We start from the raw sequence: 144,179 nt of genomic DNA, 5'->3' as shown, positions 1-144,179 counted from the left end.
TAAGAGAGAAACTAAGTACTACCTAATAAATGCCATGCAACCTACCTTACCTACTGATTGTCAACCTATGTCTTCCTATTAATAAACAATAATGAATAATGACTGAACTTGTAATACTGCTATATGCCAAGTAAAAAAAAATACTGTTTATATAGTTAAAATTACCATCGGCTGTTCTGTGGCAGTTTTGCTGTTCCGTTCAACATGTAATTATTGTCATTCTTTTTATTTTTTTCTACTTTTGTTCAACTTTTGCTTTTCATCTCAATTATTTTTAACAATTAGTTTTAAGTGTTTATCCACAGCATGCCTGAAACACTGTGCATATTAGTGGCTTTAGGCATAGTATATTCTTGCTTTATCTAGAAATCCAACATTGTGCTTGTAACCCATTTTCTATGTATGTTTCTCAAAAAACATTATCATCTTTAGCATTATCATTATGTTAAACAGGAATAGCTTAGGGAATAGTATAGTGAAAGGACAGAAGAGTGGGGAATATAATATGTGATTTTTGAGAATATACCAACAGTTTGAGACTTTGCCTGTGTACTGTATGTGAATGTTCAAATTTAGTCTCTTGTTTATGTATAGGCCAAGAAACTTTTTCATCATTTTTAATGGTAATGTTGACATTATCTATTTGAAGGTGAATTTCATTTGGTAATTTACTTCCAAATACAATGTAATAGGTATTCTCTATATTTAGTTTGTTGGTTGACATCCAACCACATCCAGTTTGTTTCAATTTGTTGTTTACAATATTACTTATAATAATAATAATAATAATAATAATTTTTATTTAGGCAAAGGTACATACATAAAGAGATTTTACAAAGTTTGTTGGCTTTATAGATAGAGCTAGTACATACAATGCCTAAAGCCACTATTACGCAAAGCGTTTCGGGCAGGAAAAAACACTACTGACTAAAGCTTAATACTAATGGGTAAAAAGAAAAAAATGCATTGAGTACAAATAAAAATAGAGGTAAAAGAGGGGGGAACATTGTTGAAAAAACAGCACAAATACAATTACAAATTATTACAGAAAATTACATTAAAACAGCGTTGATTTGAAAAACAAAACAAAAAAAAAAAACATACATGGGTTGACAATAGAGGGGTAAGGTAGGTTACAGGGAATTTATTAGGTATAGCTTCGTTTTTAACTTAAACTGGTTGAGAGAGGTACTGTCTTTAACATGGTTGGGAAGGTCATTCCACATTCTGGGCCCCTTGATTTGTAGAGCATTTCTGGTTTGATTAAGTCATACTCTAGGAATATCAAAACTGTATTTATTTCTGGTGTGGTGCTCATGGGTTCTGTTACAACCTTCTATGAAGCTTTTGAGATCAGGATTGGCATTACAGTTTAGCGTTTTATATATGTATAATACACACGAGAGAATGTGCAGTGACTTAATGTTTAACATATTCAGGGATTTGAGTAGGGGTACCGAGTGATGTCTGGGGCCAGAATTGGATATTGTCCTAATAGCAGCTTTGTGTTGAGTAATTAGAGGACGTAAGTGATTTTGGGTAGTAGAGCCCCAAGCACAAATACCATAGTTGAGATATGGATAGATAAGGGAGTAATAGAGAGTCACCAGGGCAGGGCGTGGTACATAATATCTGATCTTAGAAAGAATGCCCACAGTTTTTGAAACTTTTTTTGATATGTTTAGAATGTGTCCCTGGAAATTCAGCTTGTGGTCAATGAGAATGCCAAGGAATATGCCATCTAATTTGTTACAAATTTGGGTATTGTTTGATGTTTGATGATTGTTTGATTGTTTGGTTATTGTGTGATGCATTGGAGTTTGAATAGATGAAGGCAGTATCGCCAGCAAATAGTATTGGTTTAAGGATGTTAGAGACATTTGGTAAATCATTGATGTGTATAAGCAATAGGAGAGGTTCTAAGATGCTGCCCTGTGGCACTCCTACGGTTACAGTAGAGATGTGGAGGGGGGGGTTATGTCTTTAATGGCTACATATTGGCGTCTATCATTAAGATATGATAGAATATAGTTATCAGGAAGGCCTCAGATTCCGTAATGATTAAGTTTAAGTAAAAGGTAGGTATGGCTTACAGTATCAAAGCCTGACTGTCAATTATATTAACCTGAATCTGGCAGTTACATTATCTTAAGACTGGCAATTATAAAACTCATATATATATATATATATATATATATATATATATATATATATATATATATATATATATATATATATATATATATATATATATATATATATATGTCGTACCTAGTAGCCAGAACGCACTTCTCTGCCTACTATGCAAGGCCTGATTTGCCTAATAAGCCAAGTTTTCATGAGTTAATTGTGTTTCGACTACCTAACCTAACCTAACTTTTTAGGCCACCAAACCTAACCTAACCTATAAAGATAGGTTAGGTTAGGTTAGGTAGGGTTGGTTAGGTTTGGTCATATATCTACGTAATTTTAACTCCAATAAAAAATAATTGACCTCATACATAATGAAATGGGTAGCTTTATCATTTCATAAGAAAAAAATTAGAGAAAATATATTAATTCAGGAAAACTTGGCTTATTAGGCAAATCGGGCCTTGCATAGTAGGCTGAGAAGTGCGTTCTGGCTACTAGGTACGACATATATATATATATATATATATATATATATATATATATATATATATATATATATATATATATAGCATAAATATGTTAATTACATTATCTTGAATCGGGCAGATTTATATTTATATGGATCTAGCAATTCGATATATGTATATATGAATCTGGCAATTATATATATATAAGTAGCAAGCAATTCTATATATATATATATATATATATATATATATACAGTACTGTATATGAATCTGGCAATAATATTAGCCTGATTCTGATATTTGTATTATCTTATATCTGGTATTTTATAAACCAAAACTTTGCATATATATGAGTGACCCCAGAATTTGTATTATAATGCGGAGTATTTCATCAAAGGCTTAATTACTAATATTTATTTCATTTGTTTACAGATGCCTTAATCTGACAATTTATTAATATAAAAGAATGTCTGCTTTTAAATTAGTGATTTAAAAAATTTGATGTAATGTCCTTAGTTTGAATATTGTTTAATTGATAAGTATATTTATGATCATTATTGGCCTGTATTATGAGGTGTAGGAGTAACCTATATGGTTTTGATTGGTCGTTTAATTTCTTGTCTTGATGGATGTGAATGATGTTTAATTATTATTTATTTAGGCTCTATTATTAGTTCAGATTATTTATAGATAGAATAATGTGCAATAGATGGCTCTTAAAACCTGTTAATTATTATATTATTATTACTTGACAATTGTCTCAACATTCCAATTTACTGTCCTCTTACTATAAGTGTTGTTTTAATTAGCACATAAATGATCTTCGCGTAATATGGTTTATTTACCCCCATGACAATGCTTCAGTATTTGTAAAGTTATAATTCCCGGTTATTAAGGTAATTAGAGAAATAACAAACCCTGAATATATGAACGTTAAAAGCATTTTGGTATGTGCAAAATATTCTTGTTTTGCAAGAACACTGGCTTACATCTTATGAATTTCAAAACCACTTCAAATTTATTGATAGTTCTTTTTCCACTGCCAGTATTGACATGTCTATTGACTGGTCAGGTCCTGGAAGACCCTATGGTGCTGCTGCTATCCTGGGCATAACAATATGCAATGTAAAGTTGAGGTTGTCAATATTGTATCAGGGCTCACTCCTGCTATAATTGTGTCCTATAGTTATCTGGAGATGATTTCGGGGCTTATCGTCCCCCACGGCCCGGTCCTCGACCAGGCCTCTTTTTTTTTGTTACACAATCCCAAGGAAGAAGCCTGTAGCAGCTGTCTATCTCTCAGGTACATATTTACTGCTAGGTGAACAGACTCATCAGGATGAAAGAAACTCTGCCCATTTGTTTTCGTCTCCACCAAGGATCGAACCCGGAACCTCAAGACTACGAATCCGATGTGCTGTCCACTCAGATATCAGGCCCCTTTGCTCAGGGGCCTGAAAGGTGCTCAGCAGTATTTGATTGTGTGTGTGTGTATATGCATGGTTTCCACAAGCAATATCAACTGTGCAGATGAGTATGGAAATATATGATCAGAAATATATCAATTGACTAATTTGTATCATAATGCTGAACTCATGGGGTGGTAGGTGATTTTTAACACTGATTTTACCCGCTAAGATGTATACTTAAATTTGTTAAATGAATTTATGGATGCTGAAAATTTACATAATCCTGCTATTAATGATTTATTTACTATTACTATAGCTTTATGTCATGAGATAGGAATGGAAGGTCTCATATTGATCATTTTCTTATTGATATAACTGGTCACACCTTTAAGTATAAGGCTGTCAGTGATGACAACCTGTCCTGGTATCATCCTGCCATGGCCACCTCCAATATACCTCACTCACAAGTTGCTGCTGCCAAAGATAACATAAACCTCCCTAGAACACACCTAAACGTAGGAAGGCCACTCTTGCTGACCTGGATAAGTTTAAATGCCTGCTTAACGAATACTCAAATCATAAGTGATGCAATTGCTTGCAATATTATTCAGTGCAATTTGCATCAGAACAATCTCAAGGACTTTTTCACATCAGTCGTTTCAGTGCTAGATAGGGCAGGGGAAGAGAGTATTTATCATATAACCAATTAAAGAAGTAGTATGCCTGGTTGGAATAATCATGTTAGGGGAATTTCAAAATAGATCTACCTTTTGGCATAACCTACGGAAAGATGCAGGGTGCTCCAGATCTTTTGGAAAACTCTATGGAAAGTTGCAGGGTGCTCCAGACCATTTGGCATAACGTATGGAAAGATGCAGGGTGTCCCAGACCATTTGGCCTAACCCACAAAAATATGCATGGTATTGCAGACGTTTTGGCATGAAAAACAGAAAGAGGCAGCAGGCCCTAAACCTTTTGGCATAATCTGCGGAAAGAAGCAGGGGGAGTCCCATTCCTTTTGGCATAATCTATGGAAGGATGCAGGGGGGCCCAGACCTTCTGGCATTACCCACGTAAAGATGCAGGGGGCCCCAGAGACGGTTGGTGGCCCCAGCTCAGGTGTGGCACCAGGGCTCAATATCATCAAGAAAGAGGATTAAGAAAGTGAAAGATAATATTGTGAAATCAAAAGTTGCCGATAATCTTTCAAGGAAAAAGTTTTATGATTTTTTGAGTGAAATTAGAAACAAAAGGTTCATGCAGAGGAGTAACAAAAGTTACAGATGATGTCTCCGGGGCCCAATAATATATGAAATGTTTTAAAAGAAAAAAATATTTAACATTGTAGAACACTGCGAGGTGCAGGGCAGATGAGACTGGAACTGACCTAATTACAGCTGTATGTGAAGCCTGTATGCCCCCTGCCCCCCCCCTAGTGTTAAATACCCGCACACTGTAACCCATGTAATAGTTTAGAAAACCTAGAAAGCTAAACAATAGGAATTATGATATTTTACTTAATTATGATATAATACAGTAATATATTATTATACTGTATATTACTTTATTTTTTTTATTTTTGTATACAAGGGTTCTTACATTCTTGTACAGCCAGTAGCACGCGTAGCATTTCGGGGTGTATGTCTATGCGTCTTACAGGCTTTCTCTCCCATGGTACACCAACACCATGCATCGCACAGGCACACTCTCCCATGATACATCACCACTATGTGTCTTACAGGCACACTCTCCCATGATACATCACCACCATGTGTCTTACAGGCACACTCTCCCATGGTACATCACCACCATGTGTCTTACAGGCACACTCTCCCATGATACATCACCACCATGTGTCTTACAGGCACACTCTCCCATGGTACATCACCACCATGTGTCTTACAGGCACACTCTCCCATGGTACATCACCACCATGTGTCTTACAGGCACACTCTCCCATGGTACATCACCACCATGTGTCTTACAGGCACACTCTCCCATGGTACATCACCACCATGTGTTGTACAGACACACTCTCCCATGGTACATCACCACCATGTGTTGTACAGGCACACTCTCCCATGGTACATCACCACCATGTGTTGTACAGGCACACTAGCACTCATAAAGTCACTTATTGACACATTGTGTAAGTGGGACGAGGACAACAATGGGACCACCAGTCCCAGGGAGGAACAACACCAAGACGATGGCTGCTGGTGACACAAGAACCATTAGGTTTCTCAGTTGGAACATTCGTAGCATCAACAAAAGACTGAATGACCTAATTGCATATGTTACCAGTAACAACATAGATATAATTGCTATACAGGAGCCCTACACGTCCAACATGATAAACAAAACCCCACCAAAGATCAGAGGGTATGCATCCTATAATAACAGTAACGCCACAGGCCTATTAACATACGTCAGAAGTGATTTACCGCACATTCTTGTGAGCACGTCACACACAGTACCATCACTTTAATGTACAAACTACAGCAGGCCACTTTTCATTCCTCAACGTATATGCCAGAAGCCAGAAACTCAATGTAACATTGTTCCCAGATCTAGACAATCATGGGACAATATACATGGGAGATTTTAATGCTAGACATATTACGCTGGGAGACATTACTAACAACGATAATGGATGCAAATTTATCAAATATGTTTATGACAACAGATTAACCGTGTATACTACGGATACCCAAACTCATTTATTGGGAGGCAGACTTGATTATGTAATGGGTAGAAACCTTGTGCAAGATAGGATGGAATGTTCGTTGGTAAATCACTTAGTGATCACTATGCAGTTTCTGCTTCCTATGAGGTACAGTGTGATGTACCTAATAGACATCAGAGACGGAAAATGAATATTCCATATGGCTTGCATGACCACTTTATTAATTGTATATCAAAATGGTATCAAGATTACACAATAACGAATGTACAAGCCTTCTCCAGAGATCTCGTTGATACGATTACTACCTACTATGACACATGGGTGTGTTGGGGAACAGGTCGTAATTAAGCCTAGCAGAAGTGGGCAACACCTACCACCACCCAAGTGGGTCCTTGAACCCGTATTTGTTAAAGAACATGAACGAGTAAAGCAACTTGGAGATACGTACAAACGAACCAAAGCACAAGGTGACTTGGATACATTTCTAGTTGCAAATAGAGAGGTGAGAGACATGAGCAACGTTATACGTAATAAACATTGGGAAGAGTTCCTACAAAGTATAAATGAGCAAACAACACTTGTTGAAGTTTGGGAAAAGATACGAAAAATCTCTAGAAGCAGCCCAACCAAACCGCTGCACCACAGCCCACTAGAACAAGCAAACATCCTCCTTGATTAATGGGCACTAACATCGAGCTACGACTCACTCCCAATTAACATACAGCACAAACCTGATGACACGCGCCCCAACAGACAACGAACCATCAATCTTGCCTGTACAGCTATCGACGTGTCGGACCATAATGATGTAACTGAATGGGAATTAAATCATGCACTAAAGATGGGAAAATCAACTGCTCCTGGAGAGGATAGTATTACTTACAGTCTACTGAGATTAGTCTCACACGTACCAGGTAATCCATTATTAGTATTGTACAGAATGAGTTTACGTGAAGGAGTATTACCTGATGCTTGGACAAAGAGTGTCATTGTTCCCATCCCCAAACCACACTCAGATAATTATAGACCCATATCTCTAACATCGTGTGTTTGTAAAGTGTTTGAACGGATTGTTCTTAACCGACTCATGTATCGTATACAGGGGCACCTGTCACCCCAACTGTTTGGATTTATGCCTGGGCTCAGTACACAACACTGTTTTGCTGAGTACTTCGCACATAAATAAATAATAATATAATAAATGTTTATTTAGGTAAGGTACATACATACAAGAGATTTTACAAAGTTTGTTGGATTAATAGATAGAGCTAGTACATACAATGCCTAAAGCCACTATTACGCAAAGCGTTTCGGGCATGAAAAACATGAATGACTAAAGCTTAATACTAATGGGTATAAAGAATAAAATGTGTTGAGAACAAATAAAAATAGAGGTAAAAGAGGGGGGAACATGGCTGAAAAAGCAGCACAAATACAATTACAAATTATTACAGACAATTACATTCAAACAGCGTTGTTTTGAAAAAAAAAACAGACATGGGTTGACAACAGAGGGGTAAGGTACGTAGGTTACAGGAAATTTATTAGGTAGTGCTTCGTTTTTATTGAAGTGCTTCGTTTATTTTTATTTTTTTAGTGCTTCGTTTATTTTTATTTACATATTGAAGCTTCCCCTCAAGCAGTCTTCATCGACCTAGCAGCAGCTTTTGATACAGCAAACAGAGAAATCATACTGGAACAGCTTGCCGAGCTGGGAATACAAGGAAAATTACTGAAATGGATAAAGGGCTATTTGTCTAATCGAACAGCATATGTTTTGTTTAATGGTGTTAAAAGCACAGAGAGCAAACACTTTGAACTGGGAACTCTACAAGGAGGGGTCCTCAGTCCCTTGTTGTTCAACGTTCTGATGCATAAACTTATTAAAGATCTTCCAACTAATAATGAAGACACTGTCATTTGTTATGCTGATGATATATGTTTACAGGCTGCCACCGAGCCTAGAGTGCAAGTTCTGCTCGATGCTTTTGCTACTAGAGCTGAGGAATGTGGCCTCCTTATCTCTGTACAGAAAACCCGTGCCCTCATTCCATGTGGTATTCCACCAGCCAATTATCATAAAGATGGGCGAGCACTTGAGAACTGCGAGTCTTACAGATACCTTGGTGTCCCCATTAACGACCCTGGGTACCATTCTTCTCTCAAGAGGAGACTTTGGGAGAGATTAAAGCCCTTGCGGGTCCTTGTTGGTGTCAATCATGGACTTAACGTGAGACTTACTAGAATGTTTTATGTATCATTTATACGCTCTGTGATTGACTACAATGCTCTACATCTCACACTGTATACTGACAAAGAGCTGAAATCTCTTGAAATCTTGCAAAATGAAGCTATGTGTCTCATCCTTGGGGCTCCAATGTCCAAGAGAATAGTTAATATGAGAGCAGAGTTAAAATTACCTACTATAAGTGAGAGAATTTTGTCTATTAGCACAGTTTTCGGCGTGAAAGCATTGAGTAGATCTGGACAACACATGAAGTTTCAAGCTAAACTTTCTAATATGCTGCACTCACCTGAGGTCTATAGAAGAACGAAATCTGATTATATATATTGGTTCTACAAGGTAGCCAACTCCATCAAAATATTAGAGAGAGAGAGAGAGAAGATTAAGCCACCCAAAAGGTGGCATGGGCATGAATAGCCCATATGTGGTGGCCCTTTTGAGCCATTTCCAGTATCAATAGATGATACTGGAGATCTGTGAAGGTGCGACTGCACCCTGCGTGACGGGAGATGTCTCCCGTCAAACAAAATATTAAATATGTACCCAACTCAACTAATGATTAATCAGCCAATTACTCCATGGGATAACTGGGATCAATCAGTTGATTTTGTAAATGCGCCCAAGAAAGATAATGTGCACACTACATTATTAAAACAGTTAACACTGAAAAGCATCACTGAAAGTACTCAGAGTATGGGTAACGATGTTTATCAGTGCTATACCGACGGCTCTGTAGAAGAAGGTGGACGATGTACCGGATGTGCATGTAACATATTTGAACAATCTTCTCTCGTACATACAGCAATGAAGCGCGTCAATGACTGGGCAAGTACAACCGAACTTGCAGGCATATACCTTGCCACTGAATTTGTAAAAGACAAAGGCAGTGGACTTATATACTGTGACTCGCAGAGTGCACTCCTGACATTGAACGCACATAGTAGTGACACCCAGAAAATAATCAGTGATATTCGAATGAATGTTTTAGCTGCCAAAGAAAACAGATTTGAGATTAAATTCCTATGGATACCATCACATGTTGGCATCTCAAGGCATGACACTGTTGATATGCTTGCTAAGTCAGCCTGCAGAAAACCAGTGGTAGAAATTGATATGGGTGTTTCATTAGCAGTGACAAAGAGAATACTTAAACAAATATCTAATGAAAATCTAACCGACCTAACAAATTCTCAAAAACCTGAAAGTTGTAGCATTAAATATTGTGATAAATATCGTGAGGAGACATTCACATATGGGACTAATAGAACAAGAACCCGGCAATGTGATGTTATAGTGGCCAGAATACGCCTGGGATATAGACGTATCTGGCAGCTTTCTAAAAACCCAAATGTCGAGTACACAATGTGTCAACTTTGTGAAAGAGAAGAGATGCACTCTCTTGAACATTATATTGTAGAATGTCCCATACTGACTGACTTTCGCCCTCCTGGGCTAAGGTATGCTGAACTTTGTAATTACTATATGAGTACTGGAACATTTGATGATATATTGGACTTGTATCCAAGGTTGACCATGTAATATATCAATCATACAATGTATATATATGATGTAACTATATAACCTGAGCTTGTAAAAGCACCTTCATCACCTTCAGTGATTAAGTGCTTAATTGCACACTAGTTTCTTTATCAGCTATCTCACCCTGTCAGAGTAAATGAGACAAATGTATGTGAATGCATGTGTGTGCATATATGTATGTATATGTGTGTGTGCATATGTATATGTATGGGTATAAAGTATATATGGAAGCTGATCAGAATTACATTTCACCTTTGTGAATGTACATTAATGACACTATGTAAAAGACACATCTAACACTTTATGTAGGGCATTGTTACGGCCCTCTCGGGACGCAACGGGGTTCTTACTCTGATGTTGTTAGAGGAAGTTATATCCGACCCCAGGCCAGCAGTGGCTTTCAAAGGATGTGATCCGTGACGCAAGTAACTTAAAGGGGAAGGGAAATAAAGGCAAGAACTTAAGATTGTAATTACCATCACCAATAAATAAATAAGATATAAAAGAAGTACACAGGGGGAGGGGTATTAACACTATACAAGGGGATTATTCACAATCGTTGTCTTCTGCTGAAGACTCTGGTGCAAAACTCTCGGTGCTGAGTCTTCGGTGCTTCTTCGTGGCCTCACAACGAATCCTTCTGAGAAGCTGAGCCTACCCTGGCCACAGGTCAGCCAAAACACAGGTCCACTGGGGGCACCGCCGTGGAGGCTGTCAACCACAAATCCAGCCAGTCTGCTGGCAGGTTCTGGACCCGCAACGCTGGTCAGGCCACTCCACGAACGATATTAGGGGAACGCCCTAGACAGGAGCCTCGTGTGACACCACAAATCACTCTCCTGTCCTCAATACCCCAGTGGATGATCGTCTCCAACAGTCGGTCCCGGGTAATCCTTTTACTGCCACTCCACTGGCAGGCTAACACACCACAGTGTTCTTCCGGGGGGACGACTTCACAACTGCTGCAGCAAAGTACAAGGTATGGAGACGGCTGCCTCGGGTAGACTGACTCAACTCCCATCACAACAGTCCCAGGTCGACTCTGTAAGCAGACACGTCATCAATAACTGGGACACACTAAGGCACCTCACTTACAGGCTCAGACACAAACGCCCACCTATCCACTCCATAGATGGCGCTGGTGTCCGAGCACCACCTCACCAGAGGTCAGCAGCGGCTGTGTGGAGTGCTGAACAGGACTGGAAACTGGCCCTTGTGGCCGGTATTCGCCGTCCTCACCAGGTGTCGTCGTCCGTTTGGCGGGGGTTTCGGGAGCTGACCCACAGATGGCGCGGTCGTTACTGCTCCGTGCTCGGACGCTGGATCCGGGTTCGTAACAGGCATACGTAAATCTGTGTATCTATGTATTTACGTATGTAGGTTAGCTAAGCATTTTAAAAGCACCGAATCACCTTCTGCGGTTGAGTGTTCAATAAACCCTTGAACTATATGTTTAACACTTCTCTAACCCTGTTCATGGAGGACAGAAGAAAATGTATATATGCTGGTTAGCATTGTAAATGTGTGGCCACGTCTGTGGTAGAAAATAATAATAATAATAATAATAATAATAATAATAATAATAATAATAATAATAATAATAAAATTATTGTTGTGAGAGCCCAGGACCAACTCTTTAGATTCCCTTCGGCGAATGGCGAAGGTCGTTGGCCCAAGTGGAAAGGATTTCAATTTTCATTGGGGTCTCGGTATTTGCTCGCGCCTAGTCTATTGTTCATACCTGGTCCCAAAGTGAGGAATGAGCTGCTTACTACACTGGTGTGTTAGCTAAGTACGTCCTTCCTCGGGCGACCTAATTGAATATCACGACAGGAATAAAGGTTAAAGAATAAAGAAAATTCTTAGAAATTTTCCGAGCTCAATTCTTATGCCAATTTCATTTATTCCCACTTAATCTAAGTCAAACTCTCACATGTGGTGTGGTGCCCATGGGTCGGCGTCCAATCCCCGACCGTCCAAGTGTTCAGTAAGAGCCTCACTCCACCTTACTGACCAGTAAGGTGCAGTAGGATAAACAGCCCAACACGGTATTTATTCCCATAAAAACCCTGACTCCCGAACATTAGAAAAGAACATAAAAAGTCATAAAATAAAAGTCATACAACAGAAATATACATAAACATCTGCTCAGATTATACACAAAAGTATATAATAAAATCGTAAAGAGCATAGCACTTTACTGCCACTAAGTATTTTAGTGGAAATTTTCAGTAAAATGTAAATATATAATGATTTATTTCGGGTATTCAGTACATTGATGGTCCGTCATCACTGGTCCATCACTGGTCCGTTATCACTGGTCCGTTATCACTGGTCCATCATACTTGGTCAATCACTGGTCCATCACTAGTCCATCATCACTCGTCCATCAGTGGTCCATCATCACTGGTCCATCATACCTGGTCCATCATTAGTCCATCACTAGTCCATCATCACTGGTCCAACAGTGGTCCATCATCACTGGTCCAACAGTGGTCCATCACTGGTCCATCACTGGTCCATCACTGGTCCAACAGTGGTCCATCATCACTGGTCCGTCATCATTGGTACATCACTGGTCCAACAGTGGTCCATCATCATTGGTCCATTATCACTGGTCCATCATTGGTCCATTATCACAGGTCCGTCATCATTGGTCCATCACTGGTCCATCATTGGTCCATCATCACTGGTCCGTCATCATTGGTCCATCACTGGTCTATCATTGGTCCATTATCACAGGTCCATCACTGGCCCATCATCATCACTGGTCCAACAGTGGTCCATCATCACTGGTCCGTCATCATTGGTCCATCACTGGTCCATCATTGGTCCATTATCACAGGTCCATCACTGGCCCATCATCATCACTGGTCCAACAGTGCTCCATCATCACTGGTCCGTCATCACTGGTCCATCACTGGTTCCTCATCACTGGTCAGTCATCACTGGTCCAACACTGGTCCATCATCACTGGCCCTTCATTACTGGTCCATCACTGGTCCGTCATTACTGGTCCATCACGAGCGTAGCTCTCATCCTGTAACTACACTTAGGTAATTAGGTAATTACTGGTCCGTCATTACTGGTCCATCATTGGTCCATCACTGGTTTATCATTCATTACTGGTCCATCACTGGTCCATCATTACTGGTCCATCATCACTGGTCCGTCATCACTGGTCCATCACTAGTCCATCATCACTGGTCCATCACTGGTCCATCATCACTGGTCCATCATCACTGGTCCGTCATCACTGGTCCGTCATCACTGGTCCATCATCACTGGTCCGTCATCACTGGTCCATCACTGGTCCGTCATCATTGGTCCGTCATCACTGGTCCATCATCACTGGTCCGTCATCACTGGCCCATCACTGGTCCATCAATACTGGTCCATCACTGGTCTATCACTGGTCCATCATCACTGGTGCGTCATCACTGGTCCGTCATCACTGGTTCATCATCACTGGTCCGTCATTACTGGTCCATCACTGGTCCGTCATTACTGGTCCTTCACTGGTCCATCATCACTGGTCCGTCATCACTGGTCCATCACTGGTCCGTCATCACTGGTCCATCACTGGTCCGTCATTACTGGTCTATCACTGGTCCGTCATTACTGGTCCATCACTGGTCCATCACTGGTCCGTCATCACTGGTCCGTCATTACTGGTCTATCACTGGTCCGTCATAACTGGTCCATCACTGGTCCGTCATTACTGGTCCATCACTGGTCCGCCATTACTGGTCCATCACTGGTCCGTCATTACTGGTCCATCACTGGTCCGTCATTACTGGTCCATCACTGGTCCGTCATTACTGGTCCATCACTGGTCCATCATCACTGGTCCGTCATCACTGGTCCGTCATCACTGGTCCATCATCACTGGTCCATCATCACTGGTCCGTCATCACTGGTCCATCATCACTGGTCCGTCATCACTGGTCCGTCATCACTGGTCCATCATTCATTACTGGTCTATCACTGGTCCGTCATTACTGGTCCATCACTGGTCCATCATTACTGGTCCATCACTGGTCCGCCATTACTGGTCCATCACTGGTCCGTCATTACTGGTCCGTCATTACTGGTCCATCACTGGTCCGTCATTACTGGTCCGTCATTACTAGTCCGTCATTACTGGTCCATCACTGGTCCGTCATCACTGGTCCATCACTGGTCCGTCATCACTGGTCCGTCATCACTGGTCCATCACTGGTCCGTCATCACTGGTCCGTCATCACTGGTCCATCATTGGTCCGTCATCACTGGTCCGTCATCACTGGTCCGTCATCACTGGTCCGTCATTACTGGTCCATCACTGGTCCGTCATCACTGGTCCGTCATCACTGGTCCGTCATCACTGGTCCGTCATCACTGGTCCGTCATCACTGGTCCGTCATCACTGGTCCATCACTGGTCCGTCATCACTGGTCCGTCATCACTGGTCCGTCATCACTGGTCCATCACTGGTCCGTCATCACTGATCCGTCATCACTGGTCCGTCATCACTGGTCCGTCATCACTGGTCCATCATCACTGGTCCACCACTGGGAGAATGGGGACCCACATGGAGGTGAAGACACATGGAGATCTAAACTTTTGGAAGTGAGTACAAGGAACTTTCTGAGCCAACATGTCAAGGGGCCCACAAGAATGAGAGGAAATGACGAACCAGCAAGACTCGACCTGGATTTTCACCTTAAATGGCTCGGAAATAAGGGAAGTCAAATATGAAGCCCCCATAGGAATGAGTGACCACAGTGTATTGATATTTGAGTATCTGGTATAGGTAGGGATAACCTATCCAAGGATGGGATTGGAAGGAAAAAGACTAAATTACTGAAGAGGAAAATATGACGAGATGAGGAACTTAAAAATGGGAATACCATGGGAAACAGAACTCAGAGAAAAGACTGTACAGGATATGATGGATTATGTCACTCAGAAGTGTCAGGAGGCTGCAGACAGGTTTATCCCAGTCCAAAAAGTGAAAAATGAAAAGCATCAGAAGAATCCGTGGTTCAACCAGGAATGTGCAGCAGCAAAGCTATTGAGTAAAAGAACATGGTGAAACTACAGGAACAACAGAACACCAGAGAGCAGGGAGAAATACCAGAGGGCCAGAAATGAGTACATCAAAGTGAAGAGAGAAGCAGAGAGGCAGTACGAAAATAACATCGCGAGTAAAGCTAAGACCCAACCAAAACTGCTCCACAGCCACATCATGAGGAAAACAGCAGTGAAGGAACAAGTGATGAAAATGAGAAAAGGGGAGAACAGATACACAGAAAACGACAAAGAGGTGTGTGAAGAACTCAACAAAAGGTTCCAGGTCTTCACAACAGAAAAAAGAGAGGTCCCTGCACTAAATGAGGAGGCAAACCGAACAACCTTGGAGGAAATTTACCTCACCAGTGATGCGGTCAAAAAGAATCTGGTGGAGCTGAATGTGCCAAATGCTGTTGGGCCTGACAGAATCTCACCGTGGATTCTAAAAGAAGGTGCAGAAGCACTAAGTGTGCCACTCTCTATGGTGTATAAAACAGGCCACTGGAAACGGGAGACCTTCCGGAAAGCTTGAAGACAGCTAATGTAGTCCCAATTTACCAAAATGGTGACAGGCAAGAGGCACTGAACTACAGGCCAGTTTCCTTAACTTGTATACCATGCAAGGTGATGGAGAAGATTGTGAGGAAAAGGCTCGTAGAGCATCTGGAGGGAAACAGCTTTGAAACACACCACCAGCATGGGTTCAGAGATGGTAAATCGTGCCTCACAGGCCTAATAGAATTCTATGACCAAGCAACACAAATTAGGTAGGAAAGAGTGTATTTTCTTGGACTGTCAGAAAGCCGGGAGCACAGCAAAACAGTCTGCCCCAAAGAGTGCCAGTGAACCGGACGAATGCGTGGGTAAAGGAGTCACCTTTACTTAGGCAGGCTCCAGCAACAAGCAGCCACACCACCACTCAGGACTCCGGCAGTGACAGTGTAACGGTGAGTGAAGTGGCTACTGTGGCTCAGAAAGAGGGCCATAATAATATGGTCAAGGAAGTGTGGGCTGAGCTTAGAAAAGTTGGTGAGTTCCTCCAAAATCTTGGGCAGAGAATCGAGTCCATCGAGGCTAAATTAAACGTTCAGGAGGTCAAGGAAAATCACAAAATGGTGAAGGATAGTCAGGATATAGTGGTTGAGGACAAAAATGAAATATTGAGTGATGAAATGAAGGAAAGTGAAGTGTGTGTGAATGATGATAGTCGTAGTGAAAGGAAGAACCCTATAATTACACATAAAATGAAGGAATCATTTGGGCCAATAATGGACGTCACAGGACTGAAAAAATCTCTTGAGAATCGCAATGTCGCTTTTACTGGTGAACTTGGGAGGAGGTGGGAGATGTTATACAACGTATGGCTATCATTTAGTGAACTTATTAGGGATGACAGACAGTGAATTGATTAATAATGGATCACCCTAGACTGAAAGTGTTGTCATGGAATGTTAATGGTTTAAGAAACAGGGTTACAGATGTTCATTGTTATGTGATGGGAAATGATATTGATGTTGTAGCTCTCCAGGAGACAGGGGATAGGAATGAAGGCATATTGAAATTAAATGGTTATAAAGGGTTTAACCTCTTCGCCGCAAATAACATCAGAGGCACGTCAATTTATGTTAAGAACTCCATACCAGCAGAGTTAGTAGAACCACCATCAAAAACGCAAGGTATAGAGAGTGTCTGTGTTAAATTATCATTAAGGGAAGGGGAATTGATTGTAGTTAATTTGTATGTATCCAGGAACTGCTTCGACGCTAACTATTTACCTGACTGCATTTATACTAATCCTTCACTGGTCATTGGGGACCGTAATGCTCGGCACACAAGCCTTGGGTCAGTGGGTAGTATTAATGCTAATGGGGTCAAGTGGTTACAGTTTCTACAAGATCATCCAGATACCTGTCTCTTAGGAAACAATGAACCAACTCACATCAGGGGAGGACGGCTTGACTATGCCTGCGTTTTAAACTCTCAGGGGATTATGGGGGAGGCTCGGGTTGTTCGGGAACTACTTAGTGACCACTTTGCCTTGAACGTTGAATTACCACTGGGGAAAAAACAAGTCCACTTTCAAAGGAAAAGGCTAAATATTAATAAAGATATGAAAAATTACTTTATTCAAAATATGGGAGATTGGTATCAACATTACACGCCGCTCTGCGTTGATAGTTTTTACGAGGACATGGTCGAGAACATAGAGAAATTAGTACAGAGGGAAAATAACGGAGGCACGGGAAGCAAGACGCACGGACCTAAGAAATTTAAATATTCCAATGATCAGCAAGTCAAGGGATGGGAGAGAATGCTACGGAGTGCGCATAAAGCATGGTTAAAAAATGGAATGAGGGATGAAGAGAAAAATACAATGTTGGAAGTGGCTAGGGAATGCAGTCAGGTGAGGAAGGAGGCGCGGGACAGATACTGGCAAGACTTTGCTCAGTCCATTGGTAATACTAAGAACCTTAAAGACATATGGAGAGCAGTAAATAAAGTCAGGGGTTGTAAGACCAAATTCATTGCTCACTCAGATCCAGGGAAAGTTGCTAATGAGTTAGTAGATAAATGGGCAAGTGCTGCTGGTATGGAGTCCTTACCTGCAGACACGAGAGTCACCATTGAGTCATGGGAAAATATTAGAAATGGAGTAACTTTATGTGCCTTAAATACAAGATCTATAACATGCACTGAGATAACCCACGATGAGCTACTGGATGCTATAAAAAGTGGCAGTTCCACTGCTCCGGGAAAAGATGGAGTAACGTATGACATACTTAATTATTTAGCCGGTATGAAACCTAATCCCTTACTTGATTTGTTTAATATGAGTTATAGAGAGGGAAAGTTACCAAGAAAATGGAAAGAGGCTGTCATCATTCCTATCCCTAAGTCAAACGGTGGCTACGGACCTGTCTCCTTAATATCCTGCTTTTGTAAAATGATGGAAAGGATTTTGTTAAATAGGCTACTCTACCTTGTAGGTGATAACATGTCCAGTAATCTCTTTGGTTTTATCAAAGGCAAAAGTACTGCGGATTGTCTCTTAAAGTGCTTGTCTAATGTGGATGACAATTGTAGAGTTTTTGTTGATCTACAAGGAGCGTTTGATAAAGCCAATGGGGAAGTAATCTTATACGAATTAGCCAATCTGGGAATAACAGGGAGATTGCTACACTGGATAAGGGATTATCTACAAGGCAGAAAAGGTCAGGTGTATTACCAGGGATACATGTCTGAGGAACGGAGGTTTCAGTTAGGTACCCCACAAGGGGGAGTATTAAGTCCCACCTTATTCAATGTATTAATGAACAGATTAGCATCAGAGATGTATCCTCCAGGGGTCACGACGATCATATATGCTGATGACATTCTTATACAAGGCACTTCTGGGAACAAAATTCAAGATGCTCTTAACATACTTGGTACAACCTGTCACAAGTTAGGCTTAGTTATAAATGCAGATAAAACCAAATACGAGTATAGGAAACGAAGAAATATAACACTTACTCTAAATGGTGTGGAACTGAGCCGTGTACAGAAGTACAAGTATCTGGGCATGTATGTTGGATACACATGTGAGAGTAAAAATGCTGAAATAAATCATATCAGCACCTTATGTAAAGCCCGTCTGCATCCTCTAAAAGCACTGGCTTTTTCTGGTAAAGGTGTTGGGGTACCTATCTTGCGGATGTTATACATAAGCACTGTTCGATCCCTGATAGACTACGCAGCACCCGTATTGTCTTACACAGGCCAAGGCAGAATTAAAAAAATAGAGCTGATACAGAACGAGGCTATGAGGATTATTCTTGGATGTCAAAGAAATGCAATGATTGAAATAATGAGAATGGAATTAAATTTACAGAGTGTGTGTGATAGAGTCCGTGACATTAACACTAGAGTATCTATTCGTTTCATGCGGAGAAAAGGAGGGGATAAGCTGTTTGAGAGCGTTCAGACCTGCTTGAGTGACGTACACACTTCCAGGAAACTGAGGGAGACACGCTATACGAGAGGATTAGCTCATGACCTCAGGGAATACGACGTACTTGACTGCTGTAAACCCTCTCGACAATGTAATATGTCTGCTCCCTGGAAAGTACAGAATATAGACGTCGAAATTGTACCCCTCAAGGTGAAAAAGATTCATCATGAACCGGGACAATTACGGTGTTTGTATGGAAGCATGATATCTCGGTTACCAAGAGGCAACAGTTTACATGTATATTGCGACGGGTCGGTGGCGGAAGATGGCAGGGCAGGGTGTGGTGTCCTAATAAGGGATTATACGGAGTTTGGGACTGTGGACAGGATAATTGAACTCCGGCTTAGTAATTATATATCATCCACACAAGCTGAACTGCAGGCCATTCTGGCGTGTTTGGAGGAAGTACGTCATGACGACAAAAATGTTTTTGTATTTGTCGATAGCCGAGGAGCACTGGAGTCCTTAAACAGTCGAAACCCAGTCTTCATGTCTATAGTGGAGGACTGTAAGAGAAGAATAACTGAGATACAGCTGAAAGGTTATAGTGTGAAATTCATGTGGATTCCGTCTCATGTTGGAATAGTGCTCAACGAGGTGGCGGATGACTTGGCCAAACGTGCCACATCAAAACCACAAGTTGACATTGAATGTGAATTCACAATGAGACAAATAAGAAGCAAAATCAGAAATATTCAGGCACAGGCGGGAGTGGAGAGGAGAGAGATAATGTATGAGAGTAGTCAAACCATGCAACACTACATGTATGTGAGTCAAAACACCCATTTCACTTATGGTAAAAGGAGAAATGCTTGGAGTGACTCTGTGTACATGCGGCTCAGGCTTGGGTACAAATATTACTGGGAATATGGGATAGATGTTCATGGTAATGACACGAAGTGTAAACTATGTGGTATGTTAAGGTCTCACACCCTTGCCCATTATATTCTTGATTGTCCGTTGATTAATGTATATAGAAACACTGAGATAAGGACTGTTCCTGAACAAATAGCCTGGATGTGTCACAACGGAAAGGTTGATGATATTCTTGAGAGATATAAGAATTTTGCACCAAGATTGTAATATTTTGTTGAATTATCTGCAGGTGTCTTGCAAATTGTCTATACAGTATACCTAGGTCATAAAAGTATTTATGTGTACGTCTGATACCATACTACTTGTGAGGGAGGAAATGTATATTTTTACCTCTCAGAATGTTTGGTAATATGTTTATTTGTGATGTGTGTCTATGTATATATTAACACGTTGTACTGAATGGGGTGAGAATAGCTTGAGCTACCTCATCCCTTTGTGTGTATTTTACCTCAATAAACTTATTTCAATTTCAATTTCAATTTCAATGAGAGGGATAATAAGGTGAGACAAACCACATTGGGAGAGGAAAGTGTTGAGGTTATCCTCATTAGCAATTGTAAACATTTTACCTCCTGAGGTCTTTCTCACTTTAATCATGCCATCTCTAACGAAGCACTGATGAATCGCATCTGGGTTTTGATGACGGATTTGACGCAGGCGGTGGAGGAGTTGCTGTCTTTTTCTAGTCAAGCACTCGTTGATGTAGATTCCCTTTCGTTGGGATGCAGCTGTCCGGACAAGATGCGATTTTATGGACTGGGAAGCTAGCTTGAGGCGAATTTTTCGCTGGTTCAGACCTGATGGAATCTTTTTGCCTACTCTGTAGGCAGCAATAATGTCGGTTTTATTTAGAGTGACACGCAATTCGTCTTTTATGAGAGCATGAACTATTTCAATACACTTTTCACCTTCACGTTCCACAGGAATATTTTGGGACGACACAATAACATAGTCAAGCAGCTTTTGCTGGTCCTGTTCATCCTGGGAGATGGAATGTTGGCCAGATGACACATTTGCAGATGACACTAAGATCTATGATAAAGAAGGAAGTGAAAGTGATATTGAGACCTTACAAAGAGATCTACATGAACTCCACCAATGGTCAGATGACTGGCAAATTCTCTTTAATGTCGATAAATGCAAGACCTTGCCTGTAGGGCATAACATTCCACGTCACAACTACCAAATTGCCAGCACTACCTTACAACAGATAGATGAAGAATGCGACATTGGAATCAGAATCCATCATTCACTAAAAGTTGCACAACAAGTGGGAGCGGCAATAAAAAAGCGAACCAAACTTTGGGAATAATCAAGCGTGCCTTTACCTTCAAGTAAACTAAAGTAGTCCTTCAATTGCAGTCTCCGTGGTGTAGTGGTAAGACACTCGCCTGGCGTTCCGCGAGCGCTATGTCATGGGTTCGTATCCTGGCCGGGGAGGATTTACTGGGCGCAATTCCTTAACTGTAGCCTCTGTTTAACGCAACAGTAAAATGTGTACTTGGATGAAAAAACGATTCTTCGCGGCAGGGGATCGTATTCCAGGGACCATAGGATTAAGGACTTGCCCGAAACGCTACGCGTACTAGTGGCTGTACAAGAATGTAACAACTCTTGTATATATCTCAAACAAAAAATAAGTCTCTGGTGCGCCCCCACCTGGATTATTACATACAGATTCAGATTCAGATTCAGATGTTTATTCAGGTAAGGTATATACATACAAGTGATGTTACATTAATGGATTGGTATATAGATAGAGCTAGTACATACAATGCCTAAAGCCACTATTACGCAATGCGTTTCGGGCAAGAAAACATTAATATCTAGAACTTAATACTAATTGAGCATAAAGAATAAAAGATGTTGAGAACAAATACAAATAAAGATAAAAAAAAGGGGGAAACATGACTGAAAAAGCAGCACAAATACAATAGGTAGACAAACAGTGTTGATAAAAAAAAAAAAAAAAGAAAATAACAGACATGGGTTGACAATAGAGGAGTGAGGTAGATTACAGGGAATTTATTAGGTAGTGTTTAGTTTTTATCTTAAACTGGTTGAGAGAGGTACAGTCTTTAACATGGTTGGGAAGGTCATTCCACATTCTGGGCCCCTTGATTTGCAGAGCATTTCTAGTTTGATTAAGACGTACTCTAGGAATATCAAAACTGTATTTATTTCTGGTGTGGTGCTCATGGGTTCTGTTACAACCTACTATGAAGCTTTTAAGATCAGGATTGGCATTATAGTTTAGCGTTTTATATATGTATAATACACATGAGAGAATGTGCAGTGACTTAATATCTAACATATTAAGAGATTTGAGTAGGGGTACCGAGTGATGTCTGGGGCCAGAGTTGGATATTGTTCTAATAGCGGCTTTGTGTTGGGTAATTAGAGGACGTAAGTGATTTTGGGTAGTAGAACCCCAAGCACAAATACCATAGTTGAGATAAGGATAGATAAGGGAGTAATAGAGAGTCACCAGGGCAGGGCGTGGTACATAATATCTGATCTTAGAAAGAATGCCCACAGTTTTTGAAACTTTTTTAGATATATTTAGAATGTGTCCCTGGAAATTCAGCTTGTGGTCAATGAGAATGCCAAGGAATTTGCCATCTAATTTGTTACAAATTTGGGTATTGTTTATTTTGAGATTTATAAGACTAGAGGATTTATTTCCAAACAGAATATAGAAGGTTTTGTCAATGTTAAGGGTGAGTTTGTTGGCAGTTAGCCAAAGATGGACTTTATTGAGCTCAGTATTTACTGTGGCATTTAGAGCAAGAGGGTCAGGACTGGAGTAAATGAAGGTTGTGTCGTCAGCAAATAGAATTGGTTTGAGGTGTTGGGAGGCATTTGGAAGGTCATTAATGTAGATGAGAAAGAGGAGAGGGCCAAGTATGCTGCCCTGAGGAACACCAATGTTGATGGGTAGGGTGGGAGAAATTGTATTATTCACAGAAACATATTGGAGCCTGTCAGTAAGGTAGGACTCGAGGTATTGTAGGGAGTAGGGAGTCACATCACTCGGTACCCCTACTCAAATCTCTTAATATGTTAGATATTAAGTCACTGCACATTCTCTCATGTGTATTATACATATATAAAACGCTAAACTATAATGCCAATCCTGATCTTAAAAGCTTCATAGAAGGTTGTAACAGAACCCATGAGCACCACACCAGAAATAAATACAGTTTTGATATTCCTAGAGTACGTCTTAATCAAACTAGAAATGCTCTGCAAATCAAGGGGCCCAGAATGTGGAATGACCTTCCCAACCATGTTAAAGACTGTACCTCTCTCAACCAGTTTAAGATAAAAACTAAACACTACCTAATAAATTCCCTGTAATCTACCTCACTCCTCTATTGTCAACCCATATCTGTTATTTTCTTTTTTTAATCAACACTGTTTGTCAACCTATTGTATTTGTGCTGCTTTTTCAGTCATGTTCCCCTTTTTTTTTTTTTTTTTTTTTATCTTTATTTGTATTTGTTCTCAACACCTTTTATTCTTTATGCTCAATTAGTATTAAGTTCTAGATATTAATGTTTTTCTTGCCCGAAACGCATTGCGTAATAGTGGCTTTAGGCATTGTATGTACTAGCTCTATCTATATATCAATCCATTAATGTAACATCACTTGTATGTATATACCTTACCTGAATAAACATCTGAATCTGAATCTGAATCTGTTAAAGACTGTACCTCTCTCAACCAGTTTAAGATAAAAACTAAACACTACCAAATAAATTCCCTGTAATCTACCTCACTCCTCTATTGTCAACCCATGTCTGTTATTTTCTTTTTTTTTTTTTTTTTAATCAACACTGTTTGTCAACCTATTGTATTTGTGCTGCTTTTTCAGTCATGTTCCCCCTTTTTTTTTATCTTTATTTGTATTTGTTCTCAACATCTTTCATTCTTTATGCTCAATTAGTATTAAGTTCTAGATATTATGTTTTCTTGCCCGAAACGCATTGCGTAATAGTGGCTTTAGGCATTGTATGTACTAGCTCTATCTATATATCAATCCATTAATGTAACATAACTTGTATGTATATACCTTACCTGAATAAACATCTGAATCTGAATCTGAATCTGAGTGTCCTCTGACTCCATAATGATGTAATTTAAGAAGAAGGTTTATGGTGGTTGACAGTATCAAAAGCTTTACGCAGGTCCACAAATAACCCAACAGGGAACTCCTTTTTATCAAGAGCTGTATGAATCGAGTTAAGCATACTAATAAGTGCATCGTTAGTGCTTTTTTTGGGTCTGAAGCCATATTGGCAAGGGCTAAGTATATTGAGTTTGGCTAGATATGAGTAAAGCTGCTTGTATATAAGTTTTTCAAAAATTTTTGACAAGTTTGGCAGGATTGATATAGGTCTGTAGTTGTTAACATCTGTGGGGTCACCACATTTGTGGACAGGCGTTACTCTCGCTTTTTTTAGAATATCTGGAAAGGTTTGGAGTTCAAGTGACTTGTTGAAGAGCAAAGCAATAGCAGGGGCTAAAGATCTGGAGGCTTTTTTGTAAATTAAAGTTGGTATCTCCTCAAGGGCACCAGACTTGGTTTTAAGGGAAAGGATTATCTCATTGACATCAGTGGAGTTAATAGGCTTTAGGTACAGAGACTGTGGATAGTTACCTGTAAGATAGTCCTTAATGTCAGTACTGGAAGATGGAATATCATTTGCAAGGGATGAACCAATGGAAGAGAAGAACCTATTAAACTCAATAGCAGAATCAGAGGCTGAAAGCTGACCATCGTTATTAGACAGGAGAGTCGGTTTGTTATTTAAAGATTTCTTTGATCCCAATATTTGTGAAATTGTGCTCCAAGTTTGTTTAATGTTGCTCTTTATTTGAGTAAATTTATCTTCGTAGTAATTAGTTTTGGCTCGTCTAATTATCTTAGATAGCAATAATGAGTAATTCTTTGAGAATTCTTTGGAGACAATTCCTAACCTATACTTCTTCTCAAGGTCGTGTTTTTTGTTAAGGGATTTCAGTATTCCCTTTGTAAGCCAAGGATTGTTAAGCCTTTTGCTTGTGACTTGTTTTGTAAGCCTAGGACAGTGGGTGTTATAAAGGCTAAGAGTTGTTTGTAGAAAAGATTGCACTGCTAGGTTGATGTCCCCTATGTTACCTAACTCGGACTCCCAGTTGACATTATCAGCAGCAGTTATAAAATTGTTTATAGCAGTTTCATTGTGCAGCCTAAAGCTTAACTCCCTTGTTTCTAGAGGTGGTTTGCTAATGTTAGTTAAAAGAAATGTGGGGTAGTGGTCTGTAGTGCTATCGGTGATTATACCTGAAGTAAGCGGAGAGGTTATGTTGGTCCAGATGTGATCTAGAGTCGTGGCAGTGCTATCAGTGATTCTAGTAGGTCTAGTGATTAAGGGTATGAGGAGGCAGGAATTCATACAGTTGAGGAAGCTAACAGCAGTAGGGTGTTCTGGCTCGCAGAGGTCAATATTAAAGTCCCCTGCGATAATTAGGTGGTTTTTGTTCAGTCTGTTATCAAGTATTAGATTTCTAAGGTTTGAGTTGAATCCAGACACATCAGTGTTGGGAATTCTATAGACTGCACCCACAGACAGGACAGACTCGGCACCCTTGACTCTGAAGCTGGCGAAGATATACTCCCCATAGCAGTCTCTAGTTCTAATTTCTTTTAAGCATGTTAGTTCTTGGTGGTAGTAAAGAGCAGTGCCACCACCTCTCTGAAGTTGACGACAGTTGTGAATTGCTGAGTAGTTAGGCATGTTAAAGAGTTGAGTAGTATCCTCTTTCAACCATGTTTCAGTAAGTATAATAAAAGAGAATTTGTTGCCAATAGTTTCAATCAAGGCACTAACATCATCGAAGTGTTTACCTAGGGATCTAACGTTCAAATTGATTACAGAGATATTGTGATTATGAGTTAATACATTGTTTACATCATGTGCTGCAAAATATCTGCAATTTAGATCATTAAAGTGATTATTGTCATAGATAGTGGATAAGAGGTTAAGTTCAGGGTCTATACTTGACTGCATAAAAAAAGCTGATTGTAGAATCAGAAATAAGTAGAAAAAAGCTATAAAATAGGGAAAAATATATACACAATACTGTACAAAACAAACACAAAAGGGGCTTACAGGGGTACAAAGGAGTAAGGGAGTATGGCTAGGCTAGGCAACCTAGGCAATTAATGAGATTAAAGAAAAAACATGTAAACATGGACTATACAAAACACAAGATATGGAAATACAAAACAAAAAATATAAGCAAGACTAAGCAATACAAAAAAAAACAAACAAATTGAGCAAAAATGAGGTAGATTGCTTACGAGTACTCACAGGTACACTGTAAGTAACAATTTGCAATTTGAGATGCAGGCAAAGCCAGGGGTACAATGGAGTAAGGGAGCATGGCGAGGCTAGGCAACCTAGGTAATAAATGAAATCAAAGAAAAGTTGAATAATAAACATAGGCAAATTTAAGCTAATGATTATTAACTATAGATAGTTCAGTAATGACTGTATAATTAAAAAGACCTGAAGAACTACTTAAAACTCAATTAAATAATTTCGGTAAATGACTAGGTAAGAGTAAGTTAAAAATTAAGTCAGAAAATGAACCAAGGAGACTTAGGATACCTAGCCCCACTAGTTGACAGGGGGTTAATTAAGTTAATTCATTGGGAGTGATAAGGTGAGACAAACCACATTGGGAGAGGAAAGTGTTGAGGTTTTCTTCTCTAGTAATAGTAAACATTTTGCCCTCTGCGGTTTTTCTCACCTTTATCAGACCATCTCTAACGAAGCACTGATGAATAGCATCTGGGTTTTGTTGCCGGATTTGACGCAGGCGGTAGAGGATTTGCTGTCTGTTCCTAGTCAAGCACTCGTTGATGTATAATCCCTTCCGTAGGGATGCAGCTGTCCGGACTAGATTGGATTTCGTGAACTGGGAAGACAGCTTCAGGCGAATTTTCCGTTGATTTAGACCTGATGGATTCTTTTTGCCTACTCTGTAGGCAGCAATAACGTCAGTTTTGTTTAGATTGAGCTGCAGTTTGTTTTTTAAGAGATCCTGAGCTATTTCGAAACAATTTTCACCTTCATGTTCCACAGGTATATCTTGGGACGACACTACAGGCATTGAGACCTTATCTTCAGAAAGACATAGCTGCTCTGGAGAAGATGCAACACCGGACAACAAAAATCATACCAGAGCTTAGTCATCTCTCGTAGCAGGAAGGGTTGAGGGCCACTGGCCAAACAACACAGTAAACCAGGCATGACAGGGCGGAGCTCATCGAAACACTTAAAATACTAAACAATTTGGACGATGTTGATCCGGACACTTTCTTCACAAGGTCAGATGTAACACGAACGAGGAGCAACGGGTTCAAGCTCAACAAGCCACAATGTAGGACAGAAAACAGGAGAGGCTTTTTCTCCCGTATGGTGGTAAACCCGTGGAACAGCCTACCCGCCAAAGAGTAGGTAAGGTAAACGCCAAAACTCTACTGGGTTTTAAAATACAGATAGAAAAGATCGTCCAGGCAAATGGGTAGGACCTTTGACAAGCCGCCAACTTCCTGTCCTCATTGAGGCCACCAATATTAGTGGTTCTCAGGTTAATTAAAGGTCGGCAAAGATCAGTAACCAAAGAAAATGGGAAGAGCACGGTGGCGAGTAAGCGAGCGAGCGAGTGACGTCATCACAACAAAGGTTGCTATAGACGTCTCCACGACTCGTGAAGTTCGCCTGTCTTAAAGACCTGTGTCCACAATACCCGCCAAATTGTCCCTCCCACAGTACTCTCAGGACACTTATGGCAGTGTAAGTGTGTGGTGAGGCCACACCACTGAAGACATTAAGGATATACCACGAGGGAGAGACAAAACTGTTGAAGGAAGGAGTCACTGGCTCCACCTGACCACCTTGTTTCTCGCACTCTCATCATCCTCCGTAAGTACTTGAGTGCATTACCTGCTTGATAGGGTTCTGGGAGTTCTTCTACTTCCCAAGCCCGGCCCGAGGCTAGGCTCGACTTGTGAGAGTTTGGTCCACCAGGCTGTTGCTTGGAGCGGCCCGCAGGGCCACATACCCACCACAGCCTGGCTGATCCGGAACTTCTCTTAGAAAACAGTCCAGTTTTCTCTTGAAGATGTCCACGGTTGTTCCGGCAATATTTCTTATAGTCACTGGGAGAACGTTGAACAACCGTGGACCTCTGATGTTCATACAGCGAAGAGTTAGGGGTGACATGATAGAGGTTTACAAGTGGATGAATGGACACAACAAAGGGGATATTAATAGGGTATTAAAAGTATCAGCACAAGACAGAACACGAAACAATGGGTATAAATTGGATAAATTTAGATTTAGGAAAGACTTGGGTAAATACTGGTTCGGTAACAGGGTTGTTGATTGTTGATTTGTGGAACCAATTACCGCGTAACGTGGTGGAGGTGGGGTCCCTTGATTGTTTCAAGCGCGGGTTGGACATGTAAATGAGTGGGATTGGGTGGTTATAGATAGGAGCTGCCTCGTATGGGCCAATAGGCCGTCTGCAGTTGCCTTTGCTCTTATGTTCTCTGATTGTGCCTATGGCACCTTTGCTCCTCACAGGTTCAATCCTGCATTTTCTTCCATACCATTCACTCCAGTATGTTGTTATTTTACTGTGTAGATTTGGGACCTGGCCCTCCAGTATTTTCCATGTGTATATTATTTGGTATCTCTCTCGTCTCCTTTCTAGAGAGTACATTCGGAGAGCTTTGAGACGATCCCAATAATTTAGGTGTTTTATCTCAACGATGCGTGCCGTATATGTTCTCTGTATTCCCTCTATTTCAGCAATCTCTCCTGCTCTGAAGGGGGGAAGTGAGTACTGAGCTTTCTGCTTCACCATTGTCTGCTCCAATATTGTCTTACACCCCTAACATACAATTGTTAATAATAAAAATTTATTTAGGAAAAGTACATACATAGTTGCAGAGTTACAGTACAAACATTCTGTTTGATTTAAAGATAGAGGTAGTACATACAATACCTAAAGCCACTAGTACGCATAGCGTTTTGGGCAAGGTGAGGTGGGGAAAAAAACCCACTTAGACTAAAACTTAATAGTAATTAAGCTTAAAGTATAATTGCATTGAAAGAAAAAAAAATAATAAAAGATGAAAAAAGGGGGGGAACATGGTAGAAAATAGCCAATATACAAGTTGGTCAACAAACAGCATGTTTTTTTTTCTTCAACAAAAATGTTGGGGTATAGAAATAGGACTATGGAATTGTTGGAGGTGTGGACGTTGGCCAGTGGAATTGTTGGGGTAAATTATATGCCTGGCATTGTTGGGGTGTGGACATTGGCCTATCAAATAATGATAACTTTTATAATAATAATAATAATAATAATAAGAAATTTCACTGGGACTGTGTAGTGTTGCAAACCCATGACCAAGGTATTGCCAGCTGCATACTCTACTACTGTACCACCACTGACTTTCTTACAATTGGATTTCTACTGATATCACAGGAACGGCCAAGCGGACAGCACGCGGGACTTGTGATCCTGTGGTCCTGGGATCGATCCCAGGCGCCGGTGAGAAACAATGGGCAGTTTCTTTCACCCTACGCCCCTGTTACCTAGCAGTAAAAATAGGTACCTGGGTGTTAGTCAGCTGTCACGGGCTGCTTCCTGGGGGTGGAGGCCTGGTCGAGGACCTGGCCGTGGGGACACTAAAAAAAGCCCCGAAATCATCTCAAGATAACCTCAAGTCTGTGATATCCTGATATCACAGTCCTGAAGCCAGTCCAAGTTTTATGTAAGACCCCCAAGCACTCAGGTGAAGGATAAAGTACTGTAGTTCAACATTGTATGCTCAACTTCAGATACACAGAAAATCACACTGTGATATACATCAATGAACAATCCACTGAGGCTATGAGGTGATGCAAACATTGCAGGTTTGCATCATCTCACAGCCCGAGGGAATTTTCTCATTTATGTACTGTATATCACTTTAGTGTGATTTTCTGTGTAAATAATAATAATAATATTAATAATAATATTATTTATTCAAAAGATTGTGTGTACAAAGAACATAAGAATATTGTTCAATTGAAGGGACAGAAGTTACACATACTAATGAAGCCACTATTACGCAAAGCGTTTTGGGTAAAATTAATAATAATATAGAAATTTTTTAATTAAAGTTGTGACGGGATAAAACACTTAATACTGTTAGAGAAGTAAGCTAACAAAATGAGAATGTTCAAGGAAAATAAAAAATTAATACAAAGAAGGTGATACTTAAGGATGACAAGCATAGACTATTACATTATGGAGTCAGTAGTTCTAGCAACAGTACAGTAGTTTATTTACATTAATTATAGAATGGAAATACAAGGTGTAATTTAGAAAAGCAAGTGAACTATTCCTCATAACATTTTCTTTGAACATATCAGAACATAGAGTAACATACTATAATTTAAGTTTAATTTGGCCAACAATTTCAAATAACCAAGATCATAAAGGACACGAGTAAACACTTTATCAAAGAAATGCATGAAATTAAATGACATTAAATGTAGATAGTAAATGTAGAAATTAAATGTGTGTACTCGCTTGAATGAACTATATGGGGCATAGCCGATTCATTCCAGTGTGGAATTCATTCCATCCGTTCGGCCCCAGCAACTCCCTCCCCCCCCCCAAAAAAAAATACAATCACATTAATGCATATGCCAGTCCACATTTGCCTTATGAAAAATTTAAATAATAAAGAATTTGTATTGCAATGAAATAAATTGATATTGCACGTTACAGTACTGTACTTACTCTACCAGTTGAGTTTTGTAGTGCAAACTTTGTTAGCCTTAATATCCTGAGAGTGCCACACATATGAATATAAATTGTTTAAAGAACAGTAACTTTTCTAACAAATGTACATTATACTCTACAGTCTGTACATGAAGTACAGACCACTGTACATGAAGTACAGACCACTAGAATCACACTACTGCAGTACACTTATATCATATAAACTACACTTTGTATATTTAATGTCATTAGAACTGTGCTGTACAGCTCAATTGGTACTCCCAGGTAAGTTATGGCTAGTGCTGGGTGCTGGTCCAGTTGCCTGGGCATCCTTGGAAGGTGAGTCCTTGCTAGTGCTGGGTGCTGGTCCAGTTGCCTGAGCATCCTCGGAAGGTGAGTCCTTGCTAGTGCTGGGTGCTGGTCCAGTTGCCTGAGCATCCTCGGAAGGTGAGTCCTTGCTAGTGCTGGGTGCTGGTCCAGTTGCCTGGGCATCCTCGGAAGGTGAGTCCTTGCTAGTGCTGGGTGCTGGTCCAGTTGCCTGGACATCCTTGGAAGGTGAGTCCTTGTTAGTGCTGGGTGCTGGTCCAGTTGCCTGGACATCCTCGGAAGGTGAGTCCTTGCTAGTGCTGGGTGCTGGTCCAGTTGCCTGGACATCCTCGGAAGGTGAGTCCTTGCTAGTGCTGGGTGCTGGTCTAGTGGCCTGGGCATCCTCGGAAGGTGTGTCCTTGCTAGTGCTGGGTGCTGGTCCAGTTGCCTGGACATCCTCAGAAGGTGAGTCCTTGCTAGTGCTGGGTGCTGGTCCTGTAGGCCTACTGTGAAACCGTACCAAAAGCTTTTGAATCTTAGTTTGTTTCTTTGTTGTGAGCTTCATTATAATATCTTTCATGTCCTTTAGGTGCTGGTAATAATTTGTCAGCTCTTCATTATCAGTTACAGCAACCAAATCAAGCAGATCATTAACCTTTTGCAATGATGCAGCATATGGAATAGATAACACAGTATCATCTTCCTCTTCCACATCCTCATCATTATTACCAGTAACACACTGGATAATCTCATTATCAGTTAATTCACTATAACCTGGATCATCAGCATCATTATTTAACCACTCATTCACATCAGAAAGTTGCAAATCTTCCTCACCTGCATCTCTGAATGTCTCAAAAATCGCATTATCAAAGCCCTGAAAATCATAGTCATCTTCGTCTTTATTCTAACCAGGTACGGACTCGGAATTTTATTCCATGCATTCTTTAATGTGGTGACCTTCAACTCGCTCCATTCCTTGGCCTAGTTGTAAATTGCATCTTTAATTGAATATTTCGTGAAATTTTCTAGTGTTCTACTAGCCTTCGTATCCTTATTAGGCATCTCGTCTTCCTCAGACAGCAGAACTTCCATAATATCTGAATTCATAGCTCTTTTATAAAGCCTTTGAGAGCATAGATAACCCCTAATCCATTGGCTGTATTACAGATGTAGTATTTTGTGGTAAAGCCATACATGTTATTTTGCCATCAGGTGATGTTAATTTAGCAATGGGGTGAGCTGGGGCATTATCAGTCAACAACATTGCCCTTACCTCAGCTGGATGAATTCTACACATAAAACAACTTGTAACAGTCATTTGACAACTTGTAACTTGTACAGTACATTAAATTTTGAGCATGCCTATAAAATAAGCACAGGTCATGTCAACGCATTGGGCCTGGATGAGATGACTGGCACCATGTGCTTCTCCTCTTCCTGGGGTAAAAATGTCGGGCTCGCGCGCGAAGGATTTTCGTGATAAATTTGAAAAATTTTTACTGTTTGAACTCATTTAATCATCTGCTGCTTTTTTACTTCTTTACAAAAGTGATTCTGGAACCAATCCTCAAAAATAATCTGTGTGAACCAGGCATTTTTTGTGTTGTAGTAGATGACAGGTAGTCTGTTCATGCAGTTTTTCAATGCTCTGAGGTTGGCAGATTTCCCAACAATTGCGTACTTTGTTCGGTGACTGCCATCTGCGTTACAGCACAATAATGCTGAAAATCTTTCCTTCTTTACCTTGCAACCAGGAATACCCTTCTCAAGCCTGAAGGCCAAAGTGTTTCTTTGAAGGTATTTCCAGTTAAAGCCTGTTACATCTGCATTGTACACTTAAAACCAGCTTAGATTATTTGATATAATGTACTGAAAAAGTTTATGCTTATATGCATTAGCACTTCCAACATCTGCACTTAATGCATCGCCACAATTTTTCTTGTTAATGATGCCATACCTCTCTTTAAATTGACATACCCATTCAATACAAGCCTTGAAATTGTCTATGTTTAACTTTACAGCAAGTCTTTCAGCTGCATTTCTAATAGAATCAACTGAAACAGCAATTCCTTTCGTACCATGCTGTGTAAACCATTTAAATACAGACGAGTCCAAATCCGTATACTTAGCAGACCTCAATTTTTTCTGTTGCTTATTGCATCAGTTTGAGCAAAGAATTTCTTAATATTATCCTTCTGCTTTTTTATATCACAAACTGTAGCTTTACCGTTGTTGAATTCTTGGGCGAGTCGAGTGACAAAGTATCCATGCTCTACTTTCTCTGTCAAGTCAACTGTCTGATAAATTGACAAATATTTTCTCTTTTGTTTTATACCTTCAATACCATGAATGCTGCTCTGAGACATCTTGGCAGATTAAATGAGTTCAAACAGTAAAAATTGTTCAAATTTATCACGAAAATCCTTCGCGCGCGAGCCCGACATTTTTACCCCAGGAAGAGGAGAAGCACATGGTGCCAGTCATCTCATCCAGGCCCAATGCGTTGACATGACCTGTGCTTATTTTATAGGCATGCTCAAAATTTAATGTACTGTACAAGTTACAAGTTGTCAAATGACTGTTACAAGTTGTTTTATTTAAAATATTATTACAATGGGGCCTCGACTTACGATGCTAATCCGTTCCCAGAGATGGATCGTAAGTTAAAGTGATTTTTCCCATGAGAAATAAAGGAAATTGAATTAATCCGTTCCCCACTCTCCAAAATATTAACATACAAATACATTTTATACTGAATACAATGTTTTTTTTTTTTCTAACTACAATACAGTACCTAAGTTGATCTTACCTTTATGGAGGGGTCTTGATGACGTATGGAAGATGGTGATCAGGGGGGAGGAGGAGAGTTGTTACTGTTTGGAAGGGGAGTCCCCTTCCATTATCACATCAGGCAGTGATGTTTTCTCTGGGGTACTCTCTCTCCTACGTTTTTCCTGAATACCACTAGGACCTGGTTGTGGTTCAGTGCTTGTTTGTCTCACTACAAATTTGTCAAGAGACATTTGTTTTTCCCTTCGTTTTAACATTTGTCTGTAATGATTGTAATGATGCATCAGTGTCATTGAATAGGTTAAGGCAACGACCTACTGCAGCTTGATTTGGGCGAGTCGTTTCAGCAAAGGTTTGCAATTCTTCCCATGCTGCACACATTTTCTTAATTGTTGAGGATGAGACATTTTGTACTCTTGTTTCTGCTCAATGGTCATCTTTACATGGGTTTTCATATGTTGAGCCTTACCACTGAATTTCCTGGGACTCATGGCAGGATATATAATAATTACTTTAATGTTCAAAATGCAAAAAATCACCACAAAAGCGGAATTTCTTATAGGCGCGATCGTCACTAAGTGGGTAGCTGTAGTAAACTGAGGCAGGTCGGCCGCGTGACAGGGAACCATGCGCTCGGTCGACCCGAACGTGTACCAACAAATATCGGAAGTTGACGACACCATCTGATGTCGAGTCGCATTTTTCGATGAAATTTACATCATAACTCGAAATTATCGTAAGTAGGGGCAATCGTATGTCAAGGTGCCACTGTATTGTTATAATTAGAGAAATATTGTTAGTTTTGAAGTTTTATGCATTTTATACAGTACAGTTCTGTATTAACCCTTAAGCTGTGCATGGCATACATATATGACAGGACCTGATGGCAAAGTTCAATTTCTCAAATTTTTCACTAATGCTTTCTATTTTTTTGTGCATACTGGTAAATCCTGCAACTTTGTCTAAATGATCACAAACGTAACTTGAAAAATAAGAAAATAAAAAATAATTATAAAATTGAATATTGAAAACTTCAGATTTTAAGATCAGCTGCAAAAATATAAACTATCACCAATTGTTCATTTGGTGTTATTATGCTCTCAGAATAGTATAGGATCTTCATTTTCATAGATTTAGAATATATGTTTTCAGTTTAATTTACTGTAAAAAAATAGTCAATGTGGCATTTGAATTATGCGCCAAATTTAGAAAAAAATTGATAACTACAAACATTTAGGGTTTGTGAAAAATCCATTCTAATAGGATTGTAGAACAGACAACTGTGCACATTATTTGTAACAATGGTGAGAATCGGTCAGAAACTGAATTTTTTTAAGCTGACTCAAAGTTTTAGAGATAATTGAAGTTGAAGTTATCGACAATGAATAGGGTAGTTCTAATTCATTAATTTACTTATATGTTTTAATAAACGTTGTTTGGCATTTGTACTCGAATATGGGAAAGTTGTAGGTCAATATGTGTTGTAATGATGTCAAGAAAAAATCCCCCAAAAACTAAATATAGGGAAAATTATAATGATTTAGGGAATAAAAATGTATATTTTATAAAAGTGATAAAGCCCTAATCTGGTCCCTAATCATCAAAACAGCCTAAAGAGACAAAGAAAATACAATCTGAAATCTGTGAAAAACTCAGTAAAAAAAAATCAAAAAATCAAATCAACTGGCAGAATCAGTTCTGCCAGTTGTGACTGATTCATTTGGTGACCAATTTCATTCTATCTTGACATAGTTAGGGGATGGGTATGCACTCTCCAGGATGTAGAGGTTACAACAAAATGTGATAATAAACAAAGGAGACAAAAAAAAAAAATGGACATTGGTGAAAGTAACAGATATTAACATTAGGCAATGCATTTTTATGATATTTAACAAAATAGAGCATGATAACATACTCATTATTATTGGTATTATTATGTATTACTCAGCAATGCTATACAGACAAAAGCTGCATATTTACTTTGTGGGCACTTCTTGCTACTATTCTTCTTCTTTGTGCATTGGACAAGTGCTTGCATCTCTTTATTACTGCATTATCCCTTATTTCCAGTTAACAGGAGCTGTTCTCCTTATCAACAAAATGTTCTCCTTTTAAAAAAAAATTGTCTAAAATACATTTCTGAACATATTGGAATGAAACTTTCATGATGCTTATGCCAATAAGTTGGAGATTTGTTTAACATTTAATATTAATTTTCACATAATTCAAATATTTTTTGCCCAGCCCCAGCTTTTACAGCCCAGGCTGTAGCAGCTTTAGGGTTAATGCACGTGGTTTGTATTACGTAGGCTGTTAGAGAGGGTGGGGAGGCAGCCGAGAACCCACCCATACCCCCTTCCCCTTTTCTGCCCACCCTCCTTACTCCTGCCCACCCTCCTTATTGCTGCCCACCCTTCTTACTCCTGCCCACCCTCCTTATTCCAGCCCACCTTCCTTACTCCAGCCCACCGTCCTTACTCCAGCCCACCTTCCTTACTCCTGCCCACTCTCCATACTCCTGCCCACCCTCCTTACTCCTGCCCACCCTCCTTACTCCTGCCCACCCAACTTATTGCTGCCCACCCTTCTTACTCCAGCCCACCTTCCTTACTCCAGCCCACCTTCCTTACTCCTTGTTACGGCTCTCTCAGGACGCAACGGGGTTCTTACTCTGATGTTGTTAGAGGAAGTTGTATCCGACCCCAAGCCAGTAGTGGCTTTCAAGGGATGTGATCCGTGACGCAAGTAACTTAAAGGGGGTAGGGAAAGAAAGTTAAGAACTTAAGACTATAATTGTTCCCGTCACCAAATAAATAATATATAAAAGAGTGCACAGGGGGAGGGGTATTAACACTGTACAGGGGAAATACACAATTGTCTTCTGTTGAAGACTCTGGACACAGGCTCTCGGTGCTAAATCCTCGGTGCTTCTTCGTGGCCTCACAACAAATCCTCTGGGAAGCTGAGCCTACCCTGGCCACAGGTCAGCCAAAACACAGGTCCACTGGGGGCACCGCCGTGGAGGCCGTCAACCACAAATCCAGCAGGTCTGCTGGCAGGTTCCGGACCCGCAACGCTGGTCAGGCCACTCCACGAACGATATTAGGGTAACGCCCTAGACAGGAGCCTCGTGTGATACCACCAATCACTCTCCTGTCCTCAGTACCCCAGTGGATAATCGTCTCCAGCAGTCGCTCCCGGGTAATCCTTCTACTGCCACTCCACTGGCAGGGTAACACCACAGTGTTCTTCCGGGGGACGACTTCACAGCTGCTGCAGCAAAGCACAAGTTATGGAGACGGCTGCCTTGGGTAGACTGACTCAACTTCCATCACAGCAGTCCCAGGTCGACTCTGTAAGCAGACACGTCATCAATAACAGGGACACTAAAACACCTCACTTACAGGCTCAGACACAAACGCCCGACATATCCACTCCATAGATGGCGTTATAGTCTGAGCACCACCTCACCAGAGGTCAGCGGCGGCGGTGTTGAGTGCTGAACGGGACTGGAAACTGGCCCTCGTAGCTAGTACACGTCGTCCTCACCAGGTGTCGTCGTCCGTTTGGAGGGGGTTTCGGGAGCTGACCCACAGATGGCGCGGTCGTCACTGCTCCGTGCTCGGACGCTGGATCCGGGTTCGTAACACCTCCCCACCAAAAAGAATTTGGTTTGGGGTTCTAGAAAAAGAAACACAAACCAAATTAGTACGGCGACACAACTCCAAATGGACTCACATGCTTTGTATACTGGAACGGCGAGGCTGTCTCGTCCACAGAACTGTACTGAGGAAAAACCCTGGCACAAAGGGACCTTGAAAATGGCAGGCGATGACCTGCCTGACGTAATTTTCCACGTCTCCACTGCGATGTCAAGCAGGGGCATCATCTCACATCTCTCAAGTAAGGATCGGTGTGGACACGATCTGGGGCGACTCGACACTTCCCTATGTCGTGGCACCGATGATGGCTGGACACAGACGGCATTTCTGGTACCGATCCGGCGGTCCTTCAGGGAGTCGGGCACCTGGAATACAGGGGTCTGATAATTCAGAGTGATAGCGACAGTGGGCAAGTCAGTACTTACTACACACTCCTCTACTAGGCCCACACCTAGTTCCAACAGGGCTGCTTGCTCACCGAAGATGGCATTCGCTCTGCCCACATCAAGTCGACCAACGTTCCGTATAACGCTGTATTGAGGCTCAGCAATCACGCGGGGGGTGTCAACCTGTCGGAAACAGTCACTCATATTATCATTTCTCGTACCTCCTGTATCTACTATTACCTTCCAGGTCCCTTCTTCAACTGCAACACTCACTGTGCAGGTCTCCAATCCCTGGGATCTCTTCACGATGTTCAAGGGAGCCATCATCCTTCGGGTCGTCCACCGGTCCTCACTGAGAGCACATACGAGAATCAAAAATACCGCTAAGAAACATTTGGTTACCTGAGGGATAAGCTTCCTGAGCCTGTAATGTCCATAGCCGGCTACATCCATTAGCCTTGTTTGGACCAAAGAGGGCACTAGAAACTTTGCACATACCTCACATACCTCCGACGTCTGGGGAATCTCTGGCTGGTTCAATACACGCTGTAACTTGCCATACCGCAAGCACACATCCGCCTTCGCTCCAGACTCGTTGGTATCCGTGGGTGCCCGCACACAAGGCCTCTCTTCTAGCTCGGGTACTTCTGCTATCGTAACCGCATGTTCCTCATCGGGAGAAGAACCAGGAGACACTGTTAGAATACTGTCGATCTGCGGGTGAGAGGAAGGATTAAACATACTTACATCCGGGTCTGTCTTTACCTGGACATTACCATTGCCTGTTACCTCAGACCATGCTGTTCCGGTAGACTCGTCCGCAACCTTGGGAAGATTGATGCTCCAATCTGTCACAAAGTCGTTGGCTAGTACCACGTCAATCCCAGCCACAGGGAGGGTATCGACTACTGCCAATGCACATGTGCCGCTGAAGTAAGGCGAGTCGAGATGTACCGTCACTAAGGGGGCGATGTACTGCGTCCTAGGAAACCCAACCAGGACAACCTTTTGTCTCCCATCCACACTTACTCGCTCGGGTAACGAGTTCTTCACGATCAGGGACTGGGCTGCTCCACTATCTTTGAGCACTACTACAGATCTACCAGTATGATCACTCGTTACATACCCGCTTGAAGTGTGAGGGGCGAACAAACTTGATCCTTCCTGTGTCGTCGTCGACTGGTTTCCTGCTGGTGGTGTAACACAGCTCATCATCATCACTTCCCTACGTGCGCCACCACCTCTTCTGCCTCGGCACATAGCAGCTACATGCCCTTTCTGCCCACAAGTCCAGCACACCATATTCCTCCTCGGGCTCCAGTGTTTCGGACTGCTAGGACTTGTTCTTCGAGGGCTACTTGGGGGCGTCTTCTTAGCGCTTCGTGGGACGGGGGTCTCCTCTTCGTCCTGAGGTTTATCAAACCGGCGTTGGTAATGCCTTGGGACGTACTTAGCAGACGGCCTATGAGTCAGGATATATTCCTCAGCCATTGTGGCTGCTGCACTCAAGGTCTCCACCTGCTGCTCTTCTAAGTATGTCTTCAGGTCTACAGACAAACAATCCTTGAAGTCCTCTAGCAGTATAAGCTGCTCGAGGTCTTCCTTGGTCTCCACCTTCCGAGAGGTACACCATTCCTGAAAAAGTCGCTCCTTGATGGTGGCGAATTCGGTGAAAGTGTGCTCTGAGGTCTTCAGGTTTCGGAACTTCTGCCTGTACGCCTCAGGTACCAATTGGTACGCCATGAGCACAACCTTCTTCACCTTGTCGTAATCGCCGGAGTCGTCAAGGGATAACGTAGAGTAGGCGATTTGGGCCTTCCCAGTCAAGACTGACTGTATCATGATGGCCCAATTCTCCCTTGGCCACTCCAAAGAGGCAGCGACTTTCTCGAAGGCTGCAAAGAACTTTGAAACTTCCCTCTCATTGAATTTGGGGACCATTTTGATGTTCCTTACCGGATCGAAACCGCTGGTGTCCGTTGTTGGCCTCCGACCACCGCCTAATCGCAATACTTCTAGTTCATGTTGTCTCTGTCTTTCTTTTTCTTCTCTCTCTCGCTGTTCTCTTTCTCGTTTCTCTTCTCTCTCTCGCTCTTCTCTTTCTCTTTCTCGTTCTTCTCTCTCTCGTTTCTCTTCTCTTTCTCGCTCTTCTCTTTCTCTTTCTCGTTCTTCTCTCTCTCGTTTCTCTTCTCTTTCTCGCTTAATTTCCAAGGCACGCATCTTGACAGTTAACAAGCTTATATTCAGCTCACCTGCATCACTGTCAATGTCACTACCTTTATCTTCCTTTTCCGTGGAAGCTATTTCTTCACTTTCCTTTGTACTAGGAGTTTCGCCTTCCTGTTTCTCTTCTGCCTTCAAGTGCCGGTGAACCTTGGACAAGATCTCCAGACGGGAATCACTGGCACGGATCTTGATCTCCAGGTAGGCGCTCACTAGTACTAGTTCCTGTTTGTTCAGATATTTTAATCTGGCAAGACAGTCCTCTCTGTTCAGAAAAGCCTGAACATCGTCCAGATCATCGATGGTAGCTTTTTCTGCCATTGTCACAGATGGAACACTTAGCACTTAACACACCGCTTACACGTTAGCACTTAACGCACCGAGCACTGTTCTACGTCAATATTGCACTTTATCGCACCAAACACTGCACTTGCCAATATTGCACGTAATCACTTCGGGCACCGCACTACGCAATATCGCACTTAATCACAGCGAACCCTTCGCTCTACAATATTGCACTGAATCACTGAGCACCGCACTAGTCAATATTGCACTTAGTCACTCTTGAGCACCGCACAGGACGTATAACGTCACAATCGCCACACAGGGGGAATTATATACAGGGATTACGCCACTTCACCACCCCTGTCAAACATACTTAACAAGGGGACGGATCCCGCTGGGGATGCCAATTATGTTACAGCCCTCTCGGGACGCAACGGGGTTCTTACTCTGATGTTGTTAGAGGAAGTTGTATCCGACCCCAAGCCAGTAGTGGCTTTCAAGGGATGTGATCCGTGACGCAAGTAACTTAAAGGGGGTAGGGAAAGAAAGTTAAGAACTTAAGGCTATAATTGTTCCCATCACCAAATAAATAATATATAAAAGAGTGCACAGGGGGAGGGGTATTAACACTGTACAGGGGAAATACACAATTGTCTTCTGTTGAAGACTCTGGACACAGGCTCTCGGTGCTAAATCCTCGGTGCTTCTTCGTGGCCTCACAACAAATCCTCTGGGAAGCTGAGCCTACCCTGGCCACAGGTCAGCCAAAACACAGGTCCACTGGGGGCACCGCCGTGGAGGCCGTCAACCACAAATCCAGCAGGTCTGCTGGCAGGTTCCGGACCCGCAACGCTGGTCAGGCCACTCCACGAACGATATTAGGGTAACGCCCTAGACAGGAGCCTCGTGTGATACCACCAATCACTCTCCTGTCCTCAGTACCCCAGTGGATAATCGTCTCCAGCAGTCGCTCCCGGGTAATCCTTCTACTGCCACTCCACTGGCAGGGTAACACCACAGTGTTCTTCCGGGGGACGACTTCACAGCTGCTGCAGCAAAGCACAAGTTATGGAGACGGCTGCCTTGGGTAGACTGACTCAACTTCCATCACAGCAGTCCCAGGTCGACTCTGTAAGCAGACACGTCATCAATAACAGGGACACTAAAACACCTCACTTACAGGCTCAGACACAAACGCCCGACATATCCACTCCATAGATGGCGTTATAGTCTGAGCACCACCTCACCAGAGGTCAGCGGCGGCGGTGTTGAGTGCTGAACGGGACTGGAAACTGGCCCTCGTAGCTAGTACACGTCGTCCTCACCAGGTGTCGTCGTCCGTTTGGAGGGGGTTTCGGGAGCTGACCCACAGATGGCGCGGTCGTCACTGCTCCGTGCTCGGACGCTGGATCCGGGTTCGTAACACTCCTGCCCACTCTCATTACTCCTGGCTACCCCCCTTTCTCCAGCCCACCCTCCTTACTCCTGCCCAGCCTCCTTATTCCAGCCCACCCTCCTTACTCCTGCCCACCCTCCTTACTTTTGCTCAAAGCATAATACCTAAAAAAAATTATTTAATTTTTCTAAATATTTACTGTGTTTTGGTGGGAAAAATTTAGTCATAGAAACCTTAAATTTGTTTTATTTTGCCTTAATAGGTAATACTGCTTCCAGTCTCTGCTCGGCTACCCAGGACGATAGCAAACACAACTTCTGCCCATTAATGATGGTAAGGACAATTTTATTCTTACTGTACTACCAGTGTGTGTGTTTATCATGTTGATGTCGATATCTAGTGATTGTGAGTGTATTAATCAAGATATTTTCATTAACTAGTGTATTAATGTTGGTGTTGTCATTTACCAGTGATGGCGAGTGTATTAATTATAATCATTACCCAGTGATGGTGAGTGTATTAATCATATTGGCATTACCCAGTGATGTTGAGTGTATTAACCCCTTAACTGCGTTGCCTCCAAATATGACACCCCCGCAGTGCGCAGGAAATAAATTCTCTGGAATTTTTTTTTTAAAGTGTCAAAAACCCTTCCCTGAATATGGGTATGTAAAAAAAAAAAATCGAAATTGTACTTTGGCTGCTATGGGGTCCATAAGTTGGGGCGTGACGTCATCATTCCCCATTCGCCCGTGACGTACGCTCCCGGGGCCAGTAGGGCGCGGGGCGCGCGAGTTGCCGCAAATATATTTTTTTTCATTTTTTGCGCACAGTTCCAAATACATTTTATTTGTTTTTACGTGCTAATTCTATGTATAATGAACACGTACACTATATTATGGCAGTAAAACATCCGTACTGTCCGAAGACACTGTGTTACGTGCAAGACACATGTGTACACGTATGTTGCACATATTTACCATGTATCATGCTAATTTATGTATATATACAATCTATTTACACACTATACACTGTCACACAGTATATACATTCACCATCAACATACACAGAACTCCTCGAGTGTGAGCAGCCACACCCAGCCAGCCAGTCCTCTCTTATTCCTCCAACATCGTACTCACTATCACCCCCCTCCTCCCACATTCACACCAATGTTTCAGGTTCATTTATGTATATTTACAACACATTTACACACTCTGCACTGTCACACACCATAAACACACTCAGAACTCAGCAAGTGTGAGCTGCCACACCTAGCCAGCCAGGCCTCCCTCTCTCCAACATCGTACTCGCCATCACCCCTCCTCCCACCATACTCTTACTGTTTATATTACACTATTTACATATGTGATGTATACCTATCTACATGTTTTATTCACCAGAACTATGCAAGTAAGCCGGTATTGTGTCCTAACAGTACAGTTGCTACCATACACTGCATGAGAAATCACACAGCAGACGACGCTGCGATTACGACGTCACCTCCCTCACAAAAATAGCTCCTCCCAACATACTCTTGTTGCTGTTATTATACTATACACACACACTGTATATACCCATGTACATATGTGTTCCCCGTAGTGAACCACTAAGCTAGTATGGTGAGCAAAACAAGATTGGCTCCCACACACAGTGGAGGCTACCTCAATTCTCTCCCTCCCTCCCTCACCAAAATTCCTCCTTCCACAATACTACGCACAATGCTAATTATAACCACAATCCTGGTCACTAATTCCTGTAAATGAATAATTGACCACACGTTTATTTTGAAAAGGAACCTAAGAAGTCATTTGAAGATTCCAAATGGACGAAATAATGCTGTGGTGCTGTGAACATCGTGAACAGCATTGAATCACTGATATTTGAACATTGTTCCAGGTCATTATCACACTCAGGCTCTTCTATAATACTATCATGGCTAAATAATACAGATTATATATATATTTTGACATTATTAGGCGATGCTGTGGTCACACGCTGAACAGCAGTGCTGTGCACTCATACTGCATGCGCCGGTCTTAGTTGCTCACTCACTACTGAGGCTCCAACACCCGGGAATGTGGACCACGATTTTTTTTAAAGATGGCGTCTGTTTACAAGAGCCCTGAGGAAGCTGATGTGAACCCCACGTAGCCGCGGGAGTTTTGAATGGAACGTGAAAAATAAAAATACCCGGAGGCGCGTTACGCAAACAAGACGTGGGCCTGCAGGCGCATTGCGCAGTTTAAGGGTTAACCCTTGTGTTGCTAAGGGCTATTTGCATCTTGTCACCCAAAGGTGCATAACAAAAAAGAAAAAAAATTGTTTCCTAACCTGTTAATTTGTGTTCCCTGACCACAAGAGAGAAAAAAATTAATCGTACATGCAAATGGCATAAATGAGTCGACAATATGAGCGATGACGTCACACCCTGCATGCTTGCTCATGCAAGGTGCGGCCCAGAGGCATCGGGCGCAGTCTTCAAGCAGCCAGAATTGCTACGAATTTATTTTCGCGGCATTATTTATAGTGTCTACGCATATTTTATCACAAATATTCACTAATTGTGTTGCATATAATGTTACTTCATGTTCAATGGTAATAAATGTTGCATACATTGAGTATACACATGCGCACAAAAATGTTTTCCCATTATGCCAATATAATATGTATTCACATTGTTCATTATTATATTTACACACACACATGCACACACTATTTACAGGTTTTTGTAATATTATTGCACATTTAAGAAGTCTTGGAGAGAGTGGTAGGCATTGAAGCAGTTGACAGCACATAATGGAACTGCACACGCTTCACACCATGTTTGCACATGTTTACGTTTCTGATCTCTTTTTTTTTTGTTCTACAAACTAAGCAATCACGTTGGCCTATTGCATGCTTTCCAGCTGGTGGCAAATGTTTTAGTCTGTGTGCTTGAATGACCTCCATGTGAGCGTGCCTGGGTGTAGCAGCATGCTGCAACACTGGGTTCATGATGGGTCTTTGTATGCCAGGAACATCTTTGCCAAACTTTGCTAATAACTGTGTCCCAAGTGTAAAAGCAAACGAACGGAAACTTGGTTTACGTCAAGTTTTCACCAGATACATATTATAGCTATTCAGCATGCTTATGTCAACAAGACGGAAAAACACTTTTTTCGTCCACTTCAATGTTTTCCGCACTCACTCGACAGTGCCCACCATCATGTCAGATTTATCAACCAAGCGCATGTTGATATTATAGTCAAGAACACAATCTGGCTTATATACTGGTTCTTGCATTACTCAGTTCACCTTGCCACTGTTCATCATTGTACCATCACGAACGGTTGTCAGCAAGTTCACTTCTCTTTTGTCTTTCCACGTAACTGAACGTATTTGATCACTTTTTCTTAGCTGGCAGTCTTAAACTTCAAGTGTATTGTCAAACACTGGCATTTCCCTTCTTCTTGGCTTTACTGTACCAAACAATCCAGTTCTATTTTAAATCAAGAACCTAGCTGGCAAGAGACTTGTATAGCAGTTATCCGTGAATAAAATGTGGCCCTTGTTCATCCATGGTACCATCAGTGACTTTACCACACTACCTGAGAAACCATGTTGGTCGTTACCGGGAATGTCTACATCACTAGCAGAATACAGAATCGTGTGTAACACGTATCCTGTTTCACAGTCACAAAGAACAAAGAATTTCAATCCAGATCTGTTGCGTTTGGAGGGAATATACTGCTTGAATGCAACACGTCCTCTGAAAAGCACAAGGGAATCGTCAATCACCAGCTTCTGTGCAGGTACGTAGAAATCTCTGAACTTTCCAGTCACTTCATTCATATAGTGTCTGACTCTCCAAAATCTATCATCCTCTGTCCGGTCCTCATTACTTGCAAAATGAAGACACCTGAGGAGTATCTGAAACCTGTCTCAGGACATATATTTCCCGAAGAAAGGTGTTGGAATAGTCTGGTCTTTGCTCCAATAATCTGTGATAGCGTGTTTGACACAATGTTTCATCAACATACATATTGGCAAAAATACATACATTTCACCTACAGTTGAGTTTTTCCAATGCTGCAATCGTGAATATTCTGTTATCTCTTTTCCAATGAGATGAGTCGCATGAAGGTTCATTTGGTGTACATTATATTCCATGAGCGGCTCATCATAAAATGCTCTAAAGTAATCCATTTCACACATGTCCTCACCATTATCAGGGAAAAGGTCTGTAATCCCAACTTCTTTATTGTCAAAGGCAGGAATTAGAGGAATAAAATCGTCACTATCACTCCACACAAGGACACCTGGGGTCCTGCGAGGCGCAACGGTGGCACGACAGCGAGGAAGCGTTGCACACCATGGACCAGGAGCTGTAGCCCGTCTACACAAAGTACGGCCGCTATGTGAACGTGAGGTGAAATCATGTGAACATGAGGGTCTTGGTTCCTCAAGTGGTGCCATACGGCAGCGCTTGGCTGGGCGAGACGCTGCTGACGCGACAAATTCTCGCCCGGTATCACCACTGGTACTAGCAACAGGCACGGTAACACTATGCTCTGAATCCACTTCACTAAAACCAGAAAATGAGTCACCTTCCTCTGACTCGTCGCCCAAAATATCCTCGTACTCTAAATAAGCACAAGAACTGTGTGGTCGTGGGTGAATTGGAGTAGACACTGGGCGAGGAAGCACGGGTGAGCATGTATGCCTCGCCGTGGGAGGAGACTGTATCTCATATTCACTGTCTGTGCTACTATCATCGGTCAATTGTCTGTAGTCCTTATCAATATCAGGGTCATCAAAAATCACTTTCCTCGCCATCAGAAAATAATTCACTATTTATTTGCTCTTGAGTAAGTGATTGCGTGGTGCGTGCGCGGGAGGCGTTTGGCTGTGCATTTGCCATGGTGACCGATGGGTAATTGGGGCCTCCCATGCATTGGTAGCGTGAGCTGGGTTTTTTTTACAAAATGGCAGCTGGTTTACTATAGCCCCTGGGCAGCGTATGGGGGCCCCCCTACCCCGATGGCCATTCAAATCTTGTGCGGTATTCCATCACGTCATTTGCCCAATATATAGCAAGTTACTCAACACATCATATGATGTGTTGCGCAGTTTAAGGGTTAATCATGGTGTTATTACCCAGTTATGTTGAGTGTATTAACCCTCTGAAATGCAAATAGCGCATAATTTTGCTCAATCAGGGGTGCGCATAATACCTTAACCACTGCATTGCGCAAAACGACAAATGCCATTCGCCAATTACTGCGCCAACTGACAAAAGTATTTTTTATTTCTTTGTATACGGTCGAAGCATGCTCGCGGTAGGTTGGGTACAAAATGGACTCTTAGGACTTACTGTGAGAGGCAGCCATCTTGGAAAAAATTCCCAGAATGTCGTAGGGCTGCTGGCTGGGTAAGTACTGAGTGAGCAACAATGGGTGGCACACGCGCCTCTGGCTCCCAAACACCTGTCCAACACGGTGTTGACTTGGGTACAAGATGGATTCCTGAGGTGTTTGCCAGATTGAAAAAAATTCCCAGCATTCCCCACGGTCATGGGCAGGCTCATATTCAAGGTAGCAACCATGTCGTATTCATCCATATCAAGCTCCCAGCCCTAGTCGGCCTTGTTTTCAAGAAAACATCATTTGATGTTGGAATAGAAAGGCATATTGCTTGAAGATGAGCATGCCAATGATTTTGATATCCCAAATCTGGAAAAAGACCTAACACAGGTATCTGCTACTAGTGATATGCATATTGAAGTGAACGATGTGGAGAGTGTGTACAATACACAGCTCTCACAGCCCTGCCATGCCGGACTAGGTCATCACCATCAGTGGAACAACACAAATGAATTTTTGTATGTTCCACTGAACATTTAGTGCCAAATGCAATTCACTTGGACCATCCGGGAATTCGTTAGAGCGGGGTCTGTTAGAGTGATGATGCACTGTATTTGAAAAGAAAAAAATGCAAGAATAGAGAAGTGATTGCAAATATTATTCAGCAGATATGTAAGTAATAAAATTTAGCAGATACTGTATATAAGTAATAAAATTTACCAGATATAAAAGTAAAAATAATAAAGAACAGAAGAGTGGGAAATTAGATAATTAATCAAATTTAGATTCCTAGAGTAAACAAATTAAGATTCAAATAATTAATCAAATGGAATACAAATAATTAGCTAATTTAAGAATTAGATTAATATTGTAATACATGAATATTATACGGTAATAATACAAGATGGGCAAGGATATGCAATATAAACAGGTAATACACAGGCAAAAAAAAAAAAAAGAGAACAAAGTGAGAATTAGACAATTAGATTAAGATTATGAATAAATAAATGGATTCAGATTCAAAATAATTAATAAAAAAGGAAACATAATTAATCAAATTAAAAATTCAGTAATCTCTTAAGATTGTAATACAGTAATATCATATGGTAATAAGACAAGTTGGACAAGGGTATGCAATAGAAACAAACACATATGGGCTGGAAACACTGATGTACTTAAAGCTTAAGAATCCATTAACAATACTGGAATATTAGACAACAAACAAGACTAGTAGCTAATATTAATGGGCAGATATATAAGTGTGAAATTATATTATTAATTTTTAATTCACAAAGTAATGAATTAAAGATTCAGATAATTTGGCAAATTAAGAGTTCAAGGTTTATTACATTTTGGGAAATTGAAGTGTTAGTATCAACAGATAAATGGGTAAGTTGCAAATATTGTAAGCTAAGAATCTGATAACTAGACAAATTAAGTATTCAAAATATTATTACATTTTATAAAATTGAAGTCAATGTAGTAATAGTTATAAGAGGGTAAATTGCATGTATTTGAAGCCAATTATATAAAAAAGAAGCATATATTAATTGATATAAAAAAAACAAAATTTTAATATGGTAAGGCTTGGTCACTTATGTGTTAGTTTCAGCAATGACATTGGAAGTTTGCTGGCTTCCAGTTATGTCACAATCAATAAAGAAAGACAATAATTGTTGGGCACTTTTTATGTCACGTCTTTTGCCTGTTCTTTCTTGCCAATGATTGTTCCATTCCTGGTGCAGCACTGCTTGATAAGATTTAGGTTTTGTTTGTGAACATGATGCAGTCTGTAGAGGAGGATCAACGCTGCTTGGTAAGGCACTCATTAATATAAAGGTTGGTTTTATATTTATAGCAGATTGAATGAGATCTTACTTATCATTGGGATAAGCTAGTTTAGTGAGCTTACCTGTCTGGTGCTTTAGTGATTGTTTTTATCTATTCTGATAGATTTAATAGTATCATTAAAGTTTATCTCTGATCTAATCAGTTGATGAGCTACACCTGAGTAGTTCTCACATTCTTGTTCTTCAGGCAGTTCAGTAGAGCTGATGAGCAAATCATGGAGTTTTTGTTGATCCCTCTTGTTTGGAGAACCTGAAACACTTATAAATCCATTACAGTAGAACCTCGAGTGACGACCGCCTCAAATGGCGAGCAATTTGGTTAACGAACACCTCGATTGCCGACAATTCGTCTTGTTTGGCGAGCACTCGTTTGAATAATGTCAACACCACATGGTGGGGTCGCGCTGCTTCTCGCAGATTCTCGAACGCCTCCGACGATGCAAATAAATTATTTTTCTTTGTTTAACATTATACATTAATAGCTGTGTTAGTGTTTAGTGCCTTAATTTAAACACCCCGCATAGGATAGGGGGCAGCTATAGTGCAGCCATGACCGATAGTTGACAGACACCACCTAGAAAAAAAATCCTGGCCAACATTCCTGGGTGTGAGAGCTTCAATACTGAGCGAGCCACCAAGGCTGATGCATGCAGCATGAGCTCACAGAACCACTGTTCAGCTTGTGACCACAGCATCACCTAAAAATGTCAAAATATATATGTTCATGCTATTATTTAGCAATGATAGTATTACAGAAGACCCCCCTGAATGTGATCAAACTGACCAGGATTCTGATAATAGCAGGATTGTGGTGATATTTAGCACTTTGCTCCATGGTGGGAGGAGTAATGTTGAGGGAGGGAGGGTTGTGGCGTCATCTTCTGACTGTGTGTGGCCACCTTTTATTGACTGGAATTACCACACCAGCTTAGTGGTTCACTATGGTGAACACAAATGTAGATACTTATATATAACGTGTGTATAGAGTGTAATAACAGCAATAGAAGTATGTTGGGGCCACCATTTTGGTGAGAGAGGTGCATCATCTGCAAGACATGTCTTGTTGTTTACTGGTGGCCACTATGGTCTTTGGGCACCGTACAAGCTTAATTGTACAGGTATGGTGAATAAAACATGTAGATACTTATATATAATGTGTGTATATAGTGTAATAACACCACAAACAGTATTGTTGGAGGAGAAATATTAGTGCATCTGGCCTCAAACCAGTGAAGGCGGCCGCCACCAGCTGACTGTGTGAGTAGCTATGTCTTATTGTCTTTACTCATCATACATGCTTAGATGTACAGTTTTGGTGAACAAAACATGTAAATACTTATATATAAAGTCTGTGTATAGTGAATAAAGGCAAAAACAGTAGCGTGAGAGGAGAATGTGGGCAAGTGAGGTGTTGTTGAGGGAGGGAGTGCCAGCGAGTGGCTGGCTGGTGTGTGGCGGTCACTCCTCGTTGCATTTTGACTCACAATACCAACTTAGTGGTTCGTTATGGTGAGTAAAACATGCAGATACCTTTATATAACCTGTGTATATTGTATAATAACAGCAAAACTATTTGTTTATTGTTTTATGAACATAATAATTGAATCACTAATATGCACACCATAATTTTGAGTATAGCGATGGTTCACACATTTTATTATATAAATATATCACAATACACACTACTGAATAATATTACTGCAAAACAACAAAGAAAAAATCAATCAGAGACATTGAAATAATTAGGTAATAATATCTTTGTGGCAACAAAGCCTGACAGCTTGGGCAGAGCAGACCTTGTCTGGCGACTGCTCTGTCAACGCTTCTTTTTTGCCAGACTTTCCCACCCAATTGTGGCCAAAATATGCCACCTATGATTTTTTTGTTATTTTTTCCATGACCATGGAACACAAATGAACACTTTTATAAAACAAAAGAATTTTTTTATTTATTTTTTTTGTTGCGCCTGTGGGTGTTGAAGCCATTATGACCTTTAGCGGCTCAAGGGTTAATGATGCTATTGATGCTGGGATGTTGTAAAGCATTGACTTTTTTTGTAAAAAAAATGAAAGTAATTAAAAAAAAGAATAAATGTCAAAAAGGTTCATTTATTGGTTGTCAGGTAGGCTGCTCCATGTTTCTTAAAAAAAAAAAAAAAACTTTGAAAAACTTTGAAAAAGGACAAATGCCATATAAGTTCGTTCAGCGTTTGTCGGGTAGGCTGCTCCATTATTGAGAAATAAATGAAAAATACAAAACAAATGGAACACATTTGAAACACAGAAAGAGTGTCATAATGGAGCAGCCTATCCGACAAACACTGAACGAACCTTTATGGCATTTGTCCGTTTTTCAAAGTGTTTCAACTGTTTTATTTTTTTATTTTTATTTTTTTTTATTTTAGAAACATGGAGCAGCCTACCTGCTGAACCTCGAATGAATCTTTTTTTGACATTTGTTCTGTTTTTCAAAATTCTTCATTTTTTTTTTAAGAAACATGGAGCAGCCTACCTGACAAACACCGAACGAACCTTTTGCTATACAAAAAAAGAAAAAAAGAAAAAAAATTGAACAAATTTTGAGAAAGAAAAATGTCATAAAGGTTTGTTCAGTGTATGTGAGGTAGGCTGCTCTCCATTATTTATAACATCGAATATTATACTGATGTTTTTTGGTGGTAGAACGGAATATTTTTATTTACATTATTTTCAATGGGGAACTTCGTTTTGAATTACGTCAGTTTCACATGACGACCACGGTGCCAGAATGGATTAAATTCGTTATTCGAGGTTCCACTGTACTACCTACCTAACTACACATACAGTACTGTATTGCATATTAATGGGTTATAAGCCAGTCCAAACAGGGTATAAGTATGGAATACTATAACTCTCATACTGGGTGGGGTGGATATTATGAGGGACTGGTGGCTCATAACAGTTGTTGCTAACGTGTGTTGGTGAGTGTATTAATATACCTGAGTCTTGTCTCTCCTTACTCATAACCTTTGTGTACCTGAGTTTTGTCTCCCCTTATTCATAACCTTTGTGTACCTGAGTCTTGTCTGCTCTTTCTCATAACCTTTGTGTACCCGAGTCTTCTGTCTCCCCTTACTCGTAACCTTTGTGTACCTGAGTCTTGTCTGCTCTTTCTCATAACCTTTGTGTACCCGAGTCTTCTGTCTCCCCTTATTCGTAACCTTTGTGTACAAGAGTCTTGTCTCCCCTTACTCGTAACATTTGTGTTCCTGAGTCTTGTCTCCCCTTACTTGTAACATATGTGTTCCTGAGTCTTGTCTCCCCTTACTCGTAACGTTTGTGTACAAGAGTCTTGTCTCCCCTTACTCGTAACCTTTGTGTACCTGAGTCTTGTCTCCCCTTACTTGTAACATATGTGTTCCTGAGTCTTGTCTCTCTTTATTCTTAACCTTTGTATTCCTGTGTCTTGTCACTCCAGTAATGTGAGAGTATGTTAAATTGAACATTAGTAAATGTGTATGATTGTGTGTATTAAGTTTTCCCACAAATTTTCGTGAGAGTACCGTCCCAGCACTCTATGAGGACAGAGAGGGAGGAGCGAGACTTCACACGCTGCGGGTGTGTGGTGTGTGCTGGTGAGGAGTCCACCTCACTGTGTGGGGTTATTTACCTCCATTATATCTCTGTGACTGGAATACTGTCATTAATGGTGAGCGAGATGTTATTCCTTGGTAGTGTATTGTCCCATTTCCTGTGCTTTAATAAATGTAATGCATGTACTGTACTTTGATTGTCGAGTTCTGCCAATTCAAAAAATATGGTACCGGTCCCACGTTGTTACTCTCGTGTTTGAAGGTTTGAAGTGTTTATAAATATACATTGGCTCTACATCCCTGTTTTAAAGTAACATATCTACACTATAAGAAAGGAAGTAAAGGATTGGTTTTGTGAGTTCGTACTCTAGGGTACGGCTTACAAGTTCATGCACTTATACTCTTTATTTTTAAACTTTGTATACCTGAGTCTTCTCTCCTACTTGTTCTTAACCTTTGTAAAGAATGTAAAGAAAGTTTTTAATCTCTTCATCAGGGACGTTCCTAATTCCATGGATTGTCTTTGTCATCCTTCTCTGTACATGTTCATCAGGGAGGTTCCTAATTCCCAGGATTGTCTTTGGCATCTCTGTTCATGTTCAAAAGTTTGTTTGCTCAATACTGTACTGAAGTTCTGTCCTCTGCGATGTTTGTCAGCAAATTAACCCATATCTCAGATGTTTCTCAGAATGTTAATCTAGCTGTGGGATGTGATTCAGAATATTAACCCAGCTCTGGGATGTTTCTCAGAATATTAACCCAGCTCTGGGATGTTTGTCAGAATATTAACCCAGCTCTGGGATTTTTGTCAGAATATTAACCCAGCTCTGGGATGTTTCTCAGAATATTAATCCAGCTCTGGGATGTTATTCAGAATATTAGCCCAGCTCTGGGATTTTTGTCAGAATATTAACCCAGTTCTGGGATGTTTCTCAGAATATTAACCAAGCTCTAGGATATTTGTCAGAATATTAACCCAGCTCTGGGATGTTTCTCAGAATATTAACCCAGCTCTGGGATGTTTCTCAGAATATTAACCCAGCTCTGGAATGTTACACTCCCCAACCTAACTGCCGGACCTCAATCTTTCGTTTATTCCATCTATTCGTTTGCTGTCCAGCCCCAAGCGGCGCCTCAATTCATGAGAGGCTTATGTAGTTTTACATCCGACCACTGCGTTGCAGCGGCGCAACCTCTGCACCTGCTCGACGACCCAGTATTGTTTTTGTGGCTAACTGCGGTGTGCAAAGACTTTTCCCTTCTTACCATTTTATATCTGGGCATATTTTTGGGGGTAGACCCTTCGGCTTCTCGGAGCTATCCAGGCTGATATGGATATATATATGACTTTGGCATCAGTCAAAATGCTACTCAAAAAGTATGTCAAAAAGTACTCAGAATGGAGTACTTAGGCCTACCAGGGACCACAAGCTAGAACCTAGCCCCCTCAGAAAGGCACGAGGAGCAATGGGCTATAGAAATGCACATGTGGTTTGGAGCATTCTATGTCTGCCATCGACCGGATCAGGCACCCAAAAGGTAAGCACCCCAAAACAAACTGGTTAAAACTGCTACTGAAAGTCAAATGAGTGGACAGAACTCCCTAAATGAAAACGAGTAAACGAGCATGACGTCACCATGTGCCGTGCCGTTGTCTGCGCAGCTCCACCCCTCCCAAAAAGGGGAAAAGGGGAGCCCCAGACCCCAGTTCGTAAGCTGATGTGATAGGCAATGGTCGTGCGACTCTGGCTCCAGATTTGTCCTCTAGCTCTGTGCCTTATGGTGTGGTGCCGTTCTTTGGTGTGTGTGAGCCAGGAGTAAGTACTGCCCTTGGGACTTAGGGCCACCTTCCACTAGTCACCTTGGGATCTACCTCTGCTTGGTCTTTTGCTGCTCGGTGATCTGCCACCCTTAGTGTGCTGGGGTGTTTTCTGCACCCTTGGTTGCCTTTGGGAAGGGGTAGTTTGCACTGGAACTGCACAGCTAATTATCACCTCTCATAGCGGCCGGCTCTGTTCCGCCTGTGTACGTTGTCCTCTTGCGGGGGTTTTTCTTGTTACCCAGCCTGGTGGGGGGGGGGGGGGTTGCCCCTTGTGTTCGGTTATTACCATTGAGTCTTAGTGGTACCTCCACTAGTTCCCCGTGAGTGGACATGTCCCGAGGGTGCAGCATTTAGTGGTTTTCTTGGCAGACTTGGGTGCCGATTCGCAGTACCCTGCCTGGGCTTTCTTTAGCGATACCAGTCTAAGGGCTCTGGGAATCCCCATGGGGCACTTGGGTTCAATAGATGCGACCCCTGGGTCCCCTCTCACTTTGTACACGTTTAAGGGGGGGGGTTGCTCTGTCTCCTTATCTTCGGGTGACTCACCGTGTTTGCCTCCATCGTGCTGCCTGTTAGGTTGGTGACACCTTCGACCCAGAGTCCTGCAAGTTTTGTAGCTTGTTTGTGATTCGGTTCACCCAGTCCACTGATGATTCTATTTGGGTGCAGGCAGCTCCGGCATTGCATGCACAGTTTAGGTTGCTGCAATGCGCTCTTTTGATGGCTGCCCCGTTTCGGTTATAGAGACCCGTACAGTGGTACCTTGGCTTATGAGCGCCTTTGGTTACGAGTTTTTTGGGTTACGAGCAGGATTTGCTTTGGAAAATTTGTATCGGGATACGAGGGTTGCCTCAGGATACAAGGGTGTTGACACGCGTACGGGTCGACTAGCGCGTGGTGGCACGGTGATCACCGATCAGTTTACCAGTGCCTCGCGCCTAGTGACTATCTCGCCTCAATTCTTCACCAGGATTTACAATGTTTTGTTGAATATTTGGCCATTTGAACATAAATGTTGTTATTATATATCTTACAATGGGTCCCAAGAAAGCCGGTCTTAAGGTTCAACCTAAGAAAATAGTTGAGTAGAGGATGTTCCTTCCTCATTAACCATTTAACTGTACGGCCTATAAATATGACACCCCCCCCCCCAGTGCGCAAGAAATAAATTCACGGGAAAAAATTCTTGTTCTGAAAGTGTCAAAAACCCCTCCCTGAATATGGGTATAGCAACGGAATTTCGAAATTGTACTTACTTTGGCTGCTATGGGGTCCGTAAGGTGGCGTGTGACGTCATCATTCCCCGTGTGCCCGTGCCGTAAGTTCCCGGGGCCGGTGGGGCGCGCAAGTTGCCACGAATATATTTTTGTTCATTTTTTGCGCACAGTTCCAAATACATTCTATTTGTTTTTACATGCTAATCCTATGTATAATGAACACGTACACTATATTATGGCAGTAAAACATCCGTACTGTCCAAGGACACTGTGTTACGTGCATGACACTTGTGTACACATATGTTGCACATATTTACCATGTATCATGCTAATTTATGTATATATACAATCTATTTACAGACTATACACTGTCACACAGTATATACATTTACCATCAACACATTCAGAACACCGCGATTGTGAGCAGCCACACCCAGCCAGCTCTCCCTCACTCCTCCAATATTGTATTCGCCGCCAACATTGCTCCTCCTATCATACAGTTATTCACACCAATGTTTCATGTTCATTTATGTATATTTACAACATATATACACACTATATACATTTACCATCAACACATTCAGAACATCGCGAGTGTGAGCAGTCACACCCAGACAGGCCCTCACTCCAACATCTTACTTGTCAACATTGCTCCTCCCACCATATTGTTATTGTTTTTATTACACTATTTACACACGTTATATATATACCTATCTACATGTTTTATTTACCAGAACTATGCAAGTAAGCTGGTATTGTGTCCAAATAGTACAGTGGCCACCATACACTGCATGAGAAATCACACAGCAGACAGCAGACGACGCTACGATTACGACGTCACCTCCCTCACCAAAATAGCTCCTCTCAACATACTCCTGTTGCTGTTATTACACTATATACACACACACACTGTATATACCCATGTATATGTGTGTTCCCCATAGTGAACCACGGAGCTAGTATGGTGAACAAAACAAGAGTGACTGCTACACAGTGAGGCTACCTCAATTTTCTCCCTCCCTCCCTCCCTCACCAAAATTCCTCCTTCCACCATACTACGCACAACGCTAATTATAACCACAATCCTGGTCACTAATTCCTGTAAATGGATAATTGACCACAAGTTTATTTTGAAAAGGAACCTAAGAAGTCGTTTGAAGATTCCTAGATGGATGAAATAATGCTGTGGTGCTGTGGCTAGTGCTGTGAACATCATGAACAGCATTGAATCACTGATATTTGAACATTGTACCCAGTCATTATCACACTCAGGCTCTTCTATAATACTATCATGCTAAATAATACAGGTTATATATATATTTTGACATTATTAGGCGATGCTGTGGTCACACGCTGAACAGCAGAGCTGTGCGCTCATTCTGCGAGCGCCAGCCATGGTTGCTCACTCACTACTGTGGCTCTCACACTCGGCAATGTGGACCATGATTTTTTTTAAAGATGGCGTCTGTTTACAAGAGTCCTGAGGAAGCTGATGTGAACCCCAATGTAGCCGTGGGAGTTTTGAATAGAACGTGAAAAATAAAAACACCCGGAGGCGCGTTGCGCACCCAAAACCTGGGCTTGCAGGCGCGTTGTGCAGTTAAAGGGTTAAGAAAATGTGTAAAGTATGGGAAGAACTGCAAAGTTTTGTTGAAAAAACTCACCCAGAGAAAGCTGTAGCAGGCTGTTGCATTGATCTTTTAAATGACAATATGATGTCTTACTACAGACAAGTGTTAAAATATAGGGAAAAACAAGTGTCTTTAGACAGATTCTTAGTAAGACAAGCGAGCAGTGAGCTACAAGCAGGTCCAGGTGGTATGCAGGCAAAACGTGCCAGAGAGTGCACACCAGAGAAGTCCTCACTGCCTAATGTTATAATGGAAGGGAACTCCCCTTCCAAACAGTAACACCTCTCCTCCTCCCTCCTCCTCACCATCTTCCATACTCCAACAGCAGTCATCAGCAAGGGTAAGTAATAACTTGAACATAGTTTTGTAGTGTAGATTTCAATGAATTAGGCATAAAATTTAGTTTGAAGTGAGGTTTTTAGGTAGTCAGGAATGGATTATTTCATTTCCCATTATTTCTTTTGGGGAAATTAGCTTCGGTTTATGAGTTTTCAGGTTACGAGCCATCTCCAGGAATGGATTAAACTCTTAAACTGAGGTACCCCTGTACTTGGGGGTGGTAGTCACCTCGACTCTGGTTCAGTCTGCGCCCCCTCGTCCTTCCTCTGCTCTGGTTCATTCTGGTCTCCCCCTCCTCCGCCCTGCTTCCGGCTCTGAAGTGTCTAAGGGCTTCAGGGTCGGAGCAGGGTTTAGCTGGTTTTGAGACTTGAGCAGTCTCAGAGGATGCCCCTTCCGGGCTGGCGATGGAGGCATTTGAGTCGGTTCTTCCTGCTGTGGCATCTGTGTCTGACCAGTGGTTCCCATTCCTTCCTGCCTTTCCAGCTGCTCCGGTATTTCTTTTCAGGATGGGGCATTGGAGGACGACTCGGCCCCGGGTCCTGATGTGGAGGTTCCCTGGGCTTTGGGGCCCTATTGGACCCTGCTTGTTTTTTTTTTTTACCCTCGGAGCAGGGATTGTTGTTACTAGGAGTGGGGATTTTCTTCCCCCCAAGAGCTACGCTCGTGGTGTCCCATCTTCACAGCACTCTTTGTCATATAACTCTTTGAAACTACTGACGGTCTTGGCCTCCACCACCTTCTCACCTAACTTGTTCCAACCGTCTACCACTCTGTTTGCGAAAGTGAATTTTCTTATATTTCTTCGGCATCTGTGTTTAGCTAGTTTATATCTATGACCTCTTGTTCTTAAAATTCCAGGTCTCAGGAAATCTTCCCTATCGATTTTATCAATTCCTGTTACTATTTTGTATGTAGTGATCATATCACCTCCTTTTCTTCTGTCTTCTAGTTTTGGCATATTTAATGCCTCTAACCTCTCCTCGTAGCTCTTGCCCTTCAGTTCTGGGAGCCACTTAGTAACATGTCTTTGCACCTTTTCCAGTTTGTTGATGTGCTTCTTAAGATATGGGCACCACACAACCGCTGCATATTTTAGCTTTGGCCTAACAAAATTTGTGAACAATTTCTTTAGTATATCGCCATCCGTGTATTTAAAAGCAATTCTGAAGATAGAAAGCGTGGCATAGGCTCCTCGCACAATATTCTTTGTGTGGTCCTCAGGTGATAGTTTTCTATCTAGAACCACCCCTAGATCTCTTTATCAGAATTCTTTAAAGATTTCTCACATAATATATAGGTTGTGTGGGGTCTATGTTCTCCTATTCCACATTCCATAACATGGCATTTATTAACATTAGATTCCATTTGCCAAGTGGTGCTCCATATACTTATTTTGTCCAGGTCATCTTGAAGGGCATGACAATCATCTAAGTTTCTTATCCTTCCTATTATCTTAGCATCATCAGCAAACATGTTCATATAATTCTGTATACTAACTGGTAGATCATTTATGTACACAATAAACATCACTGGTGCAAGAACTGAACCCTGTGGTACTCCACTTGTGACATTTCTCCAGTCCGATACATTGCCTCTGATCACTGCCCTCATTTTTCTATCAGTCAGAAAATTTTTCATCCATGTTAGAAGCTTACCTGTCACCCCTCCAATATTTTCCAGTTTCCAGAACAACCTCTTATGTGGAACTCTGTCGAAAGCCTTTTTTAGGTCCAGATAGATGCAGTCAACCCAACCATCTCTTTCCTGTAATATCTTTGTGGCTCGATCATAGAAACTGAGTAAATTCGATACACAGGATCTTCCAGATCGAAAACCATACTGTCTGTCTGATATTATATCATTTCTCTCCAGGTGTTCTACCCATTTAGTTTTGATTAGTTTTTCCAATACTTTCACTACTACACTTGTCAATGATACAGGTCTATAATTGAGGGGGTCTTCCCTGCTGCCACTTTTGTAGATTGGAACTATGTTAGCCTGTTTCCACACGTCTGCTACGATTCCTGTACACAGGGATGCCTGAAAGATCAGGTGAATTGGAATGCTGAGCTCAGATGCACATTCTCTCAAAACCCATGGTGAAACTCCATCTGGGCCAGCTGCTTTGTTCTTACCGAGCTCCTTTAGCATATTTTCCACTTCATCTCTAGACACCTCTATCCGCTCTATGTTGTTCTCTGGAATTCTTATTGTGTCTGGTTCTCTGAAGATTTCATTTTGTACAAACACACTTTGGAACTTTTCATTTAATGTTTCACACATTTCCTTTTCATTTTCCGTGAATCTGTTTCCCATTTTCAACCTCTGGATATTATCCTTTACCTGCAATTTGTTGTTTATGAATTTGTAGAATAGGCCAGGTTCTGTTTTACATTTATCCGCTATCCCTTTTTCAAAATTTCTTTCTGCCTCTCTCCTTACTGCTGTATAGTTGTTTCTCGCATCTTTGTATCGCTGGTATGTTTGGGGGTTTGGCCTCTTCCTTTACTGATTCCATTTTTGTGTCTTTTGGTCTCTTGCCCTCTCACAATTTCTGTCAAACCAATCCTGTTTTCTGGCCCTGCATCTCTGTTTTGGTATAAAATTTTTTGTGCCTTTATCATATATTTCACAAAACTTGACATACATCTCATTCACTTCCTTGCCTAGCATCAAGTCTGTCCAATTATACTCACTAAAAAAATTTCTAAGGTGACAATAATGTCCTCTCCTGAAGTCTGGTTTTTCAACTGCTTCAACCTCCTTATTTTCTTCCAGCTTATAACGCATTGCATACTTTATTCCCAAAAAGACATGGTCACTTTTACCCAAAGGAGGAAGGTACTGAATGTCAAATATCTCTTCCTCCTTCCTGGTAAATATCAAATCTAGCATGGAGGGGACGTCCCCTTCCCTCATCCTCGTAGCTTGTTTAACATGTTGATACAAGAATGTTTCCAGGATGAGGTCTACAAATTTACAGGTCCAAAAATCTTCTGTTTTAGCTTCATATGCTTCCCAGTCTATGGGAATAATTGTAATATTAATAAGTGATATAATAAGAATAAGAATAATAAGAGTGAATAGTGAATAATAAGAATAAGTGTGTAATTGTATCTGTGATTCTGGTATGCAAGTGGGTCTGGCATCCAGTTCCATACATTCTCTATGTTCCCCCTTTTGAAATCTCTTTTGGCTTGGTATAAAAAATTAATTGAGTTTCCTCAAAATTCGTTATCTTGTTTGCCACTCTTTATGTAACGTTCCGTGCCTTTCACGTGAGAGTATTGGCAGCTGAGGTCATAGTATTTTCTGTCCTCGAGTGAGGTTTGGCACATGTCAGGATAGAAAAACCTACATGTTGATCCAAATTGACATTGTCCTTTCCTAAGTACATTTAAACATTTTTTGGGATGGTGGTAACTGCATTCTAATCCTTTCTTATTACCAGCATATCTACGTCTGCATATGCCCTTTACATAAAATTTATATGTCTGTCTTTCGGGTCTGACTCGCTCTATCTGGGACTGTTGTAGTGTTTGTACCTATTGTGCTGTCTATTACACTTTCTAGTCTATGGTCGTCTGCATCCGGGCATACTGAATCAGAGTTTAGAACTTCCAGAGTTTCTGCTTCAGTTTTCTCCCTGACTATAGATTCTGCCTCTGGTCTATTAGAATTATTGTTGTTCATTTCAAACTCTCTCTGGATGGCTGGTACGCTTTCAATGAATTATGTTTTCCGGTCATGCGTCATGTTATCTAGAAGTTTTTTTTAGGATATTCCAAGATGGCAGGTAAAATTTACACACCCAGAGCAAATGGCCAGCTCTCAGTCCCATGGTGTTACTCTTGTACAAGCTGAATGTAATCTATTCTTACATATATATAACATTCAATTCCCATTGCCTTTGACTTTAAGGTTTATTAGTGGCAGCAAATTAATTTGTTTACTGCCATTTTGTCCTGTTTTGCTGTGCACTTGGAATGGGGTTGCCAGTGTTCTATATTTGCACGAATGCCAACCTCTTGTACTTATCTAATCTTGAAAGTGTGTATTACAACATTCAATATGCAAGACCAGTTTGTCTGTTCCCTTTATCTCAAACCCTACCCAGCTGCATGTTCCAGGGTATACTGTAGATGGCAACCTGGAGTTTAGTGAGTGGCTCCACTCCCTGGCTGTTCCGCGGGTCACCATCACCACCAGTGTGGAGGTGCCAGTTTTCTATTTAGTGTCCTTAGTATTTCAGTATTTAGTAAACGGTCCTCAGTATTTTACTATTTCTAATATTACAGTATATGTATATTTAAATTTATATGCTTAACCCTTATGTACAGGTACTTATCGTATGTAGAGGAGTACAAGTCACTGTTGTTGACCGTAACCTTCCCCTCAGGTCTCTGGGTTGATGAGTCCTGTTGCCACTTCTTTGTTCTTAAACCATTAATGACTGGTTGGCTGTATCCATTATCATAAGGAATTTTATGCTTACTTTCTGGCTTCCTCTGTTGACTTACTCTATTATTTATTTCTAGATTCCCATTCCCATATTTCAATATAAATTCACAGTATATTCTCACTGAGGATGGCTCTAGCCCTGGTCACCTCGTGGCTAGTGTATACACATTCAAGGGTGTTGCCTTATTTTGGCACTCTTATACATCTCCACTTTTTCACATGGCAATATTCCTACATTTCAACTTTTATGTGTCGTGTTACACTTCACTGTAACTTCACTGAATCACTGTTCTAGAATAGCTAATACAGTGGAACCTCAGTATTTGGATTTAATTGGATCTTGAAGGCGAGACGAATGCCAAAAAGTGTGAATGACAAACAATTATTTCTCATAATGAATTATGTAAATTAGATTAATCAGTTCCAGACCACAAAAATAAATATAGTTATACAATAATTAAATGAAATAAATGCTAACACACTTTACCAACACTTAGACATATGTTGATGGCATATGTGGAAGGTGGTGAGGCAGAGGAAGAGAGATGTTCTTTGGCAGGGGAGTCCCATACCATTATAACTTCTGGTAGTTGTGCTTCTGGGATTCTTTCTCTTTTCTGTCCTTTTCTGTTCCCCTCATTACACTCACTGGATGCTTTTCTTACAAGAAACTTGTCCAAGGATAATTAATTTTGTCGGCACTTTAACCCTTAAATTGCGCATCGCATCATATGATGCTTTGACCGACGTGCAGTAAATTGCGCATCGCATCATATGATGCTTTGGAGTACCATGCAAGATTTAAACGGCCCACGGGTACACGGGGTTCACCACACCTTCATCAGGGCTCTTGTAAACAGACGCCATAAAAAAAAATCGTGGGCTAAATTCCCGGGTGTTAGGGGCCTCAGTATTGAGTGAGCTACCAAGACTGACACACGCAGCATGAGCTCACAGCACCACTGTTCAGCTTGTGACCACAACGTCGCCTAAAGATGCCATAATATACTTGTTCATGCTATTATGTAGTGATGATATTATTACAGAAGACCCCTGACTGTGATAAAACTGACCAGGGTTCTGATAATAGCTGGATTGTGGTGATATTTAGCGCTGTCCTCCATGGAGGGAGAAGTAATGCTGTGGGAGGGAGGGTGGTGGCGTTGTCTTCTGTGTGTGGCCACCTTTTATTGACTGCACTCACCATAGCAGCTTAGTGGTTCGCTATGGTGAACACAAATGTAGATACTTCTATATAACGTGTGTATAGAGGGTATAAACAGCAATAGGAGAAGGTTGGGAGCCGCCATTTTGGAGAATGTGGGCGAGTGAGGTGTTGAGGGAGTGAGTGGCAGTGCCAGTGGCGGGCTGCCACTCAGCATGCCAACTTAGTGGTTCGTTATGGTGAACATGAATGTAAATACAGTACTTATATATAACATCTGTATATAGTGAATAAAAGCAAAAACAGTATGGTGGGAGGAGAATGTGGGCGAGTGAGGTGTTGAGGGAGGGAGTGAGTGGCTGGCTGGTGTGTGGCGGTCACTTCTCGATACTTTTTGACTCATAATAGCAGCTTAGTGGTTCGTTATGGTGAACAAAACATGCAGATACTTATATATAACCTGTGTATATAGTGTAATAACCGACAAAGTATTTGTTCACTGTTTGATGAACATAATTGAATCAACAATATGCACACCATATTTTTGAGTACAGTGATAATTCACTCATTTTATTGTATAAATATATCGCACTACACACTATTGAATAATATTACAGCAAAAAAACTACGAAAAATCAATCAGAGACATTGAAATAATTAGGTAATTATCTCTTTGTGGCAACTCTGGCCTGACAGCTGGCAAGCAACAAAACGTCTGGGACGCACGCTGAGTCAGCGCCTGTTTTTTGCCAGACTTCCCCTCCCTATAGCGGGCAATATATGCCACCTACGATTTTTTTATTATTTTTCCCATGATCAGTGAACACACATTAACAGGTTTAGAAGAAAATATAATTTTTTTTTTTTTTGGTATGCGCCTGTGAGTGACACGTGCTAAATAGCCAGGCGTCATACAAGGGTTAACCCCTCAACTGCGCAACACGCCTGCAGGCCCTCGACGGGGGGTGCGCAACGCGCCTCCAGGAATTTTATATTTTTAGCGTATAATTCAAAACTCCCGCGGCTACATGGGGTTCACATCAGCTTCCTCAGGGCTCTTATAAACAGATGCCATCTTTAAAAAAAATCGTGGGCAACATTCCCGGGTGTGAGAGCCTCAGTACTGAGTGAGCAACCAAGGCTGGCACACGCATCATGAGTTCACAGCACTGCTGTTCAGCTTGTGACCACAGCATCACCAAATAATGTCAAAATATATATATAACTTGTATTATTTAGCCATGATAGTATTATAGAAGAGCCTGAGTGTGATAATGACTGGGTACAATGTTCAAATATCAGTGATTCAATGCTGTTCACAATGTTCACAGCGCTAGCCACAGCACCACAGCATTATTTCATCCATCTAGGAACCTTCAAACGATTTCTTATGTTACTTTACAAAATAAAGCTGTAGTCAGTTATTCATTTACAGGATTTAGTGGCCAGGATTATGATAATAGCTGGATTTTGGTGATAATTAGCGCTGTGCGTAGTATTGTGAAAGGATGAAGTTTGGTGAGGGAGGGAGAGAATCCATATAGCGTCACTGTGTGGGGCAGTCACTCTTGTTTTGCTCACTATACTAGCTTAGTGGTTCGCTATGGTGAACACATATGTGCATGGATATATAGAATGTGTATATGTAGTGTAATAACAGCAACAGGAGTAAGTTGGGAGGAGCTATTTTGGTGAGGGAGGTGACGTCATAATAGTAGCATCGTCTGCTGGCTGCTGTGTGATTTCTCATGCAGTGTATGGCGGCCACTGCGCTGTTTGGACACAATACCAGCTTACTTGCATAGTTCTGGTTAATAAAACATGTAGATACATATACATAACATGTGTAAATAGTGTAATAAAAACAATAACAGTATGGTGGGAGGAGGAGTGATGACGAGTACGATGTTGGAGGAGTGAGGGAGGGCTGGCTGGGAGTGGCAGCTCACACTTGCGGAGTTCTGAGTGTGTTTATGGTGAATGTATATAGTGTGTGATAGTGTATAATGTGTAAATATGTTGTAAATATACATAAATGAACATGAAACATTGGTGTGAGTAACAGTATGGTGGGAGGAGGAGTGATGGTGAGTACGATGTTGGAGGAGTGAGGGAGGACTAGCTGGATGTGGCAGCTGACACTCGCGGAGTTCTGAGTGTGTTTATGGTGTGTGTATATAGTGTGTGATAGTGTATAGTGAGTAAATAGATTGTATATATACATAAATTAGCATGATACATTAGAAGTATGTGCAAGATATGTGTACACGTGTGTCATGCACGTAACACAGTGTCTTCGGACAGTACGGATGTTCTACTGCCATAATATAGTATACGTGTTCATTATACATAGGATTGGCATGAAAAAAACAAATGAAATGTATTTGTAACTTTTTTTTTTTTTAGATACATACAAGAGTTGTTACATTCTTGTACAGCCACTAGTACGCACAGCGTTTTGGGCAGGTCCCTGGAATACGATCCCCGCCGCGGAGAATTGTTTTTACAACCAAGTACCCATTTTACTGTTGAGTTAAACAGAGGCTACAGTTAAGGATTTGCGCCCAGTAAATCCTCCCCGGCTAGGATACGAACCCATGACAAAGCGCTCGCGGAACACCAGGCGAGTGTCTTACCACTACACCAGGGAGACTGGGAATTGAGCGCAAAAAGTGAATAAAAAATATATTCGTGGCAACTCGCGCATCTTGAGCTGGGCACCCTACTGGCCCTGGGAGCATATGCCACAGGCGACCGCGGATTGATGACATCACGCGCGAACTGACGGACCCCATAGTAGCTAAAGTAAGTAGTGGTACCTCGGAGAACGAGCGTCCCTGTTTACGCGTTTTTCGGATTACGAGCAGGATTTGCTTGGAAAATTTACATCGGAATACGAGCGTTGCTTCGGAATACAAGGGTGTTGATACTCGTACAGGCCGACCTAGTGCATGGTGACACAGCGATCGCCGCTCAGTTTACCATTGCCTCGTGCCCAGTGACTATCCCGCCTCAATTCTTCACAAGGATTTACAGTGTTTTGTCAAATATTTGGCCATTTGAGCATAAAAGTTATTATTATATATCTTGCAATGGGTCCCAAGAAAGCCAGTGGTAAGGTTCAACCTAAGAAAATAGTTGTTAGTAGAGGCAGTAGAGAATGTCCCTTCCTCATTAAGAAAATATGTGAAGTATGGGAAGAACTGCTAAGTTTTGTTGAAAAAACTCAACCAGATAAAGCTGTAGCAGGCCGTTGCATTGACCTTTTAAATAACAATGTGATGTCTTACTACAGTCAAGTGTTAAAATGTAGGGAAAAAGAAGTGTCTTTAGACAGATTCTTAGTAAGACAAGCAAGCAATGAGCCACAAGCAGGTCCTAGTGGTATGCAGGAAAAGCGTGCCAGAGAGTGCACACCAGAGAAGTCCTCACTGCCTAATGTTATAATGGAAGAGGACTCCCCTTCCAAACAGTAACACCTCTCCTTCTCCCCCCTCCTCACCATCTTCCATACACCAACAGTAGTCATCAGCAAGGGTAAGTAATAACTTGAACATATTTTGTAGTGAAGATTTATATGAATTAGGTATAAAATTTAGTTTGAAGTGAGGTTTTTGGGTAGTCAGGAACAGATTAATTCATTTCCCATTATTTCTTATGGGGAAATTAGCTTCGGTTTACGAGTTTTCAGATTACGAGCCGTCTCCAGGAACGGATTAAACTCTTAAACCGAGGTACCCCTGTACAATTTCGACTTTTTGTTAACATATCCATACTCAGGGAAAGGTTTTTGATACTTTAAAAAAAAAAAAAAAAAAAAAAATCCAGAGAATTTATTTCCTACGCATGGGGGAGAGGGGGGGGTGCCGTATTCGGAAGCCGAGCAGCCCAGTGGTTAAGATGTTTCTAAACTGAGACATGGCATTGTCATTCAGCAGGTTTGTGACACGGTTTGTCAGGGTGATAATTTTCATGAAAATGTTTGCCATTTTGCACACATTCCTTTTATTAGAGAACTAGATTTAGGAATACCAAACTCTGTATCGAGAGCAGACACACGGGCACCACTTTCATATTCAGGTACGAGTTCTTTCTTCATCTGTATCATGATGAAAAATATAACTTTTTTTTTTTTTTGCTTGGCCCTTATCACTAACCCTCATAGGTGACATGGCGACTTATTTACACTAAGAATATCAAACATATCCAAAATATCCAAGAGAAAAGTGTAGTGGGTTGTGTAGTGAACAACAGCTATGGTGAAACTGAAGCGGCAGGGATGCATGTTTACTTCTGAATGCCGTGCAAACGAATGAATACCGAACATGAACACAGTGTCTGAATACTGTAACGTGTGAATTGGAAGCAATGCAAATATTGAGGTTCCTCTGTACAAGGAAATTATGTAAATATTATATAATTTGTATTGATAAATACAGTACAGTACTGTAATATTACTTTTTGTTGCAAATACATCTAGCTTAACCAAATATTCTTTTCCACAGGATAACAAACCAGAGGAATGTTCAGTGTGTTTTAACGATTATGACGACAATCAGCTACAGCCTCGCACACTGCCGTGCGGCCACACATTCTGCTCCCAGTGTATTGACAATGCTATCAAGAATGGTCAGCTGAACTGCCCCAGCTGCCGGGCCGAGCATGCTGCCACAACTGCTACTCAGTTCCCAATTAGTTATGGTATGGAGGCTCTTATCAGAAAACTAAAAGGTATCGTGGTTGCACCAGGGGTAACAGTACCAGCAAAACCCATTAAAACTCCTGCGAGAGGAATCAGCAAGAAGTTACGTACCCTGGTGCAGGAGCAGAAGAGCATCATCAGCAGCCTCATTACTAGCTGTGAAGAGGTACTGTCCCAGCTGGGGGAGTACCGGGGGCAGCTGGGGGACTGGAAGACTCACCACCTCCAGCTCCAGGACAGACTCTATGCTCTGGTAGAGCAGAACAAGTCAGCAATGAAGCTCTTGGAACTGGAGGATACCAGTGTGGTGGATATGACAACACAAGGAGAGGAAGGGAAGACTCAGCTGCAGGCCATATTGGGGAGCCTCGACACAGTCAACACCCCACAGGAGGTTGGCACAACCATAGACACAGCTGATGAGTGCAGCATAAAGGTAGAAGATTGGCTCCAGAAGTGCCAGGAACTCTTCCCAGATGTCAAGACTGTCCACACCTCAGTGAAGGTACGCTGCTGAAGGTCACATTGTTCTCACCCAACTAAGTGTAGTATTGCCTCTATATAAACACTTTTGACATGGAGACACATCAAGATGAGAGTTGACTTTATATATAGGAAACTTTCTGGGGGGAGCCCCGTTGGTTCCCTGAACTATCCAGTCTGATATGGCTATATTAGCTTTCTGGAATTAGTCAATGTGCATGGAGTTCTTGCCTACCGGGGACCACGAGCCAGAACCTGGCCCCCTTAGAGAGGCACGAGGAGCAATGGCCTATAGAAATCCCCGTGTGGTTGGGAGCATTCTATGTCTGCCATTGACCTGGTCTGGCACCCAGAAAGGTAGGCGCTCCAAAACAAACCCCTATTCTGGTGAAAATATTGCTACCGAAAGCTGAACTCCCCAAACAAAAATTAGCAAACGAGCATGACGTCATCACATTGCCACGCCGCTGTCTGCGCACTCCCTCCCCTTTCCCGGTAGGAGGAGGGGGGGGGGGGGAGAGCCCCAGACCTCTCACGCCGGTGATCCACCCTTCAGTTCTTGGCTGATGTGATAATGGGGAGGTCTTGTGCCTCTGACTCCTGAATTTGTCTCAGTTTCTGTGCTTTGAGGCATGGTCTGTCTTTACGGGTGGTGTGTAAGCCAGAAGTAATATTCTAAAGTACTCGGGCTGCATGCTCCTAGGGTCACCTTCCTTAGGTGCTCTGTAAGTACTGCCCTTGGGGCCACCTTCCACAAGTCTCTTTAGGATCTTCCTCTGCTGAGTCTTTTACTGCTCGGTACTTGATCGCCCTTGGAGTCAACTGGGGTTTTTGTTGCCCTTGTTTGTCTCTGGGTAGGAGGTAGTTTTCACTGGTGGTAGCACGGGGGTACTGCACTGCTAGTTATCACCTATTATAGCGGCTGGCTCTGTTCCGCCTGGGTATGTTGTCCTCTTGCAGGGTTTTTTGTTTTTGTTTTCCTGCCTGATGGGTGGGTCTGCCTTCGGTTGGTTGCCCCTATCTATATTTAGGGTATATATACATATCTGTGTTCTTTGTGGTATTCCCTGATAGGCCCCCCTGTGAGTGGACATGTCCCGAGGGTTCAGCTTTTAGAAGTTTGCATGGTAGTTTTGGGCACCGGTTTGCAGTACACTGTCTGGGCTTCCCTTAGCTTGTTACCAAGGTAACAAGGCACTGGGAAACCCCGCGGGGGGCTCCGAGGTCCAATGGATGCAACCCTTGAGTCCCCTCTCCATTTGTGTGAGGTTGATAGTTGCTCTGTCCCCTTGTTTCAGGGTGACAAGCTCCAGTTGTGCTTCCACCATGTTGCCTGTAGGGTCGGTGATTCTTTTGACCCAGAGTCATGTGACGTTTGTTGTTGGTACGTTTTCCAGTTCACCTATGCCACTGATCATGATATGAGGGTGCAGGCAGCAGCCGTTTTGCATACTAGGTTTAGGCTGCTGCAATGCAATAGGTTAGTTGCTTCCCCGGATGCCCCGAGACTGGTCTGTTTTGGTTTTAGTGACCCGGACTTGGGGGTGGGAGTCACTTCGACTTTGGTCTGTTTTGGTTTTAGTGACCCGGACTTGGGGGTGGGAGTCACTTCGACTTTGGTTCCGTCCCCCCTCCTTGTCCTTCCTCCCTTCTGTGGAGTGTCCGGTCCCTTGCTTCCAGCTCCAAAACGTCTCAGGGTTTCGGAGTCAGGGCAGGGTCTAATTGGTGTTGAGACTTTGGCCGTTTTGGGGAAGTCCCCTTCCGGGGTGGCGGCAGATCCATTTGAGCCTGGTCTTCTGGCTTAAGCTTGTGGGTCTGACCAGTGGGCCCCTTTCGATCCTGTTCTTTCGGTAGCTCCTGCCGAAAGAACAAACTCCCTCTTAGAAGCGGGGAGTTTGCAGAACGGCTCGGCTCCAGGTCCTCGGAGTGAGGTTCCTGAGTGGGGTGGGGGTTGACTTGGGAGCCTTGGGCCCCGTTGGACTCCGCCTGAGTTTTTGTACCCTCGGAGCGGGGTTTGGTGTTGCAAGGAGTGGGGTTCTCCTTCTCTCCTTCCTCGTACGAATTGGATTTGGTGTCTACCCCCTCCCCGGGTTACGTTGTGTGTTCCTGTGGGTTTTCTGGGGAGGGAAGGGGAGCCCCTACAGTTCCCCGGAGCTATCCAGGCTGATATGGATATTCCTTCCTAACTTTGGCATCAATCAATGTGGGTGGAGTTCTAGGCCTACCAGGGACCATGAGCCAGAACCTGGTCCTCCCAGGGAGGCACGAAGAGCAATGGCCTATATAAATGCACATGTGATTTGGAGCATTTTATATTTGCCATCGACCGGGACTGGCACCCAGAAAGGTAAGTGCCCCAAAACAAACCCCTGTTCTGGTTAAAAACAACAAAAATAGACAAACGAGTGGACAGAACTCCCAAAATGAAAACGAGCAAAGAAGCATGACGTCACACGAGCCGCCCCGCATGTCTGCACAGCTCTCTCCTCCTCGGGAGGGGGAATGGTGAGCCCCAGACCCCTATGCCCACGATCCACTCCTTCAGTTCTTCGGCTGATGGGATACAGCATGGTCGTGTGGCTACAGCTCTGGCCTGTTGTTGTGCTGTCCTCTGTTTCAGTAATGCTCTTATGGTGGGGTGCAAGCTGGGAGTAATATTCACAGGTACTTGGGCTGCATGTGCTTAGGGTCACCTTCTGAGTGCCCTGTAAGTACTGCCCTTGGGGCTTGGGGTTCTCTTCCACAAGTCACCTTTGTCCTACCTCTGTTGGTGTTTTGCTGCTTGGCATTTAACCTCCCCGAGTGTTTTGGGGGTTTCCACCCTTGTTTTGTGGTAAGTGGTAGTTTTTGTGCTGGTAGGGGTGAGGGGTACTGCACAGCTAGTTTTCACCTATAACAGTGGCCGGCTCGGTTTCCTCTAGGTACGATGTCCTCTTGCGAGGTTTTTCTTTTCTTTTTGCCTGGTGGGGGGGGGGGTCTGCCTTGGTGTGTCCCCTCCTTTATATTAGGGTTGTTTTCGTTTTGTGTTACTCCCCCTGCTTTGCCCTCGTGAGTGGACATGTCCCGGGGGTTCATCATTAGCAGTGTTGATTGGTAGCTTAGATGCTGGTTAGCAGTACCCTGCCTGGGGATTACTCTTAGCAAACCCAGTCTAGGGGCCCCTGGGAAACCCTCGCTGGGGCACTCGGGGTCCAATGGATGAGACCCCTGAGTCCCCTCTCGCTTTGTGTGAGTTTGAGGTTTGCTCTGTCCACTTGTTGCAGGGCAACACTCATTGTTTTTTCCTCCGTCGTGTTGCCTGTTGGGTCGGTGAGACATTTGGCCCTGAGTCCTGCAAGCTTTGTTGCTTGTTTGTGACTCAATTCATGTCTCAGGTCATCCACAGGGTTATTAAGTCTAGCTAGTCTGCGGTTTATCCCTGTGTCCATGACATTCGTAAATTTGCTGCTCTTGGTGCCGTCTTTGGTAACATGTCCTGGACTGACATTAGGACACTGGGTTTTTGGCGGTTGAACAGGGTCCTGGCTGCATGCTACCTCGTTAACGTTCCTGGGCCTAGTTGGGCCTGTGTCGCTTTGGGTCGGTGGCTGCAGCCTGTCTCAACTTCGAGTTGAGATGTGGAACACTGACCGCCTCCAAGCAACAGCCTAGTGGACCATGCTCTCACAAGTCAAATAGTTCTCCTCTCCAAGCACGCCGGGCTCTTCCCCAAGCACGCTGGGCTCCTCCCCAAGCACGCCGGGCTCCTCCCCAAGCTCGCCGGGCTCCTCCCCAAGCACGCCGGGCTCCTCCCCAAGCACGCCGGGCTCCTCCCCAAGCACGCCGGGCTCCTCCCCAAGCACGCCGGGCTCCTCCCCAAGCACGCCGGGCTCCTCCCCAAGCACGCCGAGCTTGGGGAGTAGAACTATTCCCAGAACCCCATCAAGCAGGTATCCCGGGTAAGTCCCCCTTCTTTCTTTTTAGTCGTTGGTGAAGTAGCTCCAGGGAGCCGTAGGGGCTACCCCTCAGAACACCAGCGTTGAATGTAATGAAACACCATTTTCTGGGTGAGTCCCGGAGGCTCCCTGGCAACCCTTCCTTTCTCCGGTCGGCAGTTTTTGCGTATTTTAACATCCAGCCCCAGAACTTTAGGGTGGATCGCCGATGTGGGTGTCTGGGGCTTCCTCTTCCCCCTCTTGGGGAGGGGGGATCTGTGTAGACATGCAATGTGGCTCGTGTGACGTCATGCTTGTTTGCTCGTTTTCATTTGGGGGGGGGGTTCTGTCCACTCGCTTGTCTAATTTCGTTGTTTTTAACCAGAATAGGGGTTTGTTTTGGGGCGCTTGCCTCTCTGGGTGCCTGTCCCAGTCGATGGCAGATATAGATTGCTCCAAATCACATGTGCATTTCTATACGCCATTGCTCCTCGTGCCTCTCCGAGGGGGCCATGTTCTGGCTTGTGGATCCCGGTAGACAAGAACTCCATGCACATTGATGCCAGAAAGCTAATATATCCATATCAGCTTGGATATCTGCGGGGAGCCTCTGAGACTCGCCCAGAAAATGGTGTTTCATTACATTCAACGCTGTTTTTTTGCTCTAATACCTGAAACATTGTTATTAATAAAGTCAACTGTCATCTTGGTGTTTCTCTACACTGTGGTCAGTGTCGAGAAACAACATTACTTATATTTTCCAGTTACTTTACTCTGAGCCTGATGCTTCAATATAGTTCAGTTACTTTACTCAGAGCCTGACACTTCATTATAGTCCAAATTCCACCATTAATGTTTGTGTTGGTAATGACAGGTGCAGGAGACCATCAGGGAGGCCCTGGAGATGATGACCACAGAGACAGGTGCCACAGCTGACCCCATACACCTGGGAGACTCAGCCTCCACCATTAATGTTTGTGTTGGTAATGACAGGTGCAGGAGACCATCAGGGAGGCCCTGGAGATGATGACCACAGAGACAGGTGCCACAGCTGACCCCGTACACCTGGGAGACTCAGCCTCCACCATTAATGTTTGTGTTGGTAATGACAGGTGCAGGAGACCATCAGGGAGGCCCTGGAGATGATGACCACAGAGACAGGTGCCACAGCTGACCCTGTACACCTGGGAGACTCAGCCTCCAGCATCATGAATAAAGTTCAGGAAATCACTGGAGAGATCCCCCAGAAGCAATTAACAGTAAGTTTTTTCTCATATCACAAGATATTGAGTTGCATTTTGAGGAGAGGAAGCTGTTCTTAGGTTTATCGAGGTTCCCCAAGGTCAACTACTGACTTAATATCCAATACACAACAATACACAATACGCCTTACTCCTTGAAAAACATTTACTGCTAGGTGAACAGGTGAATCTGGTAAAAGGAAACATGGGAATCATTTCTGTCCTGCACGATGATTGAACTTCCGATTCTCTATTGAAACCAGGATCCTGGCCCCCTCACAGAGGCACAGAGAGCGGGTGACACTCCACCAACCTACCGAGAAAGCATCCAGGAAGACAGTGAACCAAAACAGACCACTGATGGGTTCGAAGAGACTGAAGCCTTGAAACTGCCAACAAACTCCCAAACAATGGTAGCACCAACCCCCCTGCCAGTAGGGGGGGGGGCTGGAGCTACAGGTCCAGCACCAACCTCTCTGCCAGTAGAGGGGGGCTGGAGCTACAGGTCCAGCACCAACCACCTGCCAGTAGAGGGGGGCTGGAGCTACAGGTCCAGTACCAACCTCTCTGCCAGTAGAGGGGGGCTGGAGCTACAGGCCCAGCACCAACCACCCTGCCAGTAGAGGGGGGGCTGGAGATACAGGTCCAGTACCAACACCCTGCCAGTAGAAGGGGGGGGGGGGCTGGATTTACATGTCCAGCACCAACCCCCTGCCAGTAGAGGAAGCTGGAGCAACAGGTCCAGTACCAACCCCCTGCCAGTAGAGCGGGGCTGGTGCTACAGGTCCAGCACCAACCCCTTGCCAGTAGAGGGGGGCTGGAGCTACAGGTCCAGCACCAACCTCTCTGCCAGTAGAGGGGGGGCTGGAGCTACAGGTCCAGCACCAACCCTCTGTCAGTAGAGGGGGGCTGGAGCTACAGGTCCAGCACCAACCCCCTGCCAGTAGAGGGGGGGCTGGAGCTACAGGTCCAGCACCAACCCCCTGCCAGTAGTGGGGGCGGGGCTGGAGCTACAGGTCCAGCACCAACCCCCTGCCAGTAGAGGGGGGGCTGGAGCTACAGGTCCAGCACATTCTCCCCTGCCAGTAGAGGGGGGCTGGAGCTACAGGTCCAGCACCAACCCTCTGTCAGTAGAGGGGGGCTGGAGCTACAGGTCCAGCACCAACCCCCTGCCAGTAGAGGGGGGGCTGGAGCTACAGGTCCAGCACCAACCCCCTGCCAGTAGAGGGGGGGCTGGAGCTACAGGTCCAGCACCAACCCCCTGCCAGTAGAGGGAGGGCTGGAGCTACAGGTCCAGCACCAACCGCCTGTGAGTAGAGGGGCGGCTGGAGCTACAGGTCCAGCACAATCTCCCCTGCCAGTAGAGGGGGGGCTGGAGCTACAGGTCCAGCACCAACCCCCTGCCAGTAGAGGGGGGGCTGGAGCTACAGGTCCAGCACCAACCCCCTGCCAGTAGAGGGAGGGCTGGAGCTACAGGTCCAGCACCAACCGCCTGTGAGTAGAGGGGCGGCTGGAGCTACAGGTCCAGCACAATCTCCCCTGCCAGTAGAGGGGGGGCTGGAGCTACAGGTCCAGCACCAACCCCCTGCCAGTAGAGGGGGGGCTGGAGCTACAGGTCCAGCACCAACCCCCTGCCAGTAGAGGGAGGGCTGGAGCTACAGGTCCAGCACCAACCGCCTGTGAGTAGAGGGGGGCTGGAGCTACAGGTCCAGCACCAACCCTCTGTCAGTAGAGACGGGGGGGGGGGGTCTGGAGCTACAGGTCCAACACCAACCCTCTGTCAGTAGAGACGGGGGAGGGGGGTCTGGAGCTACAGGTCCAGCACCAACACCCTGCCAGTAGAGGGGGGGACTGGAGCTACAGGTCCAGCACCAACCCCCTGCCAGTAGAGGGGGGCTGGAGCTACAGGTCCAGCACCAACCCCCTGCCAGTAGAGGGGGGGGGGCTGGAGCTACAGGTCCAGCACCAACCCCCTGCCAGTAGAGGGGGGGGTCTGGAGCTACAGGTCCAGCACCAACACGCTGCCAGTAGAGGGGGGGACTGGAGCTACAGGTCCAGCACCAACCCCCTGCCAGTAGAGGGGGGCTGGAGCTACAGGTCCAGCACCAACCCCCTGCCAGTAGAGGGGGGCTGGAGCTACAGGTCCAGCACCAACCCCCTGCCAGTAGAGGGGGGGGGCTGGAGCTACAGGTCCAGATTCAACCCCCTGCCAGTAGAGGTGGGCTGGAGCTACAGGCCCAGAACCACACCTCTGGCAGTAGAGACGGGGGGGGGGGGGTCTGGAGCTACAGGTCCAACACCAACCCCACTGCCAGTAGAGGGAGGCTGGAGCTACAGGTCCAGCACCATCCCCCCTGCCAGAAGAGGGGGGGGGGCTGGAGCTACAGGTCCAGATTCAACCCCCTGCCAGTAGAAGGGAGATGGAGCTACAGGTCCAGCACCAACCCCTGCTAGTAGAGGGGGGCTGGAGCTACAGGTCCAGCACCAACCCCCCTGCCAGTAGAAGGGAGATAGAGCTACAGGTCCAGCACCAACCCCTGCTATTAGAGGGGGGCTGGAGCTACAGGTCCAGCACCACCCCCCCTGCCAGTAGAAGGGAGATGGAGCTACAGGTCCAGCACCAACCCCTGCTAGTAGAGGGGGGCTGGAGCTACAGGTCCAGCACCAGGGGGGTGGAGCTACAGGTCCAGCATCAACCTCCCTGCCAGTAGAGGGGGGGGGCTGAAGCTACAGGTCCAGAAGCAACCCCTTGCCAGTAGAGGGGGGCTTAAGCTACAGGTCCAGCACCAACCCCCTGCCAGTAGAGGGGGGGCTGGAGCTACAGGTCCAGCACCAACCTTCTGCCAGTAAAGGTGGGGGGGCTGGAGCTACAGGTCCAGCACCAACCCCCTGCCAGTAGAGGGGGGGCTGGAGCTACAGTTCCAGCACCAACCCTCTGCCAGTACAGGGGGGCTGGAGCTACAGGTCCAGCACCAACTCCCTGCCAGTAGAGGGGGGGGGGGCTGGAGCTATATGTCAAGCACCAACCCCCTGCCAGTAGAGGGGGGCAGGAGCTACAGGTCCAGCACCAACCCCCTGCCAATTGAGGGGGGCTGGAGCAACACGTCCAACACCAACCCCCTGCCAGAAGAGAGGGGCTGAAGCTACAGGTCCAGCACCAACCCCCCTGCCAGTAGAGGGGGGGGCCAGGAGCTACAGGTCCAGCACCAACCCCCTGCCAGTAGAGGGGGGGCCAGGAGCTACAGGTCCAGCACCAACCCCCTGCCAGTAGAGGGGGTGCTGGATCTACTGGTCGAACACCAACCCCCTGCCAGTAGAGGGGGGGCTGGAGCTACAGGTCCAGCACCAACCCCCTGTCAGTAGAGGGGGGGCTGGAGCTACTGGTCCAGCACCAACCCCCTGCCAGTAGAGGGGGGGCTGGAGCTACAGGTCCAGCACCAACCCCCTGCCAGTAGAGGGGAGCTGGAGCTACAGGTCCATCACCAACCGCCTGCCAGTAGAGGTGGGCTGGAGCTACAGGTCCAGCACCAACCCCCTGCCAGTAGAGGGGGACTGGAGCTACAGGTCCAGCACCAACCCCCTGCCAGTAGAGGTGGGCTGGAGCTACAGGTCCAGCACCATCCCCCCTGCCAGTAGAGGGGGGGGGGGCTGGAGCTTCAGGTCCAAATTCAACCCCCTGCCAGTAGAGGTGGGCTGGAGCTACAGGTCCAGCACCAACCCCATGCCAGTAGAGGGGGGCTGGAGCTACAGGCCCAGAACCACACCCCTGACAGTAGAGACGGGGGGGGGGGGTCTGTAGCTACTGGTCCAACACCAACCCCACTGCCAGTAGAGAGAGGCTGGACCTACAGGTCCAGCACCAACCCCCTGCGAGTAGAGGGGGGGCTGGAGCTACAGGTCCAGCACCAACCCCCTGCCAGTAGAGGGGGGCTGGAGCTACAGGTCCAGCACCAACCCCCTGCCAGTAGAGGTGGGCTGGAGCTACAGGTCCAGCACCAACCCCCTGCCAATAGAGGTGGGCTGGAGCTACAGGTCCAGCACCAATCCCCTGGCAGTAGAGGGGGGCTGGAGCTACAGGTCCAGCACCAACCCCCTGCCAGTAGAGTGGTGGGGCTGGAGCTACAGATCCAGCACCAACCCCCCTGCCAGTAGAAGGAAGATGGAGCTACAGGTCCAGCACCATCCCCTTGCTAGTAGAGGGGGGGTGGAGCTACAGGTCCAGCACCAGGGGGGTGGAGCTACAGGTCCAGCACCAACCCCTCCTAGTAGAGGGGGGGGTGGAGCTACAGGTCCAGCACCAGGGGGGTGGAGCTACAGGTCCAGCATCAACCCCCCTGCCAGTAGAGGGGGGGGGGCTGAAGCTACAGGTCCAGAAGCAACCCCCTGCCAGTAGAGGGGGGGGGGGGCTGGAGCTATATGTCAAGCACCAACCCTCTGCCAGTAGAGGGGGGGCTGGAGCTACAGGTCCAGCACCAACCCTCTGCCAGTAGAGGGGGGGCTGAAGCTACAGGTCCAGCACCAACCCTCTGCCAGTAGAAGGGGGCTGGAGCTAAAGGTCCAGCACCAACCTTCTGCCAGTAGAGGGGGGGGGGGCTGGAGTTACATGTCCAGCACCAACCCCCTGCCAGTAGAGGAAGCTGGAGCAACAGGTCCAGTACCAACCCCCTGCCAGTAGAGCGGGGCTGGTGCTACAGGTCCAGCACCAACCCCTTGCCAGTAGAGGGAGGGGCTGGAGCTACTGGCCCAGCACCAACCCCTCTGCCAGTAAATGGGGGCTGGAGCTACAGGTCCAGTACCAACCCCCTGCCAGTAGAGGGGGGCTGGAGTTACAGGTCCAGCACCAACCCCCTGCCAGTAGAGGGGGGGCTGGAACTACAGGTCCAGCACCAACCGCCTGCCAGTAGAGGTGGGCTGGAGCTACAGGTCCAGCACCAACCCCCTGCCAGTAGAGGGGGGGCTGGAGCTACAGGTCCAGCACCAACCCCCTGCCAGTAGAGGGGGGCTGGAGCTACAGGTCCAGGGTAAACCCCCTGCCAGTAGAGGGGGGCGTGTAGCTACAGGTCCAGGACAAACCCCCTGCCAGTAGAGGGGGGCGGGAGCTACAGGTCCAGCACCAACACCCTGCCAGTAGAGGTGGGCTGGAGCTACAGTTCTAGCACCAACCCTCTGCCAGTAGAGGGGGGCTGGAGCTACAGTTCTAGCACCAACCCTCTGCCAGTAGAGGGGGGCTGGACCTACTGGTCCAGCACCAACACCCTGCCAGTACTGGGAGGGAGGAGCTACAGGTCCAGCACCAACCCCCTGCCAGTAGAGGGGGGGGGCTGGAACTACTGGTCGAACACCAACCCCCTGCCAGTAGAGGGGGGGGGGCTGGAGCTACATGTCCAACACCAACCCCCTGCCAGTAGAGGAGGGCTAGAGCTACTGGTCCAACACCAACCCCCTGCTAGTAGAGGGGGGCTGGAGCTTCAGGTCCAGCACCAACCCCCTTCCAGTAGAGGTGGGCTCGAGCTACTGGTCCAACACCAACCCCCTGCCAATAGAGGGGGGCTGGATCTACAGGTCCAGCACCAACCCCCCTGCCAGTAGAGAGGGGGCTGGAGCTACAGGTCCAGCACCAACCCTCTGCCAGTAGAGGGGGACTGGAGCTACAGGTCCAGAACCAACCCCATGCCAGTAGAGGTGGGCTGGAACTACAGCTTCAGCACTAAACCCCTGCCAGTAGAGGAGCGCTGGAGCATCAAGTCTAGCACCAACCCCCTGCCAGTAGAGGGGGGGCTGGAGCAACAGGTCCAGCACCAACCCCCTGCCAGTAGAGGGGTGGCTGGAGATACAGGTCCAGTACCAACACCCTGCCAGTAGAAGGGGGGGGGGGCTGGAGTTACATGTCCAGCAATAACCCCCTGCCAGTAGAGGAAGCTGGAGCAACAGGTCCAGCACCAACCCCCTGCCAGTAGAGGGGGGCTGGTGCTACAGGTCCAGCACCAACCCCTTGCCAGTAGAGGGAGGGGCTGGAGCTACTGGCCCAGCACCAACCCCCTGCCTGTAGAGGGGAGCTGGAGTTACAGGTCCAGCACCAACCCCCTGCCATTAGAGGTAAGCTGGAGCTACAGGTCCAGTACCAACCCCCTGCCAGTAGAGGGGGGCTGGAGTTACAGGTCCAGCACCAACCCCCTGCCAGTAGAGGGGGGCTGGAGCTAAGGGTCCAGCACCAACCGCCTGCCAGTAGAAGTGGGCTGGAGCTACAGGTCCAGGATAAACCCCCTGCCAGTAGAGGGGGGCGTGTAGCTACAGGTCCAGGACAAACCCCCTGCCAGTAGAGGTGGGCTGGAGCTACAGGTCCAGCACCAACCCCCTGCCAGTAGAGGTGGGCTGGAGCTACAGGTCCAGCACCATCCCCCCTGCCAGTAGAGGGGGGGGGGGGCTGGAGCTTCAGGTCCAAATTCAACCCCCTGCCAGTAGAGGTGGGCTGGAGCTACAGGTCCAGCACCAACCCCATGCCAGTAGAGGGGGGTTGGAGCTACAGGCCCAGAACCACACCCCTAACAGTAGAGACGGGGGGGGGGGGGGTCTGGAGCTACTGGTCCAACACCAACCCCACTGCCAGTAGAGAGAGGCTGGAGCTACAGGTCCAGCACCAACCCCCTGCCAGTAGAGGGGGGGCTGGAGCTACAGGTCCAGCACCAACCCCCTGCCAGTAGAGGGGGGCTGGAGCTACAGGTCCAGCACCAACCCCCTGCCAGTAGAGGTGGGCTGGAGCTACAGGTCCAGCACCAACCCCCTGCCAATAGAGGTGGGCTGGAGCTACAGGTCCAGCACCAATCCCCTGCCAGTAGAGGGGGGCTGGAGCTACAGGTCCAGCACCAACCCCCTGCCAGTAGAGTGGTGGGGCTGGAGCTACAGATCCAGCACCAACCCCCCTGCCAGTAGAAGGAAGATGGAGCTACAGGTCCAGCACCATCCCCTTGCTAGTAGAGGGGGGGTGGAGCTACAGGTCCAGCACCAGGGGGGTGGAGCTACAGGTCCAGCACCAACCCCTCCTAGTAGAGGGGGGGTGGAGCTACAGGTCCAGCACCAGGGGGGTGGAGCTACAGGTCCAGCATCAACCCCCCTGCCAGTAGAGGGGGGGGGGGCTGAAGCTACAGGTCCAGAAGCAACCCCCTGCCAGTAGAGGGGGGGGGCTGGAGCTATATGTCAAGCACCAACCCTCTGCCAGTAGAGGGGGGGCTGGAGCTACAGGTCCAGCACCAACCCTCTGCCAGTAGAGGGGGGGCTGAAGCTACAGGTCCAGCACCAACCCTCTGCCAGTAGAAGGGGGCTGGAGCTACAGGTCCAGCACCAACCTTCTGCCAGTAGAGGGGGGGGGGCTGGAGTTACATGTCCAGCACCAACCCCCTGCCAGTAGAGGAAGCTGGAGCAACAGGTCCAGTACCAACCCCCTGCCAGTAGAGCGGGGCTGGTGCTACAGGTCCAGCACCAACCCCTTGCCAGTAGAGGGAGGGGCTGGAGCTACTGGCCCAGCACCAACCCCTCTGCCAGTAAATGGGGGCTGGAGCTACAGGTCCAGTACCAACCCCCTGCCAGTAGAGGGGGGCTGGAGTTACAGGTCCAGCACCAACCCCCTGCCAGTAGAGGGGGGGCTGGAACTACAGGTCCAGCACCAACCGCCTGCCAGTAGAGGTGGGCTGGAGCTACAGGTCCAGCACCAACCCCCTGCCAGTAGAGGGGGGGCTGGAGCTACAGGTCCAGCACCAACCCCCTGCCAGTAGAGGGGGGCTGGAGCTACAGGTCCAGGGTAAACCCCCTGCCAGTAGAGGGGGGCGTGTAGCTACAGGTCCAGGACAAACCCCCTGCCAGTAGAGGGGGGCGGGAGCTACAGGTCCAGCACCAACACCCTGCCAGTAGAGGTGGGCTGGAGCTACAGTTCTAGCACCAACCCTCTGCCAGTAGAGGGGGGCTGGAGCTACAGTTCTAGCACCAACCCTCTGCCAGTAGAGGGGGGCTGGAGCTACTGGTCCAGCACCAACACCCTGCCAGTACTGGGAGGGAGGAGCTACAGGTCCAGCACCAACCCCCTGCCAGTAGAGGGGGGGGGGCTGGAACTACTGGTCGAACACCAACCCCCTGCCAGTAGAGGGGGGGGGGGCTGGAGCTACATGTCCAACACCAACCCCCTGCCAGTAGAGGAGGGCTAGAGCAACTGGTCCAACACCAACCCCCTGCTAGTAGAGGGGGGCTGGAGCTTCAGGTCCAGCACCAACCCCCTTCCAGTAGAGGTGGGCTCGAGCTACTGGTCCAACACCAACCCCCTGCCAATAGAGGGGGGCTGGATCTACAGGTCCAGCACCAACCCCCCTGCCAGTAGAGAGGGGGCTGGAGCTACAGGTCCAGCACCAACCCTCTGCCAGTAGAGGGGGACTGGAGCTACAGGTCCAGAACCAACCCCATGCCAGTAGAGGTGGGCTGGAACTACAGCTTCAGCACTAAACCCCTGCCAGTAGAGGAGCGCTGGAGCATCAAGTCTAGCACCAACCCCCTGCCAGTAGAGGGGGGGCTGGAGCAACAGGTCCAGCACCAACCCCCTGCCAGTAGAGGGGTGGCTGGAGATACAGGTCCAGTACCAACACCCTGCCAGTAGAAGGGGGGGGGGCTGGAGTTACATGTCCAGCAATAACCCCCTGCCAGTAGAGGAAGCTGGAGCAACAGGTCCAGCACCAACCCCCTGCCAGTAGAGGGGGGCTGGTGCTACAGGTCCAGCACCAACCCCTTGCCAGTAGAGGGAGGGGCTGGAGCTACTGGCCCAGCACCAACCCCCTGCCTGTAGAGGGGAGCTGGAGTTACAGGTCCAGCACCAACCCCCTGCCATTAGAGGTAAGCTGGAGCTACAGGTCCAGTACCAACCCCCTGCCAGTAGAGGGGGGCTGGAGTTACAGGTCCAGCACCAACCCCCTGCCAGTAGAGGGGGGCTGGAGCTAAGGGTCCAGCACCAACCGCCTGCCAGTAGAAGTGGGCTGGAGCTACAGGTCCAGGATAAACCCCCTGCCAGTAGAGGGGGGCGTGTAGCTACAGGTCCAGGACAAACCCCCTGCCAGTAGAGGTGGGCTGGAGCTACAGGTCCAGCACCAACCCCCTGCCAGTAGAGGTGGGCTGGAGCTACAGGTCCAGCACCATCCCCCCTGCCAGTAGAGGGGGGGGGGCTGGAGCTTCAGGTCCAAATTCAACCCCCTGCCAGTAGAGGTGGGCTGGAGCTACAGGTCCAGCACCAACCCCATGCCAGTAGAGGGGGGCTGGAGCTACAGGCCCAGAACCACACCCCTAACAGTAGAGACGGGGGGGGGGGGGTCTGGAGCTACTGGTCCAACACCAACCCCACTGCCAGTAGAGAGAGGCTGGAGCTACAGGTCCAGCACCAACCCCCTGCCAGTAGAGGGGGGGCTGGAGCTACAGGTCCAGCACCAACCCCCTGCCAGTAGAGGGGGGCTGGAGCTACAGGTCCAGCACCAACCCCCTGCCAGTAGAGGTGGGCTGGAGCTACAGGTCCAGCACCAACCCCCTGCTAATAGAGGTGGGCTGGAGCTACAGGTCCAGCACCAATCCCCTGCCAGTAGAGGGGGGCTGGAGCTACAGGTCCAGCACCAACCCCCTGCCAGTAGAGTGGTGGGGCTGGAGCTACAGATCCAGCACCAACCCCCCTGCCAGTAGAAGGAAGATGGAGCTACAGGTCCAGCACCATCCCCTTGCTAGTAGAGGGGGGGTGGAGCTACAGGTCCAGCACCAGGGGGGTGGAGCTACAGGTCCAGCACCAACCCCTCCTAGTAGAGGGGGGGTGGAGCTACAGGTCCAGCACCAGGGGGTTGGAGCTACAGGTCCAGCATCAACCCCCCTGCCAGTAGAGGGGGGGGGCTGAAGCTACAGGTCCAGAAGCAACCCCCTGCCAGTAGAGGGGGGGGGCTGGAGCTATATGTCAAGCACCAACCCTCTGCCAGTAGAGGGGGGGGCTGGAGCTACAGGTCCAGCACCAACCCTCTGCCAGTAGAGGGGGGGCTGAAGCTACAGGTCCAGCACCAACCCTCTGCCAGTAGAAGGGGGCTGGAGCTACAGGTCCAGCACCAACCTTCTGCCAGTAGAGGGGGGGGGGGCTGGAGTTACATGTCCAGCACCAACCCCCTGCCAGTAGAGGAAGCTGGAGCAACAGGTCCAGTACCAACCCCCTGCCAGTAGAGCGGGGCTGGTGCTACAGGTCCAGCACCAACCCCTTGCCAGTAGAGGGAGGGGCTGGAGCTACTGGCCCAGCACCAACCCCTCTGCCAGTAAATGGGGGCTGGAGCTACAGGTCCAGCACCAACCCCCTGCCTGTAGAGGGGATCTGGAGTTACAGGTCCAGCACCAACCCCCTGCCATTAGAGGTAGGCTGGAGCTACAGGTCCAGTACCAACCCCCTGCCAGTAGAGGGGGGCTGGAGTTACTGGTCCAGCACCAACCCGCTGCCAGTAGAGGGGGGGCTGGAACTACAGGTCCAGCACCAACCCCCTGCCAGTAGAGGGGGGGCTGGAGCTACAGGTCCAGCACCAAACCCCTGCCAGTAGAGGGGGGTTGGAGCTACAGGTCCAGGATAAACCCCCTGCCAGTAGAGGGGGGCGTGTAGCTACAGGTCCAGGACAAACCCCCTGCCAGTAGAGGGGGGCGGGAGCTACAGGTCCAGCACCAACACCCTGCCAGTAGAGGGGGGCTGGAGCTACAGTTCTAGCACCAACCCTCTGCCAGTAGAGGGGGGCTAGAGCTACAGTTCTAGCACCAACCCTCTGCCAGTAGAGGGGGGCTGGAGCTACTGGTCCAGCACCAACACCCTGCCAGTACTGGGAGGGAGGAGCTACAGGTCCAGCACCAACCCCCTGCCAGTAGAGGGGGGGCTGGAACTACTGGTCGAACACCAACCCCCTGCCAGTAGAGGGGGGGGGGGCTGGAGCTACATGTCCAACACCAACCCCCTGCCAGTAGAGGAGGGCTAGAGCTACTGGTCCAACACCAACCCCCCTGCTAGTAGAGGGGGGCTGGAGCTTCAAGTCCAGCACCAACCCCCTGCCAGTAGAGGTGGGCTCGAGCTACTGGTCCAACACCAACCCCCTGCCAATAGAGGGGGGCTGGATCTACAGGTCCAGCACCAACCCCCCTGCCAGTAGAGAGGGGGCTGGAGCTACAGGTCCAGCACCAACCCTCTGCCAGTAGAGGGGGACTGGAGCTACAGGTCCAGAACCAACCCCATGCCAGTAGAGGTGGGCTGGAACTACAGCTTCAGCACTAAACCCCTGCCAGTAGAGGAGCGCTGGAGCATCAAGTCTAGCACCAACCCCCTGCCAGTAGAGGGGGGGGGTGGAGCAACAGGTCCAGCACCAACCCCCTGCCAGTAGAGGGGTGGCTGGAGATACAGGTCCAGTACCAACACCCTGCCAGTAGAAGGGGGGGGGGGCTGGAGTTACATGTCCAGCAATAACCCCCTTCCAGTAGAGGAAGCTGGAGCAACAGGTCCAGCACCAACCCTCTGCCAGTAGAGGGGGGCTGGTGCTACAGGTCCAGCACCAACCCCTTGCCAGTAGAGGGAGGGGCTGGAGCTACTGGCCCAGCACCAACCCCTCTGCCAGTAAATGGGGGCTGGAGCTACAGGTCCAGCACCAACCCCCTGCCTGTAGAGGGGAGCTGGAGTTACAGGTCCAGCACCAACCCCCTGCCATTAGAGGTAAGCTGGAGCTACAGGTCCAGTACCAACCCCCTGCCAGTAGAGGGGGGCTGGAGTTACAGGTCCAGCACCAACCCCCTGCCAGTAGAGGGGGGCTGGAGCTACAGGTCCAGCACCAACCGCCTGCCAGTAGAGGTGGGCTGGAGCTACAGGTCCAGGATAAACCCCCTGCCAGTAGAGGGGGGCGAGTAGCTACAGGTCCAGGACAAACCCCCTGCCAGTAGAGGTGGGCTGGAGCTACAGGTCCAGCACCAACACCCTGCCAGTAGAGGGAGGGCTGGAGCTACGGGTCCAGCCCCAACCGCCTGCCAGTAGAGGGGGGGCTGAAGCTACAGGTCCAGCACAATCTCACCTGCCAGTAGAGGGGGGGGGGGCTGGAGCTACAGGTCCAGCACCAACCCCCTGCCAGTAGAGGGGGGCTGGAGGTACAGGTCCAGCACCAACTTCCTTGCCAGTAGAGGTCAGCTGGAGCTACAGGTCCAGCACCATCCCCCCTGCCAGTAGAGGGGGGTGGGCTGGAGCTACAGGCCCAGAACCACACCCCTGCCAGTAGAGGTGGGCTGGAGCTACTGGTCCAGCACCAATCCCCTGCCAGTAGAGGGGGGCTGGAGCTACAGGTCCAGCACCAACCCCCCTGTCAGTAGAAGGGAGATGGAGCTACAGGTCCAGCACCAACCCCTGCTAGTAGAGGGGGGCTGGAGCTACAGGTCCAGCACCAGGGGGGTGGAGCTACAGGTCCAGCATCAACCTCCCTGCCAGTAGAGGGGGGGGGGGGCTGAAGCTACAGGTCCAGAAGCAACCCCCTGCCAGTAGAGGGGGGCTTAAGCTACAGGTCCAGCACCAACCCCCTGCCAGTAAAGGGGGGGCTGGAGCTACAGGTCCAGCACCAACCCCCTGCCAGTAGAGAGAGGCTGGAGCTACAGGTCCAGCACCAACCCCCTGCAAGTAGAGGGGGGCTGGAGCTACAGGTCCAGCACCAACCCCCTGCCAGTAGAGGTGGGCTGGAGCTACAGGTCCAGCACCAACCCCCTGCTAATAGAGGTGGGCTGGAGCTACAGGTCCAGCACCAATCCCCTGCCAGTAGAGGGGGGCTGGAGCTACAGGTCCAGCACCAACCCCCTGCCAGTAGAGTGGTGGGGCTGGAGCTACAGATCCAGCACCAACCCCCCTGCCAGTAGAAGGAAGATGGAGCTACAGGTCCAGCACCAACCCCTTGCTAGTAGAGGGGGGGTGGAGCTACAGGTCCAGCACCAGGGGGGTGGAGCTACAGGTCCAGCACCAACCCCTCCTAGTAGAGGGGGGGTGGAGCTACAGGTCCAGCATCAACCCCCCTGCCAGTAGAGGGGGGGGCTGAAGCTACAGGTCCAGAAGCAACCCCCTGCCAGTAGAGAGGGGGGGCTGGAGCTATATGTCAAGCACCAACCCTCTGCCAGTAGAAGGGGGCTGGAACTACAGGTCCAGCACCAACCTTCTGCCAGTAGAGGGGGGGGGGGGCTGGAGTTACATGTCCAGCACCAACCCCCTGCCAGTAGAGGAAGCTGGAGCAACAGGTCCAGTACCAACCCCCTGCCAGTAAATGGGGGCTGGAGCTACAGGTCCAGCACCAACCCCCTGCCTGTAGAGGGGAGCTGGAGTTACAGGTCCAGCACCAACCCCCTGCCATTAGAGGTAGGCTGGAGCTACAGGTCCAGTACCAACCCTCTGCCAGTAGAGGGGGGCTGGAGTTACAGGTCCAGCACCAACCCCCTGCCAGTAGAGGGGGGGCTGGAGCTACAGGTCCAGCACCAACCGCCTGCCAGTAGAGGTGGGCTGGAGCTACAGGTCCAGCACCAACCCCCTGCCAGTAGAGGGGGGCTGGAGCTACAGGTCCAGGATAAACCCCCTGCCAGTAGAAAGGGGCGTGTAGCTACAGGTCCAGGACAAACCCCCTGCCAGTAGAGGGGGGCTGGAGCTACAGGTCCAGTACCAACCGCCTGCCAGTAGAGGGGGGGCTGGAGCTACAGGTCCAGCACCAACCTTCTGCCAGTAGAAGGGGGCGGGAGCTACAGGTCCAGCACCAACACCCTGCCAGTAGAGGGGGGCTGGAGCTACAGTTCTAGCACCAACCCTCTGCCAGTAGAGGGGGGCTGGAGCTACTGGTCCAGCACCAACACCCTGCCAGTAGAGGGGGGCTGGAGCTACAGTTCTAGCACCAACCCTCTGCCAGTAGAGGGGGGCTGGAGCTACTGGTCCAGCACCAACACCCTGCCAGTACTGAGAGGGAGGAGCTACAGGTCCAGCACCAACCCCCTGCCAGTAGAGGGGGGGCTGGAACTACTGGTCGAACACCAACCCCCTGCCAGTAGAGGGGGGGGGGGCTGGAGCTACATGTCCAACACCAACCCCCAGCCAGTAGAGGGGGGGGGGCTGGAGCTACATGTCCAACACCAACCCCCTGCCAGTAGAGGAGGGCTAGAGCTACTGGTCCAACACCAACCCCCTGCTAGTAGAGGGGGGCTGGAGCTTCAGGTCCAGCACCAACCCCCTGCCAGTAGAGGTGGGCTCGAGCTACTGGTCCAACACCAACCCCCTGCCAATAGAGGGGGGCTGGATCTACAGGTCCAGCACCAACCCCCCTGCCAGTAGAGAGGGGGCTGGAGCTACAGGTCCAGCACCAACCCTCTGCCAGTAGAGGGGGACTGGAGCTACAGGTCCAGAACCAACCCCATGCCAGTAGAGGTGGGCTGGAACTTCAGCTTCAGCACTAAACGCCTGCCAGTCGAGGAGCGCTGGAGCAACAAGTCTAGCACCAACCCCCTGCCAGTAGAGGGGGGGCTGGAGCAACAGGTCCAGCACCAACCCCCTGCCAGTAGAGTGGTGGCTGGAGATACAGGTCCAGTACCAACACCCTGCCAGTAGAAGGGGGGGGACTGGAGTTACATGTCCAGCAATAACCCCCTGCCAGTAGAGGAAGCTGGAGCAACAGGTCCAGCACCAACCCCCTGCTAGTAGAGGGGGGCTGGTGCTACAGGTCCAGCACCAACCCCTTGCCAGTAGAGGGAGGGGCTGGAGCTACTGGCCCAGCACCAACCCCTCTGCCAGTAAATGGGGGCTGGAGCTACAGGTCCAGCACCAACCCCCTGCCTGTAGAGGGGAGCTGGAGTTACAGGTCCAGCACCAACCCCCTGCCATTAGAGGTAAGCTGGAGCTACAGGTCCAGTACCAACCCCCTGCCAGTAGAGGGGGGCTGGAGTTACATGTCTAGCACCAACCCCCTGCCAGTAGAGGAGGGCTGGAGCTACAGGTCCAGCATCAACCGCCTGCCATTAGAGGTGGGTTGGAGCTACAGGTCCAGCACCAACCCCCTGCCAGTAGAGGGGGGGGGGGGGCTGGAGCTACAGGTCCAGCACCAACCCCCTGCCAGTAGAGGGGGGCTGGAGCTACAGGTCCAGGATAAACCCCCTGCCAGTAGAGGGGGGCGTGTAGCTACAGGTCCAGAACAAACCCCCTGCCAGTAGAGGGGGGCTGGAGCTACAGGTCCAGCACCAACCGCCTGCCAGTAGAGGGGGGGCTGAAGCTACAGGTCCAGCACAATCTCCCCTGTCAGTAGAGGGGGGGGGGCTGGAGCTACAGGTCCAGCACCAACCCCCTGCCAGTAGAGGGGGGCTGGAGGTACAGGTCCAGCACCAACTTCCTTGCCAGTAGAGGTCAGCTGGAGCTACAGGTCCAGCACCATCCCCCCTGCCAGTAGAGGGGGGTGGGCTGGAGCTACAGGCCCAGAACCACACCCCTGCCAGTAGAGGTGGGCTGGAGCTACTGGTCCAGCACCAATCCCCTGCCAGTAGAGGGGGGCTGGAGCTACAGGTCCAGCACCAACCCCCCTGCCAGTAGAAGGGAGATGGAGCTACAGGTCCAGCACCAACCCCTGCTAGTAGAGGGGGGCTGGAGCTACAGGTCCAGCACCAGGGGGGTGGAGCTACAGGTCCAGCATCAACCTCCCTGCCAGTAGAGGGGGGGGCTGAAGCTACAGGTCCAGCACCAACCCCCTGCCAGTAGAGGGGGGGGGCTGGAGCTATAGGTCCAGCACCAACCCCCTGCCAGTAGAGGGGGGGGCTGGAGCTACAGGTCTAGCACCAACCTTCTGCCAGTAATGGTGGGGGGCTGGAGCTACAGGTCCAGCACCAACCCCCTGCCAGTAGAGGGGGGCTGGAGCTACAGGTCCAGCACCAACCCCCTGCCAGTAGAGGGGGGCTGGAGCTACAGTTCCAGCACCAACCCTCTGCCAGTAGAGGGGGGGCTGGAGCTACAGGTCCAGCACCAACTCCCTGCCAGTAGAGGGGGGGGGCTGGTGCTATATGTCAAGCACCAACCCCCTGCCAGTAGAGGGGGGCTGGAGCTACAGTTCCAGCACCAACCCTCTGCCAGTAGAGGGAGGGGGGCAGGAGCTACAGGTCCAGCACCAACCCCCTGCCAATAGAGGGGGGCTGGAGCTACACGTCCAACACCAACCCCCTGCCAGAAGAGAGGGGCTGAAGCTACAGGTCCAGCACCAACCCCCCTGTCAGTAGAGGGGGGGCTAGGAGCTACAGGTCCAGCACCAACCCCCTGTCAGTAGAGAGGGGCTGAAGCTACAGGTCCAGCACCAACCCCCCTGCCAGTAGAGGGGGGGCCTGGAGCTACAGGTCCAGCACCAACCCCCAGCCAGTTGAGGGGGGGCCAGGAGCTACAGGTCCAGCACCAACCCCCTGCCAGTAGAGGGGGGGGGGCAGGTGCTACAGGTCCAGCACCAACCCCCTGCCAGTAGAGGGGGTGCTGGATCTACTGGTCGAACACCAAACCCCTGTCAGTAGAGGGGGGGCTGGAGCTACAGGTCCAGCACCAACCCCCTGCCAGTAGAGGGGGGGCTGGAGCTACAGGTCCAGCACCAACCCCCTGCCAGTAGAGGGGGGCTGGAGCTACAGGTCCATCACCAACCCCCTGCCAGTAGAGGGGGGCTGGAGCTACAGGTCCAGCACCAACCCCCTGCCAGTAGAGGGGGACTGGAGCTACAGGTCCAGCACCAACCCCCTGCCAGTAGAGGTGTGCTGGAGCTACAGGTCCAGCACCATCCCCCCTGCCAGTAGAGGGGGGGGGGGCTGGCGCTTCAGGTCCAAATTCAACCCCCTGCCAGTAGAGGTGGGCTGGAGCTCCAGGTCCAGCACCAACCCCATGCCAGTAGAGACGGGGGGGGGGGTCTGGAGCTACTGGTCCAACACCAACCCCACTGCCAGTAGAGAGAGGCTGGAGCTACAGGTCCAGCACCAACCCCCTGCCAGTAGAGGTGGGCTGGAGCTACAGGTCCAGCACCAACCCCCTGCCAATAGAGGTGGGCTGGAGCTACAGGTCCAGCACCAATCCCCTGCCAGTAGAGGGGGGCTGGAGCTACAGGTCCAGCACCAACCCCCTGCCAGTAGAGTGGTGGGGCTGGAGCTACAGATCCAGCACCAACCCCCCTGCCAGTAGAAGGAAGATGGAGCTACAGGTCCAGCACCAACCCCCTGCCAGTAGAGGGGGGTGGAGCTACAGGTCCAGCACCAGGGGGGTGGAGCTACAGGTCCAGCACCAACCCCTGCTAGTAGAGGGGGGGTGGAGCTAAAGGTCCAGCACCAGGGGGGTGGAGCTACAGGTCCAGCATCAACCCCCCTGATAGTAGAGGGGGGGGGGCTGAAGCTACAGGTCCAGAAGCAACCCCCTGCCAGTAGAGGGGGGGAGCTGGAGCTATATGTCAAGCACCAACCCCCTGCCAGTAGAGGGGGGGCTGAAGCTACAGGTCCAGCACCAACCCTCTGCCACTAGAATGGGGCGGGAGCTACAGATCCAGCACCAACACCCTGCCAGTAGAGGAGGGTTGGAGCTACAGGTCCAGCACCAACACCCTGCCAGTAGAGGGGGGCTGGAGCTACAGTTCTAGCACCAACCCTCTGCCAGTAGAGGGGGGCTGGAGCTACTGGTCCAGCACCAACACCCTGCCAGTACTGAGAGGGAGGAGCTACAGGTCCAGCACCAACCCCCTGCCAGTAGAGGGGGGGCTGGAACTACTGGTCGAACACCAACCCCCTGCCAGTAGAGGGGGGGGGGCTGGAGCTACATGTCCAACACCAACCCCCAGCCAGTAGAGGGGGGGGGGCTGGAGCTACATGTCCAACACCAACCCCCTGCCAGTAGAGGAGGGCTAGAGCTACTGGTCCAACACCAACCCCCTGCTAGTAGAGGGGGGCTGGAGCTTCAGGTCCAGCACAAACCCCCTGCCAGTAGAGGTGGGCTCGAGCTACTGGTCCAACACCAACCCCCTGCCAATAGAGGGGGGCTGGATCTACAGGTCCAGCACCAACCCCCCTGCCAGTAGAGAGGGGGCTGGAGCTACAGGTCCAGCACCAACCCTCTGCCAGTAGAGGGGGACTGGAGCTACAGGTCCAGAACCAACCCCATGCCAGTAGAGGTGGGCTGGAACTTCAGCTTCAGCACTAAACGCCTGCCAGTCGAGGAGCGCTGGAGCAACAAGTCTAGCACCAACCCCCTGCCAGTAGAGGGGGGGCTGGAGCAACAGGTCCAGCACCAACCCCCTGCCAGTAGAGTGGTGGCTGGAGATACAGGTCCAGTACCAACACCCTGCCAGTAGAAGGGGGGGGACTGGAGTTACATGTCCAGCAATAACCCCCTGCCAGTAGAGGAAGCTGGAGCAACAGGTCCAGCACCAACCCCCTGCTAGTAGAGGGGGGCTGGTGCTACAGGTCCAGCACCAACCCCTTGCCAGTAGAGGGAGGGGCTGGAGCTACTGGCCCAGCACCAACCCCTCTGCCAGTAAATGGGGGCTGGAGCTACAGGTCCAGCACCAACCCCCTGCCTGTAGAGGGGAGCTGGAGTTACAGGTCCAGCACCAACCCCCTGCCATTAGAGGTAAGCTGGAGCTACAGGTCCAGTACCAACCCCCTGCCAGTAGAGGGGGGCTGGAGTTACATGTCTAGCACCAACCCCCTGCCAGTAGAGGAGGGCTGGAGCTACAGGTCCAGCATCAACCGCCTGCCATTAGAGGTGGGTTGGAGCTACAGGTCCAGCACCAACCCCCTGCCAGTAGAGGGGGGGGGGGGCTGGAGCTACAGGTCCAGCACCAACCCCCTGCCAGTAGAGGGGGGCTGGAGCTACAGGTCCAGGATAAACCCCCTGCCAGTAGAGGGGGGCGTGTAGCTACAGGTCCAGAACAAACCCCCTGCCAGTAGAGGGGGGCTGGAGCTACAGGTCCAGCACCAACCGCCTGCCAGTAGAGGGGGGGCTGAAGCTACAGGTCCAGCACAATCTCCCCTGTCAGTAGAGGGGGGGGGGCTGGAGCTACAGGTCCAGCACCAACCCCCTGCCAGTAGAGGGGGGCTGGAGGTACAGGTCCAGCACCAACTTCCTTGCCAGTAGAGGTCAGCTGGAGCTACAGGTCCAGCACCATCCCCCCTGCCAGTAGAGGGGGGTGGGCTGGAGCTACAGGCCCAGAACCACACCCCTGCCAGTAGAGGTGGGCTGGAGCTACTGGTCCAGCACCAATCCCCTGCCAGTAGAGGGGGGCTGGAGCTACAGGTCCAGCACCAACCCCCCTGCCAGTAGAAGGGAGATGGAGCTACAGGTCCAGCACCAACCCCTGCTAGTAGAGGGGGGCTGGAGCTACAGGTCCAGCACCAGGGGGGTGGAGCTACAGGTCCAGCATCAACCTCCCTGCCAGTAGAGGGGGGGGCTGAAGCTACAGGTCCAGCACCAACCCCCTGCCAGTAGAGGGGGGGGGCTGGAGCTATAGGTCCAGCACCAACCCCCTGCCAGTAGAGGGGGGGGCTGGAGCTACAGGTCTAGCACCAACCTTCTGCCAGTAATGGTGGGGGGCTGGAGCTACAGGTCCAGCACCAACCCCCTGCCAGTAGAGGGGGGCTGGAGCTACAGGTCCAGCACCAACCCCCTGCCAGTAGAGGGGGGCTGGAGCTACAGTTCCAGCACCAACCCTCTGCCAGTAGAGGGGGGGCTGGAGCTACAGGTCCAGCACCAACTCCCTGCCAGTAGAGGGGGGGGGGGCTGGTGCTATATGTCAAGCACCAACCCCCTGCCAGTAGAGGGGGGCTGGAGCTACAGTTCCAGCACCAACCCTCTGCCAGTAGAGGGAGGGGGGCAGGAGCTACAGGTCCAGCACCAACCCCCTGCCAATAGAGGGGGGCTGGAGCTACACGTCCAACACCAACCCCCTGCCAGAAGAGAGGGGCTGAAGCTACAGGTCCAGCACCAACCCCCCTGTCAGTAGAGGGGGGGCTAGGAGCTACAGGTCCAGCACCAACCCCCTGTCAGTAGAGAGGGGCTGAAGCTACAGGTCCAGCACCAACCCCCCTGCCAGTAGAGGGGGGGCCTGGAGCTACAGGTCCAGCACCAATCCCCAGCCAGTTGAGGGGGGGCCAGGAGCTACAGGTCCAGCACCAACCCCCTGCCAGTAGAGGGGGGGGGGGCAGGAGCTACAGGTCCAGCACCAACCCCCTGCCAGTAGAGGGGGTGCTGGATCTACTGGTCGAACACCAAACCCCTGTCAGTAGAGGGGGGGCTGGAGCTACAGGTCCAGCACCAACCCCCTGCCAGTAGAGGGGGGGCTGGAGCTACAGGTCCAGCACCAACCCCCTGCCAGTAGAGGGGGGCTGGAGCTACAGGTCCATCACCAACCCCCTGCCAGTAGAGGGGGGCTGGAGCTACAGGTCCAGCACCAACCCCCTGCCAGTAGAGGGGGACTGGAGCTACAGGTCCAGCACCAACCCCCTGCCAGTAGAGGTGTGCTGGAGCTACAGGTCCAGCACCATCCCCCCTGCCAGTAGAGGGGGGGGGGCTGGCGCTTCAGGTCCAAATTCAACCCCCTGCCAGTAGAGGTGGGCTGGAGCTCCAGGTCCAGCACCAACCCCATGCCAGTAGAGACGGGGGGGGGGGGGTCTGGAGCTACTGGTCCAACACCAACCCCACTGCCAGTAGAGAGAGGCTGGAGCTACAGGTCCAGCACCAACCCCCTGCCAGTAGAGGTGGGCTGGAGCTACAGGTCCAGCACCAACCCCCTGCCAATAGAGGTGGGCTGGAGCTACAGGTCCAGCACCAATCCCCTGCCAGTAGAGGGGGGCTGGAGCTACAGGTCCAGCACCAACCCCCTGCCAGTAGAGTGGTGGGGCTGGAGCTACAGGTCCAGCACCAACCCCCTGCCAGTAGAGGGGGGTGGAGCTACAGGTCCAGCACCAGGGGGGTGGAGCTACAGGTCCAGCACCAACCCCTGCTAGTAGAGGGGGGGTGGAGCTAAAGGTCCAGCACCAGGGGGGTCGAGCTACAGGTCCAGCATCAACCCCCCTGATAGTAGAGGGGGGGGGGGCTGAAGCTACAGGTCCAGAAGCAACCCCCTGCCAGTAGAGGGGGGGAGCTGGAGCTATATGTCAAGCACCAACCCCCTGCCAGTAGAGGGGGGGCTGAAGCTACAGGTCCAGCACCAACCCTCTGCCACTAGAATGGGGCGGGAGCTACAGATCCAGCACCAACACCCTGCCAGTAGAGGAGGGTTGGAGCTACAGGTCCAGCACCAACCTTCTGCCAGTAGAGAGGGGGGGGGGGTCTGGAGCTACAGGTCCAGCACCAACCCTCTGCCAGTAGAGGGGGGCTGGAGCTACAGGTCCAGCACTAACCCCCTGCCAGTAGAGGGGGAGCTGGAACTACTGGTCGAACACCAACCCCCTGCCAGTAGAGGGGGGGGGGCTGGAGCTACATGTCCAACACCAACCCCCTACCAGTAGAGGAGGGCTAGAGCTACTGGTCCAACACCATCCCCCTGCTAGTAGAGGGGGGCTGGAGCTTCAGGTCCAGCACCAACCCCCTGCCAGTAGAGGTGGGCTCGAGCTACTGGTCCAACACCAACCCCCTGCTAATAGAGGGGGGCTGGACCTACAGGTCCAGCACCAACCCCCTGCCAGTAGAGAGGAGGCTGGAGCTACAGGTCCAGCACCAACCCCCCTGCCAGTAGAGAGGGGCCAGGAGCTACAGGTCCAGTACCAACCCTCTGCCAGTAGAGGGGGGCTGGAGCTACAGGTCCAGAACCAACCCCATGCCAGTAGAGGTGGGCTGGAACTACAGGTTCAGCACTAAACCCCTGCCAGTAGAGGAGCGCTGGAGCAACAAGTCCAGCACCAACCCCCTGCCAGTAGAGAGGGGCTGGAGCAACAGGTCCAGCACCAACCCCCTGCCAGTAGAGGAGGCTGGAGCAACAGGTCCAGCACCAACCCCCTGCCAGTAGAGGGGGGCTGGTGCTACAGGTCCAGCACCAACCCCCTGCCTGTAGAGGGGAGCTGGAGTTACAGGTCCAGCACCAACCCCCTGCCAGTAGAGATGGGCTGGAGCTACAGGTCCAGTACCAACCCCCTGCCAATAGAGGGGGGCTGGAGCTACAGGTCTAGCACCAACCCCCTGCAGGTAGAGTGGGGCTGGAGCTACAGGTCCAGCACTAACCCCTTGCCAGTAGAAGGGAGCGAGGGCTACAGGTCCAGCACCAACCCCCTCCCAATAGAGGGGGGCTGGAGCTACAGGTCCAGCACCAATCTCCTGCCAGTAGAGGGGGGGGGGCTGGAGCTACAGGTCCAGCACCAAACCCCTGCCAGCAGAAGGGGCTGACCCTACAGGTCCAGCACCAATCTCCTGCCAGTAGAGGGGGGGGGCTGGAGCTACAGGTTCAGCACCAACCCCCTGCCAGTAGAGGGGGGCTGGAATTAGAGGTCCAGCACCAACCCCTGGCCAGTAGAGGGGGGGGGGCGGCATCAGCTACAGGTCCATCAGCAACGCCCTGCCAGTAGAAGGGGGCTGGAGCTACAGGTCCAGCACCAACCCCCTGCCAGTAGAAGGGGGCTGGAGCTACAGGTCTAAAACCAACCCCCTGCCAGTGGAAGGGGGCTGGAGCTACAGGTCTAAAACCAACCCCCTGCCAGTAGAGGGGGAGGGGGCTGGAGCTACAGGTCCAACACCAACCCCCCTGCCAGTAGATGGGGGCTGGAGCTACAGGTCCAGCACCAACCCCCTGCCAGTAGAAGGGGGCTGGAGCTACAGGTCTAAAACCAACCCCCTGCCAGTAGAGGGGGGGGGAGGGGCTGGAACTACAGGTCCATCACCAACCCTCCTGCCAGTAGAGGGGGGGGGGGGGTTGGAGCTACAGGTCCAGCACCATCCCCCTGCCAGTAGATGGGGGCTGGAGCTACAGGTCCAGCACCAACCCCCCGCTAGTAGAGGGGGGCTGGAGCTACAGTTTCAACGACAACCCCCTGCCAGTAGAGGGGGGCTGGAGATACAGGTCTAGGACTAACCCCCTGCCAGTAGAGGGGGGCTGGAGCTACAGGTCCAGCACCAACCCCCTGCCAGTAGAGGTGGGCTGGAGCTACAGGTCCAGCACCAACCCCCTTGCCAGTAGAAGTGGGCTGGAGCTACAGGTCCAGCACCAACCCCCTTGCCAGTAGAGGTGGGCTGGAGGTATAGGTCCAGCACCAACCCCTGCCAGTAGAAGGGGGCTAGAGCTACAGGTCCAGCACCAACACCTTGCCAGTAGAGGGGGGGGCGGCTGGAGCTACAGGTCCACTACCAACCCCCTGCCAGTAGAGGGGGGTCCAGCACAAACCCCTGCCAGTAGAAGAGATCTGGGGCTACAGGTCCCGCACCATCCTCCCCCCCCCCCTGCCAATAGAGGGGGGCTGAAGCTACATGTCCAGCACCAACCCCCTGCCAGTAGAGGGGGGCCAAGAACTACAGGTCCAGCACCAACCCCCTGCCAGTAGAGGGAGGCTAGAGCTACAGGCCCAGCACCAACCCCTGCTAGTAGAGGGGGGCTGGAGCTACAGTTTCAAAGCCAACCCCCTGCCAGTAGAGGGGGTGCTGGAGATACAGGTCTAGTACTAATCCCCTGCCAGTTGAGGGGGGCTGGAGCTACAGTCCAGCACCAACCCCCTGCCAGTAGAGGTGGGCTGGAGCTACAGGTCCAGCACCAACCCCCTGCCAGTAGAGGGAGGCTAGAGCTACAGGCCCAGCACCAACCCCTGCTAGTAGAGGGGGGGGCTGTAGCTACAGGTCCAGCACCAACTTCCTGGCAGTAGAGGAGGGCTAGAGCTACAGGTCCAGCACCAACCCCCTGCCAGTAGAGGGGGCGGGGCTGGAGCTACAGGTCTAACACCAAACCCCTGCCAGTAGAGGGGGGCTGGAGCTACAGGCCCAGCGCCAACCCCCTGCCAGTAGAGGGGGGGGGGCTGGAGCTACAGGTCCAGAACAACACCCTGTTGGAAATTTCCAACACTATATACAACACTGTTGTATTATTATTAATTATTACTAAATCTACTAATCATTGTAGTGATTAAAATTAACCAAACGTAGAGTTCACATGTACTATTAATTACATCTGTACAATAAGGCTAGAATTCTTACGTCACCAGACGCCAATATTGCGTCAGATTCCATTATAATAAACACAACTATATCCAGTGTGTCTGAGAATTGAATTTGATTCTCTATAAAACAACGGTGTTCTGTGTGATAATTATTTACAGATAAACTGATCCCCAACTAATGCCAAATAGAGCGTTTATAGTTATAACTGTTATCTGGTAATAAATTTAACGTCGCGCGGCCCTGGAGAGACTTTATTTCATCTCCATTGCTCGTTTACCATCGTAAAACGGGCAAATAATAATATTTAACTCCTCTGAATAATAAACCCGTCCTTATCCGAGCATTTCAATCACAACTGCGAGAAATTATAATATTCGTAGTAAATAATTTGTGTATCAAACGCGGTACGCGGAGCGGGACAGAGGAGACGCGAGTACACGAGGCGACGCGCTCAGAGAGAGACGCCATTACCGAAGCCACCAGGGTAGACGCCACCAAGAGCTCCAGATGAAAGTCGCCACTGTGAGGTGTGAAGAACCTTTGCAGACAATAACTTAGCTGGTGTCAGTGTCACTTTACACAACGTGTTGAATTGTCAAGAGATTTAATTTGACATTCGGCCAGGAACCTGTTAAATTTGGTTCCGTGTAACCCAACGTGACCGGCCAGTGAAGCGCGTCAACATCTAGGCTAGGCTAGACACCACGTGCTCGTTACAACGAAGCCTGAACCTAGGACGCGAACTTCGGCAAGCCTTAACTTACACAGTGCCCTATTAGCTAAGTACCTTTATTCTTATTTCATGCATCATCTAGGAGGGGGTTATAGCTGGGTAGCTTGTCGTTACGCAGAGCGACTGTAAAAAACCACAGGTTATTATTTACCTTCATTATTTAATTTAATTTTCTTGAACATAGATGTCTAGCAGCTCAATCTGTTGCTACTGAATATAATTTGATTTACAGCGTGTGTGAAGAATTCTCCGAGCTGTCATTTCCCGTGTTAATCATCTCCCAGTGTTCCATGATGAGTCCAGGAGATTCCGAGGATGAGTCGTAACCGACTTCTTGGAAATCGTCTTCAATCTAAGACTCTTTCCGTATTCCTTAAATTCCATTATCTGTAGTATTATTCATGCAGAGCACTGTTTCTTTGGATTGACATGTTTATTATAATTATTAATTTCTCATGTTATAATCTATGTTCTTATTGGTGATAAATATAATGATTCTATAATTGGTCATAGGATTAGATTATTGCATAATGAACTGGTGCACGAACCACACTAGTTCCTGGACATATATGAAGTTCCAGTAATAACCCCCCAATGTAGGTGTTTGAGGCTTTGATTCAGTTAATTATACAGCCCATTAATAATATAAGTGGTCATATTCTCTAGTATTTTATCCATAGTTACTGGTTCATCTAGGAATTTTCTAATGATCATGTTTTTATTAGTTTCCCTCTTTACTATAAAGGCGGGTGGTCCTTCGTAATAGAATTTCATTACATTAATATTTAAATATATAGAGTCAAGCCCCAAATGTCCCACATTATGGTCCTTATTGAACCGGATAAACATAAATTATAATTATAAATACTAATTATTAATAACTAATCCTTGTGTGATGTAATCTAGACTAACCATTTAATTAATTGTGTCTGTCAACAGCGTAACACATAAGTTAGTCTAAGTCACACCAATACATTGCTACTTTCACCTCATGTATAAGGTAGCACTAGTGGGACACAGTCAATTGCCCACAACACTTAGACCTACACTTCATACTGAAGTAAGAATCTTTAGGTCACCAGGAGCATCAGCTCATAACCTTTATATGTTTTCACTTGTGTGTGCAAGTGCACTCTTATAAAAACAAAAAACCCAAAAATACAGCACAATTATATTCACCTTACTGCACCACAATAATCTTTACCAATCTTATTAGGTAGAATTTAGGCTGAGATTGTGCTGAATTTGGTACAAGCCCAGACTAAATAAATTTATAGTTCTTAGTTAGGAATTATCACGACTAGATTTAAGCTAGTCAGTAGTGTATGTATTATATTATTTGTGCTGACCCTATCCAGGGTGGGATTAAACTTTGAGATAACTCTGATTGGAGTGTCTCCATAATATTTCTCTTGTACTCATTATTTTGTATGTATCTATTTTGTGTATTGCTGGATGATCCCCATTACCTCTGATGGTGATATAGAAGAGCTAACCGGACGAGAACTAATGGTAAAGTTCAGACAGTGCACAAAATATCTAGCTACTTGTTGTTAGGTAGGTACATTTAACCTCAAGTGAGGTAGAGTATAAATTAGCCACCTTAAATTAGGCTATACATTTAATGTTACTTGTCAACTAATGAACAAGTACCCAAGCTTCATTAGTGATACATATACTAATTCCATGAAGTTTGGACCCAAGCCCAACATGGCTACTCCTGAACAATTAAGGAGAATCTACATTGGCCTTAAAGGTCATTTGACCAGACTAATTAACAAGGCTGAGAGCTTATCTAAAGATACTCCCATTGACTCTTATCACTTAGAGACATCAGTAAGAGTAGCTGATCTGAAATTTGATCAAGTTAAGTCTACAAGTCAGTCTTATCTTACTCTACTGAATACCACAGAAACTGATCCTGAGGAAGTAAGTCAAATTGTAGACGATATCTCCCAGTATGAAGATGAGACTCAAGATAAACTTTACATGCTATCTAAACTAGCAAAACAATCTAAATCCAATACCAGTAACACCGGGTCTCAATTCAGTAACCAACTACCAGAGGTTCGTTTACCTACTTTAGACTTACCTACATTTTCAGGATTAGATACAGAAAGTTGGGACGATTTCTGGAGTAAATTCGTAGATGCAGTGGACTCTAAAGCTAACGTTCCTCAAACCACCAAATTCACTTATTTACAAGGCTTGTTACGAAATGAAGCCTTGAAAGTAATCTCTAATATCACACTGACCAGTGATGGTTACACATTAGCTGTTCAATTGCTCAAAACCAACTACGATAACACGGAGAGAACTATTACTGTCTTAGTTCAAAAATTGCTAGATTTACCCTCTGCTAATAATTCGGCAGATTCTCTCCAAAATTTCAGGCTAGAGTTAGAGTCTTTACTCAAGGCCTTAAGCCTTAAAGTCCAGATTCAGTCAGCTGAATGGATGACTAAAGTAGTTGTTAGGCGAAAGTTGCCAGGAGAAACTATAGATAAGTTGTGTACTATGTACAATAAGACCTTTTTGACTTTGAAAGAGATCACAGAAGGTCTGCATACCTTAGTCGAAAGACAAAGAGCCAACCAAGATGGGGAGAAAGTTACAAACTCCTCTACTAACTCCCATCGTAACTCAGCTAATACTGACACTTCAGTTAAACCCAAACCGACTTTGAATAAGTCTAGTAAATATAAATCCAAGACTACTCCATCCACTGGGAAAAGAAGTGGAAATGTAGGTACTTATTCGGTGTCTCCTTCTGAGATAACCAATGACTTGTCTACTAAAGAGACCAAGTCAAACAAAGATAGAAGGTGTCTGTTCTGTAATCAAGGACATGCCACCTACCAATGCTCTGTTTATCCTACTTATAATACTAGGATTAAAAGGTTGCAAGAAATACACAAGTGTACTAAGTGCATGGGCTCTCATGATCCCAAAAAATGTGTAGTGCAGCTACGTTCCTGCAACAGATGCATCCAAGGTGTACATCACTACGCCTTATGTAGAAAATCTTCTACAACAACCATGACCACTGGGGAGAATTCCACGAATTCTACCGCAGTGCAATATTGCAAAGTGCATCAAGAAATAAATGTACTTGCTACTGAGTCAGGCAATAATATCACTCTGCCTACAGCTCAACTTAGACTAATAAACCGAAGATCCAAAGTTAACACTAGAGGTCTTTTTGATCAAGGATCACAGAAAACCTTCATTACACAACAGTTAGTAGATAAGTTAAATTTAAAACCTGCCAAAAGTGTGAGGCTAAATATTTCTGGTTTCTTGACGAATAGTGGACCTCGTGAATACCAAGTAGTTAAGGTATTAGTGAGACTCGGATCTTCCACTAGTCCAATACAAGCGGTAGTAGTAGATAAACTTCCTACAGACCTACAGGTCACAGGATTAGCTCGCACTGCGAGACATCTTAAACGAAACCGCATGAGGCTAGCAGATTATAAAATAAATTCTGACTGCCTCACTGATGTTGGAATACTTATAGGCGCGGATCATTATTACAAATTTATAACTGGATGCACCAGACAACACGGAATGAATTTGTTGTCGTCTGCTGGAGGCAAATTGCTTACGGGACCGGTGCTTTTCCGACAAAATCCAGCGTCAACAAACCAACAATCTAATAACATAATAGTGGCGTGACTAGGCTTGGAACAGTCACCCCTACGTTTCAGAGAGATATCTGAAGATATTGAGTCTGATCCACCTGTACATCGTTTGTGGGATTTAGACACTTTGGGTATTATCCCTGAACAACCAAGCCCTGATGATATGTGGACTTACCAGCAATATCTGGATACAGTTGTCTACAAAAATAAACAATACTGGGTAAAACTCCCATGGAAGTTGAATCATCCACAACTTCCAGTTAATTATTTTATGGCAGCCTCACAATTGCAGTCTCAATTAGCACGACTACAGAAGCAGCCAGACAAACTGAACATGTATCATCAACTCATCCAACAACAACTTGACAGTAAATTTATTGAAGTTGTTGATAACGATGACCGGAAAATAGGTCATTATTTACCTCATCACGCTGTGGTGAAAGACTCATTGACAACACCTATTCGTATTGTCTTTAACTGTAGTGCTAAAGTAAAGCCAAGAAGTGTGTCTTTAAATGAATGTCTCCAAACGGGACCTAGCCTAACACAAAGGCTACATGATGTGCTGTTACGATTTCGCAATGGTATTTTCACCTATACTGCTGATATCAGCAAAGCTTTCCTCCGAGTAGGTTTGCAGGAGGAAGATCGTAGCTACACAAAATTTCTCTGGATTAAGGACCCATTGGATCCTAACAGTGAAGTCATCACATATCGTTTTGCCTCAGTATTATTCGGAGCTACGTCCTCACCGTTTCTTTTGCAAGCAACATTAGACACACATTTGAGGAAATCAAACAGCCCATATAAGGCAGACATTAGCGACAACTTGTATGTCGACAATTTCCAGGGAACAACTAATGATCAAACTAATTTGGTAGAAATCTACCATGAGGCTAACCGTGAGCTATTAGGAGCCAATATGCCACTACAGTCATGGGCCTCAAATAATGAATTACTCAACCAGGTAATCGAGAAAGAATTTCCTGGTTATCAGGTACCCAATCAATTAAAGGTTCTAGGCGTGGAATGGAACACCAGTACTGACGAGATGAATGTCAAGTCAGTACAAACCGATAACTCATCCCTTACCATGAGAACACTGCTCTCGTTTGTCAGTCAACCATTTGACCCTTTAGGCTTACTTAGTCCTATATTAATAAGGGGCAAACTCCTAATGCAGGAGTGCTGGCAGAAACATATGGGATGGGATGATCCGTTACCAAGTGAGTTACAAGCTAAATGGCAGATACTCTCAACGGATTTTAATCAGTTAGGTGTTTTGAAGTTTCCTCGTAATGCTTCAGGACCAAACTTACCCACCAATTTGCATGTTTTCTGCGATGCCTCTGGCAAAGCATACGGCGCAGTAGCCTACTTAGTTAATAGTGCACAATCAATTTTGCTCACATCTAAAGCAAGAGTTGCTCCCATTAAGCAGAGATCTTTACCTCAAATGGAGTTGACTGCATTGCTGGTGGGAGTAAGATTGGCTCATTGCCTGACAAAGACACTCGGTAATATCCACTTTGGTGAGATTGTCGTGTGGTCAGACAACGAGGCAGTCTTACAATGGGTAAGAAACAACAACAACAAGACTCCCTACGTCAGTAATCATGTTAGGGAAATTCATGAGTTATCTGCTGGATATAAATTCAGACATGTTCCTACTAAGGACAATCCTGCAGATTATTTATCTCGAGGGTTAACGATAAAACAACTTATCAAGTCTTCGCTGTGGTTCAATGGACCTTCATGGCTTGTTGGTGGTCAGTGGCCCAAACAAAAGCCACAAGTCATAGTGACCAATATCACCACTCCCATGAAAGAACCAGAACCTCAACGAATCTTAGCCATAGATCCTCACAATTATTCTAACTTAAGTAAATTATTAAGAGTGACTGCACATGTGTTTGACTTTCTTGCTAAGATAGGAATTCGACATAAGTTTCCCAATCCTATCCTCTACTGGATCAAACGTGCGCAACAAGAGACATATGGAAGCGAATATGAAAATCTTCCAGATAAATTAACTACGTCTCTAGGTATCTGGTAAGATGCCAACACTCATAATATACTAAGATGTGGAGGACGTTTGCTTCATGCAAAAATTGATCTGGACACAAAGAATCCAATTCTTCTACCTCGTCACCACATCATCACTAAACTTCTTGTTTTACATCACCATCAATATGGTACTTTACATGGTGGAGTGTTAGATACTCTCACCGACCTTAGACAAAAGTACTGGCTTCCTCAAGGTCGTCAGACAGTCAAGTCAATAATTAAATTCTGTGTAATCTGTAAAAGATACGATGCTAGAGTATGTCCTTACCCAGGACCTCCACCACTCCCTGAAGAAAGAGTGGTTCATCTTCGTCCTTTTGAAACCACTGGTGTTGATTACACAGGAGCCTTACTTCTCACTGGCAACCCAGATAAGATACCAGTGAAAGCATACATTTGTCTCTTTACATGTGCTACAACCAGAGGCGTACATTTAGAAGTGACTTCAGATATGAGTGCTGAAGCCTTCATCCAGGCCTTCCGCAGATTTGCAGCTCGCAGATCTTGTCCCAAACTAATGATATCGGACAATGGTTCCAATTTTGTGACAGGAGAAGCTTGTCTACGAGAAGTCTGGAACCACCCAGAAGTACAGTCAGTCCTGCAGAGAGACAATGTCACTGGAAATTTATAGCACCAAGAGCCCCTTGGCAAGGTGGGTTCTATGAGCGAATGATAGGCACAGTCAAGAAGTGTTTAAGAAAAACCTTACACAGACAAAAGGTCAGTTACTCCGAACTCCAAACCATTGTTGTGGAAATCGAGGCGCGAGTCAATAACCGCCCATTAACATACCTGTCTGATGATTTCACCCAGAGAGAGCCTCTGAGTCCCTCACACTTGATCCATGGAGGTCTACTGAGCCCTCTCATCCCTTTAGCCGAAGAGGACCCCATAGACCCGTCACATGTGACCAGAGGTGACTTGGTGGAAAGCTACCAGCATCTCTCAAGGGTTATTAACAGGTGGAATGAGGTGTGGACTCGAGAGTACCTCACAGCTCTACGAGAGTACCACTACGGAGCTTCGAGTCCTTATAATAAAGTGCAACTAAAACCAGGGGACCTAGTACTAGTCGACAGTGATGGACCAAGGTCAGAGTGGCCCATAGGCAAAATTGTTGCCATTCATCCAGATCATCAAGGTGTCCTGAGAGTAGTGAAAGTTTTATGCCGAGGCAACACTACTCTAAAAACTTTAGAGAAGCTGGTTCCTCTTGAATTGGCTGAGCGAGAACATCAGCCAGATCCAGTTTCTCCAGTAGTTTCCGAGGACAGTAATTCTGATCCTCCGAGCAACCGCCCCACTAGAGCTGCTGCTCAACAATGTAAGCGGAAACTGCAAGCCTATTACAGCTCTGACCAAGAGTAATTCCTTTTGCATCCAATTTAGATAACTATGATGATACTGTGGTGTGATGTCAAGTAACAAACCATTACAAGTCACTATGACCCAGGACATTCTCATCACCGTAGATTCTGTTGCTTGAATTGTGTGATTTAAATCTTTAATTGTTGTATAGGCTATAAAGAACATTATTTATCTAGAGTACCTGAGAGTTTGCAGACTTTGAGATTTGTAACATACACATTACATGTCATAGCGACACCAGTCTCAGAGTTTATTGTAAGCTTTCTTAATTCTCAACTTTAGGTAATTCATAATAACATGTTCCATTTAACATGAAATCAGCAAGACTTAAGTTTCTTGTATGTCCTTGACAAATATGGGACATTCGTTATGTGTGTACTAACATACTAACATACTAATATTAATACCAACTTCGGGATAGGTGTGTCAGTACTCCACATTACACTGCAACCCTAAAACTCTCCCCCCGGAGTTATGTTGGAAATTTCCAACACTAAATACAACACTTGTATTATTATTAATTATTACTAAATCTACTAATCATTGTAGTGATTAAAATTAACCAAACGTAGAGTTCACATGTACTAATAATTACATCTGTACAATAAGGCTAGAATTCTTACGTCACCAGACGCCAGTATTGCGTCAGATTCCATTATAATAAACACAACTATATCCAGTGTGTCTGAGAATTGAATTTGATTCTCTATAAAACAACGGTGTTCTGTGTGATAATTATTTACAGATAAACTGATCCCCAACTAATGCCAAATAGAGCGTTTATAGTTATAACTGTTATCTGGTAATAAATTTAACGTCACGCGTGAATGCCCTGGAGAGACTTTATTTCATCTCCATTGCTCGTTTACCATCATAAAACGGGCAAATAATAATATTTAACTCCTCTGAATAATAAACCCGTCCTTATCCGAGCATTTCAATCACAACTGCGAGAAATGATAATATTCGTAGTAAATAATTTGTGTATCAAACGCGGGACGCGGAGCAGGACAGAGGAGACGCGAGTACACGAGGCGACGCGCTTAGAGAGAGACGCCATTACCCAAGCCACCAGGGTAGACGCCACCAAGAGCTCCAGATGAAAGTCGCCACTGTGAGGTGTGAAGAACCTTTGCAGACAATAACTTAGCTGGTGTCAGTGTCACTTTACACAACGTGTTGAATTGTCAAGAGATTTAATTTGACATTCGGCCAGGAACCTGTTAAATTTGGTTCCGTGTAACCCAACGTGACCGGCCAGTGAAGCGCGTCAACATCTAGGCTAGGCTAGACACCACGTGTTCGTTACAACGAAGCCTGAACCTAGGACGCGAACTTCGGCAAGCCTTAACTTACACAGTGCCCTATTAGCTAAGTACCTTTATTCTTATTTGATGCATCATCTAGGAGGGGGTTATAGCTGGGTAGCTTGTCGTTACGCAGAGCGACTATAAAAAACCACAGGTTATTATTTACCTTCATTATTTAATTTAATTTTCTTGAACATAGATGTCTAGCAGCTCAATCTGTTGCTACTGAATATAATTTGATTTACAGCGTGTGTGAAGAATTCTCCGAGCTGTCATTTCCCGTGTTAATCATCTCCCAGTGTTCCATGATGAGTCCAGGAGATTCTGAGGATGAGTCGTAACCGACTTCTTGGAAATCGTCTTCAAGCTAAGACCCTTTCCGTATTCCTTAAATTCCATTATCTGTAGTATTATTCATGCAGAGCACTGTTTCTTTGGATTGACATGTGTTTATTATAATTATTAATTTCTCATGTTATAATCTATGTTCTTATTGGTGATAAATATAATGATTCTATAATTGGTCATAGGATTAGATTATTGCATAATGAACTGGTGCACGAACCACACTAGTTCCTGGACATGTATGAAGTTCCAGTAATAACCCCCCAATGTAGGTGTTTGAGGCTTTGATTCAGTTAATTATACAGCCCATTAATAATATAAGTGGTCATATTCTCTAGTATTTTATCCATAGTTACTGGTTCATCTAGGAATTTTCTAATGATCATGTTTTTATTAGTTTCCCTCTTTACTATAAAGGCGGGTGGTCCTTCGTAATAGAATTTCATTACATTAATATTTAAATATATAGAGTCAAGCCCCAAATGTCCCACACACCCTGCCAGTAGAGGGGGTCTTGAGCTACAGGTCCAGAACCAACCCTCTGTCAGTAGAGGGGGGGGGCTGGAGCTGCTGGTCCAGCACTATCGCCCCTGCCAGTAGAGGGGGGCTGGAGCTACAGGTTCAACACCAACCCTCTGCTAGTAGAGGGGGGCTGGAGCTACAGGTCCAACAGCAACCCCTGCCAGTAGAGGGGGGGCTGAAGCTACAGGTCCAACACCAACCCCCTGCCAGTAGTGGGGGGCTGGAGCTACAGGTCCAACACCAACCCCCTGCCAGTAGAGGGGGGGGCTGGAGCTACAGGTCCAACACCAACCCCCTGCCAGTAGAGGGGGGCTGGAACTACAGTCCAACACCAACCCCATGCCAGTAGAGGGGGGGCTGGAGCTACAGGTCCAACACCAACCCCCTGCCAGTAGATTAGGGTTGGAGCTACAGGTCCAGCACCAACCCCCTGCCAGTAGAGGGGGGCTAGAGCTACAGGTCCAGCACCCCCCCCTGCCAGTAGAGGGGGGGGGGCTGGAGCTACAGTTCGAGCTCCAACCCCCTGCCAGTAGAGGGGGGCTGGAGCTATAGGTCCAGCACCAACCCCCTGCCAGTAGAGGGGGGGGGGCTGGAGCTACTGGTCCAACACCAACCCCCTGCCAGTAGAGGTGGTATGGAGCTACTGGTTCAGCACCAACCCCCTGCCAGTAGAGGGGGGCTGGATCTACAGGTCCAGCACCAACCCCCCTGCCAGTAGAGTAGGGCTGGAGCTACAGGTCCAGAACCAACCCCCTGCCAGTAGAGGTGGGCTGGAGCTACAGGTCCAGAACCTACCCCTTGCCAGTAGAAAGGGGGCTGGAGCTACAGGTACAGCACCAACCCCCTGCCAGTAGAGGGGGGCTGGAGCTACAAGTGCCACATAATGGGACTGACACTGTCCACAGGTGATAATGGGGCTGACACTGTCCACAGGTGATAATGGGGCTGACACTGACCACAGGTGATAATGGGGCTGACACTGACCACAGGTGATAATGGGGCTGACACTGTCCACAGGTTGAGGACCTCCACAGGATGAGTGAGCCCGTCAAGAGGCTGGTGGAGGCTGGCCGGGTGTTGTCCGTCCTTGACGATGAAGATGGCCGCCGCTCCGCCAGGATAACTCTACAAGACGGACAGCTGTACCTCCACTCACTCCTGCGTCAGCCCACGCCCGCCCACGCCCACACCCTCCAGGTTACTTTATTACACCCACTAGTCTTACTGACATTACTGATTTACTGAGTTATGATAACTAATATGATAACATTTTGTTATACAGTTATCAGCATGATTTTTTTCATTTTCTGCAGGAGAGTGAGGTTGTGGGCATGCTGGAGCCCTCCTGCACCCTGGCGTTCCTTGACCTCGGGTGGGCGGGGTCAACAAGAGGGCGGGTCACCATCCAGCTGACCCCTGACACTCCGCTGGCCAGACAGTTTGTGTTGTTGTGTACGGGCCAGCGGGGCCACACCTACCGCAACACTAAACTGTTGGAGGTGTGGGACAAGGGTCACCCGGGGGAGTGGGTGGAGGGCGGAGACTACGAGAGTAATGATGGTAGGGGAGGAGCCTCACTGCTGCCTGACCTCCAGGGGCAGTACTGGAGGTCAGGCTGGGCAGGAGCTGTGTTTATCTGGTTTGAGCCGGGGGGTCCCAGGGGTGCCCAATTCTCCATCAGCACCAGGGACCGCCAGGATGGTCGCCAGTGGTCAGGTGTCTTCGGTGATGTGGTGAGCGGCCTGGATGTGGTGAGGGCAGCAGTCAACCACAGTGACATTACGGAGGTGACTGTGGTAGACTGTGGTGTTGTGCTGCCACGCTAGTTCACTGTACCATCACCATCACTACTGTGGTGTTGTACTGCCACTCTAGTTCACTGTACCATCACCATCACTACTGTGGTGTTGTGCTGCCACTCTAGTTCACTGTACTACCACCATCACTACTGTGGTGTTGTGCTGCCACTCTAGTTCACTGTACCATCACCATCACTACTGTGGTGTTGTGCTGCCACTCTAGTTCACTGTACCACCACCATCACTACTATGGTGTTGTGCTGCCACTCTAGTTCACTGTACCACCACCATCACTACTGTGGTCTTGTGCTGTCACTCTAGTTCACTGTACCATCACTACTGTGGTGCTGTGCTGCCACTCTAGTTCACTGTACCATCACTACTGTGGTGTTGTGCTGCCACTCTAGTTCACTGTACCATCACTACTGTGGTGTTGTGCTGCCACTCTAGTTCACTGTACCTCCACCATCACTACTGTGGTGTTGTGCTGCCACTCTAGTTCACTGTACCACCACCATCACTACTGTGGTGTTGTGCTGCCACTCTAGTTCACTGTACCACCACCATCACTACTGTGGTGTTGTGCTGCCACTCTAGTTCACTGTACCATCACCATTACTACTGTGGTTGTGCTGCCACTCTAGTTCACTGTACCATCACCATCACTACTGTGGTGTTGTGCTGCCACTCTAGTTCACTGTACCACCACCATCACTACTGTGGTGTTGGGCTGCCACTCTAGTTCACTGTACCATCACCACTACTGTGGTGTTGTGCTGCCACTCTAGTTCACTGTACCATCACCATCACTACTGTGGTGTTGTGCTGCCACTCTTGTTCACTGTACCATCACTATCACTACTGTGGTGTTGTGCTGCAACTCTACTTCACTGTACCACCATCATCACCATCACTCCTGCATCACCATGGACTGCGTGTTTTGATGCAAATGTAATTTAAGGACATACCTTTATCACTGTATCATCATAACTTCACTATCTTTGGTATTTAATACTTTGGTATCATATGCCTGACAATCACAGCTGTATCACCATCAATGCTATATCTTCTCAGTACTGTCACCTATCATTGCTGTATCACTATAGCTTCACTATCACCTCTATATGTCACCATCACCTCAGGCCCCACACTTGGGGTCATATACTGACCATGTTGAGTAACAAATTGTTGGTGTCACTATATGACAGCTGTTGTCACTGTTATATCACCAGCAGCTCACTATCACATATCACTATCGCTGCTACACCAATATCATTTCATTTTTACCACATTATCTCCTCACTTTGATACATTTCCTCTTCACATTCTTTGATATATCACTATCACTGCTACAGTACCACTACCTCACCATCACTGCTATATCACCATCACCTCAATATCACTGCTTTATCATTACTATACTATCACTGCTATATCACCTCACTATTACAGCTATATTACCATCACCTCCCTATCACTGTCATGTAACCACCTCAGTATCACTATCACAATATCACTATTATATTACCATCACTGCTATATCACCATCACCTCACAATCACTCAGGTGTGTTGTGATATTACCATACTGGACCATGGTGTGTTGTGATATTACCATACTGGACCATGGTGTGTTGTGATATTACCATACTGGACCATGGTGTGTTGTGATATTACCATACTGGACCATGGTGTGTTGTCATATTACCATACTGGTCCATGGTGTGTTGTGATATTACCATACTGGTCTATGGTGTGTTGTGATATTACCATACTGGACCATGGTGTGTTGTGATATTACCATACTGGTCCATGGTGTGTTGTGATATTACCATACTGGTCCATGGTGTGTTGTGATATTACCATACTGGACCATGGTGTGTTGTGATATTACCATACTGGTCCATGGTGTGTTGTGATATTACCATACTGGTCCATGGTGTGTTGTGATATTACCATACTGGTCCATGGTGTGTTGTGATATTACCATACTGGTCCATGGTGTGTTGTGATATTACCATACTGGACCATGGTGTGTTGTGATATTACCATACCTGTCCATGGTGTGTTGTGATATTACCATACCGGTCCATGGTGTGTTGTGATATTACCATACTGGTCCATGGTGTGTTGTGATATTACCATACTGGACCATGATGTGATATTACCATACTGGTCCATGGTGTGTTGTGATATTACCATACTGGTCCATGGTGTGTTGTGATATTACCATACTGGTCCATGGTGTGTTGTGATATTACCATACTGGTCCATGGTGTGTTGTGATATTACCATACTGGTCCATGGTGTGTTGTGATATTACCATACTGGTCCATGGTGTGTTGTGATATTACCATACTGGTCCATGGTGTGTTGTGATATTACCATACTGGACCATGATGTGATATTACCATACTGGTCCATGGTGTGTTGTGATATTACCATACTGGTCCATGGTGTGTTGTGATATTTCCATACTGGTCAATGGTGTGTTGTGATATTACCATACTGGTCCATGGTGTGTTGTGATATTACCATACTGGTCCATGGTGTGTTGTGATATTACCATACTGGACCATGGTGTGTTGTGATATTACCATACTGGACCATAATGTGTTGTGATATTACCATACTGGACCATGGTGTGTTGTGATATTACCATACTGGTCCATGGTGTGTTGTGATATTACCATACTGGACCATGGTCGGTTGTGATATTGCCGTACTGGTCCATGGTGTGTTCAGATATTACCATACTGGACCATGGTGTGTTGTGATATTACCATACTGGTCCATGGTGTGTTCAGATATTACCATACTGGTCCATGGTGTGTTGTGATATTACCATACTGGACCATGGTGTGTTGTGATATTACCATACTGGACCATAGTGTGTTGTGATATTACCATACTGGACCATGGTGTGTTGTGATATTACCATACTGGTCCATGGTGTGTTGTGATATTACCATACTGGTCCATGTTGTGTTGTGATATTACCATACTGGACCATGGTCAGTTGTGATATTACCATACTGGACCATGGTGTGTTGTGATATTACCATACTGGACCATGGTGTGTTGTGATATTACCATACTGGTCCATGGTGTGTTGTGATATTACCATACTGGTCCATGGTGTGTTGTGATATTACCATACTGGTCCATGGTGTGTTGTGATATTACCATACTGGTCCATGGTGTGTTGTGATATTACCATACTGGACCATGGTGTGTTGTGATATTACCATACTGGACCATAGTGTGTTGTGATATTACCATACTGGACCATGGTGTGTTGTGATATTACCATACTGGTCCATGGTGTGTTGTGATATTACCATACTGGACCATGGTGTGTTGTGATATTACCATACTGGACCATGGTGTGTTGTGATATTACCATACTGGTCCATGGTGTGTTGTGATATTACCATACTGGTCCATGGTGTGTTGTGATATTACCATACTGGTCCATGGTGTGTTGTGATATTACCATACTGGTCCATGGTGTGTTGTGATATTACCATACTGGTCCATGGTGTGTTGTGATATTACCATATTGGTCCATAGTGTGTTGTGATATTACCATACTGGTCCATGGTGTGTTGTGATTTTACCATACTGGACCATGGTGTGTTGTGATATTACCATACTGGTCCATGGTGTGTTGTGATATTACCATACTGGTCCATGGTGTGTTGTGATATTACCATACTGGTCCATGGTGTGTTGTGATATTACCATATGGGTGTGAGGTGGTGTTATGACCACACATACACCAGTATGATCATACTGTAGCTGGTGTATGATGTGCTCAAACTGTATAGTGATGTCTTGGCTGATTAGCCTAGTATCACGAATATTAATTTATGTAGTCCTACATAATGCTGTATAGGAAATATTATGTGAACTATGATGGAGAATGTATAAATTTAGGTCTCGGATGTATTACTGTCATGTATGCTGTGTAATTTCCCCTTTCATTATTGTTCATTATATTGTCCTCTAACATTAAATTAGATTATGGCACTGAGATGTATACCATATAAACATGGTTTTGATACACATGTTGTATATATATATATATATACTTGCGAACAAGCCAGAATGGTCCCCTGGACAATATGCAACTGAAAACTCACACCCCAGAAGTGACTCGAACCCATACTCCCAGAAGCAACGCAACTGGTATGTACAAGACGCCTTAATCCACTTGACCATCACGACCGGACATAATGAGGTGATAGCCGAGGCTATTTGAACCACCCCACCGCCGGCACTCGGATAGTTATCTTGGGCATAGCATTTTACCAAATCACCTCATTCTTAGGGGCACACGTGAGGAACACAAATGCGAACAAGCCAGAATGGTCCCCTGGACAATATGCAACTGAAAACTCACACCCCAGAAGTGACTCGAACCCATACTCCCAGAAGCAACGCAACTGGTATGTACAAGACGCCTTAATCCACTTGACCATCACGACCGGACATAATGAGGTGATAGCCGAGGCTATTTGAACCACCCCACCGCCGGCACTCGGATAGTTATCTTGGGCATAGCATTTTACCAAATCACCTCATTCTTAGGGGCACACGTGAGGAACACAAATGCGAACAAGCCAGAATGGTCCCCTGGACAATATGCAACTGAAAACTCACACCCCAGAAGTGACTCGAACCCATACTCCCAGAAGCAACGCAACTGGTATGTACAAGACGCCTTAATCCACTTGACCATCACGACCGGACATAATGAGGTGATAGCCGAGGCTATTTGAACCACCCCACCGCCGGCACTCGGATAGTTATCTTGGGCATAGCATTTTACCAAATCACCTCATTCTTAGGGGCACACGTGAGGAACACAAATGCGAACAAGCCAGAATGGTCCCCTGGACAATATGCAACTGAAAACTCACACCCCAGAAGTGACTCGAACCCATACTCCCAGAAGCAACGCAACTGGTATGTACAAGACGCCTTAATCCACTTGACCATCACGACCGGACATAATGAGGTGATAGCCGAGGCTATTTGAACCACCCCACCGCCGGCACTCGGATAGTTATCTTGGGCATAGCATTTTACCAAATCACCTCATTCTTAGGGGCACACGTGAGGAACACAAATGCGAACAAGCCAGAATGGTCCCCTGGACAATATGCAACTGAAAACTCACACCCCAGAAGTGACTCGAACCCATACTCCCAGAAGCAACGCAACTGGTATGTACAAGACGCCTTAATCCACTTGACCATCACGACCGGACATAATGAGGTGATAGCCGAGGCTATTTGAACCACCCCACCGCCGGCACTCGGATAGTTATCTTGGGCATAGCATTTTACCAAATCACCTCATTCTTAGGGGCACACGTGAGGAACACAAATGCGAACAAGCCAGAATGGTCCCCTGGACAATATGCAACTGAAAACTCACACCCCAGAAGTGACTCGAACCCATACTCCCAGAAGCAACGCAACTGGTATGTACAAGACGCCTTAATCCACTTGACCATCACGACCGGACATAATGAGGTGATAGCCGAGGCTATTTGAACCACCCCACCGCCGGCACTCGGATAGTTATCTTGGGCATAGCATTTTACCAAATCACCTCATTCTTAGGGGCACACGTGAGGAACACAAATGCGAACAAGCCAGAATGGTCCCCTGGACAATATGCAACTGAAAACTCACACCCCAGAAGTGACTCGAACCCATACTCCCAGAAGCAACGCAACTGGTATGTACAAGACGCCTTAATCCACTTGACCATCACGACCGGACATAATGAGGTGATAGCCGAGGCTATTTGAACCACCCCACCGCCGGCACTCGGATAGTTATCTTGGGCATAGCATTTTACCAAATCACCTCATTCTTAGGGGCACACGTGAGGAACACAAATGCGAACAAGCCAGAATGGTCCCCTGGACAATATGCAACTGAAAACTCACACCCCAGAAGTGACTCGAACCCATACTCCCAGAAGCAACGCAACTGGTATGTACAAGACGCCTTAATCCACTTGACCATCACGACCGGACATAATGAGGTGATAGCCGAGGCTATTTGAACCACCCCACCGCCGGCACTCGGATAGTTATCTTGGGCATAGCATTTTACCAAATCACCTCATTCTTAGGGGCACACGTGAGGAACACAAATGCGAACAAGCCAGAATGGTCCCCTGGACAATATGCAACTGAAAACTCACACCCCAGAAGTGACTCGAACCCATACTCCCAGAAGCAACGCAACTGGTATGTACAAGAAGTGACTCGAAGTATGGGTTCGAGTCACTTCTGGGGTGTGAGTTTTCAGTTGCATATTGTCCAGGGGACCATTCTGGCTTGTTCGCATTTGTGTTCCTCACGTGTGCCCCTAAGAATGAGGTGATTTGGTAAAATGCTATGCCCAAGATAACTATCCGAGTGCCGGCGGTGGGGTGGTTCAAATAGCCTCGGCTATCACCTCATTATGTCCGGTCGTGATGGTCAAGTGGATTAAGGCGTCTTGTACATACCAGTTGCGTTGCTTCTGGGAGTATGGGTTCGAGTCACTTCTGGGGTGTGAGTTTTCAGTTGCATATTGTCCAGGGGACCATTCTGGCTTGTTCGCATTTGTGTTCCTCACGTGTGCCCCTAAGAATGAGGTGATTTGGTAAAATGCTATGCCCAAGATAACTATCCGAGTGCCGGCGGTGGGGTGGTTCAAATAGCCTCGGCTATCACCTCATTATGTCCGGTCGTGATGGTCAAGTGGATTAAGGCGTCTTGTACATACCAGTTGCGTTGCTTCTGGGAGTATGGGTTCGAGTCACTTCTGGGGTGTGAGTTTTCAGTTGCATATTGTCCAGGGGACCATTCTGGCTTGTTCGCATTTGTGTTCCTCACGTGTGCCCCTAAGAATGAGGTGATTTGGTAAAATGCTATGCCCAAGATAACTATCCGAGTGCCGGCGGTGGGGTGGTTCAAATAGCCTCGGCTATCACCTCATTATGTCCGGTCGTGATGGTCAAGTGGATTAAGGCGTCTTGTACATACCAGTTGCGTTGCTTCTGGGAGTATGGGTTCGAGTCACTTCTGGGGTGTGAGTTTTCAGTTGCATATTGTCCAGGGGACCATTCTGGCTTGTTCGCATTTGTGTTCCTCACGTGTGCCCCTAAGAATGAGGTGATTTGGTAAAATGCTATGCCCAAGATAACTATCCGAGTGCCGGCGGTGGGGTGGTTCAAATAGCCTCGGCTATCACCTCATTATGTCCGGTCGTGATGGTCAAGTGGATTAAGGCGTCTTGTACATACCAGTTGCGTTGCTTCTGGGAGTATGGGTTCGAGTCACTTCTGGGGTGTGAGTTTTCAGTTGCATATTGTCCAGGGGACCATTCTGGCTTGTTCGCATTTGTGTTCCTCACGTGTGCCCCTAAGAATGAGGTGATTTGGTAAAATGCTATGCCCAAGATAACTATCCGAGTGCCGGCGGTGGGGTGGTTCAAATAGCCTCGGCTATCACCTCATTATGTCCGGTCGTGATGGTCAAGTGGATTAAGGCGTCTTGTACATACCAGTTGCGTTGCTTCTGGGAGTATGGGTTCGAGTCACTTCTGGGGTGTGAGTTTTCAGTTGCATATTGTCCAGGGGACCATTCTGGCTTGTTCGCATTTGTGTTCCTCACGTGTGCCCCTAAGAATGAGGTGATTTGGTAAAATGCTATGCCCAAGATAACTATCCGAGTGCCGGCGGTGGGGTGGTTCAAATAGCCTCGGCTATCACCTCATTATGTCCGGTCGTGATGGTCAAGTGGATTAAGGCGTCTTGTACATACCAGTTGCGTTGCTTCTGGGAGTATGGGTTCGAGTCACTTCTGGGGTGTGAGTTTTCAGTTATATATATACTTGTTTTCATGTATACTTAGGTATAATTGCTGGCGGGCAGACTTCTTGAAATCCTCCCCTAACCCCTCCTCCCCTCTCCCGCCAGTGTTACCATGTCTTGCCAATATGAATTCTTTGTTCACATATTTTTATATCATGATATAATCTTTAACCCTTAAAGTGCGCATCACTTCATATGAAGTGTAAATCGTTTTACCAGTCAACTGCGCTTCACTTCATATGAAGTGTATGGGTACCGCGCACGATTTGAATGGCCCGCGGTGTAGCTGGGGGTCCCATACGCTGCCCAGGGGCTCTAGTAAACAGCGGCCATTTTCAAAAAAAATCCAGCTCACGATCCGATGGCATGGGAGGCCTCAGTTTAGCGAGAGTCACCATGGCGAGCGCACGGTCAAACGCCTCACGGGCACGCACCACTCATTCCCTCACCCCAGAGCAAATAGCCCACGAATTATTCTCTGAAGGTGAAGAAAGTGTGTTTGACGATTCAGACAACGATGAGGATTATACACAGTTGTCGGGTGATAGTAGCAGCAGCAGTGAAAGTGAGAATGACCGCCATGCCATGGCGAGACCTATACGCTCTCCCATGCCTCCTCGCCCATTTTCTACCCCAATTCTACCACGACCTCACAGTTCCTGTGGATATTTTCTGTTTGAGGGTGACGAGTCAGAGGGAGGTGACTCCTTTTCTGGGTTTAGTGACTCAGATCAAAGTTTTATTGAGCTTGTGGCTGGTACCAGTGGTGTAACTGGGCGAGAAATTGTCGCGTCAGCAGCATCTCGCCCGGCCAAGCGCCACCGCATGGCACCACATGAGGGACCAAGACCCTCGTGTTCACGTGCACCCACCTCACGTGCACGTAGCCGCCGTGCTTCTCGCAGACGGTATTCAGCTCCTGGTCGCCGGTATGCATCGCTTCCTCGCCGTCTTTCCTCTGCATCTCGCAGGACGCCTGGTGTACTTGAGTGGAGTGATGGTGACGATTTTATTCCTAATATTCCTCACTTTGACGATAAAGATGTAGGGATTACAAACCTTTTCCCTAATCAAGGTGAGGACATGGCTGAGATGGAATATTTTACAGCATTCTATGATGAACCACTCATGGAATACATTGTACACCAAACGAACCTGCATGCTGCTTACCTGATTGAGAGGGAAATCACAGAATTTTCACGACTGCAGCGTTGGAAAAATACCACAGTGGCGGAAATGTATGTGTTTTTGGCACTCTGTTTGTTGATGAAGCACTGTCACAAACATGCAATAAATGACTATTGGAGCAAGGACAAGACAATACCAACACCTTTATTCGGGAAATATATGTCACGAGACAGGTTTCAGATACTCCTCAGGTGTCTACATTTTGGAAGTGTTCAGGACCGAACACCTGATGATAGACTGTGGCGAGTGAGGCACTACATGAACGATGTTATTGGAAAATTCAGAGATTTTTACGTACCAGCACAGAAGCTGGTGGTTGATGAATCTCTCATACTTTTCAAGGGACGTGTTCCATTCAAACAGTACATTCCCTCAAAACGAAACCGATTTGGCCTGAAATTTTTTGTTCTTTGTGATTGTGAGACAGGATACGTGTTACACATGATTCTGTACTCGGCTAGTGATGTAGACATTCCCGGTAATGACGAACATGGATTCTCGGGGAGTGTAGTGAAGACCATCATGGCTCCGTGGATGAACAAGGGACACATTTTATACACAGATAATTACTATACAAGTCCCTTGCTAGCTCGGTTCTTGCTAGAAAATAGAACCGGATTGGTTGGTACAGTAAAGCCACAACGAAGGGAAATGCCTGTGTTTGACAACGACATTGCAGTTGGTGAGTGTCAGAGAAGGAAAAGTGATAACATTCTGTCAGTTCGGTGGAAAGACAAAAGAGAGGTGAACTTGTTGACAACAATTCATGATGGAACAATGGTGAACAGTGGGAAAGTGAGCCATAAAACAAACGCACCACTATATAAGCCAGACTGTGTTTTAGACTATAATATCAACATGCGGTTGATTGATAAATCAGACATGATGATTGGCACTGCAGAGTGTGTGCGGAAGACATGTAGGTGGACGAAAAAAGTGTTCTTCCATCTTGTGGACATGAGCATGCTGAACTGTTTCAACATGTACCTTGTGAGAACTGGACGTAAGCCCACTTTCTGTGACTTTGTATTTGATGCTGCAATACAGTTATTAGGAAAGTTTGCAAAAGATGTCCCAGGTATTCAGCGGCCCATCATAAACCCACTGTTGCAGCATGCTGGTACTCCACGCCTCGCTCACACTGAAGGCTTCCTAGCACACAAACTTAAGTATTTGCCACCTGGTGTGAAGCGTGCAATAGCCCAACGTGATTGCTTGGTGTGTAAAACAATGACACGTAGAGACAAGAAACGGAAGCTTGTGCAAACATGGTGTGAAACGTGTGGTATCCCATTATGTGCTGTCGACTGCTTCAATGACTACCACAGTCTAGAAATCTTCTAAGTGTGCTTCAAAGTGTGTATAGCGTGTGCGAGTGTGTAAATATGTAAACATATAAGCAGATAGCGTGTGCGTGTGTGTAAATATATACAAATATAAGCAGAACATACAATATAATAGACTGTAATGACATATTATATTGCCGTAATTGAAAACATTTGTGTGCGCCTGTGTATACTCAAATATCCAACAATTATTGATACAAAATATGTTCAAACAGTATTTGAAACACAATTAGTGAAAAAAAATTAGATAAAATGCGCTTAGACATTGTAAATAAATAGCGCGAAAATATATTTGTGGCAACTCTGGCTGTTTGAGGACCACGCGCAACACCTCCCGGGCGTGTACTGCATGAGCGAACATGCAGATTGTGACGTCATCACCGAGCTTCTCGGCTCTATTGCAACAAAAGTAAGTACAATAGAATTTTTTTTTTATTTTTCCCGTGATCAGTGAACAGAACTTAACAGATTAGCAAAAAAAAAAAATTTTTTTTTTTTTCAAAATGACATGCGCCTGTGTGGATAGCAGGATATTAGACCCCGAGCATGTTAAGGGTTAATGTACTGAATTATTGATATGTATTATTTTGTAAGGTTGTGTATTATTGTCTTTATTTTGTTGATATATGAATTAGAAGATGTTGATGGAGATATGTCTGTATATGAGCTTGAGATATTTGAAAGAGAGGAGTCAGCTGACTCATAGAGGTGGATACAGTGTCGCTCCCGGCCAGCATGGCTCTGGGCGGTCACTCTTTGATTGTCTCAGTCGAGCGCATGTGTTGCCGCTACGGTCCGGGTTTTGTGACCTTATTTGTGTCATTTGACTGCTAGGATATTTGTCATGTTGCAGTAATGTAAACCATGGATCAATTCTACCATTGTGTATCCTTTATACCAGGTGATAGGTGCTGTTATATATCTTAGTGAGGTGGGTACCTGAGGATCTGAAGTGATGCCATTGTGCTGTATATGATATTGATTCCTCATACCTCATTTGTTAATGGTTGTGACACCACCACCACCCTGTGTTGGTATTAGCAGCATAATAGGCGCTAGTGTCCCACTGCGCCACGATAGAGCCTGGCGTCAGCTAGTGCTGATTGTATGCAGTTTTGAGACCTGTTGATGATCATGCCCAGCTTTGAGAAGCTGGATAAATCATTGAGTGTGAGTTTATAGATTGTATTCTTTTTTATGTTATGTTAATGCCCAGTAAACTGGAATATTTTTTGTTAGCCTTTCACTCCCCTAGACACTTATTGATATTTGGCCAGGCTATGTTTTACATTGATGCTGTAGGTTACTCCCTCTTAACACACACATATATATATATATATATATATATATATATATATATATATATATGTCGTACCTAGTAGCCAGAACGCACTTCTCGGCCTAATATGCAAGGCCTGATTTGCCTAATAAGCCAAGTTATCCTGAATTAATATATTTTCTCTAATTTTTTTCTTATGAAATGATAAAGCTACCAATTTCATTATGTATGAGGTCAATTTTATTTTATTGGAGTTTAAATTAACGTAGATATATGACCGAACCTAACCAACCCTACCAAACCTAACCTATCTTTATAGGTTAGGTTAGGTTAGGTAGCCGAAAAAGTTAGGTTAGGATAGGTTAGGTAGTCGAAAAATCATTAATTCATGAAAACTTGGCTTATTAGGCAAATCGGGCGTTGCATAGTAGGCTGAGAAGTGCGTTCTGGCTACTAGGTACGACATTATATATATATATATATATATATATATATATATATATATATATATATATATATATATATATATATATATACTCCCCATAACAGGTGGGGAGTATATATATATATATATATATATATATATATATATATATATATATATATATATATATATATATATATATATATATATATATATATATGTCGTACCTAATAGCCAGAACGCACTTCTCAGCCTACTAGTCAAGGCCCGATTTGCCTAATAAGCCAAGTTTTCATGAATTAATGTTTTTTCGTCTACCTAACCTACCTAACCTAACCTAACCTAGCTTTTTTTGGCTACCTAACCTAACCTTACCTATAAATATAGGTTAGGTTAGGTTAGGTAGGGTTGGTTAGGTTCGGTCATATATCTACATTAATTTTAACTCCAATAAAAAAAAATTGACCTCATACATAGAGAAAAGGGTTGCTTTATCATTTCATAAGAAAAAAATTATAGTAAATATATTAATTCAGGAAAACTTGGCTTATTAGGCAAATCGGGCCTTGAATAGTAGGCTGAAAAGTGAGTTCTGGCTATTAGGTACGACATATATATATATATATTATATATATTTATATATATTTATATATATATATATATATATATATATATATATATATATTATATATATATATATATATATATATATATATATATATATATATATATATATATATATATATATATATATATATATATATTGGGAGTTCATAACCTCATATCATAACAGGTGGGGAGTATTTCTTAGTTCTTTCTCACCCAACTTGGGAGTGTCAACAAGAATCACTGCTGTCGTTGCTGAGCAGCAATATGAGCCCAGAGGTCCACTTTGGATAGTCGTTGTCCCTGTGAGGCTTTGGGCACCCCCAGCTCCACTGGTTCCTCCCCTCAACTGTGAAGGAAAGAAAGCTCTGCTTCTGGCACTTCACTGATGCCAGTAACACCCAGAGAGTCACCTGGTGAGGCCTCACATCAACCATACCAGAGTGAAGAAATACCATTTATTTATTTATATACAAGAAGGTACATTGGGTTTATAAGAATACATAGCAATGATGTTTTTACATTCTTGTAAAGCCTTGTAAATTAGAACAGAAAGCCACTCAAGAGAAAAAGAACACTCCAAAATATTTCTTCAAGAATGTGAAATAGTAATAAAAATCTCCAGTATTAGACCTATTATTATAAACAAAGGTTCATGCACAGTGGACGACAAAGAAATTAGTGTAATCCTAAAAAATCAGTACGAGGGCTTGTTTAGCAATCCTCATCAATACTAATTTGATTCACAACGAGTAATCACATTAACAACCTATGTGTTTGGTAGTCCACCACACACACCCCAGACAATCAGGCCACGACATGGAGAAGGATTGCAACCTGGAGATCTGCTGAACACATGAGGATTTCCTGAGGCTTCCACTGAAACCTGACCAGGATTTTCACACAATCCTCCCCATGCACTCTGGTGGATTCTCACACAATTCCCCATGCACTCTAGGGAGATTTTCACACAATCCCCCCCATGCACTCTGGGGGATTCTCACACAATTCCCCATGCACTCTAGGGAGATTTTCACACAATTCCCCTCATGCACTCTAGGGAGATTTTCACACAATCCTCCCCATGCACTCTGGTGGATTCTCACACAATTCCCCATGCACTCTAGGGAGATTTTCACATAATCCTCCCTATGCACTCTGGGGGATTTTCGTACAATTCCCCATGCACTCTAGGGAGATTTTCACACAATTCCCCCCATGCACTCTAGGGGAGCCAGTCGGCCGAGCGGACAGCACGCTGGACTTGTGATCCTGTGGTCCTGGGTTCGATCCCAGGCGCCGGCGAGAAACAATGGGCAGAGTTTCTTTCACCCTATGCCCCTGTTACCTAGCAGTAAAATAGGTACCTGGGTGTTAGTCAGCTGTCACGGGCTGCTTCCTGGGGGTGGAGGCCTGGTCGAGGACCGGGCCACGGGGACACTAAAAAAGCCCCGAAATCTTCTCAAGATAACCTCAAGATAGGGAGATTTTCACACAATCCCCCCATGCACTCTCGCTGTCATCTAGGAATGTTCTACCTCTGATGCTCCTCTTTTAATACACAGAGTAATGACACTAAGATGTGATTACCCCCCATGCTCTTTTTCAGACTACATGGGGGGGGGGGGAGATTGTGTGAAAATCCTGGTCCAGCTTCAGTGGAAGCCTCAGGAAACCCTCGTGTGTTCAGCAGAACTTCAGATTGCAGTCCTTTTCCATGTCGTGGCCGGATTGTCTGGGGTGTGTGCGTGGGAATACCCACCACATAGGTTCGAATCCTCATCACGGCTCCTAAGGCTTTTCTCACTAATTTGATTATTCCCATCCTGATTAGTATCTATGTGTATTCAAGAAATAGTGATTACTCTTGGTTTACTTCCTTACTTGGCTTTAATTACTCTTGGTTTACTTCCACACCAGCAGAGGTAGGAAATAAACTCCCAAGTCAAAAAATAGAACATTTAATAGAAATAAATGACGATGGCAAATAATGATATTAACTGAGGCTGGACCCACAACCCCTCAGTGTACTCTTCTTGAACTCTCCTCAACACTCCCGTTACACCATGTCACAAACTTGTTGTTAATTGTCTTATATCACACGTGACTGTCTCCTCTGTAATTGAAGTGAACCTCTGGTCAAAACTGTACATACAGCTAATGTCCCCATGGGCTCAATATCTTCACCACATAACCTTCACTTCCTGGCCAAAAATAGTTACCAATAAATCAACATATGGTCAAACACTCCACATAATGGACAACAATAAATGGGTACACTAACTTGCACATATATGTCTAATATTGGTAAGTCCCTTGACGATTGTTCATCAATAACATTCCCTGAGGTAATTAAGATCAGCCATTCTCGACACCAAGACAAAAGAATATTACATGCATGGAAAGGTATGAGCAGTTGGTCATAGGAGACACTGCTAACGACCCGTTGTTGAGTGCCTTAAACACTCCACTGGGATGTTGGGGCAATGTTTACATTGATGCATCTGGCAGCGTGGCGCCTCCCTTGCTGGCTGAGACCCAGTAACAGTCTGGGCTTCACACTCTCCTCCAAATATATCAACCCAGCCTCTTGTTTACACACTGCTTTTGTAACTGTGTGCACCTGTGTACTGCTGTGTAACTATGTGCACCTGTGTACTGCTGTGTAACTATGTGCACCTGTGTACTGCTGTATAACTATGTGCACCTGTGTACTGCTGTGTAACTATGTGCACCTGTGTACTGCTGTGTAACTATGTGCACCTGTGTACTGCTGTATAACTATGTGCACCTGTGTACTGCTGTGTAACTATGTGCACCTGTGTACTGCTGTGTAACTATGTGCACCTGTGTACTGCTGTGTAACTATGTGCACCTGTGTACTGCTGTGTAACTATGTGCACCTGTGTACTGCTGTGTAACTATGTGCACCTGTGTACTGCTGTGTAACTATGTGCACCTGTGTACTGCTGTGTAACTATGTACACCTGTGTACTGCTGTGTAACTATGTGCACCTGTGTACTGCTGTGCAACTATGTGCACCTGTGTACTGCTGTGTAACTATGTGCACCTGTGTACTGCTGTGTAACTATGTGCACCTGTGTACTGCTGTGTAACTATGTGCACCTGTGTACTACTGTGTAACTATGTGCACCTGTGTACTGCTGAGTAAGTATGTGCACCTGTGTACTGCTGTGTAACTATGTGCACCTGTGTACTGCTGTGTAACTATGTGCACCTGTGTACTGCTGTGTAACTATGTGCACCTGTTTACTGCTGTGTAACTATGTGCACCTGTGTACTGCTGTGTAACTGTGTGCACCTGTGTACTGCTGTGTAACTATGTGCACCTGTGTACTGCTGTGTAACTATGTGCACCTGTGTACTGCTGTGTAACTATGTGCACCTGTGTACTGCTGTGTAACTGTGTGCACCTGTGTACTGCTGTGTAACTGTGTGCACCTGTGTACTGCTGTGTAACTATGTGCACCTGTGTACTGCTGTGTAACTATGTGCACCTGTTTACTGCTGTGTAACTATGTGCACCTGTGTACTGCTGTGTAACTGTGTGCACCTGTGTACTGCTGTGTAACTATGTGCACCTGTGTACTGCTGTGTAACTATGTGCACCTGTGTACTGCTGTGTAACTATGTGCACCTGTGTACTGCTGTGTAACTGTGTGCACCTGTGTACTGCTCTGTAACTATGTGCACCTGTGTACTGCTCTGTAACTATGTGCACCTGTGTACTGCTCTGTAACTATGTGCACCTGTGTACTGCTGTGTAACTATGTGCACCTGTGTACTGAGCACGTTAACAGCCTCAACCCCTCCCCTGCAGGCACTGGTACTCCACTGAGTATGTTGGGGAGGGGGGGGGGGGTTCCTGTGAACCTTTGTACTGAGTCATTAACCTTTTCCTCCACTGTTCCGGAACCTTTACGGGTGTAAATATCCATCAATCACGTCCCAGTCTATATTCTGTGGGAGTGGGGGGGGGGGGGTGGTAAAGAGAAAGACCCACCTTAAAAAAGGTGAAACGTATATATCCCCTTTTCTCCACTAGTTTATAGTTTTCCACTAGTTTAGTTTTAGTATAGTTCTCCACTAGTTTACTTTTCTCCAACGGAAAATTCGCCTGAAGCTGTCTTCCCAGTTCACGAAATACCATCTAGTCCGGACAGCTGCATTCCAACGGAAGGGATTATACATCTACGAGTGCTTGACTAGGAACAGACAGCAACTCCTCTACCGCCTGCGTCAAACCCGTCAACAAAACCCAGATGCGATTCATCAGTGCTTCGTTAGAGATGGACTGATAAAGGTGAGAAAAACCGCAGAGGGCAAAATGTTCACAATTACTAAAGAAGAGAACCTCAACACTTTCCTCTCCCTATGTGGTTTGTCTGACCTCATTATCACTCCCAGTGAATTATCCCCACTGTCAACTAGTGGGGCTAGGTTTCCTAAGTCTCCTTGTTTCATTTTCTGACTTAATTTTTAACTTACTCTTAACTAGTCATTTACTGAAATTATTTAATTGAGTGCATTAATAGTTCTTCAGGTCTTATTAATTATACATTCATAACTGAACTATTTATAGTTAATAATCATTAGCTTAAATTTGCCTATGCTTATTATTCAACTTTTCTTTGACTTCATTTATTACCTAGGTTGCCTAGCCTCGCCATGCTCCCTTACTCCATTGTACCCCTGGCTTTGCCTGCATCTCAAATTGCAAATTGTTACTTACAGTGTACCTGAGAGTACTTGTAAGCAATCTACCTCATTTTTCATTTTTGCTCAATTTGTTTTTGTATTGCTTAGTCTTGCTTATATTTTTGTTTTGTATGTCTATATCTTGTGTTTTGTATAGTCCATGTTTATATGTTTTTTCTTTAATCTCATTTATTACCTAGGTTGCCTAGCCTAGCCATACTCCCTTACTCCATTGTACCCCTGTAAGCCCCTTTTGTGTTTGTTTTGTACAGTATTGTGTACATTTTTTTCCCTATTTTATAGCTTACTTCTACCTTGTAATTTGCCTTTCTTTCCTTGTTTTTCCTGCAATCAGCTTTTTTTATGCAGACAAGTATAGACCCAGAACTTAACCTCTTATCCACTATCTATGACAATAATCACTTTAATGATCTAAATTCCAAATATTTTGCAGCACATGATGTAAACAATGTATTAACTCATAATCACAATATCTCTGTAATCAATTTGAACGTTAGATCCCTAGGTAAACACTTCGATGATGTTAGTGCCTTGATTGAAACTATTGACAACAAATTCTCTTTTATTATACTTACTGAAACATGGTTGAAAGAGGATACTACTCAACTCTTTAACATGCCTAACTACTCAGCAATTCACAACTGTCGTCAACGTCAGAGAGGTGGTGGCACTGCTCTTTACTACCACCATGAACTAACATGCTTAAAAGAAATTAGAACTAGAGACTGCTATGGGGAGTATATCTTCGCCAGCTTCAGAGTCAAGGGTGCCGAGTCTGTCCTATCTGTGGGTGCAGTTTATAGAATTCCTAACACTGATGTGTCCGAATTCAACTCAAACCTTAGAAATCTAATACTTGATAACAGGCTGAACAAAAACCACCTAATTATTGCAGGGGACTTTAATATTGACCTCTGCGACCCTGAACACCCTACTGCTGTTAGCTTCCTCAACTGTATGAATTCCTGCTTCCTCATACCCTTAATCACTAGACCTACTAGAATCACTGATAGCACTGCCACGACTCTAGATCACATCTGGACAAACATAACCTCTCCGCTTACTTCAGGTATAATCACCGATAGCACTACAGACCATTACCCCACATTTCTCTTAACTAACATTAGCAAACCACCTCTTGAGTCAAGAGAGATACGTTTTAGACTGCACAATGAAACTGCTATAGACAATTTTATAACTGCTGCTGATAATGTTAACTGGGAGTCCGAGTTAGGTAACATAGAGGACATCAACCTAGCAGTGCAATCTTTTCTTCAAAAAACTCTTAGCCTTTATAATACCCACTGTCCTATGCTTACAAAACAAGTCACAACCAAAAGGCTTAACAATCCCTGGCTTACAAAGGGAATACTTAAATCTATTAATAAAAAACATGACCTTGAGAAGAAGTATAGGTTAGGAATTGTCTCCAAAGAATTCTCAAAGAATTACTCATTATTGCTATCTAAGATAATTAGACGAGCCAAAACTAAATACTACGAAGATAAATTTACCCAAATAAAGAGCAACATTAAACAAACTTGGAGCACAATTTCACAAATATTGGGAACAAAGAAGTCTTTAAATAACAAACCGACTCTCCTGTCTAATAACGATGGTCAGCTTTCAGCCAATGATTCTGCTATTGAGTTCAATAGGTTCTTCTCTTCCATTGGTTCATCCCTTGCAAATGATATTCCATCTTCCAGTACAGACATTAATGACTATCTTACAGGTAACTATCCACAGTCTCTGTACCTAGAGCCTATTAATTCCACTGACGTCAATGAGATAATCCTTTCCCTTAAAACCAAGTCTAGTGCCCTTGAGGAGATACCAACTTTAATTTACAAAAAAGCCTCCAGATCTTTAGCCCCTGCTATTGCTTTGCTCTTCAACAAGTCACTTGAACTCCAAACCTTTCCAGATATTCTAAAAAAAGCGAGAGTAACGCCTGTCCACAAATGTGGTGATCTCACAGATGTTACCAACTAAAGACCTATATCAATCCTGCCAAACTTGTCAAAAAATTTTGAAAAACTAATCTATAAGCAGCTTTACTCATATCTAGCCAAACTCAATATACTTAGCCCTTGCCAATATGGCTTCAGACCCCAAAAAAGCACTATCGATGCACTTATTAGTATGCTTAACTCGATTCATACAGCTCTTGATAATAATGAGTTCCCAGTTGGGTTATTTGTGGACCTGCGTAAAGCTTTTGATACTGTCAAAGACCAAAACCTTCTTCTTAAATTACATCATTATGGAGTCAGAGGACACTCCCTACAATACCTCAAATCCTACCTTACTAACAGGCTCCAATATGTTTCTGTGAATAATACAATTTCTCCCACCCTACCCATCAACATTGGTGTTCCTCAGGGCAGCATACTTGGCCCTCTCCTCTTTCTCATCTACATTAATGACCTTCCAAATGCCTCCCAACACCTCAAACCAATTCTATTTGCTGACGAAACAACCTTCATTTACTCCAGTCCTGATCCCCTTGCTCTAAATGCCACAGTAAATACTGAGCTTAATAAAGTCCATATTTGGCTAACTGCCAACAAACTCACCCTTAACATTGACAAAACTTTCTATATTCTGTTTGGCAATAAATCCTCTAATCAAATAAATCTCAAAATAAACAATACCCAAATTTGTAACAAATTAGATGGCAAATTTCTTGGCATTCTCATTGACCACAAGCTGAATTTCCAGGGACACATTCTAAATATATCAAAAAAAGTTTCAAAAACTGTGGGCATTCTTTCTAAGATCAGATATTATGTACCACGCCCTGTCCTGGTGACTCTCTATTACTCCCTTATCTATCCATATCTCAACTATGGTATTTGTGCTTGGGGCTCTACTACCCAAAATCACTTACGTCCTCTAATTACTCAACACAAAGCTGCTATTAGGACAATATCCAACTCTGGCCCCAGACATCACTCGGTACCCCTACTCAAATCTCTGAATATGTTAGACATTAAGTGAATGCACATTCTCTCATGTGTATTATACATATATAAAACGCTAAACTATAATGCCAATCCTGATCTCAAAAGCTTCATAGAAGGTTGTAACAGAACCCATGAGCACCACACCAGAAATAAATACAGTTTTGATATTCCTAGAATACGACTTAATCAAACTAGAAATGCTCTACAAATCAAGGGGCCCAGAATGTGGAATGACCTTCCCGACCATGTTAAAGACTGTACCTCTCTCAACCAGTTTAAGTTAAAAACGAAGCTATACCTAATAAATTCCCTGTAACCTACCTTACCCTTCTATTGTCAACCAATGTCTGTTTTTCTTTAAAGAGCGCTGTTTGTCGACATATTTGTATTTGTGCTGCTTTTTCATGTATGTTTTCATCTACTCATTATGCTCAATTAGTATTAAGCTTGTCATTTAAGTTTATCATGCCCGAAACGCTTTGCGTAATAGTGGCTTTAGGCATTGTATGTACTAGCTCTACCTATAAGTCAACCAATCTTTGTAAAAATTTATTGTATGTATGTACCTTACCTAAATAAAATATTATTATTATATTATTATTATTATAATAGTGGCTTTAGGCATTGTATGTACTAGCCCTAACTATAAATCCACCACTCTTTGTAAAATCTCTTTTATGTATGTACCTTACCTAAATAAACATTTTTATTTTGATATATATATATATATATATATATAAGTATATATATATATATATATATATATATATATATATAATATATATATATATATATATATATATATATATATATAATATATATATATATATATATATATATATATGTCGTACCTAGTAGCCAGAACTCACTTCTCAGCCTACTATTCAAGGCCCGATTTGCCTAATAAGCCAAGTTTTCCTGAATTAATATATTTACTATAATTTTTTTCTTATGAAATGATAAAACAACCCTTTTCTCTATGTATGAGGTCAATTTTTTTTTATTGGAGTTAAAATTAACGTAGATATATGACCGAACCTAACCAACCCTACCTAACCTAACCTAACCTATATTTATAGGTAAGGTTAGGTTAGGTAGCCAAAAAAAGCTAGGTTAGGTTAGGTTAGGTAGGTTAGGTAGACGAAAAAACATTAATTCATGAAAACTTGGCTTATTAGGGAAATCGGGCCTTGAATAGTAGGCTGAGAAGTGCGTTCTGGCTATTAGGTACGACATTATATATATATATATATATATATATATATATATATATATATATATATATGTCGTACCTAATAGCCAGAACGCACTTCTCAGCCTACTATTCAAGGCCCGATTTCCCTAATAAGCCAAGTTTTCATGAATTAATGTTTTTTCGTCTACCTAACCTACCTAACCTAACCTAACCTAACTTTTTCGGCTACCTAACCTTACCTAACATATTAAGATAGGTTAGGTTAGGTTAGGTAGGGTTGGTTAGGTTCGGTCATATATCTACGTTAATTTTAACTCCAATAAAAAAAAATTGACCTCATACATAATGAAATGGGTAGCTTTATCATTTCATAAGAAAAAAAATAGATTAAATATATTAATTCATAAAAACTTGGCTTATTAGGCAAATCGGACCTTGCATAGTAGGCTCAGAAGTGAGTTCTGGCTACTAGGTACGACATATATATATATATATATATATATATATATATATATATATATATATATATATATATATATATATATATATATATATAGTTCTATAGTTTATATAGTTTATATAGTTCTATATATATATATAGTTTATATATATATATAGTTCTATATATATATATAGAAAACTTGTGCTATATATATATATAGCACAGAAGCCTTCCAGCAACTGGCATAACAGGTACGCCTTAACCCTCTCCACCACCCGCTCAGACCCTTAAAAGAGATGGTAATTTTGGAGTATTTAAATACACCAAAGATCATCACCTCCCAAGAGCACTAGAGCAAGTGAGGGGTCATTTAGACGTTAATTTCATCAAGTCCCTGTTAATATGGGAAGACACAGTGTCTATGCTTAAGGCACAACTCTCCTAAACACGAGAGTTAAGTATACAACTTATATATATATATATATATATATATATATATATATATATATATATATATATATATATATATATATGTCGTACCTAGTAGCCAGAACTCACTTCTCAGCCTACTATGCAAGGTCCGATTTGCCTAATAAGCCAAGTTTTTATGAATTAATATATTTAATCTATTTCTTTTCTTATGAAATGATAAAGCTACCCATTTCATTATGTATGAGGTCAATTTTTTTTTATTGGAGTTAAAATTAACGTAGATATATGACCGAACCTAACCAACCCTACCTAACCTAACCTAACCTATCTTAATATGTTAGGTAAGGTTAGGTAGCCGAAAAAGTTAGGTTAGGTTAGGTTAGGTAGGTTAGGTAGTCGAAAAACAATTAATTCATGAAAACTTGGCTTATTAGGCAAATCGGGCCTTGCATAGTCGACTGAGAAGTGCGTTCTGGCTACTAGGTACGACATATATATATATATATATATATATATATATATATATATATATATATATATATATATATATATATATGTCGTACCTAGTAGCCAGAACTCACTTTTTGGCCTACTATTCAAGGCCCGATTTGCCTAATAAGCCAAGTTTTCCTGAATTAATATATTTTTTCTAATTTTTTTCTTATGAAATGATAAAGCTACCCATTTCATTATGTATGAGGTCAATTTTTTTTTATTGGAGTTAAAATTAACGTAGATATATGACCGAACCTAACCAACCCTACCTAACCTAACCTAACCTAACCTATCTTTATAGGTTAGGTTTGGTTAGGTAGCCGAAAAAGTTAGGTTAGGTTAGGTCGGTTAGGTAGTCGAAAAACAATTAATTCATGAAAACTTGGCTTATTAGGCAAATCGGGCCTTGCATAGTAGGCTGAGAAGTGCCTTCTGGCTACTAGGTACGACATATATATATATATATATATATATATATATATATATATATATATATATATATATATATATATATAAATAAAAGTGAATATGAAACTCCTGTTGGTCAATCTGCGCATGTAGTGCATCCAGTATGGGAAAGCTATTTCCTTCAAAAAGTATAATCGTGTGGCTTTATGTTTAAAGAAACCTTTCAAGTACATTCTTTGATTGAAAAACATGAATATAAATACAAGTGTTAATTGTAAATGACCAGTTATAAACAAAAATAAGAAGTAGGAAAAATGATATGTGAAACTAAACAAAAACATTGGAACGCTTAGATGATGAGAGGGTAAACAACCGCCGCCATTTTAGCAGCGCCCGCCGGTGATGTCCAGCACGAGCAATACAATACAATACAATACAATACAATTTTATTTAGGTAAGGTACATACATACAATAAATTTTTACAAGGATTGGTAGACTTATAGGTAGAGCTAGTACATACAATGCCTAAAGCCACTATTACGCAAAGCGTTTCGGGCATGATAAACTTAAATGACAAGCTTAATACTACAGTAATTGAGCATAATGAGTAGAATGAAAACAAAAAATGAAAACATAGATGAAAAAGCAGCACAAATACAAATACGATTATGAGCATTAAAGGAACCGGAACGGAAAGGAACGTAAATACGATACGAGCATTAAAGGAAAACCTTGACAAACTGTACCTATCATAAAGAAGCACCACCACCATTGATCGCCAAGTGCTCACATCAAGTCTAACTCTAAGAAACAACACTCAAGCCTTGACGCTTCTCCCAACATCCGGGGGAGAAAACCTTCACACAAACTGCACCTGTCATAAAGAAAATGAAGACTCACCAGTGTCCACAGTGTCAGAAGGTATTCACCCGTCCTTCACATGTGAAGACTCACATGTTAGTGCATTCAGGTGACAAACCACATGAATGTCCAGAGTGTGGGAAGAGATTCAGTCAACGTGGACATATGAAGACTCACATGTTAGTGCATTCAGGTGACAAACCTCATGAGTGTCCAGAGTGTGGGAAGAGATTCAGTCATCTTGGAAGTATGAAGACTCACATGTTAGTGCATTCAGGTGACAAACCTCATGAGTGTCCAGAGTGTGGGAAGAGATTCAGTCGTCTTGGACATATGAAGACTCACAGGATGGTGCATGCGGATGAGAGACCTTTTCAATGTGCCGAGTGTGGTAAAAAATTTAGAAAACGTGGAGCTATAATAAGGCACATGTTAGTGCATTCAGGTGACAAACCTCACGAGTGTCCAGAGTGTGGGAAGAGATTCAGTCGTCTTGGAAGTATGAAGAGGCACAAGATGATACATGCAGATAATAGGCTAAACACTTTGAGGGTGAAAGATAATTAAGAGAATGTTGAAGGATAATGAGGCACATAATGGTATATTAACTCACCTTTAATCTAACAGTGTGCTATCACAATGTCAGTTGGATGTTCTTCAGAGGTAATTATATTTTGCTTGAGAAATACACTTCACAATGAAAAGGTAAAGATATGAAGATATTTTATTATATTGTTCTTTTATGAAAGTTAGATGACTAAGCAAGAACTAGAGAAGCTGTCGCTAGGAAAACTCAAAATTGCTTATAAGTACTGTATAGAAATATCTCTTTAATTTAGCAAAGGTAAAACAAAGCTTTAAATGTTTTTCTTCATATTTATGTAAATAATGTGCTTCCTTTTTAGCTTCCTGTAGAAATTTATTTAAAATGTAATATACTCTGTAGCTAAGTTATGGACATTTTTGTTGTAATATTATTTAGCATTGGAGTTGGTGAAGAAGACAATCTGAGACGTACTTAAGGTGAGACCATTTGATTGGTAAGGAAATGTATATTAATCGAGGAATCTTCTCAGGAGATTCATATGCAAACTGATGTCCATTTTTTATTTTTTGTTTAGGCCTATTTATGAGTTCTATTCTTGATTATAAATATTTCATCGAAGAGCATGTTGAAGGCTGATTGGCATTTATAGCTGTCAGTCAAGTTAATATGAAATTTAAATTAATATTACTCTAGAAATTTATCACTCTAAATTTACCAGAAATTTATTACTCTTGCCTAACTTTATCAGTTATGCTGTAATTGTCTGGGAATAATATTTTACCCGATTTACTTGAGGGCCAAAAACCCGAGTGGCCTCAATGAGAACAGGAAGTCGTCGGCTTGTTGAAGGTTCCCTTTACCCTCCCAGTTTGCCTTCATGATTTTTTCCAGGTATATTTTGAAATTCAGCACAGTTTTGGCAGTTATGGGTTTGGTGGGTCGGCAGTTCCATTGATCAATAACCCTGTGGGTGAAAAAGCCTGATTCAAAGTTATATTAGTCTGATTGGCAATTATATTATCCTGACTGTCACTTTATATAAAAAAATTATATCAAAGAGATATTTATGTTGTGGTGCTTGTGGGTTCTATTACGTCTATCAATGGAGAGTTTCAGATCAGGGTTAGCATTTAGGAACAAGGTTTTGTACTTGTAAATAGCACAAGAGAATGTGTAGAGCGAGTGTATATGTAGCATGTTCAGGGATTTTAAACAGAGAGGTTGGGTGTTGTTTGAAGACAGTTTTATTGTTATGATAGCAGATTTTTGTTGGGTGATGATGGGCTTGAGGTAGTTTGCAGTGGATGAATGAACCTCATGCATAGATACTGTATGTTGAGATACCACCCCTAATTTACAAAAAAAAGCCTCTAAGATTTTTAGCTCCAGCCATTGCATTGCTCTACAACAAATTATTTGAACTCTAAACCTTTCCTGATATTTTGAGAAAAAAAGGAAGAGTAACCTTAGTCCATAAAAGCAGCAATCTCACTGAAGTCAACAATTATAGACCAATATCAATTCTGCCGATTTTGTCTAAATTAATTTAAAGTTAATTTACACGCAGCCTTACTCCTATTTATACTTAGTTCTTCCCATAATTTCTTCAGGCCCAAAAAAGGACCAATCATGCCCAGTTAGTATGATTAATTTAATTTATGCAGCCCTTGGAAAACTTATTCATTTATTTGTTGACCTACATAAGACATTTTGACACTGTAAACACATTAACTTTCTTAAATTGCAACATTACGGAGTAAGAGGTCACTCCCTCCAATACCTACAATCTTACCTCATGCAGTGACAGGCTCCAGTATGTCTCTGTGAATGATTCCAATTTTCCCACTCTACCCATAAACACTGGTGTCTCACCGGGCAGTATTCTTCACCCTCTCGTCTTTTTCATCTCTTCCTCCCTTTCCAGCTCGTTGCCATCGTGAGGGGGATTGGTTGGCGGATGCTAGAGTGTGATGCTCCATGGGACAGTGTCCTCTGTCCTTTTGAAGCCTTATGCTCCTGCTGCCTTCTTCACTAATTGTGCTGAATGCTTTTTCCTACTAAGTTTAATTTTTCCTTCCCAATTCTCCTTTTTAATTGCTATTTCCCAGCGACTTGTTGCTATTCTTGATCATTCTTTTAGATGTCATCTTCTGTTTTGACACTGGGTGTTAGGTGAGGCACAGTCTCTCGCCCGTAAAACTGTGGTACCCGAAATTGTTGAGCAAAGGGACACTTTTATTGTCACTCTTTTTCTTCGTTGCTGAGCCCAATCTTGATGGACTGATGGTTCTTAAAGTGGTGATTGCAGGGCATATATCCACGATGCACCCCTGGGGGGGGGGCACGTCTTATCGGGTGTCTTATCCTCTAATTGTGGCGCCATGGTGGGTATGGGGGCTTGTTTGTTGATGAAATAATTACCTGTTCATTTACATGCTGATATCTGACACTTATTTTTAACTTCTCAAATGTGGAATGGGAGACCAGGGCCCTGAGTCGGACTGTGATGGAAAGCCGGGCTCTGTAGCCCCCGCTACATTGGGCCCAGACTGGACTACTCCCCTGCTCCCCTTCCTCTTCTGTGGTTGGGTCGAGCCCCAAGCCCCCTGTGGTGACTACCTCGTCCCCTAGTACGACTCCATCTCTCATTGACTACTGCACCTTATGACCCTCCTCTCTCTTTCTCTCTCTAGGGGGTTCTCACCACCGTCCCCGCCATGGCTGCTCTCGCATGCTTCCTTCCCATACCAATTCGTACCAAGCCTTGTTTGATCTTGCTACGTGGACTAAGTCAAAATCAAATCAAATCAAATGTTTATTTAGGTAAGATACATACAAGAGATTTTAAAAAGAGTGATGGATTTTTAGATAGGGCTAGTACATACAATGCCTAAAGCCACTATTACGCAAAGCGTTTCGGGCATGAAAAACTTAAATGATTAAAGCTTAATACTAATTGAGCATAAAGAATAAAATGAGTTGAGAACAAATAAAAAAAAAAAGAGATAAAAAGGGGGAACATGGCTGAAAAAGCAGCACAAATACAATTCGGTCGACAAACAGCGTCATTTAAAAAAAAAAAACATTGGTTGACAATAGAAGGGTAAGGTAGGTTACAGGGAATTTATTAGGTATAGCTTCGTTTTTATCTTAAACTGGTTGAGAGAGGTAGTCTTTAACATGGTTGGGAAGGTCATTCCACATTCTAGGTCCCTTGATACTTTGACTTACTTCCTTGAAGTACTTTGACCTCCATCATTTAGATTCTACTGCTGACAATTTCTCCCTCCATAGGGACCTTGTTGGTTCAGTAGATGCCTCTGTTACTTTTAACCCCACCCATCTCGGTATGCATGTTGTTGCTGCTTCTTCTCGAGATGCAGCTGTCCACTTGGCGACTTTGTCGTGCATTGAGGTGACCCCCCCTGTTGGGGTCTCCAAGAATGCTCAGTTAAGTGCCAGTGTTGGCACTGTTCTCCTCCCACACCATGTTGCAACCGGTATTAGGAACCTCAAGGACTGCCACGAGGATATTAAACATGTCCTCGAGGCCCAAGGCCATTCTGTTCTCCAGGTTTACACGTTCCCGACCCCCTCGTGTCTGTCGGCATCTGTCCCTTCGGCTTGTGAAAATTACCTTTGATGGTTGGACACTTCCGCCCTCTGTTATTCTTGCTGGTGCCAGATGCTCCATTCAGGAGTACATACCCTCTTCTCGGCTTTGTAATAAGTGCTGGAAGTTCGCACATGATGCCCTCAAATGCTCCAGTATTCTCTCTCTCTCTCTGCCCTATGTGTGGGAACGAAGGTCACTCTAAGTCGGAGTGTACTTCTCCCCAGGCTCGCGGTCTCAATTGCGGTGATGCCCACCCTACCTTCTCTCGCGCGTGTATCCATTACAAACTTGAGGCAGCCGTCCTCAACATGAAGCACTGGGAACGTTTGTCATTTCCTGAGGCGAGGCGCCAAGTTCACCATCCCCCTCCTCCCCCTTTCGCTGGGGTTTCTTACGCTCACATGTTGCGCTCTTCCTTTCCTCGTCCTTCCCACCTTCCTCAGTCTCAACAGTTTCCAGGCCTTAGACCCAGATACGCCCACCGCCTGCTCCCCCATTCCTTTACATTCTGACCCGAAGGTCCCCCCTCCTGGTTCTCTGTCTGGGGTTCCCCTTCTTTCTACCCAGTTTGCCATTTCTCCTGTGTCTTCTTTCTCATCTCCCTTTGATCCTCCTTCCCATCCTTCTCCTCTGTCTCTTAGCTCTCCACGCTGCCTGTCTGTGCGAGCTGATATCCATCTTTCTAGCGATCATCGTGTTGTTCGTTTTCGTTCTTCTTCTGTTTAGACATTTGAGTCTGTTGCCCAGTACGTTGCTGCTGGAACACCTGTCTCTCTGAGTCAGAAGTAAAAGCCTGGCTTATCTCCTTCCTCCTCCCTGGCTGGTAAGAAAGCTTCACTTTCATCCTCGCCCCCTACCTCTGACTCTATCGCTCCACCCCTCCCATTTCGGTGGTCGAGCCCCCTGTTCCTACTGTGGAGGTTTCTTTGGCCCCCCGCCACCCTCTCGGTTCCTGCCCTTGCTGAGGTGTGCTTCCTGGTTTCTGCCCCTCCTGCTGTCCTTGAAAGTCCCTCTCGGTTGCCTCCTCCTCTGGACCCTGCTCATCTGCCTCTGGTCTGTCCTCCCACTCCCTTCCCTCCATCTTTACTCAGTTTACCCATGCCCACTATCCCTGACTTCGCTGACCCTGATCCTGATCCTGCACTTCTTTGACATGCTGTGTTCCTTTTTAACCTTTGTTTCTTCATTGTTCTCTGTTCCTGTCCTTTCTCTTTTTGTCGATGTCTATTCTTCAATGGAATATTCATGGATATTACGCCAATTTCCATGAATTCCAACTTTTGATTTCACAGTTTTTGCTCCTTTGTGTCCATCTCCAGGAGCCGATGCTTGGTGCTCATCCTGGTCGCTTCCGTGATTATTCCTTTCTCTCCCCCTGACCCCCATCCCCTTCAGATTTTGCTGGGGCCAATAACTTTTCTGCTTTTGATTCGTTCTGATGTTCCCTTCATCCCCTTACTTTTTCCATCACCTCTTCAATGTTCTGTTGCCTGTGTCTTTGTTTGTAAATGGTACACAGTTTGTTCCATTTATCTCCCCCCAAATGTGCCCCTTTCTCTTCCCGATCTTAAACACCTAGTGGACTCCTTGCCAGAGTCTGTGCTCCTGCTGGGTGATTTCAGTTGTCGACATACCCTCTGGGGTGATGTTCTGACAAGCACCCGGGGTCGCCTTCTTGAACCGTTCGTCCTCTCTTCTTCCCTGTCTCTTCTGAATTCTGATGGGCCCACTCATTTGGACTCTTGGACTGCACCCTTTCCTGTCTTGATTTTTTTCTTTGCTCGTCGTCTCTTTACATGAATTTCACACTTCGGGTTCTTGGTGACTTCCATGGCAGTGACCATTTCCCCATCCTTGTTACCTTTTTTTCTTTTCACCCTCCCCTCTCCTTCCCTAGGTGGCAGTTTGCCGAGGCTGACTGGCATCAATTTACCCTCTGTGCTACTCTCCGACCTCTCCATTTTGCTTCTCCCTCGTGCCCTCTTCCTTTTTCTTGACACCGTCTTCAATGCTGCCCTCCACTCTATTCCTCGCTCTACCTCTCAGGAAACATGGAAGTGCGTTCCCTGGTGGAATGTGGACTGTGCTTGGGCTGTCTGCTATAAGTGTGCAGCCTGGAAGAGACACTGCCGCCGGCAGATGGCTGATTTTTGTCTTTTGTTTCGGAAGGCGAGTTCAGTGGTCCGTAGGACCATCTGTACAGGTAAACGTGAGTGTTGGAGGTCTTATGTTTCCACCATTATGTCCGAAAATACTCTGCCGCAGATCTGGAGGGGTATCCACAAGATAGTGGGTAAATTTGCTTCTGATGTCTCGCCGGTCCTCCACCTCCGTGATACTCTTGTGGTGGACCCGTTGCATGTTGCGACCAAACTGGGTTCCCACTTTTCGTCTGTTAGCTCTGGTTCTCATCTTCCTCAATCTTTCCTTCTTCGTAAGCCTGTTCTTGAATCTCGTCCTTTAGATTTCTGCACTCATCTCAGCCTTCCCTATAACGATCCCTTCTCTCTCTCTGAACTTAAGTCTGCCCGGTTCCTCTGTGGTTCTATGGCAGTGGGTTCCGATGGTATTCATTATGAGATGCTTCACCATCTCCCTCTGTGCATGTCTCGGTATTTACTGAGTCTGTATAATCGGGTCTGAGAGTCATCTTCAGTACCTGAGGACTGGCTCGATGCTGTTGTCCTACCCGTCCTCCCTGTTATGTTTCCAGGGTCTCTCAGGACATTCCCTAAGGACTTCCACCCTATTGCCCTCATGAGTTGTCTGCAAACTCTTTTGAACGTATGGTTAACGTTTGTCTGATGTGGTTTTTAGAACACTCACCACCTCTCCCCTTCTGAATTTGGTTTTCGCAAGTGCCGCAGCACAACAGATGTCCTGGCAAACTTGGAGGGTCTATATTTGTACTGCTTTTGCTGCGAAGACCTCTGTTGTTGCTGTCTTCTTTGACCTGGAAAAGGCTTACGACACCACCTGGAGATATCATATTCTGTTACAACTTCATTCATCTTGCCTTCGTGGTAATCTCCCTCTCTTCCTCCAAAGCTTTATCTCTCGTTTCTTTCGAGTTAGGCTTAGTGCCACTCTCTCTGCCCCTTTTAGGCAATATGAGGGTGTACCCCAAGGTAGTGTTCTGAGCACTACTCTTTTTCTAGTTGCCCTCAATGGTCTTTTTTCCTCCCTTCTGGCGTTTTCTTCGCTCTCTATGTCGACGATCTTGCCCTTTGCTGTCGGGATGATGATTCGCCTCTCCTTCAACGGTGGCTTCAACTTGTGATTGATGCCATGTCATCTTGGGCAACTGATCATGGCTTCAAGTTCTCTATGTCTAAGACTTGTGCTATGACTTTTACTCAGAAGCATGTCATTCTTTGTCCCTCTTTTGCTTTATGGTCATCCCCTTGTGTTCAGGGAGTCCACTAAGCTTTTGGGGTTGGTATTTGACACTCGTTTGTCTTGGTCGCCTCATATCTCTTACCTCCAAGTTGAATGCTCCAAGACCCTTACCATCCTTAAGGTTTTGTCCCATACTTCTTGGGGAGCTGATAGCCGCACACTCCTCTCTTTACATTCGTCTCTCGTCCTGTCTAAACTCGATTATGGTTGCCCTGCTTACTCGTCTCCTTCTACTCTTCGTCGTCTTGATGCTTTGCACTGTACTGGGTTGCGCCTCAGCTCTGGTGCCTTTCGTTTGACTCCCACCCTCAGCTTGCATGTTAATACTGCCTTCCTATCTTTCCAGGATCGCCGTGATCGCTACTGTCTTTGATATCTTGCGAGGTCCTTCCAACATCCTTCCTCTTGCCTGTTGTCATGCTTTGACTTTTACCCCTCCTGTAGTTCCTCTTCTTCATCACCACCTCCCTCTTTTTCGTCTTCTCTTTATTTAGATTTCATGTGGTGGATTCTTCGTGACCTCCATAACAGTGACCATTTCCCCATCCTTGTCACCTTTTTCTCTTTTCACCCTTCTCTCTCCTTCCCTAGGTGGCAGTTTGCCAAGGCTGACTGGAATCTATTCACTCTACATGCTACTCTTTCTGACCTCTCCTATCTGCCTCACCGTCGAGCCCTACTCCTTTTTCATCACACCATATTAGACGCTGCCGTCCACTCTATTCCTTGCTCTACCTCCAGGGGAATGCGGAAGTGCGTTCCCAGGTGGAATGCTGGGTGTTTCGACTGTCGTCTGTAAGAGTGCAGCCTGGAAGAAAGACTGATGCAGACAGACGGCTGTTTTCTTTTGTTTTATAAGGTGACTGCGGTCCGTACGGTTAAACTTGAGAGTTGGAAATCTTTTGTCTCCACCATTACGTCTGATATTCCTCTGCCCCAGATCTCGAAGAAAATCTGTAAGATTGCGGGTAAGTTTGTTCCAGTTGTCTCACCAGTCCTTCACTTCCATGATTCTATTGTGGCGGATCCTGTGTCAGTCGCCACCGAACTGTGTTCCCCTTTTTCGACTGGTGGCTCCAGTTCTAGTCTTCCTTCATCTTTCCTTATTCGTAAGCACCTTCATGAATCTTGTCCTATAGATTTTCGCATGCATCTCCAGCTTCTCTATAATGATCTCTCTCTCCGAACACCAGTCTGTCCTGACTCTCTGCGGTTCTATGGCAACGGGCTCAGAAAGCGAAACATCTCCTAATGAATGTCACCTCTCTCAATGCATGGTTTCAGTATATACTGAATCTGTTTAACCTTATCTGGCAGTCATCATTTGTTCCTGAGAACTGGCTTCAGGTGGTGGTTTTTCCTATTCAAAAACCAGGGTCTCTAGGGACAGCTGCTAAGGACATCTGCCCCATTGCCCTCATGAGTTGTGTCTGCAAACTCTTTGAATGTATGTTCAATGTCCTTATGATGTTGTTCTTAGAACACTATCGCCACCACTTACCTTCTCAATTTGGCTTTTACAAGTGTCATGACTGATGTCTTGGTGAACATGGTCTATATATGTACTGCTTTTGCTGCAAAGACCTCTGTTGTTGCTGTCCTTTTTTTGACCAGGAAAAGGCATATGACACCACCTGGAGATACCATATTTTGTCCCAACTCCATTCGTGGTAATCTCTTCCTCTTCCTACGAAGCTTCCGCTCTAATCGTTCCTTTAGTGATGGTTTGTACCATTCTGCCTCTTTACGGCAATATGAAGGTGTACCTCACAGTAGTGTTCTGAACACTTACTAATTTTCCTGGTTGCCCTCAGTGGTCTTCTTTACTCCCTTCCCTCTGGAATCTCATCAGCTCTCTATGTTGACAATCTTACCCATTGCTGTCAAGGTGATGACTTGCCTTTCCTTCAACGGCGACTTCAACTTGCGATTGATGCCGTGTCATCCTGGGACACCAGTCATGGCATCAAGTTCTCTACAACTAAAACTTTTGCGATGACTTTTACTCGGAAGTAGGTCGTTTTTCATCCCCCTTTGTCGCTTTATGGTAATCCCCTTTTGTGCAAAGATTTTGCTAAACTTATGGAGTTAATCTTTGAAACTCGTTTGTTTTGGTCTCCCCATATCTCTAACCTCTGAGTTGGATGCTCTAAGGTCCTTAACTTACTTAAGGTAAGTTATACTTCCTGGGGAGCTGATACGAGCACGCTTCACCTTCGTGCTGTCTAAACTCAAGTATGGTTGTCTTGCTTACTCGTCTGCCTCTCCTACTCTATGCTGTCTTGATGCTCTGCACCATAATGGGTTATACCTCAGCTCTGGTGCCTTGCGTTTGACTCCAACCCTAAGCTGGTATGATGAAACAGGCATACT

General features: G+C 45.6%; 2 protein-coding genes across 2 annotated transcripts; both read left to right on the top strand.

Moving 5' to 3' along the window:
- Nucleotides 1-28,134: 28,134 nt before the first annotated feature.
- LOC138361178 (tripartite motif-containing protein 59-like) lies at nucleotides 28,135-70,299 on the top strand. The gene is made up of 4 exons (XM_069320615.1): nucleotides 28,135-28,380; nucleotides 42,554-42,624; nucleotides 68,195-68,892; nucleotides 70,173-70,299. Exons 2-4 carry the CDS (start codon nucleotides 42,619-42,621, stop codon nucleotides 70,297-70,299), a joined length of 831 nt encoding a protein of 276 aa, XP_069176716.1. The 5' UTR covers nucleotides 28,135-28,380; nucleotides 42,554-42,618.
- A 3,607-nt stretch (nucleotides 70,300-73,906) lies between these two features.
- On the top strand, nucleotides 73,907-110,777 carry LOC138361177 (peptidyl-prolyl cis-trans isomerase-like). The gene is made up of 3 exons (XM_069320614.1): nucleotides 73,907-74,047; nucleotides 109,193-109,372; nucleotides 109,489-110,777. The coding sequence occupies exons 1-3, from the start codon at nucleotides 73,931-73,933 to the stop codon at nucleotides 109,999-110,001; spliced, it is 810 nt and encodes a 269-aa protein (XP_069176715.1). The 5' UTR covers nucleotides 73,907-73,930; the 3' UTR covers nucleotides 110,002-110,777.
- The last annotated feature ends 33,402 nt before the right edge of the window (nucleotides 110,778-144,179 follow it).

Source organism: Procambarus clarkii, unplaced genomic scaffold, assembly GCF_040958095.1.
Source record: "Procambarus clarkii isolate CNS0578487 unplaced genomic scaffold, FALCON_Pclarkii_2.0 HiC_scaffold_223, whole genome shotgun sequence".
In the NCBI taxonomy this organism is placed as follows: domain Eukaryota; kingdom Metazoa; phylum Arthropoda; class Malacostraca; order Decapoda; family Cambaridae; genus Procambarus; species Procambarus clarkii.
Note: the sequence above shows the minus strand (reverse complement) of the source record. Positions and strands in the feature narration are given on the sequence as shown.

Coding starts and splice junctions, on each gene's coding strand:
- LOC138361177 (XM_069320614.1), top strand. CDS start 73,931: ATGATGACCACAGAGACAGGTGCCACAGCTGACCCTGTACACCTGGGA. Junction 74,048..109,192: donor TCCCCCAGAAGCAATTAACA/GTAAGTTTTTTC, acceptor CACTGTCCACAG/GTTGAGGACCTCCACAGGAT. Junction 109,373..109,488: donor CCCACGCCCACACCCTCCAG/GTTACTTTATTA, acceptor CATTTTCTGCAG/GAGAGTGAGGTTGTGGGCAT.
- LOC138361178 (XM_069320615.1), top strand. Junction 68,893..70,172: donor AAGACTGTCCACACCTCAGT/GAAGGTACGCTG, acceptor CCCTTGTTTCAG/GGTGACAAGCTCCAGTTGTG.